We start from the raw sequence: 121,896 nt of genomic DNA on the forward strand, positions 1-121,896 counted from the left end.
TCATCCCACTGTACTATAGCTAATGTCTCTGAGGGCAGGTAACTTGAAACAAGGTCTGTGTGGAAAGCAAACTCCTTGCAGAGTATTTCAATGCAATCTAAGCGAATGCAGAAAATCCTTGAATTCTGTTCTTCCCTGGGCAATTCTGAATGCTGTCCGAGAGTGTGTCTTTCCAGGCAGGGAGCCAGTGTGCTGGGCACACAAGTTCTCATCGCTTCCCTTTTTGATACCGTCATTACTTTTAATTGCATCTGAGCCTTTCTAGCATCTTGTATTTTGCTTCCTAATCCAGGGCATTTCTCTGCCTCCCACCGGTCCAGCACAGCACTTCTCTCTCTCAGAGCTCTCCAGAGAGGTGCCCCCAGAAAATGGAGCTGGTCTTCTGTAATGAATTCATCTCCGTAATGAATAGTATAATATCCAAGTCCCAGTATATTTACATAGCAATCTTCACACAAAAGCAACATTACAAAGGGAAGATTTTTTTTTTTTTTTGAAGAATGCCATCTCAAAGCTCCATTTCCTATAGTACGAAGAACACTATTGGAATTACCCTGACAGGAAGACAAAAACAACTTCCAGGGATGCTGGGTGAGAGACAATAGTTAAACCAGACCCATTAATGTTTAAAGTCAATGGAGCATAAAACTGCTTTTCTCTACTTACAGCCAGGCATCAGCATACGGAAAGGAGGAAAAAATTACCATTTTAACTCTACGGAAATCCATAAGCCCTCCCCTAATTTTCATTCCTCTCGAAATTCTCCAGTAAGTACCATCGGAATGAAAATGAGAATCAGTCTCTCTGGGGGGAATGGCTTCCAGTCCTCATCAGTAAAGTGTGTGAACAGCCCTCGGGAGATAGAGGTGGGAGGCTGCCCACTGGGAAAGTCTCCATCACTCAAACCTGCAGAACTAGTTGCGGAGAGTCACTGGGGCTTGGTAGCCTCCGGGCTGACTTCAGTAAAGCCCTACACAATCCCAGGTCAGGGGAGACCTGAGGCAGAATTTAAGAAACGTGGCCAGTGCAGGGAAGTAATACCTTCAAGGGTACGTTTCACCTAGTGGGCTGCGTGGGGAGGCTCTTCAACATTATTATGTTAGATGCCCCCCAGGGGGGACTCGCTGGAATTGAGCCAGACCTCTGTTAGTAAACCGCTGGACCTAATCCTACATTTGTGTAATGCTTGACAAAACCCGTTCCCATTATCTTATTTGATCCTGAAAACAATCCTCAGAGGGAGGCCGGGCAGGGATTATTTTTCTCATTTACAAGTGAAAACACTTGTAAACTGATTTGCCTGGAGTCCCACACCCAGGATGTGGCAGGAATGAGACTTGGATCTAGGTCTTTGTACAACCTGTTCTGGGTTCTTTTGATTTCACACAACAGACTGATCAAAACATTCCCAGCCCCACCCACTCCTCACAACCACTAGCTTAACCAGCAACTGGAAACTCACCAGACAGCTTGTGTTTATGCTACCCTCACACCTCTGTCCTAGTGAAGAATACACCTTTGGCTGGCAAGCTCTCCAGGAAAAAAATAATTTTATGTCATCTCCTTGAACCAAAGACCAACATTAATCCCAGGTGGATTTGAAAAAAAAAAAAAATCAAGGCATTTGAAAAATCTAAAGAAAATAGAATGGAATATTTAATAACTTTCTGGCAGCAAGGAGACTCCAAATTTAGCATCGTGTTAGAAATTTCAAAGGGATTTTAAAATTTGCCTACATGAAAATTTGGTTTTACTGGGGGAAAAAATGACTGTACAGAGCCAACAAAAGCCTGGAGACGTATTTACAGCAAAATATGAAAGAAAAGGGTTAATATTTGGTATGTAAAGGAGTCATGCAAATACGTAAGAAACACTCCCTAGGAAAATCTTATTAGGAAATAGACAATTCATAAGAAAGGAAGTACAGTTTGTTAACAAACATTTAGAAAACCGCTCTACCTAACTGAAATCAAAGATATGCAAACTGAAGGGAGAAAATTTCCCTATATAATCCGCAAAAAAAAAAAAAAATTCAATAATACTCAAATACTAGTGACGGTGTAATGATGTATGCTCAAGCATTAATGATGGTAGAGTACATTTACCTAACTCTTGGAAAGAGATTTCCTCAACATTTGTCAGTAAACCTTAAAATACCCAACTCCTGTGACTTAAAATTCCACTCCTGGGAATATACTCTAAGGAAAGAATCATCAATATCTTAAAAGTGTTACGCACAAAAATGTTAGTCACAAACTTAACGATGGTGAAATTAGGCAAATGTTAAAACCACAGGCACTTGATGGAAACTTATGTAATCATTAAAATGTTTTCGAAGTGCATGCAATAACACGAAAAACGTTTATGAGGTAAGGCAAAGTGGAAAAGTGTGTAACATTGTATGCGTGTGTTTGTATACTACACTTTCATAGAACAAAGGCTAAAAAGGAAAAAAATTTAAATGTGAACCATGAGAGATTTTTTCCATCCCTTATATTTTTCTTTTTCTTTTCTTGTTTTTTTTTGAGACGGAGTCTTGCTCTGTTGCCCAGGCTGGAGTGCAGTGGCGTGATCTCGGCTCACTGCAACCTCCACCTCCCGGGTTCAAACCATTCTCCTGCCTCAGTCTTCCGAGTAGCTGGGATTACAGGCGCCCGCCACCACGCCCGGCTAATTTTTGTATTTTTAGCAGAGATGGGGTTTCACCATGTTGGCCAGACTGGTCCCGAACTCCTGACCTCAGGTGATCCGCCCGCCTCGGCCTCCCAAAGTGTTGGGATCACAGGCATGAGCCACCCACCGCTCCAGGCCAATCCCCTATATTTCTATCTGAACCTTAAAAAAAAAAAAAAAAAAAAAAAAAACGACGTCAACCCTTCTTTAGCCGAGCGGCGGTGAGTCTTACTCTCATGTCCTATTCTCATGAAGAAGGCTCGAAGACTGCGGGAGGGAAAGCCTCTGGAACCTCACCTCAGAGCGATTCTGCTCTGCTTCAAAGCGTCCCCTCTTAGGCCTGGCGCGGCAGCAGACGCCAGTAACCCCAACACTTTCGGAGGCCGAGGAGCGAGGACTCCTTGAGCCCAAGAGTTCGAGACCAGCCTGGGCAATATAGTGAGACCCCCCCCCGCCCCCCCCCCCGCCCCCCCCACGTCTCTACAAAAAAAATTTTTTTAATTAGCCAGGCGTGGTGGCCGCGCCTGTGGTCCCAGCTGCACGGGAGGCTTAAAGTGGGAGGATCGCTTAAGCCAGAGTTCGAGGCTGCAGTAAGCCGTGTTCGCGCCACTATACTTCAGCCTGGGCGACAGAGACCCTTTCTAAATAATAAATAAGTGAATAAGTAAATAAGTAAGGTGCCACCTCTTCACTCCCAATTCCCTCCGCCTTTCCCTGACCCGCCTCCTCGAAGCCGGACCCGCGGCGGCCCGCCCCTCCCCCACGCCCGGGGCCGGGAACTGCGGGTGCGCGGGGCGGGAGTCGGGCGGGCTTAGGCGCGGCCGACACGTGGGGAGGGAGGCCGCGGACCAGGAGGCGGGCCCGGAGTGGGTGTGGGTGTGTCCGTGCGTGGGAGCAACCAACCCCAGCCTCTTCCGAGGCGCCAAGTTTCCGCACGGCTCCTTGGGCCCGGGCGGTCGGAAATCAGTCCCCACGCCCCGGACCCCCTCCTGGAGGGACAACGAACACCTGCGCCGCCCTGCGCCCCCGTGCCTGCTCGCGCGTCACCCCCGCCCCGGCGCGGTGGTAGGGCCCGGCGCGACGTCACCCATTGTTTACAAATCAACCGGAGCCGGCAGGATTCCGGCTCCCGCGGCTGCAGGCGCGCGGCTCGAGTGCCTGGCGGGCTCCGGCTTCCGCGTCCGCCCCAGCTCCGGCTTCGCCTGCAGCTCCGCGCCCGCGGGCAACCAAGCCCCCAGCGACGCCCGCACAGCTCCGGGTGCCAGGACGGGGGGCCATGCCGTGCCGGAGGGAGGAGGAAGAGGAAGCCGGCGAGGAGGCGGAGGGGGAGGAAGAGGAGGACAGCTTCCTCCTGCTGCAGCAGTCGGTGACGCTGGGCAGCTCGGGCGAGGTGGACCGGCTGGTGGCCCAGATCGGCGAGACGCTGCAGCTGGACGCGGCGCAGGATAGCCCGGCTTCGCCGTGCGCGCCCCCGGGGGCGCCGCTGCGGGCCCCGGGGCCTCTGGCTGCGGCGGTGCAGGCGGACAAGGCCCGGCCCCCGGCGGTGCCGCTGCTGCTGCCGCCCGCGTCGGCTGAGACGGTGGGCCCGGCGCCCTCTGGGGCCCTGCGCTGCGCCCTAGGGGACCGCGGCCGCGTGCGGGGACGCGCTGCGCCCTACTGCGTGGCCGAGTTCGCCGCAGGCCCCAGCGCGCTGCCGGGGCCGTGCCGGCGAGGATGGCTCAGGGACGCGGTCACCTCCCGCCGCCTGCAGCAGCGCCGATGGACCCCAGCCGGGGCACGCGCCGGCGACGACGACCCGCATCGGCTCCTCCAGCAGCTTGTGCTCTCGGGAAACCTCATCAAGGAAGCCGTGCGGAGACTCCAACGAGCCGTCGCCGCGGTTGCAGCCACGGGCCCCGCAAGCGCCCCTGGGCCCGGGGGAGGCCGCAGCGGACCTGACCCCATTACCCTGCAGCCCTCAGGCTCCTTGCTCTGATCCAGGCCTCCTGGAGGAGGAAGTGGAGGCCGCTGCGTAGACCCAACAGCGTCCAGTTCCTACTAACTCTGAGCTGAAGCCGACGTCGCCAGCCTGGGAGCGACCACTTTGGCTGCGGGGAGGCGCGTGGGGAGAGATCTCAACCCGAGAAGTTACCAGCCGCGGCGAGGCCGTCGGAGAAAACTTAAGCGTGGAGAAATGTATGCGCCAGGGTGCATCCGTGGGGCATGAGAATTTCCCGGGCCATCCAAGCCCAAGGACCTGGGATAAACTGGGAGAACTATGGCAGCTACTTGCATCGACTTGTACCTCACTTAGCCCTTGGGGGCGTCGTGAGCTTGGATTGTTTAAGGAGGGCTCAGGGGCAGGAATCGCGATGGCTTTATAACAATACTTGAAAACTAACGACACGCATACATTTTCTTATTTTCCGGTGGAGGAGCTTAGTGAAAGTGGTGCTACAATTGCTGTGCAAAGAAATTCCAGAGGGGAGAAGAATGTAAAAGTTTGGTGGTGGGTGGGTTGGCATTGTCCCCTTCTCCCACCGATTCGGTGGCTGGTGAAGGTGGGAGATGTGAACTCCAATTAAGGGACTGGAGGGAGGTGAAGAATTTTGCAGGTGGGAGAGTTGGATTTGAATGTGGACTTGTAAATGACTTGACCTTGCCACCTGTGATCAAGGTCACGGTTTGCTGTGGGGTTCCTGGGAGAGCTTACTCACCCCGGAGTCTTTTCTTTCTCTTGCTCCAAGAGGAGCCCTGTTGGTGCTTTACCACCGCTTGGAGTCTCCCGAGTTCACAAACAGGCAGAGAGGGACCTGTAGGGAGAGTTCTTTCCTGTTTTCTGTGCTTTCCTTTTTCAGGACTCGCGGAAGGCCACTCATGGCCATGCCAGGAGCTTTCTCAGAAACAGTCATAAACAATCTTTTGAGTCTCTTTCCTGTCCTCCCAGCTGAGCTTTCTTATTCCACCCTTTCTGGTGTCTATAGGAATGCACGAGAGACCCTGGACGTTTTTCTGCTCCTCTTCTGGCCCTCCATGGAGCCATGGGCCTCGGCCTCGGCGGTTCTTCACCCGCACAATTTATTTCCTCCTCGCGTGCCAGCCCTTCTTTTGTGTCTGAAACCGGTTTTAAAATGTGACTCTCCCAGAGGAGAAGCCGCTGGCTGTACCCTAGTGAAACTTGACGGCGCTTTTTTAAGGTGCCACCCCCAAACTTTAAGGTAGCTAAACCAATTTTTAAAAGATTCAATGGCTTATTCATCCTCCAGATGTAGCTATTGATGTACACTTCGCAACGGAGTGTCTGAAATTGTGGTGGTCCTGATTTATAGGATTTCATAATTAAAATGTCTGCTGAATAAATTTGGTTTTTGTTTTGGAGCACGGTTTGGCATTTTGGTGGAAGGTGGGAGAGGGGCAGAAAAGCATATAGGGGTGTGCTTAATAATAAAGAGGGCACTTGGGCTAAACAGGGGGACCTGGACAAATGGTTTGGGCCAATGCTGATGGGCACAGAATCCTAGTAGAGCCACAGTACTTGAGTGCTTCTAAGTTTTTGTTCCACAAGATCAGAAAATTAAGTCCAGGTTTTTAGAAGCTGCAAGATGGGCTTCCACTCCCTTTGTGGAAAGACAGTGTATTCTAGAAATGCTTTCTGGGCTGGAGAGCAAAGAGGTGCTGTGGTGGAGGGAGGTGGGTTTTCATCTGGACGTTTTTGTGCAAAATGGGTAGGGCACAGGCGAAGCCAGCCTGCTTTCCCCTTTGAGACTGACCTAGTCTTGAGCTATGGCCTTGGGAGAGAAACACAGGGTTTTACAGCAGTGTATTTGGTAGTTGTAAAATGGCTTGGTTTGAGCACTCGGGTTAGATTTGACTGAAGTAGCCCTCCTCCTCTCCTCATTCTCTCTCTCCTGTCTTCCCAGGCATAGAGCCCTTGCTGAATCCCTTCCTAGTTCCTGCCTTGGCCTTTTCTCTTTTTAATTTAATTTTATTATTTTGAGATGTAACCTGTAACTGAGGTTGGAGTGCAGTGGCACAATCTTGGCTCACTGCAGCCTCAACCTCCTGGGCTCAAACAGTCCTCCCACCTCAACCTCCTGAGTAGCTGGGACTACAGGCTCAAACCACCATGCCAGGCTAATTTTTTATATTTTTAGTAGAGATGGGGTCTCACTGTGTTGCCCAGGCTGGTCTTGAACTCTTGAGCTCAAGTGATCTGCCCTCCTCAGCCTCCCAAAGTGCTGAGAGTAAAGGCGTGAACCACCACACCTGGCCCCTGCCTTGCCCCTTCCTTGCCCAGATCTACTAACCAGCCCCCAGGGAACCTCTCCTGCTCAGCACACTCCCAAGGCTGGGGCTGCAGAGGAAGGCTGATGCTCAGTTGACTCAGCCCTTTCTGCTCACCAGCTGTGTCATGGTGGGCAAGTCACGACTCTGAGTTTTTCCCTTGTGATTTGTAAAACAATAGTACTTAATAGGGGAGTTGGAAGGGTTAAATGAGGACTTGAAGGGGAGACTTCATTGCTCAAAAAGTGATAGCTGCTCATTCTTGGTACTACCACGTGGCTTTATGTGCCATGAGGTAGGCACTATTTTTCCATCTTACAGATAAGGACTACAGACAATGGGAAAAGACCTACAAGATCTGAGTGTTGCTCTACTTGCCTAGGTAGAGATGGAGCTGATCCCTGTTAGGGCAGGCACCCTGGTTGGCACCTTTTACAAGACTTTTTTTTTTTTTTTTTGAGATGGAGTCTCGCTCTGTCGCCTGGCTAGAGTGCAGTGGTGTGATCTCGGCTCACTGCAGCCTCCCTCCTGGGTTCAAGCGATTCTCCTGCCTCAGGCTCCCGAGTAGCTGGGTCTACAGGAGCGTGCCACCACACCCAGCTAATTTTTGTATATTTAGTAGAGACAGGGTTTTACCATGTTGGCCAGGATGGTCTCGATCTCCTGACCTTGTGATCCACCCACCTCGATCTCCCAAAGTGCTGGAATTACAGGCGTGAGCCATGGCACCGGCTTTTTTTTTTTTTTTTTTTTTTAAAGACACGGTCTTGCTCTGTCCCCAGGCTGGAGTGCAGTGGCAGATCTTGGCTCACTGCAGCCTCCACCTCCTGGGTTCAAGCAGTTCTCCTGCCTCAGCCTCCCAAGTAGCTGGGATTACAGGTGCCCGCCACCACTCCCAGCTAACTTTTGTATTTTTAGCAGAGATGAGGTTTCACCGTGTTGCCTTGGCTGGTCTCAAACTGCTGACCTCAAGTGATCCACCTGCCTTGGCCTCCCAAAGTGCTGGGATTACAGGCGTGAGCCACCGTGCCTGGCCCTACTTTGTTTTTTACAATGGTGAAAGGAATTACTGGTGGTAGAGCAGAATCAGAACTCAGGGTACTTAAGTTGGTCCTCTTGCCCCCTGTCTGAGCCTACACACAACGCTCTTCTCACACACTCTTGCCCCCTTTCTGAGCCTACACACAGTATGCTCTTCTCACCCCAACTCTTGCTACTGATCCAGCCATTTGCAAAGCCTGTGGAGAGCCTGGGCCTGGGGAAGTGTCTCTGTCTAGGAGGCAATGGCCATTTCCAAGGTGTTGCAGCTTGGGATAGCCCATTCCTAGTACTCTTAGCTCAGGAATGATTTTGGCTAGGATATCCCTAGCCCCTTGTAGTGGATGGGCACAGAGTTGAGACAACTTCGTCTTCTGAAGGGGCCATTGCCCGTGTTTCCCTGATAACATTCTGCAAGTCTCTAGCCTAGAAGGACCGGAGCAATAGGGAAATAATGAGAAATGGTGTGCGTGTGTGTGTGTGTGTGTGTGTGTGTGTGTGTGTGTGTATGTGTGTGTGTGGTGTTTGGAGAATTAGTTTCACATGGGACGTTACGAGGACAGAAGCCTGGTGCCTTGTAAATGACTAGGAGTTGGAGAGGGTTCAGGGCTTAAGATAAAGATTTGGCAGTTAAGGCTAAGGGGATGGGATGGGGTGGGGGGCAGAATGGGGCCTGGGAGATGGGCAATAATAACACTAGCTAATGAGCAATAGTGCCTGCTATGTGCCAGGCTGTTTTCTAAGCACTTTTTTCTTTTTTTTTTTTTTTTTTGAGACAGTCTCACTCTGTCGCCCAGGCTGGAGTGCAGTGGCACGATCTCGGCTCACTACAACCTCTGCCTCCTAGGTTCAAGTGATTCTCCTGCCTCAGCCTCCCAAGGAGCCGTAGCTACAGGCGGGCACCACCACATCTGGCTAATTTTTTTTTTTTTTTTTTGTATTTTTTTGGTATAGATGGGTTTTGCCATGTTGTCCAGGCTGCTCTCGAACTTTTGACCTCAAGTGATCCACCCGCCTCGGCCTCCCAAAGTGCTGGGATTATAGGCGTGAGCCACCGCACCCAGCCTGTGCGTGCCCGGCCTTCTAAGCACTTTACAAATACCCAACTCATCAAATCTCTGTGGGAGGAAGAAGACTACAGAAAAGGAATAGACAGGAAATAAAAGTAGAACCAAGAGAAGCCAAGGGAGACTGTAGGGTGAACAGTAGAAGCGTGGAATGTATGTGGGTCCACATGTGCACATAACACAAACACAGCTGTATCTGTTATCTCTATGTATATCCCCTGTAGTCAGGCCACAGAGGTCCGGGGCATATGGAATCAGATCTTATTCAATGACTTTCACTGTCTTTTTTGAATCCTGAAGTTAATTCTCAAGTTGCCTTTGTCAGCACCCTTAAGTAGCGTGTTTTGAACATCTGCACTGGATTCCTCCCCTCCTTAGCCCAGCTGAAGAAAAGTACTATTTATGGTGCATCAGCAGAAAGGGGTTTGTGACTTCAGTGTCTAGGAAAGATTTTCAGGAAAACCTGTAGGAAACCATTTTTCACTGATCTTAGGCTCTGGAATCTAATTTAGACAGTTACAGAAACAGGCAAAAGGCAGGGCAAAGGTAACAGGATGATAACCAGCTCTTGCTTTTTTTAACCCACCCAAATCAATAAGTCAAACAAACTGCCTGGGCAGCCTATCAGTTGGGGGTTGTGATTTTACTTGCTATGAGTCAGTTAACAGTTGGTAAGAGGGAACACTTAAACTCTTTGGTATCAGTTTTCATTTTCATTCCATTATAGCATCAGCTACAGGTAATTCATTCACACAAAAACAACAGAAACATATCCAGCCATCCCAGGCATGAAGGATGGTTTCAGCAGCCAATCTGTCAGGTTCCAGCCACACTGTGGCAGGACAGTTAGTGACATAGGGAGCTGTCGTGGGGCATCCACAACCACAGTCCCCCTAAGCCCTGCCCTTCAAACCTGCCCTGGCTGAGGACCTTGTACTGTCCCACTCCTCCAGGAACTTAGACCTTTATAGCATCTTCCCTTTGATTTCACCCTTTTTTTTTCTTGAGACGGCATCTTGCTCTGTCACCCAGACTGGAGCGTAGTGGCGTGATCTGGGCTCGGTGCAACCTCGGCCTCCTGGGTTCAAGCGATTCTCATGCCTTAGCCTCCTGAGTAGCTGAGACTACAGGCGTGTGCCAGCATGCCCAGCTAATTTTTGTATTTTTAGTAGAGACGGGGTTTCACCATGTTGGCCAGGTTGGTCTCAAACTCCTGACCTCAAGTGATCCACCCGCCTCGGCCTCCCAAAGTACTGGGATTACAGGCATGAGCCACCATGCCCGGCAATTTCACCCTTTTGTATCCTCCATCCACACCCAGACGAGCAGAGTTCTCTCCTGGCTGAGTGAATCCTTCCCTTGGCCATTTTCCCTTTTTAGCTGTAGTCCCTCTTTTCCCATCTTCAGACTTGTAGGCACCACAATGCATCATCTACGTCCTAAGCACCCCACTCCCTTAGCCTCTGCCAGTCTGTTGAAATTGCCCATTGTTTGCTCTGCAAATATTTACTAAATACCAGTACACTGGCGCTGTTGCTAAATGCAGCTATGTTGCAGGCAGTGGCCTAAGCATTTTTACTAGCATTAGCTCAATTAATCCTCACAACAACCCTAAGAGGGGGGGACTTTTTTTTTTTTATCATCGGACTTTGCAACTGAACGTAAAGTTAGAGAGGTGAAGTTACCTGCCCAAGGTCATGGGAAGGAGCTTTCAAGGAAGGAGCCAGGCAGTCTGGCTCCAGAGCCACGATTTTACAGCTACACAGTACTGTTAACTAAGGCCTACCGGTTTTCTTTTGGAAATGTCTCGTGTTTTCCTCTCCCTTAATCGCCTGGGTGCCTGGGAGCTGTAACAGCCATTCAGCGCATCTGGCTGACCATCAGTGTTTTCCTCAGCTCCAGACCACTCCCTATGCCATGCAGCCTGACAATCTGCCTAAAACATCCTCTTCATCTTGTCACTCCTCTGCCATCACAAAATATATAATCTATTGGGGAAGAGAAGACATTCACATATGAGTCCCTGAGATAACTCTATAATGACAGTAAATAAAATGCGAGAGTGAGAATGCAATGAACTCAAAGGCCACTTCCTGTGAAGAAATTGCGTGGTTTTCTCTTTTTTTTTTTTTGGAGATGGAGTCTCACTCTGTCACCCAGGCTGGAGTGCAATGGCACAATCTCAGCTCACTGCAACCTCCGCCTCATGGTTTCAAGTGATTCTCCTGCCTCAGCCTTCCAGGTAGCTGGGACTACAGGCGCATGCCACCATGCCCGGCTAAGTTTTGTATTTTCAGTAGAGACAGGGTTTCACCATGTTGGCCAGGCTAGTCTCAAACTCTCTCTCTTTTTTTTTTTTTTTTTGAGATGGAGTCTTGCTCTGTTGCCCAGGCTGGAGTGCAGTGGTGCGATCTTGGCTCACTGCAAGCTCCGCCTCCCAGGTTTACGCCATTCTCCTGCCTCAGCCTCCCGAGTAGCTGGGACTACAGGCACCCACCACCACGCCCGGCTAATTTTTTGTATTTTTAGTAGAGATGGAGTGTCACCATGTTAGCCAGGATGGTCTCGATCTCCTGACCTCATGATCCGCCCTCCTCGGCCTTCCAAAGTGCTGGGATTACAGGCATGAGCCACCACGCCCGGCCCTAGTCTCGAACTCTTGACCTCGGGTGATCCACCCATCTCAGCCTCCCAAAGTGTTGGGATTACAGGTGTGAGCCACCGCACCCGGCCTACTGTATGGTTTTCTCAGTACAGATTATAGCCAGGACTGGACAGGACAGCAAATAGAACTTGAGCATTTGAATTTTGGAAAAGGATAGGTTTTCTGATAGGAAATGGGGGAGTTAAGAGCTGTGGCCCCAGGCTGTGTTCACTGCCAACTGCCAACCCTATCCTTTGTGATATTCCTGCTGCCTCTATTCCACCAGTTCCAACCCTGAGCTGCTTTGCAGGCTTAGCTTGGCTCTGCCCTTTTTTTCTCTCTCTCTTTTTGGATGCCCATGCTGGAGTGCAGTGGTGTGATCTCAGCTCACTGTAACCTCCGCCTCCTGAGTTCAAGCGATTCTCCTGCCTCAGCCTCCCAAGTAGCATGCACCACCATGCCCAGCTAATTTTTGTATTTTTAGTAGAGACGAGGGTTCACCATTTTGGCCAGGCTGGTTTCGAACTCCTGACCTCACATGATCCGCCTGCCTGGGTTTCCCAAATTGTTGAGATTACAGATGTGAGCCACCGCACCCGGCTGCCTCCACCCTTATTCCCTTCTTCTACACTTCTGTTAACACCCACCTATGCAACTGGGGTGCATGATCAGGAAACTGGTCTGACCTTCAGAAGAAACAGGTTTGTGCCTGTTAAGAAATACTGAAGAAGTCAGTAAGAGGCAGAGTTTTCTGCAGAAGACTCAAAGTGGCCTTAATGCAACATCTCTCAGGAACAATGTTCTGTTTTGTTTATTATTGCTGTTTGGTTCCCATACTATTTGCTCTTTCGTTCTAATTTAATTTTAACACAACTCTTCAAGGTGCTCTACCCTTACCCACATTTTGCAAATGAGTTCATTGAGCTTACTGACCCTGTCCCATATCACACAGCCGACAGTGGAGGGCTGCCTGCAGAGCCCCCACTCTTACCTATTACATCTTTTGGGTAACACTGGTAGGGGCAGGTCAATTGCTCTCCCTTCAGTTATGATGGAAAACCAGGAGGAAACACTACTTGGAAGAGTTTTGCCCCTTTGCCTGCACCAGCTTTCACTGTGTTCAAATGGAGTGCACCTCGGAGTGGAAACCTCTCAGAGCTTCCATCTCTAAATGAGGCGGTAGCACCAGACTGCTGAAGGCTGAGCTCTCCGGGGGCTGACAGTCTGTGATTACTGAGCATTGGTAGAAGTGGGGGCTAATTGAGTGAGTTAGTAATTTCGTTGCCAAGGTAACTCTTTCCTGATTGGAAGGAAGGGATCACAGGTTTTAACATAGACTTTGCTAGATAGAAAAGTGGTGTCTGATCTTCGCTCCAGATTTCTGCATCTGAGCTGGAAAAAGAAAGAGCAAAAAAGGGCAAAAATTGAATCCAAATATTGTAGGATGTATGCCTAATTTAGAATGAAATCTTGGGGTGGCAGACTCTGGAGTTCTCTGTGAGGTGGGGCATTCCTTTCTCTAAATCACTTATTTGCCAATGTATGTGTCACTTTGTTTCATTCCATTCGTAGCTTTGTTCTCTTATCTCACCAAGGCCATTTTCTGTGGCCAGCTGTCTTCATACGATGCTGAACATTTTGTAAGGAAATGGCATTCCTAACTCAGCCTAGGAACTTGGAGCACAATTTTCCCGGGTTCCAATGGCAGGGTCACCAATTTGAGCAACTGTAGGGATGTCATTCCCATGGTAGCCTATGTGCAGAGTTGTGCAGTGAACAATATTGGACCGTATTTGATGATATGGAGCCACTGGAAAGAGCCCTGAGTTGGGAGCTGGGAGACCTAGGTTCTAGACTCTGCTAGGCCTCTGGCTTCATAAACAGCTTTGGTAGGTCATTCTTTTCCTGCTCACTTCCTTGGACTATTTTTCCACCTATAAAATGGTCTAATACGACTTTTTTTTTTTTTTTTTTTTTTTTTTTGAGACAGAGGTTTTGCTCTATTGCCCAGGCTGGAGTGTAATGGTGAGATCTCAGCGCACTGCACGCTCCGCCTCCTGGGTTCAAGCGATTTTCCTGGCTCAGCCTCCTAGTAGCTGGGATTACAGGTGCCCACCACCACGTCCAGCTAACTTTTGTATTTTTAGTAGAGACGAGGGTTCCCCATTTTGGCCAGGCTGGCCTTGAACTCTTGACCTAAGGTGATCCACCTGTCTCGACCTCCCAAAGTGCTGGGATTACAGGCATGAGCCACCACATCTGCCCCAATACGACTTTTAAAATACTTTATGTAAATCCTGGCTGAGTGAGGTGGCTCACACTTGTAATCCCAGCACTTTGGGAGGCTGAGGCAGGTGGACTGCTTGAGCCCAGGAGTTTGAGAACAGCCTGGGCAACATGGCAAAACCTTGTCTCTATGAAAAATTTTAAAATTAATCAGGCATGGTGGCACACACCTGTAGTTCAATTACTCGAGAGGTGGGAGGATCACTTGAGTCCAGGAGGTGGAGGTTGCAGTGAGCTAAGATCTCACCATTGCACTCCTGGGTGACTGAGACCCCATCACAAACAAACAAACCCCACACTTTATGTAAATCCTGACTTATCCCCAAAAAAGTATCTTGGAGTGAATAGTAAAACTTGGCAGGATTTGGCCGGGTGCGGTGGCTCATGCCTGTAATCCCAGCACTTTGGGAGGCCGAGGCGGGCGGATCACGAGGTCAGGAGATCGAGACCATCCTGGCTAACACGGTGAAACCCCATCTCTATTAAAAATACAAAAAATTAGCCAGGCGTGGTGGCGGGCACCTGTAGTCCCAGCTACTCTGGAGGCGGAGGCAGGAGAATGGTGTGAACCCAGGAGGCAGAGCTTGCAGTGAGCCGAGATCATGCCACTGCACTCCAGCCTGGGCGACAGAGTGAGACTTCATCTAAAAAAAAAAAAAAAAAACTTCGCAGGATTTAAAAAAAAAAAACAGGCCAGATGCAGTGGCTCACGCCTATAATCCCAGCACTTTGGGAGGCCGAGGCAGGCGGATCACCTGAGGTTAGGAGTTCCAGACCAGCCTGGGTAACATGGTGAAACCCCGCTTCTACAAATATACAAAAATTAGCTGGGCGTGATGGCGGGTGCCTGTAATCCTAGCTACTCAGGAGACTGAGGCGGGAGAATCACTTGAACCCGGGAGGCGGAGCTTGCAGTGAGCCAAGATCACGCCATTGCACTCCAGCCTGGGTGACAGAGCAAGACTCCGTCTCAAAAATAAATAAGTAAATAAGATAAAAAATAAAAACACAGATGAACAGTTACTGGATTATAATGTGTTTAGAGTGCTAATGTGCGTTATGTAGAGAGGCTTTAGTTTTTCCCAATTTTCCTTTTTTAGGAGGGGTTGTACTGCATGGGCCCTAAGGTTGAGTCTGACCTTAACCAGTCATTACAAGAAGCTATGCACAGTCGGTGCAGTGACATCAAATCATAGCCTCTTTCAGGATGGAAAGCCCTGGATTGCTCATAACCCCTTCACCTTGGATAAATCCTACATCAACTAAGAATGGGAACTGGGGACTTCAGGGCTATTCCCATGCCAGAGGACATCAGCATCTGGCCACTTTCCCCTCGTGCTCAGCGCCCAGAGGTGGTGCCCACTGCACTGTTGGGGGCTCCTTTTACTCAGTTTGTATTAGAGCCTCCATAGTTACCCTTCCCATGCTGGAGAACACTGGACTGAGGCTCCCACAGCCCTTTCTGGGCATGTTGTGGGAAATGGCAGGCTTGGTGTGTTCTGAAGGTACTCCTCAGAGACCATCAGTGTCTGTGGGTGAATTTGAGAAAATGGGGCATTGAACCAAAAAGGAAGTTAGAAAATCAGGACTCAAAGTCATAGAACACTCCAGAAAGCAGATTTGGGATCATGGCATACTCTTGTTTTGTGGGAAAATGAGGACACTTGGGACACAGTCACCTGGGAAGGAAGGGGAAGGGACTAGATACTGTTCATCTCCAGCATGTGCCAGTCACCATATGCCTTTTATTAATTTATTTTTTTGAGGCAGGGTCTTGCTCTGCCACCCAGGTGGGAGTGCAGTGGCTCGATCATGGCTCGCTACAGCCTCAAACTCCTAGGCTCAAGCAATCCTCCTGCCTCATTTATTTATTTATTTTATTTTATCTTATTTGAGACAGAGTCTCGCTCTGTCACCCAGGCTGGAGTGCCGTGGCGCGATCTCGGCTCACTGCAACCTCTGCCTCCCAGGTTCAAGCAATTCTCCTGCCTCAGCCTCCTGAGTACCTGGGATTACGGGAGTGCACCACCATGCCCAGTTAATTTTTGTATTTTTAGTAGAGATGGGGTTTCACCATGTTGGTCAGGCTGGTCTTGAACTCCTGACCTTGTGATCTGCCCTCTTTGGCCTCCCAAAGTGCTGGGATTACAGGCGTGAGCCACTGTGCCCGGCCATTTACTTATTTATTTTTGGAGAGATGAGGTCTCACTGTGTTGCCCTGGCTGGTCTTGAACTTCTGGGCTCCAGCAATCCTCCACTTCAGCCTCCCAAAGTGCTACTAGGATTACAGGTGTAAGCTACCGGGCCTGGCCACCTTTTATTTCATTATCCCTGTTGTACGGATGAGGAAACTGAAGCCACAGAGGTAGAGCAACTTGTCCAAGGCTCCCTTCCCACTTCAGAAGTGGACTTAAACTCTGGGTACTCTTTCCTCAGAGGGAGGAAATTAGCTCCTTCCATGAGGGAACAGACTGAAGTAAGTCAGAACCATAAGGATAGACATGGGCTGTTATGTCACTGCTTAGGGACAGAACGGTATAAATGTGCCAGGGGCAAAGACAGGAGTCTTTTGTAAGTTTCCACCCAGCTTTCCTACCACCAGGCTCGCGTTGTGAGCAGTCCCCTAATCAGGAGCTGCCCCAGCCTTAAGGCCCACCTTGTGGAACAAGTGCACTTAATGGCCACAGTAGAAAGAAAAAAAGAAAAAAAAAAAGATAAGCCTCCCAGTTTGCAGTGACTGGCTGATCTGATGTCCTTTGCTAATAGAGGCAGCTTTATAACACATCTCCATTGCTGACTAGTAATCCAAAAGGCTCTGAGGTTTTAACGAATGGGATTGGTCCAAAACCTGACCTCACTTTCATTTAATTTCATGCCAGCTCCAATACACACCCAGCTGCGGAGACCTTGTCTAGCTAGTGAGCTGCTCAGACACAAAGGCGCTCTAATTACCATCCGCAGGCCAGGCTGACAGAGATTTCAAGTGTTTTCATGTTTATGGAGATCAGAGAAATGTGTTCTGTACATCTTTTTCACCGATGGCAAGTATAAAATAAAACCAAACAAAAAACCCAACACATTTATTCAAAGCAGGCATTTCAGTTAAAATCCTATAATCAGGATAGCCACAATTCCAGACACTCCGGTGCGAAGTGTAGATATGTCAGTAGCCACATCTGGATGATGAACAAGCCATTGACTATAAAAACGAGAACAGCACAGTCTCAGCGCCTTTAGAATGAGTGAACAGTATGTTCCAAGCACTTCACCATGGTTCACAATGGCAAAGCCTGCAGCTTCTCCATTTGGAGGGTCACATTTTCTATTCGGTTTCCTGCACTTACAAAGGCCAGCTGGCATGGCTGGGGGAGGGGCAGAGGGAGGAAATCAACTCGTCTATCCAGGGAATTGCAGCTGTTATTACAAATGGCCCCGGAGAGCCCATTATAAGCTGCTGTGCTAGGCTGTATGTCCCTGGAGTGCCCATCACATGGCGTCTCCCTAACCCCCAACCCAGGCCCCCAGGATCCCAGAGCCACCCGTTTGAGTAGGACAACAGAGGCGAGTGGAAGAGGAGGAACCCAGGGCCCGGTGTTGGGAGTTTCCGTGAAAGCCCGGAGCGCGGCCAGGGGCGGTGGTCGCCTAGGGAAGCACAGACGCCCAGCACGTCCACGCTTTCCCACACCCGCGGTGGCGGCGGCGCGCGTGTCCTCAGGAGACTCCAGCACTGGCAAAACACTGCGCTCTTCTCCGAGCACGGGCAGAACCCGGCTACTCTGTCCCGCAACCCAGTGCGTGCCCAGTAAACAGTGACCTTGAACCGAGGAGAGGCGGGCCGGCTGTGAAAATACACTTTAGATAGGGCGTGGGGTTCACTCCGCGCCTCTCTACCCTTCCACCACCATTCAATGCCCCCTGCCCCCACCTCCTGTCCCCACCCGTGTCGTACAGCCTTCCCCCACCACTCTGAGAAGGCAGACAGTTGCAAAGAGAGCGCAGGGGTTAACTCCTATTCAACCCCCAAAGGGTCCCTTCATGGCACCGCGTGTTTGATATTAAGCAGCACCTCCAAAGACACAAGATGGTTTTTTTAAGTGTCAAAAATATTCACGTCTGGCAGATTGGGCTGCACCCTGAAATTATCTACTCATGTTCTCCTCCCCCAAAGTGGATCAGGAGCCAGCCCTGAAAAGGTAAAGAAAGTAACTGGCATCATCCTCCGTGGTTCCGGCGCACTGCGATCCGGAGAGGCGTGGATTGTGGCCACATGGTCGCGGGGCTGGAGGGCGCTGAGAGGCTGCGCGGAACTGCAGGCTCCGCGGCCAGGTCGGGTCACGCCAAATAAGGAGTCCTACTGACTTGTAAGCTTGGGGTGCGCTCTGTAAAATCTGCCTTAAATAGGGCCAAGTCCTTCATTCCAAATATTTTGGCCCTCAACCCCAGTTGCCCGCGAAACATTCGCGATTTTTCGGTTCCTCGTCATTAGCTTTTTTCTCTCGCTTCCAAAAGCCAGAGTTCTCCACCAGCCTGAGCAGAACTGCAGCCCTCAAGGGAACCCCTTGCCCTCCAGTCTGAGGCTGGCGCTGTGGCCACCCTGGGCGTGTTAGCTGCCAGGCACAAGAACGCCGTCGCCAGTTCTGAGCTGCGCCCTCCCGGAGGCGCCAGGGTCACTGCAGGCCACGCGAGGGCTGCGAGGCGAAGGGGGTTCATGCACCGGGGCCGACAGAGGTCCCAGGAGCGGGCGTTGGGGAAGCTTTGCACGTAACTGCAGCCGTCGCGAATGAAGCCTTCGCACGGCCTCCTTGATGAGGTTTCCAGAGAGCACTAGCTGCTGCAGAAGTCGGTGCGGGTCGTCGTCGCCTGTGCGGGTTTCTGGTTGGGACCCGCGTCGCTGCTGCAGGCGGCGGGAGGCGGCGGCGCCCCGGAGCCATCCTCGCCGGCACGGACCCGACAGCGGCTGCGGGATGCCCTGCTTGCCAGCTCCCGGAGGCCCATCAAGGTCGGCCTGAGGGGGCAGTGGGGACAGCGCGCTGGGGCCTGTAGCTAGCTCGGCCACGCAGTAGGGCGCAGCGCGGCCCCGCACGCGGCCGCGGTCCCCCAGGGCGCAGCGCAGGACCCCAGGGGGCGCCGGGCCCACAGTCTCCGCCGACGCGGGCGGCAGCAGCAGCGGCACCGCCGGGGGCCGGGCCTTGTCCGCCGGCACTGCCGCAGCCAGGGGCCCCGGGGCCCGCAGAGGCGAGGCCGGGCTGTCCTGCGCCGCGTCCAGCTGCAGCGTCTCGCCGATCTGGGCCACCAGCCGGTCCACCTCGCCCGAGCTGCCCAGCGCCACCGACTGCTGCAGCAGGAGGAAGCTGTCCTCCTCCTCTTCCTCCCCCTCCGCCTCCTCGCCGGCTTCCTCTTCCTCCTCCCTCCGGCACGGCATGGCCCCCTGTCCGGGCACCCGGAGCTGTGCGGGCGTCGCTGGGGGCTCGGCTGCCGGCGGGCGCGGTGGGCCGCGGCGGAGCGGGCGCGGAGCTGAAGACTAAGCCGGGGCCGGGGCCGGGGCTGGGGCTGGGGCGGACGCGGAAGCCGGAGCCCGCCAGGCACTCGAGCCGCGCGCCTGCAGCCGCGGGAGCCGGAATCCTGCCGGCTCGGGTTGATTTGTAAACAATGGGTGACGTCGCACCGGGCCCTACCACCGCGCCGGGGAGGGGGTGCTGTGCCGCTGGGGGAGGGGGCTTCTGTGGGGTTAGGGGTCTGGGTGAAGCCGGACTGCCTTCTGAGCTCCTTCGCTCAGGGTGCTGTCTGCAAGCGCGCCCTGGGGACTTGATCCTGGCTCCCGCAGTCGGGCGCGATTGGCATTTCCAGAAATGGACACCAGCGTGAACCCTGTTGGTTTCTTCCACACACAAGCACACACACTAACACACACACACCCACCCACACACCCCTTCTCTCCGTGCGTCAACTCAACCGGTTTTTAGCGTTTGCGCTTTTGAGGTCCGGCATGCGGGCGTGTGGTGAGGATGGAAAGGAAAGGGAGTCAGGCTAGGGATTTCTACGGAGATTAGGGAAACGAAGCTGACCGGAATGGAAAGGAAGAAGAAGATCTTGTCGTTTGATGGAGGTGGCAGAGTTGGAAATGGCAAAGAAAGGCCACAGATTAATGTTTCTTGATCGAGATCCGGGGCGAATGGGGGCCTGGACTGGGGTTGGCATTGCTAGAGAGGAGGTTGCTAGTCTTTGTTTGTTTGTTTGTTTGTTTGTTTTTTTGAGACGGATTCTCGCTCTATCGCCCAGGCTGGAGTGCAGTGGCTCGATCTCCACTCACTACAACCTCCGCCTCCTGGGTTCAAGCAATTCTCCTGCCTCAGCCTCCCGAGTAGCTGGCATTACAGGCGCCTACCACCACGCCCGGCTAATTTTTATATTTTTAGTAGAGAAGGGGTTTCACCATGTTGGTCAGGCTGGTCTGGTACTCCCGACCTCAGGTGATCCACATGCCTCGGCCTCCCAAAATGCTGGGATTACAAGCGTGAGCCACCACGCCTGGCTATAGGTTGTTAGTCTTAAGAGGGGCTATGTCCAGAAAGTTGTTTAAAAAAATGCCTCAGACCAGTAGGGGGGATGGGCTCTGAGGAGGTACGTAGTAGCAGAGAAAAATAGCTGTTTGGATGAAAATGGAGATATGGTTCCTTCATTCCTTGCTTCCTTCCTTCCTTTCTTCCTTTTCTTTCTTTTTCTTTTCTTTCTTTGACAGAATTTCACTCTGTCACCCAGGCTGGAGTGCAGTGGCGTGATCTGGCTGACTGCAGCCTTGACTTCCCAGGCTCAGGTGATCCTCCCACCTCAGCCTCCTGAGTAGCTGGGACAACAGGCACGCGCCACTACACCTGGCTAATTTTTGTATTTTTAGTGGATACAGGGTTTCGCCATGTTGGCCCGTCTGTTCTGGAACTCCTGGGCTCAAGCAATCCCTCCTCCGGACATGCTGGGGTTACAGACATGAGCCACCGCGCCCAGCCTGGAAGCAACTTTAAAATTCTAAGCATGATATAGAAAATAGGAATGCAAAGAAAGAAACGAGCCTGGGGTTCCAGATAAATAGAAAACAAGGGTCCTGTTGGGCAGTTCCAAGGCTAATAATTACAGGAGCAAACCTTTAGGAAGGGATGAGTGCAGGAAAGAGGTAGGGAAGTTGGTTCAAAAAGAGTTGGGTTTGTTTCTGTCAAGTGTGGAGGAAAAAATGTAAAAACAGAGGAAGAGGCAGTTTAAACAAAGCCATTGGATTTCTAATCTACGAAATCTGGATTTATACAGGGTGTCATAAGGTTCATCACCTTGTTTTTGCGGATTCCGTAGGATTTTCTATATACAAGATCATGTCATCTACAAATAGAGATAGTTTTGCTTCTTTTTCTTTTTTCTTTTCTTTCTTTTTTTTTTTTTTTGAGACAGGTCCCATTCTGTGGCCCAGGCTGGAGTGCAGTGGCATGATCTGTGCTCACTGCAGCCTTGACCTCCCCAGGCTCAGTTATCCTCCTATCTCAGCCTCCTGAGTAGCTGGGACTACAGGTGCAAGCCACCATGCCTGGCTAATTTTTGTATTTTTTGTAGACTCCGGGGTCTCACCATGTTGCTCAGGCTGGTCTTGAACTCCTGAGCTCAAGCGATCCGCCCACCCCAGCTTCCCAAAGTGCTGAGATTACCGGCATGAGCCACAGCACCTGGCCCTGTCTTATTCCTGATCTTAGATGAAAACATTCAGTCTTTCACAACATTAGGTAGGATGTTAGCTGTGGATTTTCCATAGATAGCCTTTATTAGGTTAAGAATGTTCCCTTCTATTCCTGGTTTGTTGGGCATTTGTTGTTGTTGTTGTTGTTGTTATTATTGTTGTTGTGATGGAGTCTTGCTCTGTTGCCCAGGCTGGAATGCAGTGGCACAATCTCCACTCACTGCAACCTCTGCCTCCCGGGTTCAAGCAATTCTCCTGCCTCAGCCTGCTGAGTAGCTGACACTACAGGTGTGCGCCACCATGCCTGGCTAATTTTTGTGTTTTTAGTAGAGATGGGGTTTCACCATGTTGGCCAGGCTGGTCTCGAACTCCTGACCTCAGGTGATCCGCCTGCCTTGACCTCCCAAAGTGCTGGGATTTACAGGCATGAGCCACCAGACCCGGCCTACTTAAAATTTTCAAATGAAAATAATTAGTAGCAGTTTACAATTTGTGCTTTTTTATCTTTGGCTCACAACTTATGTGCCTCATACATTGTTGTGGGCATGAAAAATGGTACAACCACCTTGGAAAAAGGTCTGACAGTTTCTTATAAAATGAAACATACGCCTGTCCTGGAACACAGTTTCAATCCTGGATACTTAGCTAAGAGAAATAAACACATGGGCCCACATCAAGGCCTACAGGGAGGTGATCATAGCAGATTTTTTTTTTCTTTTTAATTGAGACAGGGTCTCCCTCTTTTGCCCAGGCTGGAGTGCAGTGGCACGATGTTGGCTCACATCAAAGGAGTTTTATTCATAAAAGCCAAAAGTGAAATGGCCCAAGTGTTCATCAACAGGTGAATGGACAAACAACCTATTGTACATGCACACAGGATGATGACAGAAAACAGTTCAGCAACAGAAAGGACTGAATATTGCTGCATGCAGTAACATGAATGAAGCTTAAAAACAGTATGCTAAGTGAAAGAAGCCAGATGAAAACGGATATACGTCATGGGTTTCTGTTTATATGAAATTCTAGAACAGGGAAAGTAACTTACGGTGGGGAAAACATCAGAAGACTGGTTGCCTTTGGAAAAGGTAGAGCAGGGGCAGGACTGACACTCTGAACAGACAGAGGGAACTTGCAAGAGGGTGGACATGTTCTAAATCTTGATATCTTGATTTGGATTTCACAGGTTTAGGCATGTGTTAAAACTCATTGAGTGGGCTGGGCGCAGTGGCTCACGCCTGTAATCCCAACACTTTGAAAGGCTGAGGTGGGCGGATCAGCTGAGGTCAGGAGTTTGACACCAGCCTGGCCAACATGGTGAAACCCCGTCGTCTCTACTAAAAATACAAAAAGTAGCTGGGCATGGTGGCTCACGCCTGTAGTCCCAGCTACTCAGGAGGCTGAGGCAGGAGAATTGCTCGAGCCCAAGAGGCAGAAGTTGCAGTAAGCCAAGATTGTGCCACTGCACTCCAGCCTGGGCAATAGAGCGAGACCCTGTCTCAAAAAAACAAAAAACAAAAAACAAAAACAAAAACAAAACAAAACAAAAAAACAACAAAAAGAAAAAAATTGTAGATTTTACATGAAGATAATAAATTGTAAAGAAAGATTGAATTCTAGTAATAGACATGCTGATGAGTTTGGAGTGAGGTGTACTGATGTTTGCAATTTATTGTACACTAAAATGTACACCAAAGTACACTAAAATGTGAGAAGGATTAATATAGATGGATTAGAAGGATAGTTAGGCAGGTAGATATGTGATAAAACATGTATAGTAACATGTTAATGTTACCGTATGACCCATCAATTCTACTTTTAGCTATATACCAGAGAAAATTGAAAACATATGTTCACATAAAAACGTGTACACAAATGTTGATAGCAGCATTATTCATGATAGTCAAAAAGTGCAAACAACTCAAATGTTCATCAGCTGATAAATGGATGAATCAAATGTCATATACTCATACGATGGAGTATTATTCACCATAAAAAGGAATGAAATACTGATACATGCTACAGAAGGAATGAATGTTGAAAACATTATGCTGAGTGAACAAATCAGACAGGAAAGGCAACATATTGTGTAATTCTATTTATATGAAACGTCCAGAATAGACAAATCCATAGAAACAGAAGGTAGATTAGTGGTTGCCAGGGGATGGGAGAAGGGGGGAATTAGGACTAACAGTTAATGGGTAAGAGTTTTCTTTTTGAGGTTATGAAAATGTTTTGAAATTAATGGTGATGTTTGTACAACATAATGAATATACAGCACTAAAAACTATTGAAGTGTACACTTTAAAATGTTGAATTTTATGTTATGTGAAATATATCTCAATTTTTAAAATACTAGAATCTAGGTGCTGGGTAACAGGATATTCTTTCAATTTTGTTGGCTGTTTGAAAAATTTTACAATAAAGTGTTAGAAACAATAAGCCATAGAAAAGGGGAAATTGGTTGGGCACGGTGGCTCAGGCCTGTAATCCCAGCACTTTGGGAGGCCGAGGTGGGTGGATCATGAGGTCAAGAGATTGAGACCATCCTGGCCAACATGGTGAAACCCCATCTCTACTAAAAATACAAAAATTAGCTGAGTGTGGTGGTGCATGCCTGTAGTCCTAGCTACTCGGGAGGCTGAGGCAGGAGAATCGCTTGAACCTGGGAGGAAGGCGGAGGTTGCAGTGAGCTGAGATCCCGCCACTGTACTCCAGCCTGGTGACAGAGTGAGACTCTGTCTAAAAAAAGAAAAGGGGGGCCAGGCGCAGTGGTTCACGCCTGTAATCCCAGCACTTTGGGAGGCCGAGGCAGGTGGATCACAAAGTCAGGGGATTGACACCATCCTGGCTAACACAGTGAAACCCCATCTCTACTAAAAATACAAAAAAAAAAAAAAAAAAAAAAAAAGCCAGGTGTGGTGACATGCTTCTGTAGTCCCAACTACTTGGGAGGCTGAGGCAGGAGAATGGCTTGAACCTGGGAGGCAGAGGTTGCAGTGAGCTGAGATCGTGCCACTGCACTCCAGCCTGGCGACAGAGTGAGACTGTGTCTCAAATAACACACACCACACACACACACACACACAAACAAAAATTAGCTGGGCATGGTGGTGGGCGCCTATAATCCCAGCTACTCAGGAGGCTGAGGCAGGAGAATCGCTTGAACCCTGGAGGTGGAGGTTGCAGTGAGCCAAGATCATGCCCTTGGGCGCCAGCCTGGGCAGCAAGAGTGAAACTCCATCTCAAAAAAAAAAAAAAAAAAAAGAGAGAGAGAGAGGTTACGGGACTCAAACTGAGATGCTAAGAGATGAGGATGAGATATTAAACACCTCTCAGTAGGCCAGATGCAGTGGCTTACATCTGTAATCACAGCAGTTTGGGAGGCTGAGGTGGGTGGATCACCTGAGGTCAGGAGTTCGAGACCAGCCTGGCCAACATGGCGAAATCCCGTCTCTACTAAAAAAAAAGAAAAAAACATTAGCTGGGCATGGTGGCAGGCCACTGTATTCCCAGCTACTTGGGAGGCTGAGGCAGGAGAATCACTTGAACCCAGGAGGTGGAGGTTGCAGTGAGCCAAGACTGTGCCACAGCACTCTAGCCTGGGTGACAGAGTGACACTCCATCTCAAAAAATAAAATAAAATAAACATATCTCAGTAGATTAGCAGCTGAGGAAGCCATGGAAGGCAAAAGTTAAAAATATCTTGAAGCCGCTGACTGGGCAAGAAAGATAAACCACTGGTTAGACAGTGGGGAGTGGGGGTGGGAGTTAGAACAGTTGGGTCTAGAAGCCAGTAGTTAAAATGACTAGATGGTTTCAGAGCTAACACTGATGGAGCAGTGTAGAATGTTTTGCTGTCTGGTGCAATTGGCTCACTGCAGCTTCTGCCTCCGGACTCCAAGAGATTCTCCTGCCTCAGCCTCCTGAGTAGCTGGGATTACAGGCACCCGCCACCACACCTGGCTCATTTTTGTATTTTTAGTAGAGTCGGGGTTTCACCATGTTGGCCAGGCTGTTCTCGAACCCTTAACCTCAAGTGACCCGCCCGCCTTGGCCTCTCAAAGTGCAGGGATTACAGGCATGAGCCACTGCGCCCCGGCCTTTTTAAAGTATTTTTAACACAGCATTGCCTGAGGATATTTTGTCATTTATAAAAGGAGAAAGGTCTCTAGGTTAGGGAGATAGTTCAGAGGGATGCACCCGTCAGGTTGGAGGCTGGAATAGTGTACCGGGTTAAGTAGCTTCCCCTAAATTTCTAGCTACCCAGAACCTGTGAGTGTAACCTTATTTGGAAATAGCATCTGTGCAGATGTAATCAAACTAAAATGAAGTCATACTGGATTAGGGTGGGACCTAATGAGGGGACTGGTATCCTCATAAAAAGAAGGAAATTTGGACACAGACACATGAGAACACCATGTGGCAATATGTCAAGCATGTTGCCACAAACCAAGAAACACCAAGGACAGAGAAGCATAAGATTTTTTTTTTATGGTTACAGCTCAGGCTGGCAGCTCAGTGATTGAGAACCTCTGTGATGGATGTTGGGTCATGATAGACCCAGCAAAATCTACCATTAGAACAGGAATCAAGTGTGAATAGGCCAAGCGTGGGGCTCATGCCTGTAATCCCAACACTTTGGGAGGCTGAGGCCAGGGTATCACTTGAGCCCAAGAATTGGAGACCAGCCAACATGGCAAGACCCCATCTCTATCCCCTGCAAAAGAACGAAGAGATGGGAAGACAAGGGGTCAATAAATCTCTCATGGGATGTGTGTCTGTGTGTGTATGCATATACATATATACATTTTTTTTTTTTTTGAGATGGAGTCTCGCTGTCACCCAGGCTGGAGTGCAGTGGCGCGATTTTGGCTCACTGCAGGCTCCGCCCCCAGGGGTTCACACCATTCTCCTGCCTCAGCCTCCCGAGTAGCTGGGACTACAGGCTCCCGCCATCTCGCCCGGCTAACTTTTTTGTATTTTTAGTAAAGATGGGGTTTCACCGTGTTAGCCAGGATGATCTCGATCTCCTGACTTCGTGATCCACCCGCCTCGGCCTCCCAAAGTGCTGGGATTACAGGCGTGAGCCACTGCGCCTGGCCCATACATTTTTTTGAGACAGGGTCTCACTCTGTTGCTTAGGCTGGAGTGCAATGGCACAATCATGGCTCACTGTAGCCTCCACCACCTGTGCTCAAACAATCCTCCCACCTTAGCCTCCCAAGTAGCTGTAACCACAGGTGTGCACCACCACACCTGGCTAATTTTTGTAGAGACAGGGTTTCGTCATGTTGTCCAGTCTGGTCTTGAAGTCCTGGGCTCAAGTGTTCTGCTTGGCCCATCCTCCCACAGCGCTGGGGTAATAGGCATGAATCACCATGCCCGGCCCCCTCATGGTATGTTGATCATAGGTAAAAGATGGCCATGTTAGGACCAAGTCTCAGGGACCATGATGATGGCTCCATGTAGGCTGAAGTAGTAAGTGCTCCCATTTCTGGGACTGTACCATCCTTGCTACCTGGGTGGCAATGGGAATGGAAAAGTAGATGCTCAAACTTGCTGCATGATTGCTTGTAGGTGTCTGGAGGAGGCAGTCTTTTTTCTTTTTTTTTTTTTTTTTGAGACAGAGTCTTGCTCGGTCACCCAGGCTAGAGTGCAGTGGCGCAATCTTGGCTCACTGCAGAGGAGGCAGTCTTAGATCCGCAGAAGCATGGTGTCCATATGGATGCCTGGGACAGCTGTGGTATCGACAGAGCTGTAAGTCAGGAAACACATGGTTGGGTATCATCATTCAGTATTTTTTTTTTTAAGACCGGTCTCACTCTGTCACCCAGGCTGGAATGCAGTGGCTAAGTCATGGCTCACTGCAGCCTCAACCTCCCAGGCTCCAGTGATCCTCCCACCTCAGTCTCCCTTACTAGGGAGACTGGGGTGGGAGTCCAGTAGCTGGGACTATAGGCACTCACCACCATGCCTGGATAATTTTTGTATTTTTTGTAGAGACAAAGTCTCACCATGTTGCTAGGCTGCAGTATTTTTTTTAAATTCTAGTTTTACTTATTTGAGTAGATAATACAGCCACATGGTTCAAAAGCCAAAAGGCAAACTGTACTACATGTATTGTGTGTCTTTTCAAAGACAGTTTGTTTATTTATAGTCTGCTTCCATTGTTACACAAGTAGTAGCTATAGCAAAGGCTGCTGTTTGCCTCCCAATAACCATTCTCTTCTTTAATAAACCTCAAATTGTAGCTGTACCAGAGCCATAAGACCCCATCTCTATCCCCTGCAAAAGAACGAAGAGACGGGAAGACAAGTGGTCATTTGTCATCTTCTCTTGCAGCCAAATGGGGCCATGTGATTAAGTTCTGGTCAATGAAATATAAGTGGGCCATATATATATATACAAATATATATATATATATAAATATATATATATATAGAGAGAGACAGAGTTTCGCTCTTGTTGCCCAGGCTGGAGTGCAATGGCTCGATCTCGACTCTCCACAACATCTGCTTCCCGGGTTCAAGCGATTCTCCTGCCTCAGCCTCCCAAGTAGCTGGGATTACAGGCATGCTACCACCATGCCCGGCTAATTTTGTGTTTTTAATAGAGATGGGGTTTTTCCATGTTGGTCAGGCTGGTCTCTAACTCCTGACCTCAGGTGATCTGCCTGCCTCAGCCTCCCAAAGTGCTGGGATTACAAGCGTGAGCCACCACGCCTGGCCAAATGGGCCATATTATGTGATACCTTTGGAAAGTCACCCTGTGAGGGTGTCTCTCACCCTGTCTCTTTTTCTTTTATTTTGTTGCCTGGGTCTTTTGAAGGCCCCAAACATGGTCCTGGACTTCCTACCTCTGGATCTTTTTTTTTTTGAGATGGAGTTTTTGCTCTCATTGCCCAGGCTGGAGTTCAGTGGCCCGATCTCGGCTCACTGCAACCTCTGCCTCCCAGGTTCCAGCCATTCTCCCACAGGTGCACTACCACACCCAGCTAACTTTTTGTATTTTTAGTAGAGACGAGGTTTCATCATATTGGCCAGGCTGGTCTTGAACTCCTGACCTCAGGTGATCTGCCTGCCTTGGTCTCCCAAAGTCCTGGGATTACAGGCGTGAGCCACCGTGCCTGGCCCTGTTTGTTTGTTTTTAAAAACACATTTTTTGCTTTCAGCTTTTGGCTTGGAAGAGGCCAAGGTGCAACTTTCTTTGGTCGTCCTGAATCCGGGTTTATCCAACACCAGCCGCCTCCACCATGCCGCCGAAGTTTGACCCCAATAAGATTAAAGTCATATATCTGAGGTGCATCGGGGATGAAGTTGGTGCCACTTCTTCACTGGCCCCCAAGATCGGCCCCCGGGTCTGTCTCTAAAAACAGTTGGTGATGACATTGCCAAGGCAACGGGTGACTGGAAAGGCCTGGGGATTATAGTGAAACTGAACATTCAGAACAGACGGGCCCAGATTGAGGTGATGCCTTTTGCCTCTGCCCTGATCATCAAAGTTCTCAAGGAACCACCAAGAGACAGAAGAAACAGAAACACATTAAACACAGTGGGAATATCACTTTTGATGAGATTGTCAACATTGCTTGACAGAGGTGTCACCAATCTTTAGCCAGAGAACTCTCTGGAACCATTAAAGAAATCCTGGGGGACAGGCGCGGTGACTCATGCCTGTAATCCCAGCACTTTGGGAGGCCGAGGCGGGCGGATCACGAGGTCAGGAGATCGAGACCATCCTGGCAAACATGGTGAAACCCCGTCTCTACTAAAAATACAAAAAAATTAGATGGGCGTGGCAGCGTGCGCCTGTAGTCCCAGCTGCTGGGGAGGCTGAGGCAGGAGAATGGCCTGAACCCGCGGAGGCGGAGCTTGCAGTGAGCAGAGATAGCGCCACTGCACCCCAGCCTGGGTGACAGAGCAAGACTCTGTCTCAAGAAAAAAAAAAAAAAAAGTCCTGGGGACTCCCTAGTCTGTGGGCCGTAACGTTGATGGCCGCCACCCTCATGACATCATAGATGACATCAACAGTGGTGTTGTGGAATATGCCCAGCTAGTGAAGAAGCACAAAACAAAATATTTCAATAAAGGATCATTTGAACAGAAAAACAAACTTTTTTTGGCTGGGCGTGGTGACTCACGCCTGTAATCCCAGCACTTTGGGAGGCCGAGGCAGGTGGGTCACGAGGTCAGGAGTTTGAGACCAGCCTGACCCACATGGTGAAACCCCATCTGTACTAAAAATGCAAAAATTAGCCGGGTGTGGTGGTGTGCACCTGTAATCCCAGCTACTCAGGAGGCTGAGGCAGGAGAATTGCTTGAACCCAGGAGGTGGAGGTTGCAGTGAGCTGAGATTGCACCACTGCACTCCAGTTTGGGCGACAGAGCGAGACTCTGTCTCAAAAAAAAAAAAAACCAAAAAAACAAACATTTTTAAAAATACAAAAATTAGCCGGGCATGGTGGCACACGCCTGTAGTCCCAGCTACTCGGGAGGGTGAGACAGGAGAATCACTTGAACCTGGGAGGCAGAGGTTGCAGTGAGCCGAGATTGCGCCACTGCACTCCAGCATGGGCGACAGAGCGAGACACCATCTCACACACACACAAAAAGTATACAACTCAATGGTTTTTAGATATTTACAGAGTTGTGTAACCATAATCTAATTTTAGAACATTTGCATCACTCTCAAAAGAAACTTTGTACCCACTAGCTACATTGGATATTTATTTTATTCCTGGTACCCTGAAAATTGCTTTAAGGATATTATTCATTTAGTCTTCCAAAAACCTCTGGATTTGGTATTATTATTCCTTTTCACGGATGAGAAAACCAAGGCCCAGCAATAAGTAAACTTGCCCAGAATTATACATACTTCTAGTGCCAGACCCAGGATTCAAACTCAGTTTTGATAGACGCCAAAGCCTGCCCTTCTCAAACCACTGCCCAGATGCCATAACCCAGCCTCTGGAATCTGGTCTTTTAGCTCTGCCTTATTATGTTCCTCAAGGCGCACTGATTCTTTCTTCAGTGCCTCAGCTGGTGGTTCTATTTCGGTCCCACTGCCCGATGCCCTTAATGTTTTTTTGGCCAGGCTCATGCATCTTGGGTTGGAGCCCCAGCCTCTTTCCCTTTAATCCACTCTTCTGACAGATCAACTTCCTAATGCCCAACCCTGCTCAGGTTACCCACGGCCTCCCCTCTGAACAGGTCCACATGGCCTCTGGAATAAACTCTTCCACTCCTTAACGCGGTGTCCAGAACTCTCAGGGGGCTTGCCCTGGTCCACTCCTCCAACTTTATCTTGTCCTCCACCTCCACATAAACCTTTTGCTCCTGTCAACTGGGCCCTTGCTAGCTTTTAAAAGCATCTTACATGTTCCTATCACCCCATGTTTGGTCCTGCTTTTTGTGTAGAGAATGCTCTCCCTCAATTCCATCCATCTAAATCTTAGTCCAGCTACAAACCTCCTCCATGCAGCTATCTCTGCTCTCACCAAGAGTCAGTGGTTCCTCCCACTCTCCTTCCCACTCTCTTTGGTTCCTCCAAGTGAGCCCTTACCACATACCTCCTTTCTATAGTGACTTGGGCTGGTCTAGACTGTCAGATCCATGAATCTAGAGGTTAGGTGCCTCTGATTTGCCAGGCCTGTGTCACTTGCCCACTCCTGTAGCCGGAAATGGGATCAATGCCACCTAAAACACATGGACTGAGGAGAGGGGAGCAGAGAACCTCTACAGAGATGCTGCATGCATCAGAAAAAAATCCTATGTCCAATATAGGCAGGATGTGTTTTTTCCATAATATCTAAATCATCTGATTGTTTCTATGCAATTTTTTTTTTTTTTTTGAGACAGAATCTGGTTCTGTAGCCCATGCTGGAGTGCAGTGGTGTGATCTTGGCTCACTGCAACCTCTGCCTCCCGAGTTCAAGCAATTCTCCTGCCTCAGCCTCCCAAGTAGGTGGAACTACAGGCGCCTGCCACTACGCCTGGCTAATTGTCGTATTTTTAGTAGAGATGGGGTTTCACCATATTGGCCAGGCTGGTCTTGAACTCCTGACCTTGTGATCTGCCTGCATCAGCCTCCCAAAGTGCTGGGATTACAGGCATGAACCACTGCACCCGGCCGGGAATCTTTGGTTTGATTCATTTGTTCCTTTATTCATTCAACAAATAGTTGGCTAAGTAAAGCCAAATGTGTCACTTGACTAGCCTTAAAATAAAAAAGATCCTTTTTTTTTTGAGATGAAGTTTCGCTCTTGTTGCCCAGGCTGGAGTACAATGGTGCAATCTCGGCTCACCACAACCTCTGCCTCTCGGGTTCAAGCAATTCTCCTGTCTCAGCTTCTCAAATAGCTGGGATTCCAGGCGCATGCCACCATGCCCAGCTAACTTTTGTATATTTAGTAGAGACGGCATATTGGTCAGGCTGGTTTCGAACTCCTGACCTCAGGTGATCTGCCCACCTTGGCCCCCCAGAGTCCTGGGATTACAGGCGGGAGCCACTGTGCCTGGCCGAAAGATTCTTAAGTCATGAAGCTACACTCCAGTAGAAGACAACACCACTCAAGCAATCATATAAACACATCTAGAAATGCAGCAAATGTGAAATGGCAGCCTGGGACAGAGTTCTTGAGTTCTCCAGAAGTTGTTTAGGTTTCCTAATCAAAATGATTATGTGGAATTATGTTAACTGGGCAACAAGCATTTTCTTTCACAATTAGAAGCGGTCCTCATTCCAGGCTGGGGGTGGTAGCTCATGCCTGTAATCCCAACACTTTGGGAGGCTGAGGCTGGTGGATCACCTGAGGTCAGGAGTTTGAGACCAGCCTGACCAACATGGTGAAACCCCATCTCTACTAAAAATATAAAAATTAGCCAGGCATGGTGGCAAGCGCCTGTAATCTCAGCTACTTGGGAGGCTGAGGCAGGAGGATCCCTTGAGCCCGGGAGGTGGAGGTTGCAGTGAGCCAAGATTGTGCTACTGCACTCCAGCCTTGGGGACAGAGTGAGACTCCATCTCAAAATAAATAAATAAATAAACAAACAAATTCACATATTTCAGAAGAGGTAGTTTTGTATTTAATTCACATTAAAGTATAAATGAATGAACAAACGCAGCTCTTTTGACAACTCTGAAAGAAGGTAAGTCTTATGGATGGGAATGACTGTAGATCCCTGGATGGGGATGTGTAAGCCTGAGGAGCTGAATGACAATTTCCTTTATTTCTGATTATATATATATATATATATTTTTTTTTTTTTTAGACAGGGTTTCACTCCTGTCACCCAGGCTGGAGTGCAATGGTGTGATCTCAGCTCACTAAAATCTCCGCCTCTGCGGCTCAAGCAATTCTCCTGCCTCAGCCTTGAGAGTAGCTGGTACTACAGGCGCAAGCCATAGCACGCAGCTAGTTTTTGTATTTTTTTTGGCCAGACGTAGTGGCTCCTGCCTGTAATCCCAGCACTTTGGGAGGCCGAGGTGGGCAGATCACCTGAGCTCAGGAGTTCGAAACCAGCCTGACCAACATGGTGAAACCCCGTCTCCGTTAAAAATACAAAAATTAGGCCAGGCGTGGTGGCTCATGCCTGTAATCCCAACACTTTGGGAGGCCGAGGCTGGCAGATCACAAGGTCAGGAGATCGAGACCATCCTGGCTAACATGGTGAAACCCCGTCTCTACTAAAAATGCAAAAAATTAGCCGGTGTGGTGGTGGGTGCCTGTAGTCCCAGCTACTTGGGAGGCTGAGGCAGGAGAATCGCTTTGAACTCGGGAGGCAGAGGTTGCAGTGAGCTGAGATCTCGCCACTGCACTCCAGCCTGGGCAACAGAGCGAGACTCCGTCTCAAAAAAAAAAAAAAAACAACCCACATAAATTAGGCCCAGTGCAATGGCTCATGACTGATTGCCTGAGGCGGGCAGATTGCCTGAGGTCAGCAGTTCAAAACCAGCCTGGGCCACATGGTGAAACCCCATCTCTCTCTCTTTTTTTTTTTTTTTTTGAGACGAAGTCTTGCTCTGTTGCCCAGCCTGGAGTGCAGTGGCACGATCTCGGCTCACTGCAAGCTCCACCTCCCGGGTTCATGTCATTCTCCTGCCTCAGCCTCCCGAGTAGCTGGGACTACAGGCGCCCGCCACCTCGCCCAGCTAATTTTTTGCATTTTTTAGTAGAGACGGGGTTTCACTGTGTTAGCCAGGATGGTCTCGATCTCCTGACCTCGTGATCCGCCTGACTTGCTGGGATTACAGGCATGAGCCACCACGCCAGGCCGGTGAAGCCCCATCTCTACTAAAAATACAAAAAATTAGCTGGATGTGGTGGTGCACTCCTGTAATCCCAGCTACTCAGGATACTGAGGAAAGAGAATTGCTTGAACCCAGGAGGTGGAGGTTGCAGTGAACTGAGATCGTGCCACTGCACTCCAGCCTGAGTGACAGAGCAAGACTCTGTCTCAAAAAAGAAAAAAGAAAAATAAATAAATAAATAAAAATTATGTTTTTTGTAGAGACAGGGTTTGCCATGTTGCCCAGGCTGGTCTTGAACTCCTGAGCTCAAGTGATCCACCTGCCTCGGCCTCCCAAAATGGTGGGATTTCAGGTGTGAACCTCTGTGCCTGGCCTTACTTTCTGGGGAATCTTTGAAGCTGACTCTGAAGCCTCCATATCTAGAGGACAGAGAGGTGGGAAAATATTAGTGCCTTTCCTGAATTTCATCCTACTTCCTAATCACTATAGAGACTTTATGTGCAAAATTTCTCTTCATACCAAAACAAACTCCATGAGAATGGGTTACAGTGGTAGGAAAAAGGGATCTATGTATCAGTTCACAAGACCATGGAGGTAACATCCAACGCACTGGGCTCACAATGTACTGGCTTGCTCTTGACTATCACACATGTGTTACTGCTTTGAAGCTTACCATCAGCCCCTGTGGCCTTCTGACCTGAGGCCTGGGTTAGGGTCTTAGTTTGTTCTCTGTTGCTTATAGCAGAGTTCCTGAAACTGGGTAATTTATAAAGAAAATAAATTTATTTCTTACAATTATGGAGGCTGAGAAGTTCAAGGTCGAGGGGCTGCATCTGGTGGGAGCCTTCTTGCTGATGGAGACTCTGTGAAGAGTCCCAAGATGGTACAGGGCATTACATGGCAAGGAGGTTGAGTGTGCTAGCTTATGTAGCTCAGGTCTCTCTTCCTCCTCTTTCTTTTCTTTTTTTTTTTGTTTTGAGACGGAGTCTCGCTCTGTCATCCAGGCTGGAGTGCAGCGGTGCGGTCTTGGCTCACTGCAAACTCCGCCTCCCAGGTTCACACCATTCTCCTGCCTCAGCCTCCCGAGTAGGTGGGACCACAGGTGCCTGCCACCATGGCCGGCTAATTTTTTGTATTTTTAGTAGAGATGGGGTTTCACCTGTTAGCCAGGATGATCTCGATCTCCTGACCTCGTGATCTGCCTGCCCTGGCCTCCCAAAGTGCTGGGATTACAGGCATGAGCCTCCATGCCTGGCCTTTTTTTTTTTAGACAGAGTTTTGCTCTTGTTGCCCAGGCTAGAGTGGAATGGCATGATCTCAGCTCACTGCAACCTCTGCCTCCCAGCTTCAAGCGATTCTCCTACCTCAGCCTCCCGGGTAGCTGGGATTACAGGCACCCACTAGTACACCTGGCTAATTTTTGTATTTTTAGCAGAGACAGGGTTTCACCATATTGGCCAGGCTGGTCTCAAACTCCTGACCTCAGGTGATCAACCTGCCTCCACCTCCTAAAGTGCTGGGATTACAGGAGTGAGCCACCGTGCCCGGCCTCTCTTCCTCTTCTTGTAAAGCCACCAGCTTGGCCTGGTGTGGTGGCTTCATGCCTGTAACCCCAGCACTTTGGGAGGCTAAGGTGGGAGGATCATTTGAGGACAGGAGTTCAAGACCAGCCTGGGCAAGAAAGCAAGACGTGTCTCTACCATAAAAAAAAAAAAATTAGCTGGGCATGGTGGTGCGTGCCTGTAGTCCCAGCTACTTGGGAGGCTGAAGTGGGAGAGTTGCTTGAGCCCAGGTTGAGGGTGTAGTGAGCCATAATTGCACCATTGCACTCCAGCGTGGGTGACAGAATGGGACCCCATCTCAAAATAAATAAATAACTAAATAAAAATAAATAAATAAAGCCACCAGTTCCCCTCCCGTGACAACCCATTAATCTATTAACCCATTCATTCATTAATCTGTGAGTGGATTAATACATTCATGAAGGACCCACCTCTCCATATTGCCACATTGGGGATTAAGTTTCAACATTAGTTTTTTTTCTTTTGAGATGGAGACTAGCTCTGTCATCCAGGCTGGAGTGCAGTGGCATGATCTTGGCTCAGTGCAACCTTCACCTCCCGGGTTGAAGCAATTCTCCTGCCTCAGACTCCCAAGTAGTTGGGACTATAGGCGCGCACCACCATGCCCAGCTAATTTTTTTTTTTTTTTTGTATTTTTAGTAGAGGCAGGGTTTCACTCTGTTGGCCAGGCTGGTCCTGAACTCCTGACCTCAGGTGATCCGCCCTTTTGGCTTCCCAGAGGGCAAGGATTACAGGAGTGTGCCACTGCACCCGGCCAACATGAGTTTTAAATTGGACATTCAAACCACAGCAGCCAGAGAGATTTCAAATGTTTGGTGTGTTTGCAGGCTTTCCCTCTCACCCTGTCAGGCTCAGGGTCACCCATGCCACCCATGTCACCCAAGCCCTCAGACCTGGTCCCCATGCCAGGCCTGTCTTTTGGGAGTATCTTCTTGCTTTGGAAAGTTCAGTCCTTTGCTCTGTTGTGGCCCAGATGGCATAGCACCCTTGCCTTCGGGCCCCAGTCTGCAAGCCTCGTGAGCGTAGGATCCAGGACTCCTTCTCCATAGCCCCGACACTGAGCTCAGTGCCTGAGATGGCCGAGTCCCCATCACAATGCTCTGTGACTGCCTGGGCTTTCAGCCCTCTCTGCCAGCTTCCTGCCAGTGACTTTCCCAGCTTGTAGTTCTCCTGGCTGGGGAAAGTGACCTCCAGAGTTTTTATCCTGGATTTCCAGCACTGAATGTTTTTAGCAGCACAGAGTTGGTTCTTCTTCCCTCACCTCACTGAGTCCCCTTTCCCACTCTCTGGTCCTGTGGTCAGTCTTGAAGAGCATTCCACAGCAAAGCTGAAGACGGTTTTCTTATTTTCTCCATATGGAATGATGTAGATGCTAGAGTCTTTGGTGTGTCCGAAGAAGACTGAGGCATTAAGTTTTTTGTTTTTGTTTTTGTTTTGAGGCAGAGTTTTGCTCTTGTTGCCCAGGCTGGAGTGCAGTAGCGCGATCTCGACTCGACTCACTGCAACCTCTGCCTCCTGGGTTTAAATGATTCTCCTGCCTCAGCCTCCAAAGTAGCTGGGATTACAGGCACCCGCCACCACTTCCGGCTAATTTTTTGTATTTTTAGTAGAGATGGTGTTTCACCATGTTTGCCAGGCTGGTCTCGAACTCCTGACCTCAGGTTATCCACCCGTGGGGCATTAAGTTTTGCCCCAGCCCTGAATAAACATGTGGTTGTGTACACAAAGAGACCTGGGAGGCAAAAAATTGAGAATGATTTGTAGGAAATGTGTGTCCCTTAATTATTCCCCACTTTGGGATTTTTCTCCACAGGGAGAATTCTAGTGGGAGGAAAGGCTCTTCTCCCAGCAGACAGTGGAGGCATGAGACTTAGGCTCGGCCTGCCAGACGTTCTCACTCAAGACTCTGTCTTTCCAGGGAGTGACAAGCCCACAAGGATAAATGGGCACTCGGTGGAGGGGAGCCTGCTTCAGTGGACAGGTCTGGATGGCGTGACCTCAGCTGGGTTTCCTGCTCTCTAACCCCTTTTCTTCCAGGCAGTTCTTCAGTCTAGTTTCCTTCCAACAAATCCAGTTTCTGTTTCTGTTAGGTAAGTCCATTTTCAGTGCTTGCAACTCTGCCTGACATATACATAAATGTTCAATTAGAGGGGATGGTTTAAATAAATGCAGAAACATCTACGATGTGGAATACCATGCAGCGGTTCAAAAAAGTAATGGCAGAACTATGCACATAGATGTGGAAAGATCTCCATAATACATGTCTAAGGACAGTACAGTATATCACTCTTTATTTAAAAATTAAAACAAAGTTTTTTTATTTTTTTGAGATGGAGTGTCTCTGTCACCCAGGCTGGAGTGAAATGGAGTGATCTCGGCTCACTGCAACCTCTGCCTCCTGGGTTCAAGCGATTTTCCCTGCCTTAGCTTCCCAAGTAGGTGGGATTACAGATATGTGCCACCACGCCTGGTTAATTTTTGCATTTTTAGTAGAGACGGGGTTTCGCCATGTTGGTCAGGCTGGTCTCAAACTCCTGACCTCAGGTGATCTGTCCGCCTCAGCCTCCCAAAGTGCTGGGATTACAGGCATGAGCCACCATACCCAGCCAAAATTATGTATTTCTCTGTGCATGTGTGTGCAACCATTATAGTGAAATGCTAAAAAAGAAGGACTTTATTTGTTCATACCTATATTCCCAGGCCTAGAACAGTGTGTGGCACATAGTAGACACTCAATAAATATTTGTTGAATTAAAATATTATATAGAAAAAGATCTGGAAGGACACATATAAAACCGAAAATAATGGTTTCTTACAGGGACTAGAATGTAGACAAGGGTAAAACCGGGCGTGGTGGTTCAAACCTGTAATCCCGGCACTTTGGGAGGCCGAGGTGGGCGGATCACAAAATCGAGAGTTCGAGACCACCCTGGCCAATATGGTGAAACTCTGTCTCTACTAAAAATACAAAAATTAGCTGGGCGTGGTGGCGGGCGCCTGTAATCCCAGCTACTCGGGGAGGCTGAGGCGTGAGAATCCCTTGAACCTGGGAGGTGGAGGTTGCAGTGAGCCGAGATCGTGCCACTGCACTCCAGCCTGGATGACAGAGCAAGACTCCTTCTCAAAAAAAAAAAAAAAAAAGAATGTAGACAAGGGTAAATTTTTATTCATATTACTTGAGTTTTTTTAATAATGAAAATATCTTTCCGTATTACTTGTGTAATTAAACAATAAAAAAAGAAGAGCACTAAATATTAACAGGTGGCTGGATGTGGTGGCTCATGCCTGTAATCCTAACACTTTGGGAGGTCAAGGTGGGAGGATCACTTGAAGACAGGAGTTTGAGACCAGCCTGGGCAACATAGTGAGACCCTGTCTGTAGAAAAAAAGAGAAATATTAACAGGTGAAAAGAAAGCCATTAAAATGGTAATTTCAAAGATGGTTTTATAACGAATACAAGTTAGGAGAAAAGAAAGAAGGCAATTGGTATTCCAGGTAACTATGTGATATTTTGGTGGGAGTGTTGGCTATTTTGACAAGAGAACAAACACAATCACATTTTAGATTTTCTTTCTTTCTTTTATTTATTTTTTTTGAGATGGAGTCTCGCTCTGTTGCCCAGGCTGGAGTGCAATGGCATGATCTTGGCTCACTGCAACCTCCGTCTCCCGGGTTCAAGTGATTCTCCTGCCTCAGCCTCCCGAGTAGCTGGAATTACAGATGCCTGCCATCACGCCCAGCTAATTTTTGTATTTTTTTTTTTTTTTTTTTTAGTAGAGACAGAGTTTCACCATGTTCACCAGGCTGGTCTTGAACTCCTGACTTTGTGATCTGCCCGCCTCGGCCTCCCAAAGTGCTGGCATGAGCCACTGCGCCCAGCCTAAATTTTCTTTTCTTTTTTTTTTTTTTTTGAGACAGAGTCTCGCTCTGTCACCCAGGCTGGAGTGCAGTGGCACGATCTCGGCTCACTGCAAGCTCCACCTCCCGGGTTCACGCCATTCTCCTGCCTCAGCCTCCGGAGTAGCTGGGACTACAGGCGCCCGCCACTACGCCTGGCTAATTTTTTGTGTTTTAGTAGAGACGGGGTTTCATCGTGTTAGCCAGGATGGTCTCGATCTCCTGACCTCGTGATCCGCCCGCCTCGGCCTCAGAAAGTGCTGGGATTACAGGCGTGAGCCACTGTGCCTGGCCTAGATTTTCACTTTTTAAAAGATATTCAGTAGGCACCCTCACCCCATCCCTAACAAGATTAGAAACCGATGCAAGGCTCAGAAATGCTTATTGTGCACATGATGCTTTTGTATTCTGATGTGGGCATCAAAATGTCCTGCTTTAGGCCCAGCTCGGTGGCTCATGCTGGTAATCCCAGCACTTTGGGAAGCCAAGGTGGGCGGATCACTTGAGGTCAAGAGTTCAAGACCAGCCTGGCCAACATGGTAAAACCCTGTCTCTACTAAAATTAGCCAGGCGTGGTGGTGCGCACTCATAGTCCCAGCTACTAGGGAGGCTGAGGCAGGAGAATCGCCTGAACCTGAAAGGCAGAGGTTGCAGCGCAGTGACCTGAGATCGCACCACTGTAGTCCAGCCAGGGCGACAGAGCAAGACTTCATCTCAAAAAAAAAAAAAAAAGTCTTGCTTTAATTTTTTTTTTTTTTTTTTTTCTTGAGACGGAGTCTTGCTCTGTCGCCCAGGCTGGAGTGCACTGGCGCAATCTCGGCTCACTGCAAGCTCCGCCTCCCGGGTTCACGCCATTCTCCTGCCTCAGCCTCTCCGAGTAGCTGGGACTACAGGCGTCCGCCACCACGCCCGGCTAATTTTTTGTATTTTTAGTAGAGACGGGATTTCACCGTGGTCTTGATCTCCTGACCTCGTGATCCGCCCGCCTCGGCCTCCCAAAGTGCTGGGATTACAAGCGTGAGCCACTGCGCCCGGCCAAGTCTTGCTTTAATTTAAACAGAGGGCAGAGCTAGAACAAAAGTATAAAACACAAAGACGCATCAAGGGCTGCAAGTCATCTGCACTGTTGAAGGGTGAAGTTAGAGGTGGAGTCAGGGGCAGATCTTCATTTTCTTCCTTTTCCAACATGTTCCTTTGTTGACTTCCTTCCCAGCTTTCCTCCCTCCCTTTTTCCCTGCCATGGAGGCTAGGGCCTGGAAAAGCAAAGATGATTAGAACACCACTTCTGCCCCTAAAGCTCACAGTCTTGTGGGGTAGGTAGATGGATTTGTAGTGACATTCATAGCAGACTCAAGTCTATGGGCTTGCTCCTAAACCCTCCTGACAGTCTTGGCCTCTTCCCTTCTCCACACTTCTGAATTCCTAGGAGTCTGTTCCCTACTTTGATATTTAGCCCCCACCCAGCCCCCGTAATTCTAAACTATCTTCTGTGGTGTGTGACTTATATGTGTTCATTTTGTCTCCCTGAGTCTGCTGTAAACTGCTTGAGGGCTGGGGCCACCTTTCTGTGACCTTTTGTTCAACTAGACTGTTGAAAACAAGGTAACTTTCTGAACTGTCTTGAACTCCTGCTGTACACACTTATCACCAGGCTGACAATCTGCACCTAGATAGAGAAAAGATGACTTCAGGGAAGTCATGATACCCCTGCAGAAATAAAGGTGTGCAGGCTTGTCAGCTGAGTTTGTGTTTTTACAGCACTCAGCAATGATATTTGCTTTTAATCAGAAGTCACAGCAGAACAGTTGGTTTTGAGGAGAAACACTTCTCTCTCCAGAGTAACTGATTAAACTGTAACCGTGGTGTAATGTGTAGTCCTTATCACACAGCCATGGAGATAGATGTGTTATCCGAGAAGAGAGAGAAGGGAGTTTAGCATTCTTTTATTTCTTTATTTATTTTAGAGACAGGGTCTTACTATGTTGCCCAGGCTGGAGTGCAGTGGCTATTCACAGGCAAAATTCTACTACTGATCAGCATAAGGTTTTTGTTTTTGTTTGTTTTGAGACAGAGTCTCACTGTGTCGGCCAGGCTGGAGTGCAGTGGTGCAATCTCAGCTCACTGCAACCTCCATCTCCCAGGTTCAAGCGGTTCTCCTGCCTCAGCCTCCTGAGTAGCTGGGATTACAGGTGCCCACCACCGCGCCAGGCTAATTTTTTGTATTTTTAGTAGAGACGGGGTTTCGCCATGTTGGTCAGGCTGGTCTCGTGAGCTACTGTGCCCAGCCAGCATGGGGTTTTTGATATACTCTGCTTCCAACCTAGGCTGTATCACCCCTCCTTAGTCAACCTGGTGGCCCCCACTCCTGGGAGATCACCACGTTGATGCCACACTTAGTGCAGACACCCCATAGGCATAGTGTATTGTAATACAGAACTCCTGGGCTCAAGCAATCCTCCCCCCTCAGCAGTAGCTGGGAGTACAGGTGCATGCCCAGCAAGTTTAGCGTTCTTTTAGCATTCTTTTTTTCTTTTTTTTTTTGAGACAGAGTCTTGCCCTGTTGCGCAGGTTGGAGTGCAATTCTCAGCTCACTGCAACCTCCGCCTCCCGGGTTCAAGTGATTCTCTTGCCTCAGCCTTCTGAGTAGCTGGGATTACAGGCGTGTGACACCATGTCTGGCTAATTTTTTTGTATCTTTAGTAGAGACAGGGGTTTCACCATGTTGGCCAGGCTGGTCTCGAAGTCCTGACTTTATGATCCGCCTGCCTCAGCCTCCCAAAGTGCTGAGATTACCGGCGTGAGCCACCGCGCCCGGCTGAGTTTAGCATTCTTAATATTCATCATGTCGTCTCCAACACTGGTCTAATCTTAGTATGTTCTAGACACTGTGCTACTAAGCGGCTTTTCAGAAATTATCTTTTTTTTTTTTTTTTTTTTTTTGAGACGGAGTTTCGCACTTGTTGCCCAGGCTGGAGTGCAATGGCGCGATCTCGGCTCACTGCAACCTCTGCCTTCTGGGTTCAAGCGATTCTCCTGCCTCTGCCTCCCAAGTAGCTGGGATTACAGCATGTGCCACCATGCCTGGCTAATTTTGTATTTTTAGTAGAGACGGGGTTTCTCCATGTTAATCAGGCTGGCCTCTAACTCCTGAGCTCAGGTGATCCGCCTGCCTCGGCCTCCCAAAGTGCTGGGAATACAGGCATGAGCCACTGCGCCCGGCCTCAGAAATTATCTTATTTACTCTTCACCATACCCTTGTGAGATTTATTATCCTCATTTTACAGAAGAGGAAATGGAATCAGAAAGCTAAGTAACTTGTCCAGGGTCACATAGCTAGAAGCTCTGGAGCCAGGATTTGAACTTGGTTTTATTCACTCCGGAGCCCATGCTTTTAACTAATGTGCTGTATTTTCCCAAACATTATGTAAACATGTGATTTGGCTAGGTGTGGTGGCTCATGCCTGTAATCCCAGCACTTTGGGAGGCCGAGGTGGGCGGATCACCTGAGGTCAGGAGTTCGAGAGCAGACTGGCCAATATGGCAAAACCCTGTCTCTACTAAAAATACAAAAATTAGCCGGGCGTGGTGGTGGGTGCTTGTAGTCCCCGCTACTCAGGAAGCTGAGGCAGGAGAATTGCTTGAACCTGGGAGGCGGAGGTTGCAGTGATCCGAGATCATGCCACCGCACTCCTGCCTGGGCAACAGAGTGAGACTCTTGTCTCCAAAAAAAAAAAAAAAAAAAAAAAAAAAAAAAAAAAGGTGCGATTCTTCATTAAAAAAAAGAACCAGAAATATAGTTTTGTGGCGTTCCTCCTAGTTGCAGTGGTAATACTTTAAAGTTTTGAACAGTTTTTCTTTTGTGAAAGCATCAATTTCATTCAATCAGTCAATCAGTCCATGTGCTGGGTGTCATGGGGCTAGAAACAAAACTAGTTCCTATTTTGAGGGAAGGGCAGAATTTGAGCCGTGGGTTCCTTGTTTGCATATATAGCAATTAACGCAACCTGGATTTTCTTTTTCTTTCTTTCTTTTGAGACGTAGCCTCAACCTATTGCCCAGGCTGGAGTGTAGTGGCACAATCTTGGCTCACTGCAACCTCTACCTCCTGGGTTCAAGTGATTCTCCTGCCTCAGCCTCCCAAGTAGCTGGGATTATAGGTGTGTGGCACCACACCCGGCTAATTTTTGTATTTTTAGTAGAGACAGGGTTTCACCATGTTGCCGGGCTAGGCTGGAACTCCTGACCTCAGGTGATCCACCCGCTTCGGCCTCCCAAAGTGCTGAGATTACAGGTGTGAGCCACCTCGCCTGGCCTTTTTTTTTTTTTTCTTTTTTTTTTTTGAGACAGAGTCTCATTCTGTTGGCCCAGGCTGGAGTGCAGTGGCATGTGATCTTGGCTCACTGTAACCTCCCCTTCCTGGGTTCAAGCGATTCTCCTGCCTCAGCCTCCTGAGTAGCTGGCAACAGAGTGAGACTGTGTTTCAAACAAAAACCATAAAAAACATCAAACTAAATGCAATTTTATTTGGACACATTTATCAAACTTTTATTTTCTTTTTTAGAGAAAGGGTCTCATTCTGTCACCTAGCCTGGAGTTCAGTGGCACAATCATAGCTCATTTTAACCTTGAAATCCTGGGCCCAGGTGATCCTCCTGCCTCAGCCTCCAAAAGCGATGGGATTACGGGTGTAGGCCACTGTGCCTAGCCCTTATCAAACTTTCAGTATTAATTTATCAGTTGAAAAAAATCTATTAGAATATGTGATTTGATTATTTGGATGTAATAGTTTGACGACGTGCTTATATTTTTCAAAAATATTTATTGGACAGCCATTATGTGCCAGACACTGTGGGAAGCAAAATAAATATTTCCCTTCCTGCCAGACACTGTGGGGAGCAAAATAAATGTTTCCTTGTTTCCTTCCTTCCTTCCTTCCCTCCCTCCCTCCCTTCCTTCCTTCTTTCCTTTTTTTCCTCTGTGGCCCAGGCTGGAGTATAGTCGGCTCGCTGCAGTCTCCCTGCCTCCGGCTCCCGTGATTCCCCTGCCCCAGCCTGCGGGCTGCCTGGGATTGCCGGCGCGCGCCACCACCCCTGCCTGGTTTTTCTCCTGAGGCGCGGTTTCTGCCATGTTGGCCAGGCTGTTCTCCAGCTCCTGACCTCGAGTGCTCTGCCCGCCTCGGCCTCCCGAGGTGCTGGGACTGCAGACAGAGTCTCGCTCACTCGGTGCTCGGTGCTGCCCGAGCTGGAGTGCGGTGGCGTGGTCTTGGCTCGCTGCAGCCTCCGCCTCCCAGCCGCCTGCCTTGGACTCCCAGGGTGCTGGGATTGCAGCCTCTGCCCGGCCGCCGCCCCGTCTGGGAGGTGGGGAGCGTCTCTGCCTGGCCGCCCATCGTCTGGGATGTGAGGAGCGCCTCTGCCTGGCCGCCCCGTCTGGGAGGTGAGGAGCGCCTCTGCCCAGCCGCCACCCCGACTAGGAAGTGAGGAGCGTCTCTGCCTGGCCACCCATCGTCTGGGATGTGAGGAGTGCCTCTGCCCGGCCGCCCATCGTCTGGAAATTGAGGAGCGCCTCTGCCCGGCCGCCCCGTCTGGGAAGAAGTGAGGAGCGCCTCTGCCTGGCCGCCCCGTCTGGGAAGTGAGGAGAGCCTCTGCCCGGCCGCCACCCCGACTAGGAAGTGAGGAGCGTCTCTGCCTGGCCACCCATCGTCTGGGATGTGAGGAGTGCCTCTGCCCGGCCGCCCATCGTCTGGGAATTGAGGAGCGCCTCTGCCCGGCCGCCCCGTCTGGGAAGAAGTGAGGAGCGCCTCTGCCCGGCCGCCCCGTCTGGGAAGAAGTGAGGAGCGCCTCTGCCCGGCCGCCCCGTCTGGGAAGAAGTGAGGAGCGCCTCTGCCTGGCCGCCCCGTCTGGGAAGTGAGGAGTGCCTCTGCCCGGCCGCCCATCGTCTGGGAAGTGAGGAGCGCCTCTGCCCGGCCGCCCCGTCTGGGAAGTGAGGAGCGCCTCTGCCCGGCCGCCCATCATCTGGGATGTGAGGAGCGCCTCTGCCTGGCCACTTCGTCCGGGAAGTGAGGAGCCCCTCTGCCCGGCCGCCACCCCGTCTAGGAAGTGAGGAGCGTCTCTGCCTGGCCGCCCCGTCTGAGAGGTCTACCATGGAGGCCAGAAGCAATGTGGGGGCTGGACGTGGTGGCTCACGCCTGTAGTCCCAGCACTCTGGGAGGCCGAGGTGGGTTGATCACTTGAGGCTAGGAGTTCGAGACCAGCCTGGCCAACATGGTGAAACATATGAAAAATACAACAGACAAACCAACCAACCAACCCAGCGACAACAAAACAGGTCTACCCTGGAGTCATACTCTAATTTTTTCTATTTTCCTCCCTTTCTGATCCTTTATCCCACTTTCTTTTTCTTCCTCTTCCTTCTCCTTCTTCTTTGTCAAATAGAGGATTGAGTTATTATCATTGATCCATACAAAGTCTCTCTCTCATTTATTTTCTTTAATTGCCACCCCCCATTTCTATTCCCTGTCTTCCCATGTGCAGCCTTCCTAATATGTTTGATATGCATCTTTTTGTTTGTATGTATTTTTAGAAAATGTTTATTGTTTTGTGTGCAAAAAAATAAAAAAAATGATTAAAAAAATAAAAAATAAAAATAAAAAAATAAAATAAAATAAAATGGAAATTAAAAAAAAATATAGTCTCTGCCCACTTGTGGCAGGAAGCCTAGCTGGGAAACCTCACATGAAACAAATAGTCACACAAACGACTATGTAATTGTGAGTTGTGATATGAACTGTGAAAGAATAGTACAGAGTTCTTTGTGAAAGTTTACTGAGGGAATTGATTTATACAATGGGGGTCATGGAAGGTCTTTGAGCCAGTGACATTTAAGCTTTGACCTGAAAGCCAAAAAAGTGGAAAAATGGACTAGCCAGAAAAAGCAACATGTGCAAAAGCCCTGAGACAGTTGAGAAAGTGAAGCATGTGCAGTACAGTTTAGTAAAAAGGAGGCAGAGTGCAGGGAGAGCCCCAGATGGCAGGATATCAGAAGGATCAATACAGAAATTCCCTAGAAAAGTCCAGCATAGGAAAACAATATGGAAAAACAAAAAACAACAATGCTCAAAATTTACAATGTTCTCACATATGTTGCCTCAGTTAATCCCTAGGAGAAGTGTGTGCCGCAGGGAGGACAAGGATAATTATGGTTATTCCTACCATTGAGGATTAAAGTTTAGTTTGGGACAAAGTCATGCAGCTTTTGGTTCCATGGTTCATATCACAAGGCAAACTCTGTGGGTTCTCTGGGAAGTTGGAAGGGAGTGGGTGTACTGAAGCAGAAATGACCGACTCCAGCCTGGCCAACAGGGTGAAACCCCATCTCCACAAAAAGTACAAAAATTTGCCCTGTGTGCTGGTATGCTGCAATATTGTACTGCGCTCCAGCCTGGGAGACAGAGGGAGACCCTATCTCAAAAAAAAAAAAAAAAAAAAAAAAAGAAGACATGAAGGAAGAAAGAAGTGACCTATGGCTAGGGCTGTGCTGAGTATCTGAAGAAAGAAGGCTTTGAACTATACGTTTAAAAACAAGTACTTCTAGGTTGCCACTCCCTGCCTGCGCTTGAGGGATTTATCTCTGGGTCAAGACAGAGAACGAGTCTTGCATTAAATTAAATTAAATGAAATTAAATTAATTAATTTATTGGTGGGTGCGGTGCCTCATGCCTTTAATCCCAGCACTTTGGGATGCTGACAGGGGAGGATTGCTTGAGCTCAGGGGTTCGAGACCAGCCTGGGCAACATGGTGAAACCCTGTCTCAACAGAAAAAAAAAAAATTAAAAAAATTGTAAAAAAAATTATTTATTTTTAACTTTTATTTTAAATTTGGGGGTACATGAGTAGGTTTGTTATCTGGGTATATTGTGTGATGCTGAGATATAGGGTACGGAGTCTTGCATTTTAGAAAGTGATGAGTCACTTTCAAAGTTGACAGTTCTATAATTCCGTGATTTACATATCAGGACAAAATTTGAGCATAGGCTGGTGATTTCTGACTTGAACCTAAAGGTCTGTGGAATCGGAAGGGTTTATCAAAATGAGAAACTACAACTCCCGGCAGGCCTCGGGGCTGGGTCGTCTTTCCCCGCCCCTCCCTTTTTTTCCGCCAGGGCTGGGAACGACCAATGACGGTTAGTCATTTGAATAGGCCAATAATATATTAAACGGTTCAGGTTGAGGAGGGGCGGTCGAGTCATCCAATCGCACGGAAGAGGTGAAAACATATTAGCCAATCCAAATATGTGGGGGCGGGACCTAAGGTGGGGCGGTGAAAGAAGTTTGCTGACGAAGATGGCGACTGAGGCACAGAGCGAAGGGGAGGTGCCAGCCCGCGAATCCGGCCGGAGGTGAGCTGAGTTTGGTCCAGTTTCCTGGGAAACGCGGCCTTGGGCTGGTAGTCCTGCCGCCTTTGCCTTGGGTCACGGAGACGCACGGTTCGGGCTTTGTTTCTTTCTCCCACGGCGTTTCTCATTGTCGCGCCTGCGGGGGCTGAGGCGCGGGGGTCGGGCCTGGGCGCTGGGCTCCAGCCAAGCCCCTCGCTCTGTCCTGCTGGTGCCTGAGGGGGCTCCTCCCGCTGCGCTGGCTGCAGACGTCCAGCTGGCGCTGATCGCTTTGGCGCCGATACACTTCTTGATGGCGAGGAAACGGAAGTCCAGGGCTGGTTAGCGAATTCCTCACCGTTACACACAGCGCTTCACATCTTCTCCGAGGCACTTAGTGCGTTCAGGTCCGAGCAAGGATTTGAGTGTCAATTAGAAACGGTGTTGAGTCCTTGGGCCAGTTTTTAAACCTCTCTCGACTTCAGTTTCTTCATCTGCAAAGGGACATGAGGATGCCTATTTCCAAGTGTCAAGATTGAATAAGACAATCCCTTTAAAGCTAGCACTGAGCTTAGCCGATAATGACAACTCTACGCAATAGATTTTATTCTTCCTAGTAGAACAGCTAAGGAGCAGGTGGGAGAGGGATCTGTAGTCCAGGACATCATGACTTTATTTCCACAGGATGTTCTTTCCTAAGCAGCCACACCGAGATTTAGCGTTTTCAGGAGAGAATTTCGAGGTGGTGTTGCCTTAGCCTTGAGACCTAAGTTGTCTTAATTGATTACAATTTTGTTTTTGGTGTAATTCAATAGATTGAGTTTATTTACGTTGCCTCAGTGTAACTCAGTAAAATACTTCGGTTTGGCGTCTTTTGGTTCCATTTGTACCCAATAGGAGATTCCAAGAATCTTGGGAAACTAACAACTTTGTGACCCGGCTTCTTCCTGAGCCCAGATGAGCGTGGTTGAGTGTGTTACTTAAAATATGATACGGGGCCGGGCATGGTGGCTCACGCCTGTAATCCCAGCACTTTGGGAGGCCCAGGGGAGTGGATCACCTGAGGTCAGGAGTTCGAGACCAGCCTGGCCAACATGATGAAAACTCGTCTCTACTAAAAATACAATAATTAGCCAGGTGTGGTGGCGGGCGCCTGTAGTCCTGGCTACTCAGGAGGCTGAGGCGGAGGTTGCAGTGAGCCCAGATGTGCCATTGCATTCCACCCTGGGTGACAGAGCAAGACTATGTCTCAAATAAGTAAATAAATAAAATAAAATATGATACGGAAGAGTTTTCCACTCTTTTTTTTTTTTTTTTTTTTTTTTGCAGTTGCAAGATTTCATAGAGTGAAACAGAGTGAAAACACAGCTCCCATACAAAGGGAGGGGACCCAAAGGGGGTTGCCGTTGCTGGCTCTAATGCCTGGGTTTATATCCCGATCCTTGTCCCTCCCGCTGTGCTCTCAGGCAAGAGATGATTGGCTATTTCTTTAACTCCTGTTTTTTGCCTAATTAGCATTTTAGTGAGCTCTCTGATTGGTTGGGTGTGAGCTAAGTTGCAAGCCCCGTTTTTAAAGGTGGATGCGGTCACCTTCCCAGCTAGCCTCAGGGATTCTTAGTTGGCCTAGGAAATCCAGCTAGTACTGTCTTTCAGTCCCCCCTCTCAACAGGAAAACCCAAGTGCTGTTGGGGAGGTTGACCGATGACCGCTCTAACTGCTTCCTGCTGAATTGGGGCGTAGTAGGGGTTGTGCAGTTGAGAGTTCCTCGGGAGGGTTGCCTTCCATGTTATTAACATCGGAGCATGAGCTAGCAGGCCGTTCCAGGGGTCCGCGGTGGATCTTAGTCATGGACTGCATCTGGGGTTCCATTTGAAGAATGATTTGTAGTTTTACAGTTTCAATTCTGGAAGAGACAAACGCTTTGGATGCCCCTTCCTGGTCGCCAAAATGTTACCAGGGGGTCCTTGCTCACAGAGCTCCCAAGATGGTGGCGAGCGGCTTCTAAGATGATGGCAGGCCGCCTCCAAGATGGTGGCAAGCCTCGTGTTCTCTGACCTGGGGTTCTTGGCCGCAGGGATTCCAAGGAATGGAATCTTGGGCCATGCGATGAGTGTTATAGCTCTATTAGAAGCCGTGGGTCACGGAAGAGAACCGTGGAACCCAGTGACTAGCGTTCAGCTTGATTAGGATGAACCCAGGCACTTAGCCATGCAGGAACAATGGCAAGCCTTTAGCACGATCGGGAGTGGCAATGGGAGTCTCGCTGGATCAGGAGCACAGCAGACACCCTGCCAGATCCGGAGGGATGGGAGTCAGCAGCGGGATGGGAGTCAGCGGTGGGTCTGCGACAATGGCAAACAGCAGTGGTAGATGGCGAGCGAAAGCTCAGCTCCAGCCGTAACAAACATAGACCAGAAGAGTGCAGTTGCAAGATTTAATCGAGTGAAATAGAGTGAAAACAGAGTTCCCATACAAAGGGAGGGGACCCAATTGCCCGAGTTTTCCACTCTTGAAGCTGCCTATAAATGGTTGATCATTTTTTTTTTTTTTGCCCGGGAACTGTAGAGGTGATTGATACATTTGATTAGATCATCCTTCATCCAGTTCTTTAAAAAATTCTAAATTTTGGTGAAAATCTGAGGACAAATAAAATACTATTCCATAGCAAGAGTAGTTTGAATTTCTTTTCTTTTCTTTTTCTTTTCTTTTTTTTTAACACAGGGCTCCTTCTGTTGCCCAGGCTGGAGTGCGGTGATACGATTACAGGTCCCTGCAGTCTCAACCTCCTGGGCTCAACTGATCCTCCCTCCTCAGCCTCCTGAATAGTTGGGACTACAGGCACGTGCCACTATGCCCAGCTAGTGTTTTTGTTGTTGTTGTTTTGTTTTTTTTGTAGAAACTGGGGTCTCGCCATGTTGCCCAGGGTGGTCTTGAGTTCCTGGCATAAGTGATCCTCCTGCCTTGGGCTCCCAAAGTGCTGGGATTATAGATGTCAGCCACTATGCCTGGCCTGAATTTCTTTATAGTATATTGCCAGTTGAATTTAAATTTTCAGTGAGAGTATTAGTTAATTACATGATCAGTAGGTATTCACACAATCTTACCTGAACCTGAAACCATTTCATCAATTCCATATTGTAAAAGAGAAGTGGGCCGGGTGCGATGGCTCACGCCTGTAATCCTAGCACTTTGAGGCCGAGGCGGTTCGATCACCTGAGCTCAGGAGTTCAAGATCAGCCTGGGGAACACAGTGAAACCCCGTCTCAACTAAAAATACACAAAATAGCAGAGCGTGGTGGCGTGTGCCTGTAATCCCACCTACTTGGGAGGCTGAGACAGGAGAATCGCTTGAACAAAGGAGGTGGAGGTTGCAGTGAGCTGAGATAGCGCCATTGCCCTCCAGCCTGGGCGACAGAGCGAGACTACATTTCAAAGAAAAAAAAGAAGTCAGGCCCGGTGGCTCACGCCTGTGATCCCAGCACCTTGGGAGGCTGAGGCAGGTGGATCATGAGGTCAGGAGATCGAGACCATCCTGGCTAACACAGTGAAACCCCGTCTCTACTAAAAATACAAAAAAAAGTTAGCCGGGCATGGTGGCACACACCTGTAGTCCCAGCTACTCGGGAGGCTGAGGCAGGAGAATCGCTTGAACCTGGGAGGCAGAGGTTGCAGTGAGCTGAGATCACGCCACTGCACTCCAGCCTGGGCAACAGAGTGAGACTCCATCTCAAAAAAAAAAAAAAAAAAAAGAGAAGTTTGGGATTTCTGTAAGGCATTTTGAGGGCAGGACACACATATGTATTTATCACATATTCCCAGTGCTTAGCTTGTGTAGGTGGTCAATAATTAGTGAATAATAGTCTGTCATTTCTAAGAGAAATATTTTCTCGTGGTGATAAATACAGATTCTTTCTTGCTGTGCAGGGATTAATCTTTTTTTTTTTCTTCTTTTCTTTTCTTTCTTTTTTTTTTTTTTTTTTTTAGATGGAGTCTTGCTCTGTCACCAGGCTGGAGTGTAGTGTCACGATCTCAGCTCACTGCAACCTCTGCCTCCTGGGTTCAAGCGATTCTCCTGCCTCAGCCTCCCAAGTAGCTGGGACTACAGGCACGTGCTACCACGCTCAGCTAATTTGTGTATTTTTAGTAGAGACAGGGTTTCACCATGTTGGCCAGGATGGTCTCCATCTCTTGACCTCATGATCCACACGCCTCAGCCTCCCAAAGTGCTGGGATTACAGGCGTGAGCTACCACGCCTGGCTGCAGGGGTTAATCTTTCTAATGTTCTGTTCATAGTGTGGCCCCTTGTATGCCATAAAGAAGAGGAAAAAGACCGGGCGCGGTGGCTCACGCCTGTAATCCCAGCACTTTGGGAGGCCGAGGCGGGCGGATCACGAGGTCAGGAGATCGAGATCATCCTGGCTAACACAGTGAAACCCCGTCTCTACTAAAAATACAAAAAATTAGCCGAGCGTAGTGGCGTGCGCCTGTAGTCCCAGCTACTCGGGAGGCTGAGGCAGGAGAATGGCGTGAACCCGGGAGGCGGAGCTTGCAGATTGCGCCACTGCACTCCAGCCTGGGCGACAGAGCCAGACTCCGTCTAAAAAAAAAAAAAAAAAAAAAAGAAGAAGAGGAAAAAATAGTCTGATTTGCACAGATGAATACATATGTAAATATTGAATGCAGAATATGTGACATTTAGAACTGCTCAGCTTTTTGTTTTTCATCATTATTTTAACACTGCTCCTAATAATTACAAATGCTTTAATTTCTTTTAATAAAATATTTATTTATTTATTTATTTATTCTTGAGATGGAGTTTCACTCTTGTTGCCCTGGCTGGAATGCAATGGCACCATCTTGGCTCACTGCAACCTCCACCTCCTGGGTTTAAGAGATTCTCCTGCCTCAGCGTCCCGAGTAGCTGGGATTACAGGCATGTGCCACCACGCCCGGCTAATTTTGTGTTTTTAGTAGAGACAGGGTTTCTCCATGTTGGTCAGGCTGGTCTCAAACTCCCGACCTCAGGTGATGCGCCTGCCTTGGCCTCCCAGAGTGCTGGGATTACAGGCGTGAGCCACCGCACCTGGCCAAAAGATTTATTTTTAAAAACTTACTATGATTTTTTTTGAGACAGGATCTCACTTTGTGGTCCAGGCTGGAGCGTAGTGGCATGATGATGGCTTACTATAGCCACGATCTCCTGGGCTCAAGCAATCCTTCCACCTTAGCCTCTCAAGTAGCTGGGACTACAGGCATGCGCCACCACACTCGGCTAATTTTTAAAATTTATTCTAGAGTTTGAGTCTCCCTATGTTGCCCAGGTGGGCCTCAAACTCCTGGGCTCAAGCATTCCTCTTGCCTTGGCCCCCTAAAGTGTTGGGAATATAGATGTGAGCCACTGCACCTGGTTAAAGATTTAAACAAGGAAAAATTGCTCTGCCTATAAAGATTCCCATGTTACGTTTTTGACCTGTTGATGAGGAACACATCCTCCCTTCCATTTCTGGTTTTTATTAAGTAGAATGGTCCTTTAAAATTTAACACATTTCGTTTCTTATACTTTCAAGTTACTCTTAAGTGGACAATACTGAAGGGGAATCACAAATAGAAAATATCCACTGCCAGGCCTGGCGGCTCACGCCTGTAATCTCAGTATTTTGGGAGGGGGAGGCAGAGACAGGAGGATCGCCTGAGGCCAGGAGTTTGAGACTAGCCTGGGCAATATAGGGAGATCCTATAAAAAAACAAAAACACATAGACAGGTGTGGTGATGCACGCCTGTGGTCCCAGCTACTTGGGAGGCTAAGGTGGGAGGATCACTTGAGCTCGGGAGGTGGAGGCTGCAAACAGCCATCATCCTGCCATTGCACTCTAGCCTGGGTGATAGAGTGAGACCCTGTACAAACAACAACAACAAAAACAAAAAAAACTATCCACTTTACCAATAATAGTATAAACATAATAGAGACCTTTAAGGGTCAAAGAGAAAAGGCGAAAGCAGGAAATGAAATAAACCTACTTCTCCTCATAATTGGCAGTAGGGAAATACACACAACTTAATATTTTTTAATTAAAAAGAGACTTAAAAAGAAAGTGCTAACTATTATTACATGAAGAGCCAGCTTAGGAACAGACGGTAGAATGCCTGGAAATGTTTTTGGAGGACAGGGGAGGTGCCTGAAGATGTGGAAAGGGTTCTATATCCTGTTAATTTACATATACCTCAGGTATGGAATATTGGTTAGTAAACATGACTTCTGAGCCTTGATTTTTTGACACGGAGTCTTGATCTGTGGCACAGGCTGGAGTGCAGTGGCACAATCTTGGCTCACTGCAACTTCCGCCTTCTGGGTTTAAACAATTCTCCTGCCTCAGCCTCCTGAGTAGCTGGGGACTACAGGCATGTGCCACTACATCCAGCTAATTTTTGTATTTTTAGTAGAGACAGGGTTTCATCATGTTGGCCAGGCTGGTCTCAAACTCCTGACCTCAGGTGATCCACCTGCCTTGGCCTCCCAAAGTGTTGGGATTACAGGTGTGAGCCACCGTGCCTGGCCTGAGCCTTTTTGTTAAATTGCTTTTTCTGTAATAAGACAGTAATGTGTTCCTTTGAGAAAAATGATTAAACCTTTATTGATCCCAGGAAGACTTGTCTGTTCTTACATGCACAAGTTAAGTGAGAAAACCTGGTTTAAGTATCTGACTCTAGTTTTGTATTTGTGCTGTTAAATTCTATCTGAAGGGTAATGAGGAGTAGATTTCTTCAGGGGATTTTCTTGAATTTCGTTTTATTTTACATTTTATCAATGATCAGGTTTAGAGAGTTTGATCATATTTGTAAATAAGGCCTGTCTTGGAAGGAGGAGAAGGAAGAAAATAGAATTTTAAAATTAATCTGCATAAACTGATAAGTGGCATGAAACCACAGCATAAAGCAAAGCAGATACTGTTGCACAAGTTTACTTTGGTCAGAACAAGTGGGTGGGTAGCATTATAAAGAGTGATATAGGAAATCTGTACACTTTTTGTTGTAAACATTACATTTGGCTTAGGCCAAGTGTGGTGGCTCATGCCTGTAATCGCAGCACTTTGGGAGGCCGAGGCGGGCAGATCACTTGAGGTCAGGAGTTTGAGACCAGCCTGGCCAACATGGTGAAACCCTGTCCCTACTAAAAATATAAAATTAGCTGGGTGTGTGGCGGGTGCCTGTAATCCCAGCTACTAAGGAGGCTGAGGCAGGAGAATTGCTTGAACCTGGGAGCTGGAGGTTGCAGTGAGCTGAGATTGTGCCACTCTACTCCAGCCTGGGTGACAGAGAGAGAGACTGTCTCAAAAAAAAAAAAAAAAAAAAAAATCTAGATATGGTGGCACATACCTGCAGTCCCAGCTACTTGGGAGGCTGAAGCAGGAGGATCACTTGAGCTCAAGAGTTTGAGGCTGCAATAAGCTAGAATGCTGCCACTACACTCTGGCCTGGGTGACTGAGACCCTGTTGTTAAAAAATAAATAAATAAAAATAAATTTGTTTTAAAAAAATTGTATTAAAAAATATAACAATTTATCATCTTACCTATTAAGTGTATAGTTAATTAATGTTAACTACATTCTCATTGTTCTGTGTCCAGCCATTTTTTATATGGAACATCTACAGCCTACAAATCCATTGAAGCTTTAAGAGTATATACTTTTGGCCTTGCACGGTGTCTCATGCCTGTAATCCCAGCACTTTGGGAGGCGGAGGCAGGCGGATCACCTGAGGTCAGGAGTTTAAGACTGGCCTGGCCAGCATGGTGAAACCCCGTCTCTACTAAAAATACAAAAAATTAGCTGGGTGCAGTGGTGTGTGCCTGTAATCGCAGCTACTTGGGAGGCTGAGGTAGGAGAATCGCTTGAACCCGGGAGGCGGAGGTTGTGGCGAGCTGAGATCACACCATTGCACTCCAGCCTGGGCGACAGAGCGAGACCTAGTCTCACAGGGAAAAAAAAAAAAAAAACTATATACTTTTTTTTTCTTTCTTTTTTGTTAAGAGTATATAGTTTGGCTAAGAGTGGTGGCTCAAACCTGTAATCCTACCACTTTGGGAGGCTGAGGTGGTAGGATCACTTGAGCCCAGGAGTTTGAGACCAGCCTGGGCAACCTAGCAAGACATTGTCTCTACTAAAAATCAAAAGAATTAGCCAGGCGTGGTGGCACATGCCTGTGGTCTCAGCTACTAGGAAGGCTGAGGCAGGAGGATTGCTTGAGCCTGGGAGGTCAAGGATGCAGTGAGCCGTGATTATGCCACCATTCTAGCATGGGCAACAGAACAAGACGCTGCCTCAAAAAACCCCCAGTATATACTTTTTCCCCTCTTTCCCCACTATGAAATAAACTTATATAATATTTACTACAGAAGGCTAGAAAAATATGTAGAAAAAAACAGGTGCTGGTCTTAGTGTCTCACGCCTGTAATCCCAGTACTTTGGGAGGCCAAGGTGGGCAGAACACTTGAGGTCAGTAGTTCGAGACCAGCCTGGCCAACATGGTGAAACCCTATCTCTACTAAAAAGACAAAAAAGTAGCCAGGCATGGTGTCGCACATCTGTAATCCCAGGTACTTAAGAGGCTGAGGCAGGAGAATCGCTCGAACCTGGGAGGCAGAAGTTGCAGTGAGCCGAGATTGCACCACTATACTCCAGCTTGGGCAACAGAATGAGGCAATGTCTCAAAAACAAAAAGCAAAAAATACAAATAAAAATAAGAGAAAAAAGCCAGATGTGGTGGTGTGCACCTGTAGTCCTAGCTACTGGGGAGGCCGAGGTGGGAAGATTGCTTGAACCCAGGAGCTTAAGGCTGCAGTGAGCTATGATGACACCACTGTGCTCCAGCCTGGGTGCCAGAGTTAGACCCTGTCTCTAAAAAAAAGAAAAAAAAGGAAAGAAAAATATGTAGAAAAAAGGTAAACTAGCCACTTCAATTTACCAGATAGATATAACCATTATTAATATTGAGACAGTTTTTTTTTTTTTTTTTTTTTTTTTTAATAGAGATGAAGTTTCACTGTGTTGCCCAGGCTGGTCTCAAACTCTTGGGCTCATGTACTCCTCCCACCTTGGCACCCCAAAGTGCTGGGATTACAGGTGTGAGCCACCATGTCTGGTTCCTTCTGAGTCTTAAACTTTAATGTCTCTTATCTAAAATATGACCCATCTAAGATCTGATTTCTGTCTTGGTTTCCCAATTCCCTCCCAATAAGTGCATCATTTCTGGTTGGAAACAGTATAGCAAAAGAGTGATTGAAATACAATTTTTTTTTTGAGACAGAGTCTCACTCTGTTGCCCAGGCTGGAGTGCAGTGGCATGATCTCAGCTCGCTGCAGCCTCTGCCTCCTGGGTTCAAGCAATTCTCCTGCCTCAGCCTCCCGAGTAGCTGGGACTACAGGCACGCACCACCATGCTGGCTAATTTTTGTATTTTTAGTAGAGATGGGGTATCACCATGTTGGCCAGGTTGGTCTCTAACTCTTGACCTCACGATCCACCCACGTCAGCCTCCCGAAGATGCCCTCTGGTCACCTTCGGTGAACACTCTCACCTACACTTTTACTAACCATCTTTTAGGATGGGTTGTTTCTACAGATGCTGGAGCCTATTTTTTTTGTGCTGATGTTTTGCTACTGTCACCCGATATAAACTAAGTTCAGCTAGGCCATAGAAACTACATAGTAATAGCCGGGCGCGGTGGCTCACGCCTGTAATCCCAGCACTTTGCGAGGCTGAGGTGGGTGGATTGCCTGAGGTCAGGAGTTCAAGACCAGCCTGGCCAATATGGTGAAACCCCCATCTCTACTAAAAATACAAAAATTAGCCAGATGTGGTGGCAGGCGCCTGTAATCCCAGCTAATCGGGAGGCTGAGGCAGGAGAATCGCTTGAACCTGGGAGGTTGCAGTGAGCGAGATCGCACCACTGCACTCCAGCCTGGGCGACAAGAGTGAGACTCTGTCTCAAAAAAAAAAAAAAAGAAAAAAGAAATTAGATAGTGCTTTAAACAGAGAACGTTTAATAGGTTATAAACTATAACTGGGGATTTGAGTAACAAGGAATTGGCTAGTAAGAAGTAAAGAGATCTCTAAGAAATATAGAAATAGATACAGGAATCAGCTGAGATAGAATGTACAAGGAAGAGGTTCCCTAGGGCAGAGTTCCAGACCTTGCTGGAGATGGCATGGCCATAGCTGACTGAATGGCAGCCATTGCTCTGAAGGGGAAGATACAGAAGGGAGGGCTGAGATTCATACTGGGACAAACAGACTTACACATTCATATTTGTTAGGATTCTTTCAGTTATATGTGATAGAAACTAAAACTAGCTTAAGCAAAAAGAGACTCTATTAATTGGCTCAAGAAACTGAAAAGTCCAGGGGATAAATCAAGTATGGTTTAATCTGTATGGAAAATCTCAAATCTCAGTGTCGCTAGATATCTACCTCTTTACTGTCTTAGATCTGGTTTCCTCTGTATTTGCTTCCTAAGAAGGCAGATTCTGTATAAAAAGTGGCAGTAATAGGCCACCAACGGTGTCAGTCTTACATCCCACCAGCTTAGCAATTTTAGGATTTCACAAGAGTCTTGGAGTTGCGACTTTTTGTCCTGGTTTGACTCGTGGGCCTTTGCTTGGATTCATGAAGGGAATAGAATGTTTCAGTTGGTTAAGCTTGGGTGACATGCTCACAGGCAGTGCCCACCAGATCACATAGATTTGAAAGATGGGGAGAGGTTTATTGCTTAAAGGAAAATGGGGGTGCTGTTACCAGAGGAAGGGGAAAATACATATTGGGAAGTCAAAAGCAGCAGATGTCCACTGTGCTATCTCTGTAACTCCCCTGTGTACCTCTCTTTAAATTTATGTTTTGAAAAGGGCTGGCCACTAATGTGTGGCGAAAACATTTTATGTTTCTTAAAAAAACCCTGAGAAACCAAAAAGCACCTTAAGTATTAGCCATCTTTTTTTCTCCCACTGTCTAACTCCTACTCGTCTTTAAGATCTAGCTCACATCTCTTGTATATGTGTAAAAGATTCTCTCCTGAATTCTTAGAGCCTTTATTGTCTGTATCATGCATTTGGCTATTAGTGATCTTATATTATCTTTTGTGTTGTGGTCTTTAGCTACTATTTGAAATTGCGTAGCACTTAGTGAATTTTCAGTTCCTGGAGGCCAGAGACTTACCTTAGTTTTTGTCCCTATACCTTACAATACCTTAAAGTTACAAAGCAATTAGTAGATCATGATTGGATTGATTTTAAATGACACACGAGTGATTGATTTCTTGTTTGGGTACCATATGTCTCAGAAAAGCAATTCACCTTCTTAATGCTGGTTGATGAAAAGATTTATGGTTAAGTTTGTGAAATATTGAATATTTCTGGCTGACTACAAGTATAGAAACTCTTTTCTTTTTTGAGACAGGGTCTCACTCTGTTATTACTCAGGCTGGAGTGCAGGGGCAAGAACACACCTCACTGCAGCCTTGACCTCCTGGGCTCAGGTGATCCTCCCACCTCAGCCTCCTGAGTAGTTGGGACCATAGACTCAAGCAACCATGCCTGGCTAATTTAAAAACAATTTTTTTTTTTTTTTGTAGAGACAGAGTCTTGTCAGGTTGCCTATACTGGTCTTGAACTCCTAGGCTCAAGTGATCCTGCCACCTTGTCCTCACAAGGTGTTGGAATTATAGGCATGAGCCACTGTGCCTGGCCAGAAACTCTTAAGAATTTTCAATTTGTGAACTTGTGTAGATATGAACAAGTCATGTGCCAGAACAAAAACCATTAGCTGTCTCTTGGATAGTATGTGTCACTCTGAACTTTGGAACAAATGAATATAGAAGTAGTCTTTTAGGACCTAATCTGATCATACATAGAAGTACTTCTAGTTTTAATTGCCTGAGACTCATGGCACTTAAAAGTCTGTAGGAGGCTGGGTGCAGTGGCTCATACCTGTAATGCCAGCACTTTGGGAGGCTGAGCTGGGAGGATCGCTTGAGGCCTGGAGTTTGAGACTAGTGTGGTCAACATAGTGAGACCCTGGGCTATACAAAAAAATTAAAAAATTAGCCAGGTGTGGTGGCACACACCTTCAGTCTTAGCACTTTGGGAGGTTGATGTGGGAGGATCCCTTGAGCCCAGGTGTTCAAGGCTGAAGTGAACTATGATTGCACACTGCATTACAGCCTGGTCAACAGAGTGAGACCCTGTCTCAGGGGAAAAAAAAAAAAGTGTAGGAAAAGAGAGGCTCATGAAGCATTGACTCTACTTTTCCGAGGAGCAAATATTTTTTAGATAAGTGGTAAGAAAGAGACTGTATTATCAGTGAAGCATCCTATAGAACTTTTTCCAGATTAATAGGGAATTTTGATGTTACTTTTTTTTCCTTTTAATTATTATTATTATTTTTGAGAAGGAGTCTCAGTCTGTCACCTTGGCTGGAGTGCAGTGGTGCGATCTCGGCTCACTGCAACCTCCGCCTCCCGGGTTCAAGTGATTCTCCTTCCTCAGCCTCCCTTGTAGCTGGGATTACAGGTGTGCACCACCACACCCAGATAATTCTTTTGTATTTTTAGTGAGATTGGGTTTCACTATGTTGGCTAGGCTGGTCTTGAACTCCTGACCTCAAATGATCTGCCCACCTCGGCCTCCTAAAGTGCTGGGATTACAGATGTGAATCACTGCACCCAGCCTGATGTTACTTTCTTGATACAAATAACTTTCTTCCCATTGTACACTAGTGTGAGGGAGAAAAATTAAGGAAGGTGTCAGCAGCATAATTAATGCTTATTCATATGACACCCAAAAAGATAAAAATTGCCAAGCAAATAAATAAGTCAGTAAATTGGCATTATTGATACTCATCATTCTTGACTGAGAATATTACATTGTCATTCCATAGGGCAGAATCTTAGATTAGGATTCCAAAAATGTTTAGGTTAAGAAGGTAGGCAATCAAGAGTTTTTTCATCTCAGAATAGTTTGCCAATTTAATTTTGGTTAAGTTGTATTATTAGTTTGAAATTTGGGCTGGGCGTGGTGGCTCATGCCTGTGATCCCAGCACTTTGGGAGGCCGAGGTTCGAGGATCACTTGGGCCCAGGAATTTGAGACCTGGGCAACGTAGAAAGACTTGTGTCTACAAATAATAAAAAAAATTAGGCAGGTGTGGTGATGCATGTCTGTGGTCCCAGCTACTTGGGAGGACAAGGTGGGGGAATTGCTTGAGCTCAGGCAGTTGAGGCTATAGTGAGTCATGATTGTGCCATTGCACTCTAGCCTGGGCAACAAAGGAAGACCCAGTCTCAAACAAACAAACAAACAAAAAACAAAAAACCCACACACACAAAAGCAAGCAAGAAAGAAATTTGTTCAGATTGAGATCAAATATAAGGGCTAAATATATTTGCAGACTTTTGGAGTCTAACTTAGAGATAATTTTGTAGTCCATACTATAAAACATTGCACAGCTACTCTTAAGGGCAGACCTTAGCGTATAAATGTTTCAAAAATTTTATCTAAGAAATTGGATATCGTTCCCTGAATTGTGGTACTACTTATTAATGTTGAACTGTCTCTGGTATTAAAAAGCACCATCAGCTTGGACATATAGGGCCTGTTTAGTTTTCTCTTCTCTTTTTATGCACAACTTTCATGATACTGGCTTAAATTTGATATATAGAAAGAGGGAAGAATACAGTCTTTTCTTTGATGGTTGTATTTCTTATCTAACAGCTTTCCAACAAAGTGACACATTTAAAGCTGTGTTTCAGAGCCTTTTAGAGTCGAAAAAGCAGTAAGAGAGAGTGCATATTTCTCTCAGGGTGGTAAATTAGATTTAGACAACTTTAAATATAGCTCATATTTTGATAAATCTTGCCAAGGTTGTGGTTCTTGGAAAACAAATCAAGTTAGGCAATTCACCAGGGAGGAAACATTTAGTTTTGTGGGTATGCAGTTTTGGTATAGTCAGCCAAAAGATACATCTGCAGGATGCAGTTTTTTTTTTTAACTGCCTTGAATTTTGCAGATTCATGGTTTCAACATGCCTCAGAAGCACTTGCATTTCATTTTTCTGTAATTGATTTTTCAGCTGTGGATTGTTTCCAGTCCTTTCACCGAGCATATCACCTTACATGTAGGGTTCCATCTAGTGGTAAAAGTGGTAATTGTATACTATAAGTAGGTTATACAAATTATTTTTTTTTTTGGTATTATTAGATTGATAAATTTATGCCACTTTGGCATGATAGGCCACAATCCACCTGATTGATACTCATTTGGCACACTCTTCTCAATTCTATGCACTGAGTTATATCTTGAGTTAGGATGAAAATAATGTAGCTTTCAGGCTTTGAAGTGACTAAATTTAAACTGCTAAGAGTCCTGACATTGTCTGCACTAGACAGCATTTTCTGTCACTTACAGAAAGTTACGTTTGGCATGTCAAGAAAAAAAGAAACATAATCCCAAAGCAGCAACCATTTAAAATAAGACTGCCACAAGGATTCGTGCAGAATATTTAAAATTTTCCTGTTGAACAAAATGATTTAACTGATTTTTCCTTCAGGGATGATGCTCTCAAATAGCTTATATGCATCTTTTGGAAATCGAAAGATCCTGGAATAGTGTCTTCCATGTGGGACATCTTGAAAGACAGTATTTTGGTTTCAGTGTGTTACGTGAATGAATCTCCAGTCCTTACCAGTGTAATGGGTCTGCTTACAGAGTATAAGTTTGTTTCTTAGATGTGTAGAATTTATAAAGAAAGAAAATTATAGCCTGTACACTGAAGACAAGGACAGTGGTATTTGTTGTACCTGATGTAGTAACTGTGGTGGAAGTTGTAGAAGAGAAAGGCAGAGTTGTGGTTTTAACTCTGGGTAATGGGAATTATAATTTCCTTTAGGCTTCTCTGTTTCCCAAGATTTCCACAAAATCCATAAGAAGTCATTGTGGACTCAACATACAAAGCCTCAGCAAATCTGCTCAGATTCACTGAGTGTGAAACACTGGATCTATGTGTCACTGTGGAATTGATTGGCACCAGAGTGGCAGTTGGCACAAAACAGAAGTCTGTCCTGTTCACCACACCACAGTCTCTAACTGTTGAATTATGTGAACAGTAGCTCTCATCTTCTTTACATTCTATCCAAAAGCAGGTATTATTAACAGTGCTTTAAAACAGTAAACACAGCTGTTGCAGCCTTCATAGGTTTCTGGTGCTGGAGTGGTGACCGATGGGAAGGATGTCACTGGCATTGGGGTTATCTTGGAGGTGGCAACCCACAGCAGTGGGCAGGAGAGCCCGATGTGGTGTCCTCAGCATTGGTATACAGAGGAAAGCTGCTACACACAACATCCTGTCAATCCCTATGTCTCCTGCAGGCCACCTCCCCCAAAATTGTTCTTTTTTGAGGGGTTTGCCTCTATCATTCTTTGGGATAGTTGCCCAGAGCCCTTGTTATTTCTGTATGCCTGCATACCTAGCTACTAATTTTCCTGGTTCTGGCCATCTATGTAAAAACTTTTATGATGAGGAAATTAGTCTTTAGTATATACTTTGATTTTCTATAATATTTATATCAAATTGAAGTGAGATTTAAGCCAAAACTACTTGGTTTCTTTAAAAAAATTTGTCATGAAACATCAATTATAAATACAAGTTTTTAGAATAATATAATCAGTATTCTTCCCATTACCCAGCTTTAGCAAATCTTAACATTTTGCCATATTTGCTTCAAATGCTCCCCTTTTCCCATAGCTCAGTGATTTATCCATAAGAACATTATTAGCACTTCAGGAACTCTTTTTTTTTTTTTTTTTTTTTTTAAGATGGAGTCTTGCACTGTTACCCAGGCTAGAGTACAGCGGCGCAATCTCAGCTCACTGCAACCTCCACCTCCTGGGCTCAAGCAGTTCTCCTGCCTCAGCCTCCCATGTAGCTGGGATTACAGGTGCCCGCCACCATGCCTGGCTAATTTTTGTATTTTTTAGTAGAGACGGGGTTTCACCATGTTGGCCAGGCTGGTCTTGAACTCCTGACCTTGTGGTCCACCCACTTTGGCCTCCCAAAGTGCTGAGATTATAGGCGTGAGCCACTGTGCCTGGCCTCGGGAACTCTTTCATACCTTCATGCCTCTTAATCACTGTCCACAAAAGGTAACCATTATCCTGAATATTATGGTAAATACATTTCTGCTTCTCTTTACAGTTTACCATTTAAGCAAGTATCTCTAAATACTAGTTTCGTTTATTTTTAAAATTTGATATACATGTCATCATATAGTATGTAGTTGTCTGTGTGTATGTGTTTGTGTGTGTGTATGTGTGGCTTCTTTTGCTTTTCATTTGTGAGATTTAGCTATGACTGTACATATAGCTAGAGCCTGTCCATTTTCATTACTGTGTAATATTCCATTGCAAATAAACAAAGCCATTAAATTAAAATTCTGCTGGACATTTTGCTTTTTCAGTTTTGGCTGTTTAGAAAATAATGTTGTGGGTTGGGTGTGGTGGCTCCTGCCTGTAATCCCAGCACTTTGAGAGGCTGAGGTGGGTGGATTGCTTGAGCCCAGGAGTTCGAGACCAGCCTGCTCAACATGGTGAAACCCTGTCTCTACTAAAAATACAAAAATTAGCTGGGCATGATGGCACTCACCTGTAATCCCAACTATTCAGGAGTCCAAGGCATGAGAATTGCTTGAACCAAGGAGGCAGAAGTTGCAGTGAGCCAGGATAGTGCCACTGTACTCCAGCCTGGGCGACAGAGTAAGTCTCTGTCTCAAAAAAAAAAGAAAAAAAAAGAGAGCAGAAATTAATGAAATAGGCTGGGCGTGGTGGCTCATGCCTATAATTCCAGCACTTTGGGAGGCTGAGGTGGGTGGATCACCTGAGGTCAGGAGTTTGAGACCAGCCTGGCCAACATGGTGAAACCCTGCCTTTACTAAAAATACAAAAATTAGCTGGGTGTGGTGGTGTGTGCCTGTAATTCCAGCTACTGGGGAGGCTGAGGCACGAGAATTGCTTGAATCTGGGAGGTGGAGGTTGCAGTGAGCCAAGATTGTGCCATTGCACTCCGGCCTGGAAGACAGAGCAAGACTTCATCTCAAAGAAAAAAAAAAAAGAAACTAATGAAATAAACAACAAACAGGCTGGGTGCGGTGGCTCACGCCTGTAATCCCAGCACTTTGGGAGGCCAAGGCGAGCGGATCACGAGGTCAGGAGATTGAGACCATCCTGGCTAACACGGTGAAACCCTGCCTCCACTAAAAATACAAAAATTAGCCAGGTGTGGTGGTGGGTGCCTGTAGTCCCAGCTACTCGGGAGGCTGAGGCAGGAGAATGGCGTGAACCCAGGAGGCAGAGCTTGCAGTGAGCTGAGATCGTGTCACTGTACTCCAGCCTGAGTGACAGAGCGAGACTCCATCTCAAAAAAAAAAACAACAACAAACATATACAATAGAGAGGTTCAACAAAGCTAGAAGTTGGAACCTTGTAAAAGCTAATTACCGGCCGGGCGCGGTGGCTCACGCTTGTAATCCCAGCACTTTGGGAGGCCGAGGTGGGTGGATCACGAGGTCAGGAGATCGAGACCACAGTGAAACCCCGTCTCTACTAAAAATACAAAAAATTAGCCGGGCGTGGTGGCGGGCGCCTGTAGTCCCAGCTACTCAGAGAGGCTGAGGCAGGAGAATGGCGTGAACCCGGGAGGCGGAGCTTGCAGTGAGCCGAGATTGCGCCACTGCACTCCAGCCTGGGCGATAGAGCGAGACTCCGTCTCAAAAAAAAAAAAAGCTAATTACATTGAAAAACAAATTACCAATATCAGGAACAAAGAGGAGGACATTACTATGGAACGTAGAGACATTAAAAAAGATAAGAGGATATTATATACAAATTTATACCAATAAAGTTTGAAGATTTATGTGCAATAGACAAATTCCTTGAAATCTACAACTTAACAAAATTAACACAAGAAGTAAAGGAAAATGTGAGTAGTCCCATAACACAAAATAAGTGGAATGTGTAACGAAAAACTTTTTCACAAAGAAAATTCTAGGTTCAGATGGCTTCATCCACCAATTCTGTCACATATTTAAAGAAGAAATAACACTAATCTCACATAAATTTTTTCAGAAAATAGAAAAATAAGAAATATTGGCTGGGCGCAGTGGCTCATGCTTGTGGGAGGCCGAGACGGGCAGATTGCCTGAGCTCAGGAGTTCGAGACCAGCCTGGGCAACACAATGAAATCCCATCTCTTCTAAAATACAAAAAAATTAGATGGGTGGGGTGGCGTGTGCTTAGTCCCAGCTACTCAGGAGGCTGAGGCAGGAGAATTGCTTGAACCTGGGAGGTGGAGGTTGCAGTGAGCTGAGATCGTGCCACTGCACTCCAGTTCAGGCAACAGAGTGAGACTTTGTCTGGAAAAAAAAAAAAAAAAAAAAGAAATATTTCCCACCTAAGTGTATAAGGCTAGAACAACCTTGATATAAAACCTAATGAAGACATTACAAGAAAGAAAAATTTAAGACCAATCTCACTTATGAATGAATGGGAAATCTAGACTATTAGCAAACCAAATTCAGCAACATATAAAAATGATAATACATCATAGCAAAGTTGAGTTATTTGAGAAATGCAAGGCTGGTTTAACAATAGAAAATCAGTATTATTTACCATAAAGGAGAAAAATTATATGATCATCAATAGAGGCACAAAAAATTTTTGATAAGTGTTTGATAAAATTAAACACCAGTACACAATTTTAAATAAATAAGTAAATATATAAATAAATATATATATCTCCTCTGGAAGGCAGAGGCTGCAGTGAGCTGAGATTGTGCCACTGCACTCCAGCCTGGGTGACGAGTGAGACTCTAAAAAAAAAAAATAAATAAATAACCTAGCAAACTGAGAATAAAAATATACCACCTGAATTTGATTTTGCTAAGTGATGAGTAGGGAAAGATACTATTTTTAAATTTGCTTTTTTCTGATAACTTGTGAAGTTGAGATTCTTTTTGTGTTTATTAGTCATTAGGTCCCCTCCTCTCTGCATTACTGATCATGTCATTTGACTAATTTTCTGTTGAGTCCAGTGTCTTTTCCTTATTAATTTTTAGGCTTACTGATAAATTCTGAATACTGATCCTTGGTTATATGCATAGCAAACATCTTTTTTTCAGTCTGTGGCTTGTCTTGTATTTTATTATTACTTTTAAAGTTTTAGATTTATTTATCTATTTATTTATTTATTATGAATGGATAGTACGTTCAAATGAATATAAAATCCAGAAAATACAAAAGAGCATACAGTGAAAACTTTCTCTCCCACTCTTCTTCCCCTTTTATCCATTTCTCTTTAGAGGCATTGTGACTTCATTTTTAAGAAATTTAGTGTGTAATGTCATTTGTTATACAGAAAAATTTAATGTAGTTAAATTTATGATTCTTTGGGGATTGTGCTTTTTATGTCTTGTTTAAGAAACTCTTCCTCTGTTGCATTAATTTATTCTATATTGTTTTTTAATGTTTTTAAATTTGGCTTTTCATATTTAGATATTTACTTGGTTTGGAATTTATTTTTTGTCTGTGATGTGAGGTAGGGATCACCCCTCCCCCATATTGTAAAACTACCTGTTCTATGCTTTTACATTTGTAACTGTTTCGTCTAGTATAACTTAAGTGGTGATGGGAGTCTGCTTTTGAGCTTCATCTATGCATTGGCAAATACAGTTAATTAACTGGTCTAGTTTTTTATCTCTATTTTCCTACTTGCAGATGAGTGCTCAGAGTCCTAAGTACTGCCTTTCAGGCCCCATAATGTGCCCTTGTATCCTCTAACATGTCTGGAATTTGCGTAGGCTGTGCTGGGGCAGGGAAAGGAGAGTTTTTTTGTCACAGCAAACAAGGGGAAAGCTTTCTTCCTGTCTCTTCAATTTACCAATGCCTCATCAGAAGCTTTCAGCACTTATGTAAGAAATGTATTTATTTTCTTGAACTTTAGTATATTTAGTTTGTTTTACAATATTGTAGAGTAGAAAGTTGTTTTTGCTTAAACATAGTAGTTTTTTCTTTAGTCCTATAAATTTCTTAAGTTCTTAAATATGTTTCTTGATATTTTTAGCTTTATATTGTGGTATTGTGTATTCTTTGGAAAGGGATTAATGGGCTTTGTGATATGGGAATAACTTTAAGAAAAATAACCCGCTATAACTCTTTTCCATCTTTTACCTTCCATTTGATTTCTCTTTTAATATTTCCATCTCTTAGATGTTGTTTTACCAGATGGTCCACACAGAAAAAGTGAGGAAGTAGGGGAAAAGAAAAGAACTAGCTTAAAGAAATTAAAGTGTGACATAACAAGAAAGAATGAACATGGGAAGAAAGGGGAGAAAAAACAGGGGAAAAGAAACTGAGATTGTTTACATGTTACGTATGTGTTAGGAGTTCCAAGGTATCTTTTTTTTTTCTTGTATTCTTTATAAATAGTAGGAGCAGTCTTGAACCTGTTTATTCTTCTATCTGTTTGTGCTGTTTAGGAGGGAGTAGTTTTGGGGATGATGGCCAAGTAGGAAGGATTCTATTGAAAAACAATACATGTTGCTTCTAGTTTCTTTCTCACTTGTGTACAATATTTGATCCAGTTTAGTGCTGGAAGGGTCAACTGTGTTGAAAGTGTTAGAATCCTGAGTTTTGCTCTGGACATTAATAGAAGTCTGTAAGTTTTAAGTATGTGTGTGTTTCTGTTTCAGGAATGTAATGGTTGCTATTAATACACATTTTTATGTTAATGCTAATTTGATCTGAATCAGTTATTGAGAATTAAAAGGGATGTGAATTCCAGAAAATGATTAGTTTAGACTCAATAAATTATAAGACTCTTTTTGGTGCTACACATTTTATGATTTTTCTGGCCCTCCTGATAGGGTAGTAATTTCTCATTGGCAGTGATTATAAACAATAGTCTTATATTGACCCTTGTTTCTTGACTGAAATAAGCTGATGTTAAAAAAAGAGGCTCTTGTCAGTGATTTAAGATGAAGTTGCTTCTAATTCTAATTGGCTTTTATTTATCATCATTGGCATTTGAACAGGAAAAATAACCTAGTGTATAAAAAGGTTAAAGAGAGAAGCATTTTAAATTCTAGTTTTTTTAGTTACTTTTTGGCTTGAGGACATACATTCCTTGTTTTTAATTTTTATGCCATTTCTGATAATACATTATCATTTCAGAGAAAAGAAGGAATCTCCTAGCCACCAACTGAAGATGTGGGCTATTGATTAAATCATGTAATAATTTTTCAAGGAAATAGAGATGAATTTTGAAGTTTACCCATGCCTTGTTTTCACTATACTGTTATTAACAATTATCCATGTAGTATTGACAATGTCCTTTGTAGATTAGTTATATTTAATATTTAGAAATGCCATCATTTTTCCTGGAACAGTGCTTTGGTACCTAGGGTATAATGGACCACTTTTAAGTTGTGATTGCTTTTACTGTGGGTATGTTTGTATGAGTCAGGTGAATTTCAATTCTGCCCGACTGAGATATGATAACTTGTCCTCTCTAGCTTGTGTTATGACCATTTGTTGGTTATATAATAGGTGACTGTTTATATAATAAAGATTAGAACAAGCCATTAGAATTTATTGTTAATGGATACAAACTATGTGTCTGCTGTAAGAGTTTCAATTATACAGTTTTTAAATATAACAACATATTAGAAGTAAAAAGGGGTTGATGTGGTTTGGCTATGTCCCCACACAAATCTCATCTTGAATTCTGGCTCCCATAATCCCCACGGTTGTGCGAGGAGCCCAGTGGGAGGTAATTGAATCATGGGGGTGGGTTTTTCCTGTGCTGTTCTCTTGACAGTGAATAAGTCTCACAAGAGCTGATGTTTTTATAAAGGACAGTTCCCCTGCACACGCTCTCTTGCCTGCTGCCGCGTAAGACATACCTTTGTTTCCCCTTCGCCTTCCACCATGATTGTCAGGCCTCCCTAGCCAATGAACTGTGAGTCCATTAAACCTCTCTTTCCTTTATAAATTACTGAGTCTCTGGTATGTCTTTATTAACAGCGTGAGAACAGACTAATACAGTAAATTGGTACCAGTAGAGTTGGGTACTACTGTAAGGATACCTGAAAATGTGGAAGCAACTTTTGAACTGAGTAACAGGCAGAGGTTGGAACAGTTTAGAGGACTCAGAAGACAGGGAAATGTGGGAAAGTTTGGAACTTCCTAGAGATTATGTAGGGCTCAGAATACAGGAAGATGTGGGAAAGTTTTGAACTTCCTAGAGACTTGTTGAATAGCTTTGACCAAAATGCTGATAGTGATATGGACAGTGAAGTCCAGACTGACGTGGTCTCAGATGGAGATGAGGAACTTGTTGGGAACTTATATAAAGGTCACTCTTGCTATGCAAAGAGACTGGCGGCATTTTGCCCCTGCCCTAGAGATCTGTGGAACTTTGAACTTGAGAGAGATGATTTAGGTGGAAGAAATTTCTAAGTGGCAAAGTGTTCAAGAGGAAGCAGAACATAAAAGTTTGAAAAATTTGCAGCCTGACAATGCAGTAGAAAAGAAAGACTCATTTTCTGCAGAGAAATTCAAGCTGACAGCAGAAATTTGTGTAGATGAGGAGCCAAATGCTAATTTCCAAGACAATGGGGAAAATGTCTCCAGGGCATGTCAGAGACCTTTGTAGCAGCCCTTCCCCATCACAAGCCTGGAGGCCTACAAGGAAAAATGATATTGTGGGCTGGGCCCAGGGTCTTGCTGCTTTGCACAGTCCCTGGACTTGGTGCCCTGGGTCCCAGCTATGGCTAAAAGGGGCCAGTGTACAGCTCAGCCCATTGCTTCACAGGGGGCAAGCCCCAAGCCTTGGCGGCTTACTTGTGGTTTTGGGCCTGCGGGTGCACAGAAGTCAAGAATTGAGGTTTGGGAACCTCAGCCTAGATTTCAGAGGATGTATGGAAATGCCTCAATGTCAAGGCAGAGGTGTGCTGCAGGGATGGAGCCCTCATGGAGAACCTCTGCTAGGGCAGTTCAGAAGAAGGAAAATGTGGGTTGGGAGCCCCCATACAGAGTCCCCACTGGGGCACTGCCTAGTGGAGTTGTGAGAAGAGGGCCACCATCCTCCAGATCCCAGAACTGTAGATCCACTGACAGCTTGCACTGTGCACCTGGAAAAGCTGCAAACACTCAATGCCAGCCTGTGAAAGCAACCAGGAGTGGGGATGTACCCAGCAAAGCCACAGGAGCAGAGCTGCCCAAGACCATGAGAACCCACCTCTTGCATCAGCATGACCTGGATGTGAGATGTGGAGTCAAAGGAGATTATTTCACAGCTGTAAGATTTAATTACTGCCTTGTTGGATTTCAGACTTGCATGGGGCCTGTAGCCCTTTGTTTTGGCCAATTTCTCCCGTTTGGAATGGGTGTATTTACCCAATGCCTGTACTCTCATTGTACCTAGGAAGTAACTAACTTGCTTTTGATTTTACAGGCTGATAGGCAGAAGGGACTTGCCTTGTCCCAGATGAGACTTTGGACTGTGGACTTTCGAGTTAATGCTGAAATAAGTTAAGACTTCGGAGGACTGTTGGGGAGGCATAATTGGTTTTGAAATGTGAGGACATGAGATTTGGGAGGGGCTGGGGCGGAATGATATGGTTTGGCTGTGTCCCCACCCAAATCTCATTTTGAATTGTAGCTCCCATAATCCTCCCATGTCATGAGAGGAACTCGGTAGAAGGTAATTGAATCATGAGGTGGTTTTTTCCCCGCATGAATAAGTCTCATGAGATCTGATGGTTTTATAAAGGGCAGTTACCCTGCACACACTCTCTTGCCTGCTGCCATGTAAGATGTGCCTTTGTTCCTCTTTCGCCTTCTGCCATGATTATGAGGCCTCCCCAGTCATGTGGAACTGTGAGTCCATTAAAGCTCTTTTTCTTTATAAATTACCCAGTCTTGGATATTTCTTCATAGCAGTATGAAAATGGACTAATACAGGGGTATAGTAGGCATTGGGAAACAAAGAACAGGGAAGAAAAGATTTCTGAGGTTCAAAGGAGATTTGCCAGGAGTATAGCCCAATGTAATGTAAGAGTAGAGAACCAGCTAAGAACAGGAGCCCTAGAGAGAAGAACCTGTCTGAGCAGAGGTTGGACTTAGATGATGATGGATGGGTCAGAGGCATCCAGAATTGAAGGATTTTAAAGTAAAACCTATTTGTGGATATGGGAAAAGCTGAATTAATTACTGTTTTATGTACCTATAAATGCCTTCCCTTCTGTGAGGCTTTGTGGTTATAAGGAACAGTGTTCAAGGGCATCTGGCTCAGTTAAAGGAAGCTGACTATAAGGAAACCTCTGCCGTTGCGTGGAGTCAGGACCAAATAATCCGATGAGTAGTGCATAAGAAACATACAAAAATGATGTCCCGAAAGATTTTCTTCTGTGTTTTTCAGTGATGCCATCTGCAGTTTTGTGATCTGCAATGATTCTTCCCTTCGAGGTCAGCCCATTATCTTTAATCCTGACTTTTTTGTGGAGAAGCTCCGACATGAGAAACCTGAGGTTTTCACTGAGTTGGTGGTCAGCAATATCACAAGGCTCATCGATTTACCTGGAACTGAGTTGGCTCAGCTGATGGGGGAAGTGGACCTTAAGTTGCCTGGCGGGGCCGGCCCAGCATCAGGATTCTTCCGGTCTCTCATGTCTCTCAAGCGAAAGGGTAGGAGATGTGTCTGTGAAGGGTGGGCAGGCCTCAGCTGCTCCCTGGGCTTCTCTCTCAACATCTACACATTCACTGAAGAGTTGCTATTAACTTAAAGCATTTTTTTTGGCCATTTTTTTCAGTTTTTATAAGTAGTAACACCTTAAGTAATAGTAATACAAATTATAAAAACTGTCTAGATAAATAAATAATTAAACTAAAGCAAATATTTTCAGTCCCTGAGAGATGACATGATTAACTTAGGTAGTTATTGGGGCGTCCTGATTTTCATGCCCTATTAATATGTGAAAATAATCTTTAAAGACCAAAGTTACATAGCTAGAGACTATAGAACAGAATGCTTGAATTTTCTTTTTTTTAAGGGATGGGGTCTCACTCTGTTGCTGATGCTGCAGTGCAGTGGTGTCATCATAGCTCACTGCAGCCTTGAATAACTGGGCTCAAACTATCCTTCTGTCTCAGCCTCCCACTAGCTGGGACTACAGGTGCATGACACCATGCCTGACTGTTTTCTATTTTTGTAGAGATGGGGTCTCACTATGTTGCCCAGGCTGGTCTCAAACTCCTGGCCTCAAGCAGTCCTCCCACCTCAGCCTCCCAAAGTGCTGGGATTACAGGTGTGAGCCACCATGCCTGGCCTTCTGTTTGTTTGTTAAATTAAATACTAACATGCTAGATAGCTCCTTCTTACTTACTAGATATACGCTTCTTACTTAAATAAGAAGATGGTCTTTCCCTTCAGGGAACCTACAGTCTAATATTGAACTTAGAGAGAGCTGATTGAGAGTTGTCCTGCTTGCATTTTCTGGTGCACTTCCAGTTCTAAGGTTTTTGTTTACTGACCATGTGAAAATGCTTGCTGAATTGTAAAATAGGATGCTTGAGTGGTTTTAGGTATGATGATTTTGTACTATTTGTGTGAAATATAGCTCTGTCATATCATATGGTTTTTCAGAAAAAGGAATGATATTTGGGTCCCCACTGACGGAGGAAGGCATTGCCCAGATATACCAACTGATTGAATATCTACACAAAAGTAAGACTACTTGAAATTTTATCATTCTTTGTTTAATGAAGAATTCTGTTTTCTATTGAGAGCTAACTGCCTTGAGTTAGTAGGTGCCAATTAACCATCAACAAAGGAAGTAACCAGTGTTAATTTTGGGTGGCATGTTTTTAAATATATTTCCTTTTAAACTTCGTCTCATATATTCATTTGTTTTATACTCTAAAAGTGTATATAAATTAGACTGTGTCTATGAAGTCACATTTACCTCTTGCCTCAGAGAGACACTTCTGGAAAAATATGTTGTCCCTAAAGAATTGTTGCATTTATTTAAGAGAGCATGGTACCTTTTTTCTCCAGAATTCTATGATTAAAACACACTCTTTACTTTTTTTTTTTTGTTTTTTGAGACAAGGTCTCGTTCTATCACCCAGGCTGGGGTGCAGTGGTGTGATCTTGGCTCACTGCCGCCTTGACCTCCCGGGCTCAGGTGATTCTCCCACCTCGGCCTCCCTAGTAACTGGGATCACAAGCTTGCACCACCACACCCGGCTACTTTTTGTAGTTTTTTGTAGAGATGGGGTTTTGCCATATTGCCTAGGCTTGTCTTGAACTACTGTGCTTAAGTGATTCACCCGCCTAGGCCTCCCAAAGTGCTGAGATTATAGGCATGAGCCATTGCGCCTGGCCTAGGGACGAATAGTTTAGTTGGGATGACCCTAAAGCTTCTGGGAATCTCTTAGGAATTTGACACATTAGAGTTCTAATTCCTGGAGCAATGCAGAGACTCTGGATTCATTCTGGGCTCGGAAAACAGTTTACAAGAGCCACAAACATCCACAGATGTATGTAGCCCCTCCAAACGAAGTCTGGGATAAACAAGAAGAGGTCTTTAGGGAGATTTGGCTTTTTTTAAGTTTATTTTTCAAGCTATTCCTGACCGTTGATTGGGTTAAATTCGGATTGTCTATCCATACCTCAGGAGGTTGAATGACTCCCAGGAGGACTACCTTTTAGTTTGGAAGATCTCCAAATGCTCAGGGACGTTTAGATATGTCTCCTCAGGAGGTCAGTAGGTTCTAAACTACCCTGGTGAAAAAAGGCAAAAACTTACTTGAAAGACTTTGTGAAGGGTCTTTTAAGTGTAAAATAGTCTTTAGACCATGTATTTTAATCATAATCTTTTTGCTTCCTTTTTGCCTGTCCTCTGCTTTCTTTTATGCTAAACAGACTTGCGAGTAGAGGGTTTGTTTAGAGTACCGGGTAATAGTGTCCGACAGCAGATTTTAAGGGATGCTCTCAATAATGGAACTGACATTGACTTGGAATCAGGGGAATTTCACTCAAATGATGTTGCCACTTTGCTGAAGATGTTTCTAGGAGAGTTGCCGGAGCCTCTGCTGACACATAAACATTTCAATGCACACCTCAAAATCGCTGGTGAGTATAGGAAGTAAGAAGGAGATGTAAATACATTTCTTTCAATTTAGTAAAATTCCTAGGAATTTTCTGTTGCTTGTGACCCACAGAAATACTTCTATTAATATTGGTTAAGATTTTGTGATATTGCTGGACTTCTCTGGGTACTCATAGGTATTGGCTAGTTAAGTTTAATTTTAATTGAATGGCTTTCTTGATAAATAAGCTTTGTATTGAGATAAGGAGCTGGTAGTAAGATGTCGTCTGAGTTTTATTTATTTTTGACTCTCTGATAGATCCTCGAATAGTGTGTTGAACATTTTAGTTGGAGACATGCTCTCACTCTGTCACTTAGGCTGGAGTGCAGTGGTGCAACCTTGGCTCACTGCAGCCTTGCTCTCCCGGGCTCAGGTGAGCCTCCCACCTCAGCCTCCCAAGTAGCTGGAACTATAGGCGTGCGGCACCACGCCTGGCAAGTTTTTTTTGTATTTTTTGTAGACATGGGGTTTCGCCGTGTTGCCCAGGCTCAAACTCTTGGGCTCAAGCGATCTGCCCACCTTGGCCTCCTGAAGTGCTGGGATTATAGGCGTGAGCCACTGTGCCCAACCCCATTTTAGTTGCTTAATAAATGTATGCTTTTCATTGGATTGATTCATATATTTCAGATGTTTACAGGTTCGGTATTTTTGCCTTGGTTTGGGGTTTTTGCTCAGTATTTCTGTGCCTCAGTTGAGGACATCTCTACTCTTGGAAATTTGTTTTTTTGTTTGTTTGTTTGTTTTTTGAGACTGAGTCTCGCTCTGTCACCAGGCTGGAGCGCAATGGTACGATCTCGGCTCACTGCAACCTCCGCCTCCCGGGTTCAAGTGATTCTCCTGCCTCAGCCTCCCGAGTAGCTGGCACTACAGGCGCGCGCCACCACGCCCAGCTAATTTTTGTATTTTTAGTAGAGACGAGATTTCACCATGTTGATCAGGCTGGTCTCGAACTTCTGATCTCGTGATCCACCCACCTCGGCCTCCCAAAGTGCTGGGATTACAGATGTAAGCCACCGCACCCAGCCAAGGAAATTTATTTTTTTTAAAAATTATTATTTGTTTTCTGAATAGAAACACATAGTTCAAAATTCAGATGATTCAAATAATATACAGTAAAAACCTTCTCTCCTACACTTGTTCCCCAACACCCAGTTCTTCTCAGAAACAACCAGTGTTACTGATTTAAAAAATTTTTTTTTTTTTTTTTAAAGAAAGCCTGTTCCCCAGGCTGGTCTCAAACTCCTGGCTTCAAGTGATCCTCCCTCCTCAGTCTCCCAAAGTGCTAGGATTGCAGGCATGAGCCGCAGCCCCCAGACCAGTGTTACTGATTTCTAAAGTATCCTTCCAGAGATATTTTGTGTGCTTCCAAACAAATACATATATTCCTTTTCTCCTATTTTTATGTCATAGGTTACACAGATGGTGCTGTGGTTAGCTTTTTTCACTTACTGTATCTTGGAGAATGTTCCATTTTCAGCTCATAAATAGTTTCTTCATACTCCTTTATACCCGTGTGGTAGAGAATTCATTCTTAAATTGCACGTCTGTTATGCTGCTATGGGCTCTAAGTGTTCACAGCATCAATATCCATTACTGCAGTTGCTTAGTTTCCTGCCTCTGAGTATTTTTCCTGTTTCTTCTAATTATATGGAAAAGAAATATAAGGTTTTTTTCCTTTTGAATAATTTTTACTACTTAAAGAAACAAGTGTTGAATTTAAAAAATCTAATATGATTAGTTTTTTTTTAGCACTTTTCGTAGCAATCCAAATGATGCAATGAGTAAATGTCACTAGAATGTTACACAATTTTACAATTATTTTGGGGAGAAATAAAGATGTTAGACCTTTGAAAAAGATTTGGAAAATATTCTTTTTACAGGTGTTAACATGAAGGATTCTTGTTTTGTTTGCTTTCCAGTTCAGTTCATTCATTTAGTGCAATATTTGAAATCCTCCCTTCCACTACCCTGTGACTGACTGTTCTTTGAGAACATACTGAGGCGTGGCACAGTTGTAGCCTTTCATATGCCTTGCTGATAACTGGAAATAATTTTTGTTTGCAGTTTCGTATTAACAGGGAACATCTTCTAGAAATGTTACCTGCCTTTCCTAAACCTGGAATTATTGAGGTTAAACAGCTTAAATAACACACTGTAATCATTTTTACATCTATATGAGTTGTACTCAAATGGTTATTAGTGTCTTTTGAAATTCTCATTATCTAGGGGACTGTTTTCATTGATAATCTTTTTAGTCTGTTAGGGAAGAACCAATAATTCTGACCCTTTTGGGAGCTGCCTGTTATAAGGAGCAGCTTGTGAATAAGAACATATTCATTCTCATTTTTCATTCTCATTTTTCTTTTAGCTGTAAAATATCTGAGTGGGGAAAAGTGGAGTGAGTGGCATTATCAAAGGCATGTGTAGATATTTTTTTTTTTTTTTTAATAGAGATGGGGTTTTGCCATGTGGCCCAGGCTGGTCTCGAACTCCTGGGCTCAAGGGATCTGCCCACCTTGGCCTCTCAAAGTGCTGGGGTTACAGGCATGTGCCACTGCACCTGACTTGGATGTGTGTTTATTTCTCTTGGGTGTATACCTAGGCATGGAATTTCTTGGTCAAATGGTAACTGTCACTTTTTGAGGAACTGCCAAAATGTTTTCTAAGTGGTTATATCATTTTATATTCCCACCAGCAATGTAGGAGGGTTTAATTTTCTCTGCATCTTTGCCAACATTTTTTATTGTCAGTCTGTTTGTGGTTATAGCCATTGTAGTGGGTATGAAGTGGTATGTCATTGTGGTTTTGATTTATAGTTTTTTTTTTGTTTTGTTTTGTTTTTTTTTGAGACAGAGTCTTGCTCTGTTGCCCAGGCTGGAGTGCAGGGGCATGATCTCGGCTCACTGCAAGCTCCGCCTCCTGGGTTCACGCCATTCTCTTGCCTCTGCCTCCTGAGTATCCGGGACTACAGGCACCCACCACCATGCCGGGCAAATTTTTTTGTATTTTTAGTAGAGACGGGGTTTCACTGTGTTAGCTGGGATGGTCTTGATCTCCTGACCTTGTGATCCGCCCGCCTCAGCCTCTCAAAGTGCTGGGATTACAGGCGTGAGCCACTGTGCCTGGCCTGATTTATAGTTTCTTGATGTCTAATGATACTGAGCATACAAAGCCTCTTGGCCACTTGTATACCTTCTGAAGGAATGTCTATTCAAATCCTGTACACGTTAAAAAAAATTTTGGTCGGGTGTGGTGGCTCACGCCTGTAATCCCAGCACTTTGGGAGGCTGAGGCAGGCAGATCACAAGGTCAGGAGATCGAGACCATCCTGGCTAACACGGTGAAACCCCGCCTCTACTAAAAATACAAAAAATTAGCCAGGCGTGGTGGCAGGCACCTGTAGTCCCAGCTACTCGGGAGGCTGAGGCAGGAGAATCGCTTGAACCCGGGAGGCGGAGGTTGCAATGAGCTGAGATTGTGTCACTGCACTCCAGCCTGGGTGACAGAGCGAGACTCTGTCTCAAAAAAAAAAAAACAAAACAAAAAAAACCAAAACATGTTTTTTGATCTTTTTATTGTTGAATTGCATTGACATTATTTTGTTATTATGTTTTGCTGTAATCTTTGAATTGTGTTTCTGCCTGAATCTTTTTTCCCCCTTTCTTTGGTGGGAATTAAGGGGAGGATAATGGTGATAGCACTGATTTTTCTTGCTGATATTTTCTCCCCACTTTGCAAATTCTTTTTTGTCCTCAAGATTTGATGCAGTTTGATGATAAAGGAAACAAGACCAATATACCAGACAAGGACCGGCAAATTGAGGCTCTCCAGTTGCTCTTCCTCATTCTCCCTCCTCCTAATCGTAATTTGCTGAAGTTATTGCTTGATCTCCTATACCAGACAGCAAAGAAACAAGACAAGAACAAGATGTCAGCCTATAACCTTGCCCTTATGTTTGCACCCCATGTCCTGTGGCCAAAAAATGTGAGTGTTGACGGGAAGAGTAAAGATTGCTTGGTTTTCTTGGGCTGGGCCTCATTCTATGGCTGTACATTGGTGAGATTATCAGGGGTCCAAGGTCTAGCCTTCAGCTTTATGAGGTTGGAAACTTACTTTATTAGTTCATTGAAGAGTCATCAGACCTGAGAGGGCCAATTCCTGCTAACCTCACTTATAAATCAATCTCTGGTAAACCTACATGGCATTGTATTAGTGGAAACTCTTAGTGGGAAATTATAACTACTGAATAAACTAGAATACTCATTTTGGCTGGCCAGTGTGGAATCCTTAACAGGAAAGGCTTCTTGGGAAATCAAAGTAGTTTCTGAAGATCGAATGTTATAAAATTAGAATAGAGCTGTGTGATCTTATGGGATAATGTCACCAAGCTTACGGATTTATAGATGAGATGACACTTGGAGCAATCCTGCCTTGTCCTGACTTTACTATTTCCTGTAGATATATAGTCTCCTTGGATAAAGCTGAACTTGCTTCTTATTATGGAGACCATGGTCTTCTCAGTGACTTACATGAGAAATAAACTCACTCTCTTTTTTTTTAAATGCCTGAGGGATAAAAACACAGAGAAATAAATTCTCTGAAGTCTTTTTTTCTATTTTTTTGAGACAGGGTCTCGTTCTATTGCCCACGCTGGAGGAGGGTAACACAATCACTGCTCATTGTAGCCTCATCTAAAGTCTTTTAAACAACTTGTTGACCTGAAGGTACATAGCTCATATTCCTGCCCACTTATAATATGGTTTTACTATGTGATGGAGTTGTGAGCCAGGATAGGTGGGTTGGAAGCCACACACCAGCGATGTTACCTATGTCTTTTACCTTTTTTTTTTTTTTTGAGACGGAGTCTTGCTCTGTTGCCCAGGCTGGAGTGCAGTGGTGCAATCTCAGCTCACTGCAATCTCTGCCTCCCAGGTTCAAGCAATTCTCCTGCCTCAGCCTCCTGAGCAGCTGGGACTACAGGTGTGCGCCACTATTCCTGGCTAATATTTGTATTTTTGTATTTTTAGTAGAGATGGGGTTTTGCCATGTTGGCCAGGCGGGTCTCGAATTGCTGACCTCAGGTGATCCACCTGCTGCTGCCTCTTGAAGTGCTGGGATTACAGGTGTGAGCCACCGCGCCTGGCCTTTTACCTTTTTTTTTTTTAAACAGCTGTCTACTGGCCATTTTTTGTTTGTTTAGTCTTTTACCTTTTCTATGCATAGGCTTTTCCTCTGTAAACTGGGCATAATACAGTAAGTCCTCAACCTATTAACATCATTGATAGGTTCTTGGAAACTGAAACTTTAATCAAAATAACCTATAACGAAACAAATTATTTTTCTCATCAATATTATAATGAAAAGATGTTGAAGAAAATGATGTTATTTGAGGACCTGCTGTATGTCGGTTCACTTAACGTCATAGTTTCCAAGAACCTATTGATGCCTTAAGTGAGGACTTACTGTAATAGCTTTACTACTTACCCCACAAGGCTGTTGGGAAGATAATAGAAATAGGTTATAGTAATTTATAAAAATTTTTTGAGATTATATGAGAAAAGTAAGGTAAAGGAGAGAGATTGTGTGAAACATTTTACTTAACAAATAACTAGTGAAAAAATAATAAAGTTCTGGGCCAGGAAGAGCCTCTGGGGGTGAGTAGGGGGAGCAGAAGACACATCAACATTTGTCCATATTAAGGAGATCAAGCCTTATAATGAAGGAATTTTAGAACCAGCTAACCAAGACTATAGAAAAGCAGTGAGCAAACTTTGGTTATAAAAAGAAGTGGTGGCTTATGCCTATAATCACAGCACTTTGGGAGGCTGAGGTAGGAGGATTGCTTGAGGACAGGAGGTTGAGGCCAGCCTGGGCAACACAGTGAGACCTTGAGACCTTGTCTCTACAAAAGGAAAAGAAAAATAAGCTGGACGTGGTGGCACATGCCTATACTCCTAGCTACTTGGGAGGCTGAGGTGGGAGGATCGCTTGAGCCAAGGAGTTTGCAGCTGCAGTGAGTTATGATTGCACCACTTTACTCCAACCTGGGTAACAAAGCGAGACCCTATCTCTAAAAAAAAAAAAAAAAAAAGTATTTAAAAGCAAACAGATAAAGTAACAAAGATACATGTTGAAAATGAGGGCCTTGGGATAGTAGAGTTACTGAAGTACTTAAAAAAGACAGGAGAAACAAGGGAAGGGAATCAATGACAATTTTACCGTGTCTTTTGTTTGTTTGTTTGTTTTTTTGAGACAGAGTCTTGCTTTGTCGCCCAGGCTGGAGTGCAGTGGTGCGGTCTCCACTCACTGCAAGCTCTGCCTCCCGGGTTCACGCCATTCTCCTGCCTCAGCCTCCCGAGTATCTGGGACTACAGGCGCCCGCCACCACGCCCAGCTAATTTTTTGTATTTTTGGTAGAGACAGTGTTTCACTGTGTTAGCCAGGATGATCTCAATCTCCTGACCTTGTGATCTGTCCGCCTCGGCCTCCCAAAGTGCTGGGATTACAGGCATGAGCCACCGCGCCCGGTAATTTTACTGTGTTTTTAAGAAACAGATGTCACCTTTGGTATCAGTAGTAACCATTCTTTTTTGTCTTTGGAGAAACTCTAGTTTTCTAAAGAGGCAGTGTTGTCCTTGATGATTGGAACAGATTCTGTTTTTTCTGCCCATTTTGAATCCTAGACTAGATTTTCCTTGCCAATTTTGTTTACATGTCTAATTTTCAAGCAGAATTAGGAAATGAAAATTGGTTTTCAAGGATATCCTCGTCCCTTCAGGGACACATTGTTTTTCTAGATTATGTCATATCCTGATGAACCAAAAAGTCTTCCCAGAATTAAACATTGTATTGGAGGCACCTAGGCTAGGGATAGAAGCTTCATACATTTGAAAGAACAAGCTTATTGGTTAGTACTACTTTCCAGCTCTTAATGCCCATTGTTTGGTTTCTTTTCCTCTGAATAGGTCACTGCAAATGACCTTCAGGAGAATATCACAAAGTTAAACAGTGGGATGGCTTTTATGATTAAACACTCCCAGAAACTTTTTAAGGTAGGTAAGGGGTAGCATTTGGTTGGTAACAGGACAAAGAAAATGGAGCAAGGTGGGATCCTAAGTGGGGCTATAAAGATGACTAAATGAGAAAAAGGTCCTGAATGGGATTGCAAACCAGAATGGACAGTGACAAAATCCAGGGGGTAACAACCACTACGGTGGAAAGGAATAGGAATAGGAGGCTGAGTAGAGCTGGGTCCTCTGGGTAACTGGCTCCACCCTCTGAGCCATTCTTCCTTTTTCACAAAGGCAGCACACATGGCAGCTGGGTAGTTTTATCCTGCCTGCTTACTGCCAGTAGAGTTTTGGGGGTCTGCCAGTAGAATTTTGGGGGTCATTTTGTACTCGTTGGCCCTTTCAATCCAAACAGGCTGTGTTTCTGCTGACATAATTTTCTAAGAACTTTGTAGGTCTTCTGTGGATTTCATTGGGATTCATTCCATTAGACAAAGGCCACATATACAAATCTTTTGAAGATAAATCTTTCCCTACCTTGGTCACCTGCTGAGAAACCTAAGGGACAGTACCTTTAAGCTTCCTAAAGGCTTTCTGGTTTAATTGAGAGGATCTGTGAGGTACACGCTTACTCTCTTGAAAAGGCCCTTTGTATGATTGAATACTCTGACCTTTTGATGTTTCTAAGGTTTTAGCAAAAGGTAGCACAGTCACATCCTTGACCTTTCCTTTAGTGTATACTTCCTTGATAGTGAGTCTCTTAATTTTAGCATCCTTTTTTCGAGACAAGGTCTCACTGTGTCGCCCAGGCTGGAGTGCATTGGTACAGTCTTGGCTCACTGCAGCCTCAACCTTCTGGGCTCAAGTGATGCTCCCACCTCAGCCTCCCCAGTAGCTGGGACCACAGGCATACACGGCCACACTTGGCTGATTTTTGTATTTTTTGTAGAGACAGGGTTTCAACATGTTGCCCAGGCTGGTCTTGAACTCCTGGGTTCAATCCTCCTGCCACAGCCTCCCAAAGTGCTGGGATTACAGGCGTGTGCCAATTTTAGCATCTTTTGCCATCTGGAGAGGCTGAAAGTTTCCAAGATATCCAGTTCTGGTTTCTTCTTTTCTTGCAGTAAAATACTTACAAAATTTGCCATCTTAACCATTTTTAAGTGTACAGTTCTGTGGCATTAAGTACGTTCACGTTGTTGTGTAGCCATCATCGCCATCTATTTCCAGAACTCTTCATCTTGCAAAATTGAAACTCTGTACCCATTAAACAGTAACTCCGCATAACCCTCCTCCCATCCTTGGCAACCACCATTCTACTTTCCATCTCTATGAATTTGACTACTCTGAGTACCTCGTGTAAGTGGACTCATACGGTATTTGTCTTTCTGTGACTGCCTTATTTATACTTAGCATAGTGTGCTCAAGGTTCATCCACACAGTAGCATGTGACAGGATTTCCTTCCTTTTTAAGGGTGCGTAGTATTCCACTATGTGTATATACCACATTTTGCTTATCTGTTCATCAGTTGATGGACATCCCTTTATATTCCAGATACCATCCTTTATCAGCTATATGGACAAATATTTTCTCCTATTCTGTGGGTTGCATTTTTACTTTGTTGATAGTGTGTTTTGATGTGCAAATTTTAAAAAATTTTATGAAATCTAATTTGTCTATTTTTTCTCTTGTTGCCTGTGCCTTTGGTGTCATATCCAAGAAATCACTGCCAAATCCATTGTCATGAAGCCTTTGCCTTATGTTTTCTTCTAAAAGTTTTTATAGTTTTAGGTCTTATATTTATGTCTTTGACCCATTTTGAGTTAATTTTTGTTTCTGGTGTTAGGTAAGGGTCCAACCTCATTCTTTTACATGTGGTTATATGGTTTTCCCAGCACCATTTGTTGAAGAAGCTGTCCTTTCTCCATTGGTCTTGGTCCTCTTATTGAAAGGTATTTGAATATGTATGTAAAAGTTTATTTCTGGCTTTCTAATCTATTCCATTGGTCTACTTATCTGACTTTATGCCAGTACCATGGTGGTGTGATTAGTAAATGTTGTAAAGGTGTTGCAGTAAATTTTGAAATCAGGAAGCTTGAGTCCTCCAGGTTGGTTCTTCATTTTTAACATTGTTTTGGCTGTTCAAGATGCCTTGAGATTCTATATGAATTTTAGGATGGATTTTCTATCTTTGCTGCAAAAAACGTCATTGGTATTTTGATGTTTCTAAGGTTGATAGGGATTGTATTGAATCTGTAGATTGCCTTGAGTAGTATTGACATCTTAGCAATCTTATCCAATAATATGAACATGGGATATTTTTCCATTTATTTATGTTTTCTCTAATTCCTTTCAGCAGTATTTTGTAGTTTTCATTATACAGTAGTTCCCTCTTATCCATGGGAGATATGTTCCAAAGCCCTGAGTACATGCCTGAAACTGTGGCTAGTACCAAACCCTATATGTATACTATGCACAAATTTCTTTTTTCTTCTTCACAATTTCATAGATAGATTTATTCTTATGGTGGATCTTAGCAACCTCAGCATATGATTTTTTGGTAAACTTTTTACTGACACATAATATTTGTACATATTTATGGGGTACATGTGATATTTTGTTACTTGGATTGAATGTGCAATGATCAAGTCAGGGTATGTAGAGTATCCATCACATTGAATAGTTGTCATTTCTATATGTTGGGAACATTTCAAGTCCCCTCTTCTAGTTATTTTGAAATATACCGTTCGTTGTTGTTAACTATAGTCATACTGCTTTGCTATTAAGTGTTAGAACGTATTTCTTCTATCTCACTACATGTTTGTACCTATTGACCAACCGCTCTTTACCATAACCCCTAACACCTATCCCAGCATCTGGTAACTATTATTCTACTCCCTACCTCCATGAGATCAATTTTTTTTTTCTTTTCTTTTCTTTTTCTCCCTCACCATGAGATGCACTTTTTTTTTTTTTTTTTTGAGATGGAGTTTTCACTCTGGTTACCCATGCTGAAGTGCAGTGGTGCAATCTCAGCTCACTGCAGCCTCCATCTCCCGGGTTCAAGCGATTCTCCTGCCTCAGCCTCTCGAGTAGCTGGGATTACAGGCACGCACCACTACACTGGACTAATTTTTGTATTTTTGGTAGAGACAGGTTTTCACCATATTGGCCAGGGTGGTCTCAACACCTGACCGCCCGCCTCGGCCTCCCAAAGTGCTGGGATTACAGGCGTGAGCCACCGCAGCCGACCAGAGATCCACTTTTTAGCTCCTACATATGAGTGAGAACATGTGATATCTGTCTTTCTGTGCCTGATTAATTTCACTTTATAGCCTCCAGTTCCATCCATGTTGCTGCAAATTGACAGGATTTCATTCTTTTTTTATGGCAGAATAGTATTCCGTTGTGTATATATGCCACATTTTCTTTATCATTCATCCATTGATGGACACTTACGTTGATTCCATATCTTTGCTATTGTGAATAATGCTGCAATAAACATGGGGATGCAGATATTCCTTTGAAAACTGATTTTCTTCCCTTTGAATAAATACCAAGTAGTGGGATTGATGTATTATATGGTAGTTCTATTTTTAGTTTTTTGAGAAATCTTCATACTGCTTTCCATAATGGCTATACTAATTTACATTCCCACCAACAGTGTATAAGAGTTCCCTCTTCTTCACATCCTCATCAGCATCTGTTTTTTTTTTATTTTATTTATTTATTTTTTTGAGATGGAGTCTCACTCTGTCGCCAGGCTGGAGTGCAGTGGCGCAATCTCAGCTCACTGCAAGCTCTGCCTCCCGGGTTCACGCCATTCTCCTGTCTCAGCCTCCCGAGTAGCTGGGACTACAGGCGCCTGCCACCATGCCCGGCTAATTTTTTTTGTATTTTTAGTAGAGACGGGGTTTCACCATGTTAGCCAGGATGGTCTCAATCTCCTGACCTCATGATCTGCCCGCCTCGGCCTCCCAAAGTGCTGGGATTACAGATGTGAGCCACCGCGCCCGGGCTATTTTTTTTTTTTTTTTTTTTGAGACAGTCTCACTCTGTCACCCAGGCTGGAGTGTGGTGGCATGATCACAGCTCATTGGGCTCAAGTGATCCTCCTACTTCAGCCTCCTGGTTAGCTGGGACCACAGGTGCATGCCTCCACACCTGGCTAGTTTTTAATTTTTTGTAGAGATGAGGTCTTGCTATGTTCCTGCTTTATCATTTTTCCTAAAATTCTTCTTAACTATTACTAGTTCTGTCCTCTCCTGTTATCAGTCCATCTCTCTCAGTCTGGTTTAACTCTTCCCAACACCACATCTTTTCCTAGGGATTTATAATGTATATACAGTTAAGGCCAATTTCCAATACTTGAGCAGTCCTTTTGTTGTTTCTCTATGAATTGTAAAATAATTAAGACCTCAGACTTTCATGTAAGCCTATTTGTCTAAGCCTGGCGCCCTTTCTGGATATTTTTTCAGCTCATAGCATCTTTGGGGATGGTGGTTTTTGTTGTTTCTTTCCTTTTCTTTCCCTCCCTCCCTCCCTCCTCCCTCTCTTCCTTCCTTCCTTCCTTCCCTTTTTCTTCTCTTCCCTCCTCTCCCCTCTCTTCCCCTCCCCTCTCCTCTTTTTTTCGTCCTGTCCGTCCATCCGTCCTCCCTCCCTCCCTCTCTCTCTTCCCTTTTCTCTTTCCTTTCTTTCCCTTCGTTTCCCTTTCCCCTTCCCTTCCCTTTCCCCTTCCCTTCCCCTTCCCCTTCCCTTCCCCGTCCCCTTCCCTTCCCTTCCCCTTCCCTTCCCCTCCCCTTCCCTTCCCTTCCCCTTCCTCTTCCCTTCCCTTCCCCTTCCCCTCCCTTTCCCTTCCCCTTCCTTTTCCCTTCCCCTTCCCTTTCCCTTCCCCTTTCTTTTCCCATTCCCTTCCCTTCCCCTTCCCTTCCCCTTCCTTTCCACTTCCTCTTCCCCTTCTCTTCCCCTTCCCCTTCCCTTCCCCTTCCCCTTTTCCTTCCCTTCCCTACCCTTCCTTTCCCCTTCCCCTTCCCTTCCCCTTCCCCTTTTACTTCCCTTCCCTACCCCTTCCTTTCCCCTTCCCCTTCCCTTCCCCTTCCCTTCTCTCCCACTTCCCCATTCCCCCTCCCTTCCCCTTTCCTTTCCCTTCCCTTCCTTTCCCCTTCCCTTCCCTTCTGTTCCCCTTCCCCTTCCCCTTCCCTTCCCCTTCCCTTCCCCTTCCTTCCTTTTCCCCTTCCCTTCCCCTTCCCTTTTCCCCTTCCCTTTCCCCTTCCCTTCCCCTTCCCTTTTCCCCTTCCCTTCCCCTTCCTTTCCTTTTCCCCTTCCCTTCCTCTTCCCTTCCTTTTCCCCTTCCTTTTCCCCTTCCCTTCCCCTTCCCTTCCCCTCCCCTCCCTTCCTTTCCCCTTCCCCTTCCCTTCCCCTCCCCTTCCCTCCCCTTCCCTCCTCTTCTCCTTCCTTTTCCCTTCCCCTTCCCCTTCCCTTCCCTTCCCCTCCCCTTCCCCTCCTCTTCTTCCTTTTCCCTTCCCCTTCCCCTTCCCTTCCCTTCCGCTTCCCTTCCCTTCCCTTCCCCTCCCCTCCCTTCCTTTCCCTTTCCCTTCCCCTCCCCTTCCCTTCCCCTTCCCTTCCCTTTCCCTTTCCCTTTCCCTTCCCTTCCCCTCCTCTTCCCCTCCTCTTCTCCTTCCTTTTCCCTTCCCCTTCCCCTTCTCCTCCCCTTCCCCTTCTCTTTCCCTTCCTTTCCCTTCCCTTCCCCTTCCCCTTCCCTTCCCCTTTCCTTTCCCTCCCCCTTCCCTTCCCCTTTCCTTTCTCTCCCCTTCCTTTCCCTTCCCCTTCCCTTCCCCTTTCCTTTCCTTCCCCCTTCCCCTCCCCCTTCCCCTCCCCCTTCCCCTTCCTTTCCATTCCCCTTCCTTTCCATTCCTCTTCCCCTTCCTTCCCCTTCCCCTTCCCTTCCCCTTCCATTCCCCTTCCCCTTCCCTTTCCCCTTCCCTTCCTTTCCCTTCCCCTTCCCTTTCCCCTTCCCCTTCTGCTTCCACTTCCCCTTCCTTTCCCCTTGCCTTTCCCCTTCTCTTCCCTTCCCTTCCCCTTTCCCTTCCCCTTTCTCTTCCCCTTCCCCTTCCCCTTCCTTTTCCCCTTCCCTTTTCCCTTCCTTCCTTCTTTATTTTCTTTCTTTTGACAGGGTCTTACTCTGCCTCCCAGGCTGGAGTGCAGTAGTGCTATCTGCTCACTGCAGCTTTGACTTCCCAGGCTCAAGCGATCCTCCCACCTCAGCTTCCCAAGTAGCCGGGACAGGTGCGTGCCACCATGCCTGGCTAATTTTTCTATTATTTGTGGTGACAGGGTACTACCATGTTGCCCAGGCTGGTGTTGAACTCCTGGGCTCAAGCATTTCTCCTGCCTTGGCCTCCCAAAGTGTTGGGGTTATATGCATGAGCCACCGCTCTTGGCCTTCTTTCTTTTTTTTAAATGAAGTTTACAGAATAGATATAAAATATTCTTGTTTGGAGAAAATTTCTGTTGGTCTTAAGCTCTGTTTTATAGTTTTTCAATTTAGAAATTAAACTGGCTGGGCGTGGTGGCTCCGGCCTGTAATCCCAGCACTTTGGGAGGCCAAGGCAGGTGGATCACCTGAGGTCAGGAGTTCAAGACCAGCCTAGTCAACATGGTGAAACCCCATTTCTACTACAAAAATTAGCCAGGTGTGGTGGCGGGTGCCTGTAGTCTCAGCTACTTGGAGGCTGAGGCAGGAGAATCACTTGAACCCAGGAGGCAAAGGTTGTGGTGAGCCAAGATTGCGCCACTGCACTCCAGCCTGGCGACAGAGCGAGACTCCATCTCAAAAAAAAAAAAAGAAAAGAAATTAAACTATACATATCATAATGTTTTTGTCATGAGACTCTTTGAAAACCTTTATTTTGAAAAATTTCAAATATAGAGAAAAGTTAAAAGAGTTAAACAGTGAATACTCATATATAACTCTCCCCCAGTGTCAACAAATGTTATCATTTTGCCATATTAGCTTTATCTCTCTCTATATATGTTCATACACTTTTTTGGCTGAATCACTAAAGTAATTGCAGACACCGTGATACTTCATTCCTAAGTACTTAAGTATGCATCTCCCAATAATAAAAATATTCTCTTAAGATTTCACACTACTGGCCGGGTGCAGTGGCTCACGCCTGTAATCCTAGCACTTTGGGAGGCTGAGGCGGGCGGATCATGAGGTCAGGAGATCGAGACCATCCTGGCTAACATGGTGAACCCCCGTCTCTACTAAAAATACAAAAAATTAGCCAGGCGCGGTGGCAGGCGCCTGTAGTCCCAGCTACTCGGGAGGCTGAGGCAGGAGAATGGCGTTAACCCGGGAGGCGGAGCTTGCAGTGAGCCGAGATTGCGCCACTGCACTCCAGCCTGGGCGACAGAGCCAGACTCCGTCTCAAAAAAAAAAAAAAAAAAAAAAAAAAAAAAAATCACACTACTATTATCACATCTAAGAAACTAACAAGAATTTCTTATCCTCTAACTTTCAGTACATATTCAAATTCCCCAGCTGTCCTAAGAATGTATTTCATAGTTTTTTTCAATATAGGCCAATCAAAGTTTCTGTACTGGTTTTAATTATTGTGACACTTTTAATCTGCACACTCATGCTTTTTCTTCATGTCATTTGTTGAAGCATCAAGTTAACTGTGTTGTAGAATGTCTCACATTCTAAATTTGTCTTATTGTTTTCTCAAGTTATTTAACTTGTTCCTCTATCACCTTCCATGCAGTTCCTGTAAAGTAGAAGCTAGATCTAGAGTCTTAATCAGATTCAGATTAAGCATTTTTGGCAAAGATACTTCACAGGTGATGTTTGTGTGCATCACATTGCCTCACATGAGGAGATACAGATTGTTTGATTTTCTCTCTTCATGATGTTAATTTTGCTAACTGCCAGATCTTTCAGTTATAAAGGTAAATTTTTTTCCCCTTTGCAATTAGTAAATAACCTGTAGAGTGATTACCTAATAATGGTTTTAGCATCCGTTGATAATCCTGCTGGAATCTATGATGACATTGGGTATTAAAAATTAAGATTTTCTAATTTTGTCATTCAGCCTTTATTAGCTGACTTTCTTCTTTGGAGAATAGCTTTTCTTTGTCTCATTCTCTTTCCCTTTAAAAATGAATATTAATATAAACTCATGGATTTTTATTTTTCCAAAGTGTTAGTCAATTTTATTTATAATGTTGATATTCTCCTGGGCAATGTGGCAAAACCCCATCTCTATGAAAAATACAAAAAATTAGCCGGGCGTGATGGCACGCTCCTGTGGTCCCAGCTACTCAGAGGCTAAGGTGGTAGGATGGCTTGAGCCCGGGAGGTGGAGGTTGCACTGAGCCGAGATTAGGCCATTGCACTCCAGCCTGGGTGACAGAGTGAGACCCTGTCACAAACAAACAAACAAAATTGATATTTAAATTATCCCAGATTTGGCCAGTGATAGCCCTTGTTAACCGGCTTCTACATCTTTTTGACAGGACTGTATTGTCTTTGAGTGTTTCCTTTCTGGTATAAAATGTTCCCAGCTCACTTTGTACTTGCGCTGGCCTAGATCTGGAGTAATTATTTCTCCAGGGAACCTTGGCTTCTGAGTGATACTAGGTATACTCATTGTTTCTGGTGTGTCATTGCTTCTAGGCTGCTTGAGGGCAAAGAAATAGATTAAAACATTTTTTTAAAGCAATTTTAAGTTCATATTAATACCACCAATTCAGATTCAATACTACAGAACTTTTTCTTGGCTTCTTTTATTTTGTATTTGTATTTCTTTTTTTCTTATATTACAAATTTCAGATTTTTTTTTTTTTTTTTGGAGATTTTCACTGTGTCACCCAGGCTGGAGTGCAGTAGCATGATCTGGGCTCACAGCAGCCTCTGCCTCCTGGGCCCAGTCGATCCTCCCACCTCAGCCTCTCGAGTAGCTGGGTCTACAGGTGAGCGCCACAACACCCGGCTAATTTTTGTATTTTTGTAGAGATGGGTCTCACCATGTTGCCCAGGCTGTTCTCAAACTCCTGGGCTCAAGTGATCTACCCGCTTTGGCCTCCCAAAGACAAGGTGAAACCCCGTCTCTACAAAAGTACAAAAATTAGCCGGGCATGATGGTGGGTGCCTGTAATCCCAGCTATGTGGGAGGCTGAGGTAAGAATCACTTGAACGTGGGAGGCGGAGGTTGCAGTGAGCCGAGATCATGCCATTGCACTCTAACCTGGGCGAGAGAGTGAGACTCCGTCTCAAAAAAAAAAAAAAAAGTCAAAACCACATTAAAAGATATACTTAGAGAAATCTCAGTCCTTTCTAATTATTTTCATTGTTTTCTGGGTTATCCTCTTAGTGTTTCTTTTTATAAAAACAAGTAACTGTACATTTGTGTGTATATTCCTATTTCCCGTTTTTTTCTTACACAGATATACATTTACTTCACTTTTCTCACTCAACAGTAGATCCTAGAAATCCTTCCATATCAATTCATTGTTTCTTCCTTCTCTCCATCCTTTCTTTTTCTGTCCCTCCCTTCCTTTCCTTTCTTTCTTTCCCTCTGTTCCTTTCTTTCTCTCCCTTCCTTTCTTCATAGTACTGTATTGTATGGATGTATGAAAGTTGATTCAACCAGTTCTCTATTAAAGAACATTTGGGTTGTATCCAATTGTTTGATTAATCTTATACAAGTGTGTTTTGTATTTCTGGAGTTACATACTCAAGATATGTTACCAGTAGTGAGGTTTCTGGGTAAAAGGGTAAGTGCAAATGTAATTTTATTAGATGTTACCAACCCAGTTTTCCTCTATGGTAGTTATATTATTTTGCACATCTACTAAGACAGTATCAGGGTAGTTGTCACAGGATTCTACTCCATAGTAATTCTAAATGGTATTTCTTTCTTTCTTTTTTGAGACAGGATCTTGCTCTGTTGCCTAGGCTGGAGTGCAGTGGTATGAACATGGCTCACTGCAGCCTTGAACTTCTGGGCTCAAGAGATTCTCCCCCTTAGCCTTCTGAGAGCTGGGACCACAGGCATGCACCACCATGCCCGGCTAATTTTTTTGTAATTTTTTTTTTTTTTGAGACGGAGTTTCGCTCTTGTTGCCCAGGCTGGAGTGCAGTGGTGCGATCTTGGCACACTGCAACCTCTGTCTCCTGGGTTCAAGCAATTCTCCTGCCTCAGTCTCCTGAGTACCTGGGATTACAGGCATATGCCACCACACCCGGCTAATTTTGTATTTTTAGTAGGGACGGGGTTTCACCATGTTGGTCAGGCTGGTCTCGAACTCCTGACCTCAGGTGATCCACCCACCTTGGCCTCCCATAGTGCTGGGATTACAGGCATGAGCCACCGTGCCGGCCATTTTTTAGTAATTTTTTGTAGAGATGGGGGTCTCCATGTGTTGCCCAGGCTGGTCACAAACTCCTGGGGTGAAGCCATCCTCCTGCTTCTGCCTCCCAAAGTGCTGAGATTACAGACGTTAAATGATATTTTCTACACTGTGATTTTAAAATGTGATCTGGAGACCACTTGTAATTTGTAAGGATTTGAGGGGGTGGTTTTTGTCAGACAGAAACATTCTTACAAATGTCTGTATTTTTGTCTTTGGCTTATTTGAGTATATACATGCCATGTTTGATTTTTAAAGCGGCAACAACTACATTGGTGTCTTCTCACAGTTTTTCCATCAGATTTGTTGAGGTATCTATTTGGTGGCAAGAGAAAGAAAGCTATGGAGGGGCTATGAATTTTGAGGATCTTTGGCTTTTCTAAAGTAATCTGCTGGTCAAATGATTTTGAGAACCACTGTCCTTGTGGCCTTAAAGAATGTTATATCCTACTAATCACTGGGTTTTGGTTTTCTTTTATGTCCTGCCCAGGCTCCTGCTTACATTCGGGAGTGTGCCAGATTGCACTATTTGGGATCCAGAACTCAGGCATCAAAGGTAAGAATAGGAATCTGCTGTTAAACCAAACAAGGAGAGCGTTAAGACTGGTGGAGTTTTAAAACAAAGTATGAAGTCAAAGTAAAAGCATGGAAAATAAGAAGTTTTTAGTATTATAGCTCAAAATCACTTAGTCATTTTGCCATAATGAAGAAGACTAAGAAGTAAGTTATGTATTAGAATACAAATGCTCCACATGTGAGGTATGGTAGCTCAGGCTTGTAATCCCAGTGACTCTGGAGGCTGAGATAGGAGAATTCAAGTCTACAGTGAGCTGATTGTGCCACTGCACTCCAGCCTGGGTAATACAGCGAGACCCTGTCTCTTGAAAAAAAAGTGCCCACCCCCCCCACTGTTTTTATTTGCTTTCAGAGGTTCTCCACTGATAGATGGTGTCCTCTGTGTAAGAGTGATGACACAGACCCTGTGTTTCAAGGTTTTTCATAAAGTCCTTCTGATAGAAATAATCTGTGAATAGCAAATGTGTTACATATTTTATAGGAACGAAAGGACAATTTTATGTAATTCATTCCTATTTTAGGTTCATTGGTATGGTAAAACTCTATCAAATGGCTAAAAGACTTGAGACCACATGAGTTTAGATAGATAGGGAAATGTATAATGTTTATTCACAAGATTAGATATGATAATGATGATTTTTCTTTTTTTTTTTTTTTGAGATAGGGTTTCGCTCTGTCGGGTAGGCTGGAGTGCAGTGGCATGATCTTGGCTCCCTGGTCCTCTCACTTCAGCCTCCTGAGTAGCTGGGACTGCAGGCATGCACCACCATGCCTGCTAATTTTTGTATTTTTGGTAGAGATGGGATTTCACCATGTTGCCCAAGTCTCAAACTCCTGGGCTCAAGTAGTCCGGCTGCCTCAGCCTCCCAAAGTGCTGGGATTACAGGCGTGATCCACTGCATCCAGCCTAGATATGAGTATTGAGTTTTAAAAGTAAGAAGTTATGGCCGGGTGTGGTGGCTCATGCTTGTAATCCTAGCACTTTCAGAGGCCAAGGCAGGCGGATCACTTGAGATCAGGAGTTTGAGACCAGCTTGGGCAACATGGCCAAACCCAGTCTCTACCAAAAATGCAAAAAATTAGCCAGATGTGGTGGCACGTACCTGTAGTCTCAGCTACTCGGGAGGCTGAGGTGGGCGGATCACTTGAGCTCAGGAAGTGGAGGTTGCAGTGAGCCAAGATGGTGACATTATACTCCAGTCTGGGTGACAGAGTGAGACCCCATCTCAAAAAAATTAAAAAAGTGAGAAGTTAGGCATTTGACCTTTATATGCCTGCTTGGGTCTCTTCCAAGCATACTTTCCTTTCTTTCCTGTTCTAAGTCTTTTTAAATAAACTTCCACTCCTGCTCTGACAAAAAAAAAAAAAAAAAGTGAGAAGTTAAATATTGTACAAGCACTTTTTGAGTGCTTAAAATTTTCAAGTTCTATTCATCCTGTCTTGGTTAGAAACTTAAGCTGTCCGCTTGTGCTATTTTTTCTGCTCCTATTTGTTTCTCCCTCTTATTCAGCAAATATTCAATGTTACCAGGAAAACAGTATTTGGTTTCAACTAGTTTAACTGGAGTGTGGTTTTTGTTAGAGAGCTGTTTTTGTTCCTCTAGCACTGCTGTCTAGTTGTCGTATTAAGTTGCCATGTGTGGGAAGGAGTATTAGCCAAGAGTCAGAGCCCTTAGGCTCCCAGGTGGGTCCGTCACTTTAGTATCCAGATGACTTTAAACTTACAGTTTAACCTCAGTTTTTTTCCTCTGTCAGATGGGAATCATGATGCTTTCCGTGCTTACCTTGTTGAATTATTGAATAAATTAATGAAATTAAAAGATGCTTTAAAAACTGAACTCTTATACAAATATAACTCTTGGTGGCAGTATTTTAAATGCACTTAGGTTCTCTGGGCAGGTCATGGGAGTGGGCTATTAATATAACCTATATTAATAGGTTCCTTGTTATCTGATAATAGTGTTAAGATTTTTCTTATTCCTGAGTGTAGGAGTATACCATGTCCGCACTCTCCCTTTTTTTTTCCAGATTTTTGTTAGAATCCCAAAACAAAGTTGGCAGGATATATTAATTTACTCTTCTTTTAAATTTTCCTCAGGATGACCTTGACCTGATAGCTTCATGTCATACTAAGTCCTTTCAGCTGGCAAAGTCTCAGAAACGGAACCGGGTAGATTCCTGCCCTCACCAGGAGGAGACCCAGCACCATACGGAAGAGGCACTGAGGGAGCTGTTTCAACACGTTCACAATATGCCAGAGTCAGCAAAGAAGAAACAACTTATTAGACAGGTGCCTAAAGGCAGGGAAGTTGTGATGGGGCTTTAGGAGTGTAATCGTGGTCGTAGAATCAGTAGGTCATATTGTTAAGAATCTCATTTAATTTTTGGTTCAGCCGAGAAAGCAGGCTTGTGTATGGAATCTCCACGGCAATTTCTGTGCCATTGCTCCACTAGAGAAAGGAGTGGAGTCTCTTGATTTCTAGTTAAGCAGGAGGATCCAAGTGTGGTTAGAGAGTCTCTCATTTTGGTCGTGTCCCAAGTTTGCTGAGAGAGGACCAGCAGTTACAATATATTGTTCCAAAGTTTAAACCCTCCAGATTTTCTTAGCAAGTAACTTTTCTGAGTTTCAGTTTTTTTGTTTGTAAAATGGTAATAGTAACATCGATGTTTCAAAGTTCTAAAAATTAGAGATAATCTATGTAGAGTGGCTGGCATAGGAAAGTCTAAGTGGTAACTTTTTACTACAGAGTTGTTTGCAGTTAGAGAACACAATAAATCAGGGCCCTAGTCTGATACTAGAAAGTAGGAATTCTGGTGGCTATGTTTGTTTATGCTGGAGCTATGGGAACAAATTTGCTATTTTGGAACTCAAAGTATGGTTTAAGTAAGTCCTGTGACTTTGGGTAGTTTCTCAGGAGATTAATTTTGTCTCAATCCCTCTTGAATTTTACCTGAGCAGGTAGGGTCAGCTTCTTTTATTCAACTGGGACTTTCTTGGGGGAAGAGTCTGTTTTTGCTTATTTTATACCTACTCTCAGCATAAGGCCAGGTATAAACAAGTACTCAGAAAATGGTGAACTGAGCTGTTCTTAAGAATTTACAAAGTCATTTAAGAGAAGTTTCTGCCATCTCTTTGAAGTTACTTTGAGATCTAGCAAATTGTGTTACAACTGGAATTTTACAGGGTGTTGGCTGAGTATTGCTGCAGATTCAAACCAGTCTAGTGATTTAATTCTTGATAGAAACTAAGCAGTTTCATGTAGGACAGGTATACTGACTTCTTTCAACAAGAACACTGATACCGGCTGGGTGCAGTGGCTCACACCTGTAAGCCCAGCACTTTGGGAGGCCTAGGCGGGTAGATCACCTGAGGTCAGGAGTTCAAGACCAGCCTGACCAACATGGAGAAACCCCGTCTCTACTAAAAATACAAAATTAGGGCTGGGCACAGTGGCTCATGCCTGTAATCTCAGCACTTTGGGAGGACGAGGCAGGCAGATCACCTGAGGTCAGGAGTTTGAGACCAGCCTGACTAACATGGAGAAACCTGGTCTCTACTAAAAATACAAAAAAATCAGCTGAGTGTGGTGGCGCATGCCTGTAATCCCAGCTACTCAGGAGGTTGAGGCAGGAGAATTGCTTGAACCCAGGAGGTAGAGGTTGTGGTGAGCCGAGATGATGCATTGCACTCCAGCCTGGGCAACAAGAGTGAAACTCCGTCTCAAAAAACAAAACAAAACAAAAACAAAATTAGCCAGGTGTGGTGCCGCATGCCTGTAATCCCAGCTACACTGGAGGCTGAGGCAGGAGAATTGCTTGAGCCCGGGAGGCAGAGGTTGCGGTGAGCCGAGTTTGTGGCATTGCACTCCAGCCTGGGCAACAAGAGCAAAACCCCGTCTCAAAAAAAAAAAAAAAAAAAAAAAGAACACTGATACTTAAAGATAAGAAAGAAAAAGACATTTTGCACTTTTTAGAAAAACAGAAAATTACAGAGAAGGATAAGAAGAAAGCAAATCACTCTTCCTGCCAATGTTTACACTGTGGGCATTTCTTTTGGTCTTTTTCCTCTGGGTATCTTCTTACATAGTTAGGATCATACCATGTACTTTAAAGTGTTTTCCTTTTTTCACTAAACATTACAGTCTAAGCATTTCTTATGCATGCATGCAGACTCCTTCTATACATTTTATTTTATTTTATTTTTATTTTTTTGAGACAAAGTCTCGCTCTGTTGCCCAGGCTGGAGTACAATGGCGCGATCTCGGCTCACTGCCACCTCTGTCTCCTGGGTTCAAGCAATTCTCCTCCCTCAGCCTGCTGAATAGCTAGGACTACATGCATGTGCCGCCACCACGCCTGACTAATTTTTGCATTTTTAGTAGAGATGGAGTTTCACCATGTTGGCCAGGCTGGTCTTGAACTCCTGACCTCAAGTGATCCACCTGTCTCGGCCTCCCAAAGTGCTGGGATTACAGGTGTGAGCCACCACACCTGGCCATCCTTCCATATGTTTTAAATACTGCTGTATCTTTCTTTTTTTTTAAGACGGAGTCTCGCTCTGTAATCCCAGCTGCTCAGGAGGTTGAGGCAGGAGAATTGCTTGAACCCAGGAGGTAGAGGTTGTGGTGAGCTCTGTTGCCCAGGCTGCAGTGTAGATGTAAGGGCTCAGATATGATTTTAAGTAAAAGATCATATTTGAGTATAGTGGCTCGATCTCAGCTCACTGCAACCTCTGCCTCCTGGGTTCAAGCAATTCTCCTGCTTCAGCCTCCCGAGTAGCTGGGATTACAGGCATGCGCCACCAAACCCAGATGGGGTTTCACCATGTTGGTCAGGCTGTTCTTGAACTCCTGACCTCAGATGGTACACCTGCCTCGGCCTCCCAAAGTTCTGGGATTATAGGCGCAAGCCACTGCACCCAGCCTGATGTATCTTTTTGAAGAAACTATAATTTTATTGTATTCTAATTTTTTCTCCGTGATTATAAAAATTATACATGCTCACTATAGAAACATTGAAACCCACAGAAGTGTGTAAAGAAGAACATAAAAATCACCTATGCACATCCAGAGGTAACCACTGATAACATTTTAGAGTATTTCCTCCTAGTGTTTCCCTCCATGAATATATGTTTCACATTGTTTTCTTTTACTTAAGATCATATTTGAGCCCTTACATCTGGGCCAAAAGAAAAAATCATAATGTATAATGTTTTATATTCTACCCTTTTCATTTAACTTTATATTACAAACATTTCTTATGTTATTAAAAGGCTATGAACATTTTAAGTGTTTATATGATATTCTTTTTTTTTTTTTTTTTTTGAGGCAGAGTTCCGCTCTGTCGCCTAGGCTGGAGTGCAGTGGCGCGATCTCACCTGACTGCAGCCTCTGCCTCCTGGGCTCAAGCAATTCTCCTGCCTCAGCCTCCCGAGTAACTGAGATTACAGTGGAGCACCACCGTGCCTGGCTAATTTTTGTATTTTTAGTAGAGACGGGATTATACCATGTTGGCCAGGCTGGTCTTGAACTCCTGGCCTCAGGTGATCCGCCTGCCTTGGGCTCCCAAAGTGCTGGGATTACAGGCATGAGTCATCATGCCCAACCTTAAATGTTTATATAATATTCTATTCTATATAACCAAACTTATACATAATTTGCCTACTACTGGACATATTTGGGAATTAGGTTTTTAGGAAATTTTTGTTCGTAAGTATTTTCATTGCAGATTATTTTCTAGAAGTGGCATGATAAATGAATATATATATATTTTTGGCTGCTACATGCACTAGGTCCCTTTTAATAGATAAGTTCCTCTTTTTCTCCCTTTCTTCTTTTTTTTTCCCCTTAAAACATTGCCAGTTTGTTTGAATAAACTTTAAAATAAAAACTGGGTAAGTACCCTTTACCCAATTCCCCCTAATATTAACATTATAAAAACTAAGAAATTAACATTAGTACAGGGCCAGGCAGGGTGGCTCATGGTTGTAATCCCAGCACTTTGGGAGGCTGAGGCAGGCCGATCATCTGAGGTCGGGAGTTCGAGACCAGCCTGACCAACATGGAGAAACCCCATCTCTACTAAAAATACAAAATTAGCCAGGCATGGTGGCTCAGGCCTGTAATCCCAGCACTCGGGAGGCTGAGGCAGGAGAATCACTTGAACCAGGGAGGCAGAGGTTGCCGTGAGCCGAGGTCATGCCATTGCACTCCAGCCTGGGCAACAAGAGTGAAACTCATGTCAACAAAACAAAACAAAACAAAATTAGTACATTACTTACTAACATTACAGAGTTTGCTTTTTTTTTTCCCCTAATATCCTTTTTTTTGCTCCAGGATCCAATCCAGGGTGCCACACTACATTTAGACACACACACACACACACACACACAGACACACACACTCACTCTCTCTCTCTCTCTCTCTGTCTCTCTCTCTCTCTCTCTCTCACTCCCTTTTTCTTGTTTTTCTTTTTGTTTTTTTTTTGAGACGGAGTCTCGCTCTGTCATCAGGCTGGAGTGCAGTGGCACGATCTCTGATCTCGGCTCACTGCAATCTCTGCCTCCTGGGTGCAAGCGAGTCCCCTGCCTCAGCCTCCAGAGTAGCTGGGACTACAGGCGCGCCACCGTGCCCGGCTAATTTTTTTTTGTATTTCAGTAGAGACGAGGTTTCACCATGTTGCCCAGGATGGTCTCGATCTCCTGACCTTGTGATCCCCCCACCTTGGCCTCCCAAAGTGTTGGGATTACAGGCGTGAGCCACCGCGCCTGGCCCACTCCCTTTTTTTTTTATAGTCATGTGTCACTTGATGATTGGGATATGTTCTAACAAATGTGTTTTTAGGTGATTTCATTGTTGTGTGAACATCATAGAGTGTACTTACATAAACCTAGGTGGCGTAGCTTAGTACACACCTAGGCTGTATGGTGTAGCCTGTTGCTTCTGGGCTACAAACCTGTATAGGATGTTACTGTACTGAGTACTGTAGGCAATTGTAACAATGGTAAGTATTTGTATATCTAAACAAAGGAAAGGTACAGTAAAAATACAGTATAAAAGATAAAAAATAGTACACCTGTATAGGGCAGTTACCATGAATGGAGCTTGCAGGATTGGAAGTTACTCTAGGTGTGTCAGTGAGTGGTGAGTGAATATGAAGACCTAGGACATTGCTGACACGACTGTAGACCACTGTACACTTAGGCTAGACTAAATTTATAAAATTTTTTTCTTCAATAATTAATTACCTTTAGCTTACTGTAACTTTTTTACTTTACAGACTTAAAACTTTTTTAACTTTCTGGCTCTTGTAATAACACTTAGCTTAAAACACAAAAACACTGTGCATTGGTACAAAATATTTTCTGTATATCTTTATGCTATAAGCATTTTTCTATTTTAAAAACTTTTAATTTTTTTTGTAAATTTTAAAACTTTTTAATTAAAAATTAAGACACAGGCTGGGCGTGGTAGCTCACTCCTGTAATCCCAGCACTTTGGGAGGCCAAAGTGGGAGGATTGCTTTAGGCCTGTAGTTCGAGACCACCCTGGGCAGCATTGAACTTGTATCCACAAAATATTTAAAAAATTAACTGGGCTTGTTAGTGTGTGCCTGTAGTCATAGCTACTCAGGAGGCCTCAGCCTCAGCCTCAGCCTCAGCAGGATGAATCACTTGAGCCCAGGAGTTTGGGGCTGCACTGAGCTATGATCCCCACCACTGAACTCCAGCCTGGGCAATAGAGAGAGACCCCGTCTCTAAAAAATAAAAAAAACCCAAAACTGAAGACGCAAATATACACATTAACCTAGGCCTACACAAGATCATTAATATCACCGTCTTCTGCCTCTACATATTATTCCACTAGAAGGTCTTCAGAGGCAGTATCACTCATGGAGCTGTCATCTCCTATGATAACAATGCCTTTTTCTAGAAGACCTCCTGAAAGACCTGCCCGAGGCTGTTTTATAGTTAACTTTTAAAAAAAAAATAAGTAGGAGTGCACTCTAAAATAATGGTAAAAGGTATGAATGATGATAAAAGTGTAGTGTAGTAAATACATAAACCAGTAACGTTTATTATTGTTGTTTTGTTTTTGTTTGTTTTGGAGATACAGTCTTGCTCTGTCGCCCAGGCTGGAGTGCAAATGACGCGAAGCTGGCTCACTGCAACCTCTGCCTCCCAGATTCAAGCGATTCTCCTGCCTCAGCCTCCCGAGTAGATGGGATTACAGGCGCCCACCACCACACCCAGCTAATTTTTGTATTTTTAGTGGAGATGAGGTTTCACCCTGTTGGCCAGGCTGATCTTGAACTCCTGGTCTCAAGTGTTCCACCTGTCTTGGCCTCCTAAAGTGTTGGGATTACAGGCGTGAGCTGCCATGTCTAGCCCATTTATTATCATTATCAAGAATTATGTACTATATATAATGGTATGTACTAGAATTTTATACAGCTAGCAGCACAGTAGGTCTGTTTATTCCAGCATCACTGCAGTCACTTGAGTAACACATTGTGCTGTGATGTTAGGACAGCAGTGATGTCATGAGGTGACAGGAATTTTTCACCTCCATTATAATCTGATGGGACCTACTGTCATATACATGGTCTGTCATTGACCAAAATGTCATTATGCGGTGCATGATTGTATTTGAACCTTATTTGTGGAAGAAACTATATTGTTTTCCATTTCCATAGACTGAGTTTTTTTTTTTTTTCTTTTGAGACAAGGTCTATCTCTGTTGCCTAGACTGGAATGACATGATCTCAGCTCACTGCAACCTCTGCCTCCTGGGTTCAAGCCATCCTCCCACTTCAGCCTCCTGAGTAGCCGGGACTACAGGCGTGTGCCACCATGCCTGGCTAATTTTTGTATTTTTTGTAGAGACAGGGTTTTGCTATGTTGCCCAGGCTGGTCATGAACTCTTGAGCTCAGGTGATCTGCTGCTGGCTTTGGCCTCCCAAAGTGCTGAGATTACAGGCATGAGTCACCGTGCTTGGCCTATATTCTGGATTTTAATGATTACATTCCTGTGATGTTATTCAACATGTTTCACAGTCCTCTGTTCATGCTATAAACTGGTAGTTAGATCTATTTCTAGAGGCTTGATCTGATTCTAATTCAGTTTTTCAGGCTAAGAACACTTTATATGTGGTGTATTTTTTTTTTTTTTTTTTTTTTTTCTGAGTCTGTTGCCCAGGCTGGAGTGCAGTGGCACAATCATGGCTCACAGCAGCCTCGACCTCCCTGGGCTCAGGTGATCATGATCCTCCCACTGCAGCCTCCCAAGTAGCTGAGACTGCAGATGTACACCACCATGCCCGGCTAATTTTTTGTATTTTTAGTGGTGTGTGCTTTTTAATATGCATTTTAAAAAGGCTCTGGATACACCTTGCTAAATACCTTCCTAGAACATTTTGCCAGTTAACACTCCCCCGAGTTGAATGTGAGAGAATTTACCTTATTGTACCCTTGCCAGCGTCAGGAACGATGCATTTTTACCTGTCCCAATTTATTCAGGAGGGATACTTACTAGCTAAGCTCTTTAGATGTGGCTAATTTTTCTGCCTGCCGAGATAATTAACTTTGAGAACCTCTTGGTACTTTTATGTAAAAGTAATTTTTTAACCTCCAGAACTTGAACTGATAAAATTTCCAAATTTTTACAATTCCGAAATTTTAAAAGTATAGTTAGAAAAGACAGAAGAGGCTGGGTGTGGTGGCTTACGCCTGTAATCCTAGCACTTTGGTAGGCCGAGGTGGGCGGATCACTTGAGGTCAGGAGTTCGAGATCAGCCTGGCCAACACAGTGAAAGCCCATCTCTACTAAAAATAGAAAAAATTAGCTGGGTGTGGTGGCGGGCACCTGTAATCCCAGCTACTTGCGACGCTGAGGCATGAGAATTGCTTGAACCTGGGAGGCGGAGGTTGCAGTGAGCCGAGATTGTGCCACTGCACTCCAGCCTGGCAACAGAGTGAGACTCTGTCTCCAATAACAACAACAACAACATCATCAACAACCAGGAAAGGCAGAAGAGTAGAAGAATTAAATGCTATATTATTATTACTTTTTAAGTGGGAAATGAATGGCTAATCAAAGTATTGAATAAGATTATTCAATGCATTGGGTCTTCTCGTTTTCCACTTTAGATACCTCCAGAGAGCTGATGTTGATAGCATTGACAAGTCTGCATTCTGATGTATTTCCTCTGACGATATTGTTGGCAGGCAGTCATGATAGATGTCCATTTAAAGAGTTTTAGTAACTTAAAAAAATTCTGTATGCAATTTATGTTAAATTAGGGACTGTTTTAGACTGTGCCAGTAACTGTGTGGTTCCAAGATGCTTTGTTGCAAAAAAGTCTTGGTTAGCAGCTGGGGATTGTGGATAAATTTCATCAGCTCTCCAAGTCTCAGTTTTTTTGTCTGTAAAATACGGACAGTAATTCCACATTCAAGGAATGTGGCGTGCAGAGCTCCTCAGACCAGTTGAATCCACTTCTTTTGGCATCATCATTTCTGACTTTGTGATGGCTTTTTGACCTCCTAATCCATCTATGCGCAGACTCGGTTTTTCCTGGACTTTTATTTACACTTAGCTATTAGTTGTCACAGAATGCTGTGTCTTGATGGGAAAATATTTATAAAATATTCTCTATGTTTTCTTTTAGTTTAATAAGCAATCATTGACCCAGACACCAGGGCGAGAACCTTCTACTTCCCAGGTACAAAAGAGGGCTCGTTCGCGCTCCTTCAGTGGGCTTATTAAGGTAGGTATCCTGGGCTGTCGTTTTCAGCATTGATTTTTAGGAAATGTAACAATGTGATTTTTCTTATGCATAAAAAGTTTTCTTCTGTTTTTTGGGGACCCTATAAAGGGCTAGTTTATAAGGGGGTAAAGACAAAACGTTGAAAAGCTTTTATATTGCAAAGCACTTTGCCGTGTTTCACATCAGAGAAGGGGCTCTGTGATTTGAGGAGGAGTAGAAGTAAGGGTCCTTCCTTTTCTTCTGGGGCTGAGGACAGAGTCTGCATTCCTGAGCAGTGTAAGAGGCCTCTTTTATTTTCTGATCTGCTTCGAGTTACACACTTCTTTATGCAATTTGGTAAACCCGTGGAGAAGTGAGGAAGTTGAGACAGACTAGGGAAACTGTTAGAAAACTGTATTTTCGAATAGGCTAGTGAGTTTTGATACCCCAAATTTTTGTGAGCTTAATATTTTTAACAGTTGTTGTACTTTCTTCCATGTATCAAATTCAGTAAAAATCTTGTTTTTAAAACAAATACAAAATATGCTTCTATGTTATTGCTGCTATCACCATGTTTGCAGATTAAATTTATAAGTCTTGACTATTGGAACTTGTAGTGAAGGAATATTGCCATCAGGTGGCAGTAGATAACTTGATCATGGGGTTCAAATTTCCATGCATGAACTAAGGCAAGGTTTTGGTTAACTAGGAGAGAGAGATTAGTACTATACACTGCTTTTCTTTTCTATTTTTCTTTTTTGGAAGAGATTGCTGCCCCAAAAGCACTGAGTATCCTTTTTTTTTTTTTTTTTTTTTTTAATTTTTAGTTCTGGGTACATGTGCAGGATGTGCAGGTTTGTTATATAGGTAAATGTGTGCCATGGTGGTTTGCTGCACCTGTCAACCCATCACCTAGGTATGAAGCCCAGCATGCATTAGCTATTTTTATTTTTAAAATTTTTTTTGAGACAGAGTCTCGCTGTTGTCGCCCAGGCTGGAGTGCAATGACACGGTCTCGGCTCACTGCAACCTCCCCACCTTGGGTTCAAGCGATTCTCCTGCCTCAGCTTCCCAAGTAGCTAGGATTACAGGTGCCCGCCACCATGCCCAGCTAATTTTTGCCTTTTTAATAGAGAGGGGGTTTCACCATGTTGGCCAGGCTGGCCTGGAACTCCTGACCTCAGGTGATTCGCCCGCCTCAGCCTCCCAAATTGCTGGGATTATAGGCATAAGCCATTTCGTCTGGCCAGCTACTTTTCTTAATACTCTCCCTTCCCGCACTCCACCCCCCAACAGGCCCCAGTGTGTGTTGTTCCCCTCCCTGTGTCCATGTGTTCTCATTGTTTAGCTCCCACTTTTTTTTTTTAGATGGAGTCTTTCTCTGTCACCCAGGCTGGAGTGCAGTGGCTTGATTTCGGCTCACTACAGCCTCCGCCTCCTGGTTTCAAGCCATTTTCCTGCCTCAGCCTCCCAAGTAGCTGGGACTACAGGTGTGCACCACCATGCCCAGCTCATTTTTGTATATTCAGTAGAGAGGGGGTTTCACCATGTTGGCCAGGCTGGTCTTGAACTCTTGACCTCAAGTGATACACCTGCCTCGGCCTTCCAAAGTGCTGGGATTATAGGCATGAGCCACTGCACCCGGCCAACTCCTACTCATAAGTGAGAACATGTGGTGTTTGGTTTTCTGTTCCTGTGTTAGTTTGCTGAGGATAATGGCTTCCTTTTATTTTTATTTTTGGTGTTTTGCCCTGCTTTTCTTTTAAAAATTACTTTGTTATTAAGATATATAATTCCAGCAACATAGGGAGCTCTTTGCTTAAAATTTAAAATTTTTGCCCTAAAAATAAATAACTTGCAATATTTATTTATTTATTTATTTTTGAGACAGAGTCTTGCTCTGTTGCCCAGGCTGAAGTACAAGTGGCACCATCATGGCTTATTGCAGCCTTGATCTGCTGGGTGCTCAGCGATCCTCCTACTTCAGCCTCCCAAGTAGCTGGGACCACAAGTGCATGCCATCATACCTGGCTGATTTTTAAATGTTTATAGAGATGGAGTCTTGCTGCGTTGCTGGTCTTTTTTTTTTTTGAGACAGAATCTCACTCCATGCCTCAGGCTGGAGTGCAGTGGCGTGATCTCAGCTCACTGCAACCTCCATCTCTGGGGTTCAAGCGGTTCTTCCACCTCAGCCTCCCTAGTAGCTGGGATTACAGGCGCCCACCACCCTGCCAGGCTAATATTTTGTATTTTTAGTAGGGATGGGGTTTCACCATGTTGGCCAGCCTGGTCTTGAACTCCTGGCGTGAGGTAATCTGCCCGCTTCGGCCTCCCAAAGTGCTGAGACTACAGGCATGAGCCACCATGCCCAGCCTGTGTCGCTGGTCTTGAATTTCTGGGCTCAAGCGATCCTCCTGCTTTGGCCCCCTGAAGTGCTGGGATTACAGATGTGAGTCACTGTGTCTGTAATTTTTTTTTTTTTTTAAGGTACAACTGTTAGCGTTTACAAATTCATCTTACTGTAATTTTGGTCCTGGTTATAATTTATAGCTATCTAGAATTCAGTCTCAATCCTGACCTCCTGGGGCCAGTAGCTTCTAGGACATTAGGCTTACTTGACATCAAAATTTCCTTTGCCATCTACAGAGTGAAAAGGCACCCCCTGGATTGGGAGAAAATATTTGCAAATCATATATATGATTAGGGGTTAATATCCATAATAACCTAAAGAACTCCTATAACTCAACACAGCAAAAACAACCTCATTAAAAAGTGGGCAAAGGCTGGCCACAGTGGCTCACGCCTGTAATCCCAGCACTTTGGGAGGCTGAGGTGGGCAGATCATGAGGTCAGGAGATTAAGACCATTCTGGCTAACACGGTGAAACTCCATCTCTATTAAAAATACAAAAAATTAGCCGGGCATGTTGGCACGTGCCTGTAGTCCCAGCTACTCAGGAGGCTGAGACAGGAGAATCGTTTGAACCCAGGAGGCAGAGGTTGCAGTGAGCCGAGATTGCGCCACTGTACTCCAGGCTGGGCAACAGAGCGAGACTCCATCTCAAAAACAACAACAACAAAAAAAATAGTGAGCAAAGGGCTTAAATAGACATTTCTCCAGAGAAGATGTACAGATGGCCAAGAAACACATAAAAAGATGTTCAACATCACTAATCATTAGGGAAATGTAAATCAAAACCACAATTAGATACCACTTGACACCCACTAGGATGGCTATTATAAAAAAAAAAAAAACAGAAAATAACAAATGTTGATGAGGATGTAGAGAAATTGGAACCCCTATGCACTGTTGATAGGAATGTAAAATGGAGCAGCCACTGTGGAAAACAGTATGGCAGTTCCTAAAAAATTTAAATAGAATGACCTTATGATCCAGCAGTGCTACTCCCGGTATATACCCAAAAGAATTGAAAGCAGGGTCTTGAGGCAATATTCATACACCCGTATTCATAGCAGCATTATTCACAAAAGCCAAAAGGCAGAAGCAACCCAACTGTCTATTGACCGATGAATGGATAACAAAACTTGGATATACAGATAATGGAACATTATTTGTCCTTAAAAAGGAAGGAAATTCTGACATATCCTACAACATGCATGAATCTTGAAGATATTATGCTAAGAGAAATAATCCAGTCATGAAAGGAAAAATACTGTATGATTCCACTGAGGTACCTGTGAGTCAAGTTCATAGAGACAAAGTAGAGAAGGTGGTTGGTTGTCAGGGGAGCTAACAGTATGAGGAGAATGGGGAGATATTATTTAATGGGTACAGTATTTCTGTTTGGGAGGATGAGAAAGTTCTGAAGATGGATGATGGTGATGGTTGCACAACACTATTAATATACTTAATACCACTGAACTGTATACTTAAAAATGGTTAAAATAGTAAATTTTATGTTTATTTTATCATTGTTAAAAAAAAAATCCCTTAGCTAGAATCCTAAAAGTGCATTTACCTGCTTAGACAGGGCTAGTGAAATGAACATCCTTAGTTTACTGTCGTTGTTTTCTTCTTATTTGGGAGAATCTGTCATTCCCTCTGACTTCCCTGTCATAGAGATGATTGATAATCAGAAAAGTTATAGTCAGATAAATGTTTCTCTATGTATTAGTCTTTTTTTTTTTTTTTTTTTTTTGTGAGACAGAGTCTCACTGTGTTGCACAGGCTAGAGTGCAATGGCATGATCTCAGCTCACTGCAACTTCCGCTTCCTGGGTTCAAGTGATTCTTATGCCTTGGCCTCCCAAGTAGCTGGGATTACAGGCATGCACCACCACGCCCACTTAATTTTTGTATTTTTAGTAGAGACAGTAATTCACCATGTTGGCCAGGCTGGTCAGAAACTCCTGGCCTCAAGCGATTCACCTCCCTCAGCCTCCCAAAGTGCTGAGATTACAGGTGTGAGCCACTGCTCCCGGCCTAAAATATTATTTCTGTGTTTTCCCTCAGCCTTATCAAGGTATAATTGACCATCTAGCCTGTCTCAATCCTTTTTTGGCTAGAGTTTTTTCCTCCAGAACTCTTCTCATGTAAATTATTTATTAAATCAGAATGTTCGGAATATTGCTGCTGATATTTATAATGTAGGGTTTAATGTTCTAGTTTTGATATGTTCTTTTTTTAGAATTCAAATTTATTCTCTAAGGGAAAAAAAGGAAGATTTCTCCAAAGATGGTAGAATTGTCACTGTTGGCAGTTACATAAATTACATCATCTTCTAAGCTGTTCAGAGACACAAGGGCTTTTAGTCTTGCTCTGAATGTCAGTATAGTCATGTGACCCCCTTAAGAAGGCCTCTGTCTTCTTGTGGCTATATTAGGAACTCTTATAGAATGTCTTCAAATGTTCCAGTCCTGTGTGAGTAAATGACGGAGGAAGAAGTGCCTTAGAGAAGAGCCAGCCTAACTATCCCTCAGTGGTGAATAGGGAGGAGAGACTTTTTAAATACTTGCCAGAGACAGCATGTCTTTGGGGAAAAAATTATATGATGAGTAACTGGTGTTTCTATATTGCGTGTAACTGGTCTCAGAGGCACACTGTAATTGACCTATATTGGCTTGTTTAAATCAACTATAAAGTTGCTTCTAACCTTTCAGCCCTTTTAAATGTGGAGAAAAAGTGATCACTTAAACAAAAGTAATGATTTTGGGTTTTTCTGGTAACATGGTTTGGCCTCTCTTGTATAAGATGGCCTGAGAGGGTCCATACAGGATTATCAGAATGCTGAGATTTTTTTAACCCAAGGACATTACAGTTTTGAAGGCTAGCGTAGCTCCACTATAGATACAGTAGGTGTTTATAAATCAAATGTTTTCTGTTCTTAAATCAGCGAAAGGTCCTGGGAAATCAGATGGTGTCAGAAAAGAAAAAGAAGAACCCTACTCCAGAATCTGTGGCCATTGGTGAATTGAAGGGGACCAGCAAAGAAAATAGGAACTTAGTAAGACACTGTTCTTTGGACTGTCTGTCTGTGTGTATATATTTGTAGAAAAGAGGAAAATTGATGTACTGTCGTCTGTTCTACTGTGTTTCTTTGGGCCATTCAAATGGCTTTTTCTCAATCCTTTCATTTATGCTACCTTCTTTCTGTTGGTTTTCATTGACTCATTCAACAAACACATTTTGAATTCAAGAATGATATCACTAGTCACAAGCAGATGAGTAGTTCATTAGTCACAAGCAGACAGTACAGTAGCTCCTTAAACAAGTGGTGGAGGAAGCAGTTAGTTCTTACTGGAAGATTCCACAGGTGACATTTGAGCCAGGCCTCCTAGGCTCTATATTACCTGTGGGGTGGTGCCTCAAGATATCCTAGGCATGCCTACTTCATTAAGCCAGCAGTAAATCAGTTAAGATTAATGAGATATAAATACATCAGTCTCAGAAAAACTCTTCACATTGAAATTGAACAAATAATTCATTTGTTAGTAAAGTCTGTCTATAGGAATGCTATTAGAACATTGAAACCACTGTACAATTTTCTTATTACAGTTATTTTCTGGCTCTCCAGCTGTCATGATGACACCAACAAGATTGAAGTGGTCTGAAAGGAAAAAAGAGGGGAAAAAAGGTACTAATTGTACTTACTTTCTGTTCTTACTAAATGTAATTCGTTTCTGCAACTAGTCAGTAGCATTTGTTTGAATTCCCAGGATAGTACATTTGTAGTCAGAAGTGACATAAAAATTACAAGGCCAGGTCCTTGCCCTTGAGTTCATTCACCAGATGGTTATTGAACCATTTACTCAGCATTGTCTTGGGTGCTAAGGGTAGAGCGGTGAACACAGACTCACATGATCCCTGTGTTCTTGGACAGACAGGACACATGGGGGAAAATACCTTAGGAATACTTGCGAAGCAAATTAAAAACAAGTGTAAATGAATTTGTGGAACCAAGTTCAACAGTGCTGGGAGTATGCTTATGGAATAGTTAGGTTCCTTTTCTGTGTAGGCCAGCCCTAATTAGTGAAGCTTTCTAGATCAACAGTTCGTGCCTAAGGATCCTGGAAGTCATATCATACAGCATATTTTGGGGGCTATTTAGGACAAAGAGGACTATTTAATGCTGGGACTGCTGATTGTCGCAGGCTCTTCTGGTAAAAGCCTGCTGTGCCTTCCTCTGAAGGAGCCAAGTGGGTCAATGGAAAGGCCGTGAGATTTGTGGTTAGTCCTGATGGGAGTTATCATTCCTCTGACCCAGGAAAACTACCCATTCTCTATGAATTCAAGTTTTATCCTCTGAAAATGAGGATAAAAGTTACATCTACTTCACAGATTTATTAATTTATTATGAGGCTCAATTGAAATAATGTTTTGGCAGCACATTGTCATTGTTAAATCATTAACAAGTGGTTATAGTTGTTACTGTAGAAAATGGGCTGAGGCCGGGCGCGGTGGCTCACGCTTGTAATCCCAGCACTTTGGGAGGCCGAGGCGGGCGGATCATGAGGTCAGGAGATCAAGACCATGGTGAAACCCCGTCTCTACTAAAAATACAAAAAAAAAAAATTATCCGGGCGTGGTGGCGGGCGCCTGTAGTCCCAGCTACTTGGAGAGGCTGAGGCGGGAGAATGGCATGAACCCGGGAGGCGGAGCTTGCAATGAGCCGAGACTGTGCCACTGCGCTCCAGCCTGGGCGACAGAGCGAGACTCCGTCTCAAAAAAAAAAAAAAAAAAGAAAATGGGCTGAAACCTCGTCTTGTTATATAAGGCTCATGTGGCAGCTGAAGTGAGTCTGGTTTGACATGATCGTTTTTTCACTGGGATATGAGCATAATTACTATTTGAGACATCAGCAATAAAAGAGATCAAAAGCCTAATCCTTATGGATAAATTCTTTTCTGGAAAATTAGATTTCAGTGTATTCTTCTTACTTATCCATGAATGAATTATCTAAACTCTCTTTTCTTTCCTCATTGCTTCTGTCTTCTAGGCTGGGCTGTCTAATTGAGACAAGATGGGTGTTTGAGTTTTTTGTCTAAATATTTCTGTATGTCCATGAATCAAAACCAAGCATAAGTTATTTTTGAAGGCTACATTGTTTTGTATCAGTTACAACTTTTGTTGCTTTCATTTTTGAAAGACATCTGGAAATAATATCTTTCTGTATTGATAGCTCTACCTTGGAAAGAAAGAAAGACATTTTTTAAAAACCAGTTTAATATTTCACCAATAAGCTTTAGAGCAGGGATTCTCGACCTTGTCATCTGTGGACTTCCTAAATGGTCTAATAAAGTTCCCGGTATTGTTGATGCAATCTTTTATGTAGGTACTTACGTGTATTTTTCTGGGGGAGAGAATATGTAGTTCTAATTAGATTCTGAAAAATGTTAGTAGTTCAGAGAAGTCGAGATAATGAATGACCCTCAATTGGATCGGGCAATGCCATTTTCACTTTACTCTCTCCTGGTCACTTCCTCTATCTGGAAATGCCTTCCTGGTGTTATGATGCTACATTATTCTCGTTCTTCTTCCTCTTTAATTCTTTTCCTTATCTGCAGTGGCTTACTGTTGTTTGCCTATTCCACTACTTCTTTATTTTTTTCAATGCTCTATCTTAAGTTCTGCTCTTAACTTCTGCTCATTTCTGCACTTGCTTCTCCTGCCTCTTTGCAGCTTGGAGTCTCCTTCCACTGCTTAGCTCTGCTCTCTGTATGATAACTACTTCCAGCCTGGCAACTCCAGGTCTAAACTCTCTTCAGACATTGGCAGTCTCCAAGCCCACAGATCCAGGTGCCTGCCATGTATTTCTTTTATACAACAATGAATACACAACCTCAGATTTTTTGATAGTGATGTTTATAATAAAAGTAACATATTCTTTGAAGAAGATAATGTAATTTTATTACTATGATCAATAACATAATCCAAAAAGACTTTTATTTAGTACAGGATTTCTCAACCTTGGCACACTACTGACATGTTGGTTCAGATAATGCTTTGTTGTAGGAGCTGCCATGTGCATTGCATGATGAGCAGCCTTCCTGGCCTCTACCCCATAGATACTGGGAGCATCCTTCCCCCAGTTGTGATAAGTAAAAGTGCTTCTAGGCATCGTGAAATGTCCCATGGTGGGTGAGGAGGCAAAGTCATCTCCACATGAGAACCACCGATTTAGCACCTACTTATTAATGGCCATTATTTTCAGTAGTCAAAATCTTACCCATTCTTCAAAGTCTAGCCTAAGTCTCACCTCCTCTTTGAAACTTTCTCTGGCTAACACAGCCAGATATAATACTTTTTCCTTTGAACTTATTAATGCTACAAAAATATTGACACCTAGTATGATTTACTGTATTTACTTTACATGTGTTGTCTTATCTGTAACTAGTTTCTCTTCTAGAAGACAAAGGTCAGACTTAGTGTATTTCTGTGTCCTTTACTTCTCTTCCTCCGAAAAATGACAGTGCCTTGTGCTGAGTCGGCTTTTAGTAAACATTGAGTGTTGAGAGGGGCTGTGGTGGTAGGAGCATGAGTTCTGCATTCAGTTGGGCTTGGGTCCCATTCCCAGTTTTGCTGCTTAATAGCTTATATATTAGTCCTCAGGCAAATGAACTGTGTAGGCTGCGGATTCTTCCTCTGTAAAATGGTAGGAGTAGTACCTCATATACCGGTTATTGTGAGGATAAATAATGTACATAAATAACTTAGAACAGCACAAAATATGCACTTACTGTTAGCTGTTATAGCCATTAAGATGATTTAATGAACAACATTATATCAGGCAGATGTTTATTTGGTAGAGTCACAAATTCTTAATTAAACTCATTAGCCCTCAGTTTGGAGAAAATATTAAGTGTAGACCCTGTAGCTTTTGAGTGGGATGTTTGCAAAAAGAAATATTTAAGAACATGTCTAACGCTCTTGTTTTTCCTTCAACCTAGGATTTCTCTGAAGGATCCAGAGTTGTCTCCTATGGTCCATGCAGAATTTTCTCTTTAGTGGGCCAGGTGTTATTCCTGCCCATAGCAAAGCTTGGACTTGCAGCTTGCTTGCTGCATTTTGAATTGTCAAAGCCAACTAATACCGTGACCCGACTGATACCTCTAATCCCACTCACTGGATGATGTTTGCAAGCTGTGCCTTCTGAGAGAGTGCTTAGGCTCTGTCTCTCCTTTTTAATATTATGGGGAAACCACTAACTATCCAGCCAGCTTATACAGCATAGTAAGGTGGGCTTCAGGGCTCGTTCAATGTGTTTAGGCAGATTCCACTTTTGAAAAAAATATGAAATGTGTGCTCAACTGCCAGTAAGTTTTTAAAAAGCACTGTCCCAGTGGATTGATGTTGTTTTTAATGGATATTTTGGGTTTTTCTCTGTTTTGATAGTGTTGGGTATTTGGTTGTTTTTGTTTGTTTATGTCTTTGTTTTAAAAGCCATGTTTTTGGATGGGCTCTAAGCAAGATGCCTTTCCCTCTTTCTCACTTTGAGCTTTGGGAAAACTCTTTATCTTATGAGGCTGTATTCCTCAATACCTAATTTGTGTCCAAAGAACTTATAGCTTTTCTGGACATTTTTGATTATTTCTTGGGTCTGACATCAGAATATTTGACCTGCAGTATTGAAAAAGGAGAATTCAGAATGATACAGTATTTTAACAAATCTTAATTATTAAACTCTTTTCCTTCCTTCCATTTCTCCCTCCCTTGTCCTTCTCTCTCTCTTTCCCTTTCCTCAGTGATGTGAAAATAATTGTGTTTTGCTGAACTTGTTACCTTCATTCAATTTCCTCTTGACTAAAACATCTCTGGTGCCAACGTAATACTTCTGAACCAAATCACTGTGACTCAAGGAAAGTCACAGCGTAATGGAAGTTTGCTAAAATATTTGTATGTGGGGGAAGCTCTGGAGTGTGCCTAGGAGGGGGCTGGCTGCCTTTATGTCCCAAGATGACTCTTTATGGGTGGGATTACATTGCACCCTCTGAGGGTGCAGGCTAGACCGTCTCCTGAGAGGAAGTTAGAATCAGAAAAAAGAAGCAAGCAGCAGCCTCTGCAGGGCTGACGGGATTTAAAGGAGAGAATGTTCTTATTTGGAAGCAGCTGTGGCTTGTTACCAATGTTCAAGGAGTGTTACTGTGCCACCCTCTCCTTGTCAGAAGGGACACAGGTGGTAATTTGGAGATGGGGCCAGAGCTTCTGGCTTTTGGATTTGGTGTGTTCACTTGTGTTGGATGGAGCAGTGGCATGGCTTTGACCTAGTATGAACTGGTGTCTGCCCAGAGAGCAGCATGTGGCAGGGGAGAATGCTCAGGTTTGTGCCTGGCTCTGTGGAGCTGTACAACCCTTCTCACCCTGTGGGTTGGAGCCGAGTCAGGTCACTATGGGGAAGCAGTTGCCCCACAAAATGTGGTTTGCTGACCTATTTCTAAATTGTTGAATGTGCTGCGCCATTGCTGAAATGAAAGATGACTCTGGGGGAGCAGAGTTTGGCCTTGTGCCCAGCTCAGCCCTCTCTGCCAGCCTTTCTGCTGCTTTTGCTGCTGTAACAGCAATAGTGGAGAAAAATGTAAAATTTGGTCTTCCAGCTTAATACAGTGTGAGCAATAGATGGTCAGGAAAACAAAACTGCTTCGAAGCCCCTTTCTCTAGAGCAGTTTTATGTCATTTTTAAAAACACAGATTAGCAAATTCGTTTGCGTAGGTTTCTATTAAATATTTGACTTTTTTTTTTCTTATTAAGAAAATGAAATCCCTTACACCAGATATCAGCTAATTCAAACAGAAAACCCTTTTGGTATCACCAAATTGAAATGGTATTCTTACTTAACTCTTCCTTCTTTCCTTTATTTGTTTAGACGTGCTTCATCCTGAAGTGGTGCTATGGTCTGTTAAACAGGGCTGGCATCAGGTAGACGGAGCAGAGTGGTGACCTGATAGCTCCTGTCATCGTGTTAGTTTTTGATTCTATTTAAGGGAAGTAGCTGAGATTTAGACGGATGTAGACGCTCTTTGGGTGAATGGAATCATAAGCAAGGGTTGTGTTCTGGGGTGAGGATCATGAGAGAGATATTTATCACATGCACATGCCTTTATATAGCTGGTCTCCTGGGGTAGTTTATGTGTGTTTTGTTTATTTATTGAATATGTTTTCCCTTGCTTTAGGGGTTTTATAGGTCATTTTTCTTAATAGAAGCTGTGATTGACTTAGAATCCAAATTTGAGGAGTAAGCAGCATAACCTTCTACCTTGTAATATGTAACTATTTAATCCTGTGGAATCTTATGGAAAACACAGAGAAAACCCCTTTTATCATTTGCCACAGAAGGCTGCTGTCTCCCTTCTGATTTGGTGGGCAGGTATTGTTTTTGAGCCAGTATTTAACTGAGTTTTTTAATCTATAAGCTTTTTTTGAATCTATTTCATTGTGTTTGTTTTTCATGTTGGAACAATCTCTTTGGAAGTGCCTCTTCTTGTGGCTTTTACAACTTCATTTCTTTCTTGGGTCACCTGTGATGGGCTTTGATGTGGTGTCAATTTGGGGCCTTGTGTTTGTGCCAGAGGGATACACATATTAAACTGTAGGCCACCTTCCTGGTCCAGACTGTACTGTGTGAACCCCACTGACTGAATTAGTGAGAACCATAGGCGTTAGAGTTTCTCATCTTTTATAGTGATAGACTTTTGCATTGGGACCAATGATTCTGGTGTGAAAAACCCTGCTGCAGCAGTGAAAGAGCATCAGGAGATACTGACTGTACCTCAGTGCCAAAATAGGAGCAGGTAACGAACCGTAAAAAAAGAGCAGGTAACGAATCGTAACCAAAACTACAGTTGATCCTCCACAAAGGAAAGCTCTTTACCCAGAATGTCCTTCCAGAGTCATTCAGGAAGGACAAGGGAACATCCTTGGGAAATGGGCTAGTGGAGGGCTGTTGACTGCAGTGACACCTGGGTGCTCTGGAGGTATCTGTTCTGTTGACCTGTAAGGAAGCAGTCGATCCTAGAGTGTCAGAACAGAGCCATTCTCTCCTCCTGAGTAGGAACGTCTCTGTTCAGCTTCCCTCACAGGAGCCTGTGTTAGCATGCAGTTGAAAATACTGCCTTCTAGGAGAACCTGTGGTCATTGGGAACGTGCCCCACAGTGACTGGCCATGCAACCGGGTGATTTTTAGGAATAGATGTCTCTAGACTCTGTCTCCTTTCCTACAAGGCCTCACACAGATGCTTGAGGCTAATGGCCCCCATTCTGAGGTCATTTTTGTGTAGAACTCCTTTCCCCAAGAGAGAGCCTTATCTCTGCCCTCCTTTGCCCTGAAGCCTTCAAATGGAAGACAGGATCTAGATCTAAACCTACATACTAGCATTTTGTGGGATTGTCTAGAATTGGGGAAGATTTGGGTTCCTAAGATGCACAAGCTTTTTACACCAGTGGTGATTAACTCAACTAAAACTCACTGTAGGAATTTAGCTTCTCTAGACAGCTAATGCCGAGATCTTCTACCAGTGTAGTTGACAGAAGCAGGCCAGCGAGGAGGTGTGGGACATAATAGCCTGAGTGCTTGCGTTACCATGGAGACTGGAGTGTGTGAGGCCACAGCCTGTGCTAAAGAGCCATGGAGCCCTCCCCTGGCCATGTCTGGGGACAGATAGAACCTGTTGGGGGAAATATTCCCTCACCCCAGGGTTCTTTCTGCAGAGTAGGGGTTGCCTTTGTCCTATCCCTGAGCTTGCTCAACAAGAGAAACAAGGTTTCTTAACTGTTTTATTTAAAGTTTTCATTCTTATTTGACTATATGTATGTAATTGTAAAGAAATGATCCTATGCATTGTCTTTCTTTTATATTCTTGTAATATTCTGAAATTAAAATTGTTTTGTTTCATATCCAGAGGCTTTGACTGGTCTATTAGTTCACATTTTGACTGTTGATGTTGAAGAGAGAGTTTTTCTCTTGTTCTGAGGAAAGTGAAGCCTCTAGAAAGGCTCTTCTTTGGCTTGTTTTTAGCTGGATGGGTGGGTTCAGGAGGAGCGGGGCTTTTGGCTGATAAGAAGTATGATTTGGAGCCTCCGGGATCCTGAGCTTCCTAATTTCCCATGGCTGAGTCTAGAATGCTTCACATAGATTTCAGTTTCTCACATAATTTTAATTTCTTCATTTAAAAATAAGGAGTGATGGTTACAATAACAGGAAAACCTAGATGAGATTTTCATTTGCGGCAGGAAGGTGTGTTTAGACAGCTCAGGTTGAAATGTTCCTGCTGCTATCTTAGTGGGCTTGGGCTGCTTTAACAGAACACCATAGACTCGGTGGCTTCTCAACATAAAAAATGTGCTTCTTACAGTTCTGCAGTCTGGGGAGTCAAAGAGCATGGCGCCAGCAGATTGGGTGTCTGCTGAGGGTGCACTCCCTGGTTCACAGCCGTCTTCACTGTAACCTCACATGGTGGAAGGGACGAGGGATCTCTCTGGGGCCTCTTTTAGAGAAGCACTAATCCTGTTCATGAGGGCCCTGCCAAAGACGCTCCCAAAGACCCCTCCTCCCAAAGACCCTACCTCCTAATATCATCACATTGGAGATTAGGTTTCAAAGTTAATTTGTGGAAATACAAACATTCAGTCTATAGCAGCTATTTTTTATTTTTTGAGACAGCATCTTACTCTGTCACCCAGGCTGGAGTGTAGCGGTGCGATCTTGGCTCACTGCAGCCTCCATCTCCCAGGCTCTGGTGATCCTCCCACCTCAGCCTCCCAAGTGGCTGGGGCTACAGGTGTGTGCCACCACACCCAGCTAATTTTTGTATTTTTTGTAGAGACGGGGTTTTGCCATCTTGGCCAGGCTGGTCTTGAACTCCTGGACTCAAGTGATACGCCCACCTCAGCCTCCCAAAGTGCTGGGATTACAGGCGTGAGCCACTGTGCCCAGCCTATGGCTGCAATTTATTAGGTATGAGACTTTGGATATGTCCCTGAATCTCCTGTCCCCTCATCTGTAAGGTGGGGAGAATGGTATACATCTCAATAACAAGGACTTCACACAGAGGATTTTAATCTAAGGTCTGTGGTTATGCTTCAGGACAATGGTTTGCCCCTGTAATTCTATGTAAAATTTTGTGTACATTTGCATTTTTCTAGGGGAGAGATTTCATAGCTTCTACAAGAATCTCAGAGGAACCCTTGACGATTAAAATACTGAGAATCACTAGCTTTACACAGTGCTGGCAGATGGCAATTAGTCATTAAAGGTTAATTCTCTTTCTCTCTGCCAAGGATAAATTTTATAATCAGCAGGTTATTGATGCTGACATAGCTACTTTGATGACAAAGGTGTTGTTTAAATCCTGAATAGAAATTAACACTCTACAGTTGTCTTTTTTTTTTGAGACGGAGTCTTGCTCTGTCGCCCAGGCTGGATGGAGTGCAGTGGCGCCTCGGCTCACTGCAAGCTCCGCCTCCCGGGTTCACGCCATTCTCCTGCCTCATCCTCTCCGAGTAGCTGGGACTACAGGCGCCTGCCACCATGCCCGGCTAATTTCTTTTTGTATTTTTAGTAGAGACGGGGTTTCACCGTGGTCTCGATCTCCTGACCTCGTGATCCGCCCGCCTCAGCCTCCCAAAGTGCTGGGATTACAAGCGTGAGCCACCACGCCCAGCCAGTTGTCTTTACTCTCTTACCTACCCACACACTCCTCTTTTGCCATGTTAGCTTCTGAGATGCTCTTCAGAACTACTTGTCCCTCGCTCCTCAGCCCCCAAGGACCAGCTTGTATTACTCACTGTGAAGAAAGGAACCAGGTCCTTGAAAATGAAGCATGGAGAGACTCTTAAAGTTACATATGGGAAACTGGGTGATGCCAAGAAAAGGGAGTGGCGGGGGCAAGAGGGACATTTTGAAAAACAGGAAGAGGACCAAAATGCTGAGAACTGCACTGAGCACACAATCATTAATCACTGAATTGTAGAAAGGACTGAAGAGGTAGACATGCATTAAATAGTGGAAAGAGGCTGGGCACAGTGGCTCACAACTGTAATCCCAGCACTTTGGGAGGCTGAGGCAGGTGGATCATCTGAGGTCAGGAGTTCGAGACCAGCCTGACCAACATGGTGAAACCCCATTTCTACTAAAAATACAAAAATTAGCTGGGTGTGGTGGCACACACCTGTAATCCCAGCCACTTGAGAGGCTGAGGCAGGAGAGTCGCTTGAACCCAGGAGGTGGAGGTTGCAGTGAGCCAAGATCGTGCCACTGCACTCCAGCCTGGGTAAAGACTCTGTCTCAAAAAAAAAAAAAAAAAAAAAAAAAAAAAAAATTGAAAAGGGAAGATAGAAAAACAGAAACGTGTAAAGAGTTTTCCTCTCCGTCCCCCTTCCTGGTGGGCTAGTTCCATTAGCTTTGCCTGCTATATGGGCTGCCCACTTTTTGTTCCTACCTGTATTCCTGATTTTGAGGGGTTCAGGGAATGGGAATGGTGAAGACCGCTGAACCCCAGGCCAGAGGGTATGGTGTAGAGGACATCATGCTTGCTGACATGCTTCAAGGCCCAGCCTCTTGATTTTCACCATAGAAAAAAAAAAAGAAAAATTGAAGTTAAGCAATGACCAAGTCTTGGTTCAAGTTGATCATTAATATCTAATCCTTTATCATCAGCATCCAGTGCCCAGAACCTGAGTGTTCTATCCTAGAATCGGGATTAGGGTGAGTAGCTGGGGCCACTGGTGTCATCCTAGCTCTCCTCTTTTATTCTCAGAAATAGGTTGTTTTTATTTTCAATGCCTTGGTATTGAGGAATGCTTAATTCAATTGAACCGTTCTGTGGGCAAAAGAGAAAAGAAACAGGCTGTCTAAAAATCATGAGCCCAAGGGGCAAAGAAACCAAAAAAGTAGGGCCAGTGGGCTAGAAAAGAGCTGTAATTCAAGCTAACAAGGTACGCAATTGACCCTCGAACAGTGCTGGGGTTAGAGGCGCCAACCCCCATGCAGTCAAAAATCCACATATAACTTTTGGCTTCCCCAAAACTTAACTGCTAATAGCCCTATGGATAACATAAAGTCAATTAATACATGCTTTGTATGTTACATGTATTTCATATAGTATTCTTATAATAGAGTAAGTTAGAGAAAAGAAAGTGTTAAGAAAATCCTAAGGAAGGGAAAAATAAATTTACTATTCATTAAGTGGAAGTGGATCATCATAAAGGCCTTCATCCTTATCATCGTCACATTGAGTAGGTTGAGGAGGAAGAGGAGGGGTTGGTTGGTCTTGCTATGTCAGGAGTGGCAGAGATGGAAGAAAATCTGCTTGTAAGTGGACCTGTGGAGTTCAAACCCATGTTTTTCAACGGTCCAGGGCATATATATATATATACATATATATATATACACACACACATACAGATACACACACACCAACCTTGGGGAAAATGTCAGTTTGTCAGTTTTCCACATGGACACAGCTGGGGCTCTCTTGACTCATGGCAATTGCAAATTTAAGGTTGCAGTTGAGGCTAGGCACTGTGGCTCACACCTGTAAACCCAGCACTTTGAGAGGCTGAGGCAGGCAGATCACTTGAGCTCAGGAGTTCGAGACCAACCTGGGCAACAAGGTGAAACCCTGTCTCTACTAAAAATACACACACACACACACATACACACAAAATAGCTGGGCGTGGTGGTGTGTGCCTGTGGTGCCAGCTACCTGGGAGGCTGAGGTGGAAGAATCACTTGGGCCCAGCAGGTGGAGGCTGCAGTGAGCCAAGATCATGCCACTGCACTCCAGCCTGGGTGACAGAGTGAGACCTTGTCTTAAAAAAAAAAAAAAAAAAAAAAAAGGTTGCAGTTGAGATCAGCTCAGAGGGGAAAATAATAGCCCTCAAGGGAAAAATGTGAATGTGAATATACATGGATATATTCTAAACATTATATCTAATTATAAAGAATGAATCACAAAATTAAGCATCTTAAATATAGGCATGAAAAAATAACCCTCAACCAGGAAGCTGCAGCTCTGTCAGATTGCATCATTTGAGAACCAAGAAAAGCAAGTTAGCATACTAAGCATGAGAGAAGCAGAGGTTATTCCTCTGATGCAGTTCAATATTACTTATTTCCTTCCTTCCCTCCTTTCTTTCATTCTTTTTTTTTTTTTTTTTTACAGATGGGGGTCTCGATATGTTACCCAGGCTGGAGACAGGAGTTCAGTGGTTATTCGGTGGCTAGTTCAGGTTCTGTGATCACACCCGTGAATAGCCACTTCTGGGCTCAAGTGATCCTCCCTTAGTCCCCTGAGTAGCTGGGACTACAGGCACACACCACCATGCCCAGCAATATTCTGTTCATTTTTATACCTGTGTGAAGGAAGGTCCTTGTATGAGCAGAAGATTCTATCCAGGGGACTGAAACTGTTGCAGTGGAAACACTATCCTTTTTAGAAAGTGGCCTTCTTTGGAAGACATATCCAACCTCAATCTCTCCCATTGGGGTTGTGTTGTATTTGGTGAGCTAGGAAGTTTCAACCTAAAAGCAAACATCAGTTCCATTAAAAAAACTCATTTGTGTTTTATTTGCTCTCAGCTCAATTAAAAAAAACTAAGAATTCTTTACTAGTCATTCTCTACATAATCACATTTCTTTTTTTTTTTTTTTTTTGAGACAG

At 44.8% G+C, this 121,896-nt stretch overlaps 3 protein-coding genes across 3 annotated transcripts; 2 read left to right on the top strand and 1 right to left on the bottom strand.

Annotated features, from left to right (window-relative positions):
- The first annotated feature begins 3,785 nt into the window (after positions 1-3,785).
- On the top strand, positions 3,786-6,030 carry FRAT2 (FRAT regulator of WNT signaling pathway 2). The gene has a single exon (XM_003255280.3). The coding sequence runs from the start codon at positions 3,950-3,952 to the stop codon at positions 4,646-4,648; it is 699 nt and encodes a 232-aa protein (XP_003255328.1). The 5' UTR covers positions 3,786-3,949; the 3' UTR covers positions 4,649-6,030.
- Positions 6,031-16,944: 10,914 nt separating this feature from the next.
- On the bottom strand, positions 16,945-19,587 carry FRAT1 (FRAT regulator of WNT signaling pathway 1). The gene has a single exon (XM_030808981.1). It carries the CDS (start codon positions 19,391-19,393, stop codon positions 18,575-18,577), a length of 819 nt encoding a protein of 272 aa, XP_030664841.1. The 5' UTR covers positions 19,394-19,587; the 3' UTR covers positions 16,945-18,574.
- A 28,148-nt stretch (positions 19,588-47,735) lies between these two features.
- Positions 47,736-117,136, top strand: ARHGAP19 (Rho GTPase activating protein 19). Its single transcript, XM_003255276.2, has 12 exons — positions 47,736-47,814; positions 72,304-72,569; positions 73,528-73,608; positions 74,809-75,018; positions 78,793-79,019; positions 82,001-82,087; positions 92,953-93,018; positions 95,136-95,327; positions 103,706-103,804; positions 109,136-109,246; positions 109,798-109,876; positions 113,190-117,136. Exons 1-12 carry the CDS (start codon positions 47,759-47,761, stop codon positions 113,198-113,200), a joined length of 1,485 nt encoding a protein of 494 aa, XP_003255324.2. The 5' UTR covers positions 47,736-47,758; the 3' UTR covers positions 113,201-117,136.
- The last annotated feature ends 4,760 nt before the right edge of the window (positions 117,137-121,896 follow it).

This window comes from Nomascus leucogenys, chromosome 3 (assembly GCF_006542625.1).
Source record: "Nomascus leucogenys isolate Asia chromosome 3, Asia_NLE_v1, whole genome shotgun sequence".
NCBI classification, from domain to species: Eukaryota; Metazoa; Chordata; class Mammalia; order Primates; family Hylobatidae; genus Nomascus; species Nomascus leucogenys.

What these genes read in the sequence shown, in the direction of transcription:
- FRAT2 (XM_003255280.3), top strand. Translation starts at nt 3,950, where the DNA reads ATGCCGTGCCGGAGGGAGGAGGAAGAGGAAGCCGGCGAGGAGGCGGAG.
- FRAT1 (XM_030808981.1), bottom strand. Translation starts at nt 19,393, where the DNA reads ATGCCGTGCCGGAGGGAGGAGGAAGAGGAAGCCGGCGAGGAGGCGGAG.
- ARHGAP19 (XM_003255276.2), top strand. Translation starts at nt 47,759, where the DNA reads ATGGCGACTGAGGCACAGAGCGAAGGGGAGGTGCCAGCCCGCGAATCC. An exon ending in ATGTCCTGTGGCCAAAAAAT is followed by an intron (nt 79,020 to 82,000) that starts GTGAGTGTTGAC and finishes TCCTCTGAATAG; the next exon opens with GTCACTGCAAATGACCTTCA. An exon ending in ACTCCCAGAAACTTTTTAAG is followed by an intron (nt 82,088 to 92,952) that starts GTAGGTAAGGGG and finishes TGTCCTGCCCAG; the next exon opens with GCTCCTGCTTACATTCGGGA.